Below are 144,179 nucleotides of genomic sequence, written 5' to 3'. Positions count from 1 at the left end.
TGTCCTTATCACAACAGACCCTACAAAAGAGTCTATCTCCTTCTTTCTTATAGATCCCTTTAGATACTGTGAGGTCACTATTATATTGCCCTGGAGTCTTCTCTTTTCCAGGCTGAACAGCCCCAGCTCTCTCAGCCTGTCTTTGTAAGGGAGTTGTTACACACCTTGGATCATTTTTATGTCCCTCCTCTGGGTGTTCTCTGAAAAGTCTACATCTCTCCTGTGCTGAGGACTATGCATCTGGATGCAGAACTCCAGGTGAGGCCCCACAAGGGTAGAGAGGCAGGATCACCTCCCCTGACCTGCTGGCCACGCTTCTTCTGATGCAGCCCACGATACGGTTGGCCTTCTAAGCTGTGAGGGCACATTGCTGGCTCATGTCCAGCTTACCATTTACCAGTATCTCCAAGTCCTGTTCAGCTATTTAAAAAAAATGCATGAATATAACGTGAAGGAAATATCAATATATGTTAATTAGACAGTTAATTAGTAGTTAATTAGAAAATAATAAGGAAGAATGTATGAAAAGATAGACTGCATAGACATAAGCTGTTTTAAATTATCATTTTAGTGAAACAATGTTTGAACAGGCTTGAAAATGCGCCCTTTAAATTGGAACTTTGGAAATACTTAGTTCTATTTTCATCTTTTATTTTTCACATCACCTCATTTTTTGTAGTAACAGTATTATACAGAAAAATATGCAAACAGAACTTGTGTATAAGCAGACTAATTCTAGACTGTGTAAGGAAGAAGTGTTTGGGCACAGGCTGATTAAAAACAAAACAGACTAGGGTAATATAAGTCCAAACAACTAAGCTTCGACTAAGATCTGTTGGCATAACTAAGAATCAATTAAAAAGGCTAGAGGAAGGCATATTTTATTTTGACCTTAATATTTAAATAACTCTTCTACTAGTCATGCCACTAGGTAGAAAACTAGCACAATGTTACTTTAAACAAAAAATGAAAAAGGAGTTCCAAACTAAGACATTTTTAATAAATCTATATTTGCTTTGCAATGTATACAACAAACCAAGTTTAAAGATATTATTTGGAACTAAGTAATCTTTAAGATCCAAGATTCCAACCCAAGTCACTCTATGATTCTATGATTCTGTATTCTTATTGTCCCAATGACTAAATTCAACACTCTTCATAAACTGTTCATTTGTTGGAAGCATCTAACTGTACTACTATATGAAATACACAAACCATTTTTCACCACATAAATTATCTTAACAGATCAAGATAAGAAGTGAAAAGTTGTTAGCTTGTGATACTAGCAAGGACATCTACAGAGATATCAGAGAATGGCTGTATCTTTTACACTGAGTTATAATATCAAACTGCACCAGGGCAACAGGGAATTCAAAAGGTTATGCTTCTTTGCATCTATAAATACATAGATGTTTAGAAAATATGTTTAATGATTTTAAAATATGATTCAGCAAAGAAAAAGAGCAGTGCAGTGAGATAAAAAGATGATTTATCCTGTGGCCAGTGTGCTTCAAATTGACCAGAGAAAGTAATCTAATCAGACTTTATTAAACTGATTCTGCAGTACATCCCCAATGCCTGGAAGCATTGTCTGAGCTGGTCTGCAGTCTAATCCTACTTTAGGAGGTTTGCCAACTATTTAGCCTTTTCTAAGTAGAAATAAAGCCACAAAAATTTAATTATTGCTAACTATTTTAATAAGAAAAATGTAAAATGTTGATGATGTTTGACATATGAAAGAACCTACATTAGTGACAGTAGTATTTAAATAACTCTGATCAAGCACATCCTTTTTATTTTGAGCAAGATATAGCAGATATTGCAGGCTCAAAAACCAGCCTAAAAAGCTTCTGCCAGCTTATATAATCTTTGAGCACTCATCCAAGGCAGGCCTGAAGGCAAACACAGAGGAGAATTGCTAAGGAGCAGCATTGGCTTCAACAAATTCCCCCACTGCATGACAATCCGTGTCCCATAAGCTGGCACTATTGATGGTGGCTGTTTCAGGCTCCTGTAGAAAAAGGAGTTCAATTTATGTAACAAAATGTTTCCCATAAATGACCTAAAAAGCACACCCAGAAAATAAGTGCAGACTGTTGTTAGTCCTTGCTAGCATTTGCTAAGTTTCTTTTCATCGTCTGTGAATGATTATGCTAGGTTAAATCCTAGTATGTTCCCATGACTCCTGGTAAAAAGATTTCATGGAGAAATTCCTCTTTGATCACAGAGCAGAAACACTACAATGAACAACTTTCCCATGTTAAATGAAGGCAACAAGTCACTACTTTTCATGCACATCAGTCAATTTCAGGAGGTATTGCATTCCCTTGGGCAGAATCCCCTTCAGCGTTCCACTGAGGATAGTGTAACTGCGCACTGCATGGTTTCCCTTCACACAAGAGTAATATAGCACTTTTTCACTTAAAAAGATAAGAAACTCACAACTTGTTGATTACACTGTTCAAAAAATTGCTCTCTCTTCTGCATCTTGCCTTGCACTTCACAATATTTCACCTCAAGTCTTGGGCCTACTTATGTTTCCAGTTGACTCTCCTGGTCAAGCAGCGCTGCTTGTGTAATCCTCTGATACGTCTCAATGCCTTAAATTGCTGATTCTGTCTTCTCTCATTCTTCTGCAAACAACTTCAGTTTCTTCAGGAACATTTGTCCTACAAGGCACATGTCCGTATCTGTTGTAGAGCAGTCAAAGTTTGCCAGGTTTCTTCTAACAAAAGACATTCTGTGATTCTATGTTTCAATGATTTTATAATTCTATGATATATGTGTGGGGAAACAGGGAAGTCTGAAGTTTTCGGAATAAATATGATTTAGATTTTCATGGAAGGAATTTTGCCTTCCAGACTTCTTCCTGGGATTTAATTCTGTTTTAAAATCATTTGACCAATGCTAGCATGGTTCCATCATGTTCATTGGTGGCTATCATTTCACAGAATCACAGAATTGTAGGGGTTGGAAGAGACCTCTAGAGATCATCTAGTCCAACCCCCCCCTGCCAAAGCAGCTCACTAGACCAGGTTGTACAGGTAGGCGTCCAGGCAGATCTTGAACGTCTCCAGAGAAGGAGTCTTCACAACCTATCTGGGCAGCTTGTTTCAGTTCTCTGTCACCCTTACTGTGAAGAAGTTCCCATATGCATTTGTGCAGAACTTTATATACTTCAGTTTGTGGCCATTTCCTCCTGTCCTATAACTGCATACTGCTGAGAAAAGTCTGGCGTCATCCCTTTGTCTCCTGAACCTTAGATATTTATAGACATGGATCAGATCCCATCTGAGTCTTCTTTTTTCAAGGCTGAACAGACCGAGGTCTCAGCCTTTCCTCATAAGAGAGATGTTCCAGGCCCTTTATCATCTTTGTAGCCCTCCAATGGACTTGTTTGAGGAGATCCGTGTCCAGAACTGGACAAAGTACTCCAGGTGTGGCCTCAGCAAGCCAGAGTAGAGGGGGATGATCACCCCTCTTGACCTGCTGGTCATGCTGTTTTGAATGCAGCCCAGAATGCCATTGGCCTCCTTGACAACCAGGGCACACTGCTGGCTCACGGCCAGACTGTCATCTACCAGGACACCCAGGTCCCTCTCCTCAGAGCTCCTCATCAGCAGGTCATCCCCCAACCTGTACCGGTGCATGTGATTATTCCTTCCTAGGTGCAAGATACTACACACGCTCTAGTTAAACCTCATTCAGTTCCTCTCTGCCAACTCTCCAGCCTGTCCAGGTCTCGCTGAATGGCAGTGCAGCTTTTCAGTGTATCAGCCATTCCTCCCAGCTTCATATCATCATCAATCTTGCTGAGGGTGAACTTTATCCCCTGATCAAGGTCGTTGATGAAGTTGTTGGATAGGACCAGACCCAGCACTGACCCCTGAGGACCATCGCTAAGCACAGGCCTCTAACTTAACTCTGCATCACTGATCACAACCCTCTGAGTTCTGCCAGTCTCACTGTCCACTCATCTATTCCACACATCCTCAGCTTTGTTATAAGGATGCTGTGGGAGACAGTGTCAAATGCCTTGCTGAAATTAAGGTAGACTACATCTACTGCTCTTCCCCCATCCACTCTGCCAGTAGTGAAATCACAGAAGGCTACCAGGTTGGTCGAGCATGACCTCCCCCTGGCGAACTTACGCTGACTACTTCTGATAACCTTCTCTTCCAATTGCCTGAAAATAGCATCCAGAACAAGCTGTTCCATTACCTTTTCAGGGAAAGAAGTGAGCCTGACTGTTGTATGATTCCCCAGATTTTCCTTTTCACCCTTTTTGAAGATCAGAGTGACATTGGCTATCTTCCAGTCTTCAGGCACTTCTCCCATTCTCCAAGACCTCATAAAGATTATAGAGAGAAGTTCAGCAATCACATCTGCCAACTGCCTTGGCACACATGGATACATCCTGTGGAAGCCCATGGATTTATGCACATTGATGTAGCATAGACACTCTGAGACCATCTCTTCCCTTGCCAACGGGGAGCCTTCTGTTCTCCAGACCCTCTCACTTACCCCCACAGTCCAGGAATCCTGAGGGGAAGTTCCCACAGACAACAGCTCTGACAACATTCCTACATTCTTTCCAAGTTTTCCACATTTCATGGACCTTTCTCTTCACTGTGAGTTTATGCTTGAGCTCCTTGCTCATCCACACAGGTCTCCTGACATCCTTGCCTTATTTCTTACTCACAGGGATGTACTAATCCTGAGCTTGGAAGAAATGTTGTTAAAATGCTGACCAGTATTTCACTTAAATAAATTTTATTTCAGGGAACTTTGTGGAACTATTTCAATTCTTATGTCTGCAAAAATGTAGACTAGAATTGCTCAGTGCTGAATGATATATAAACAAAGAAAAAGAAAAAAACACGGAACAAGCAAATAATGCCAAGTTCACAGAGATAAAGGCAATTACAGACTATTTCATATACCTTTAAAAAGTGAAGCAATAAAAGGCCGGTTTTGAACATTCTCAGTGATCATTGGAGATTAGTTGCCATGTTTTATCTTCTCTGTTATCTTCCAAGCAAAAAAACAAAACAAAACAAAGCAAAACAAAACAAACAAACAAACAAACAAACAAACAACTAGTAAAATCCAAACTTCTAACCTGTTCCTTTAAAATTTTTATGTTTTATATGTGCGGTGCTCATTCAGTTATTTTATATATTTATTTTGCTTGTATGATGGTTTGCATTTGGAAAGCTGCCTGAGGAGAGGTGCCTGAAGGAAAAGAGGGAATCCAGACAACTATAAAAATACCCTACATGTTTTCACAGCAAAAAATGCATGGGCATGATGGCAGATATCCCCATGTTAACATTGCAGCTGCATATAACAGAGGAGACTGTATCACTAATGTCCTGGTGTGATATTTTTGTAATATGGAGATAGTACAATGCTGTGATGTTTACAGTGCTGTGTGCTGCATATAGTGGCAGATCTGCTAACAACAGCAAATCTATTCCTGGCTCTATAGAGTAGAATGCTGCCTACCCAATCTCTCCTCTCTGCATTGGTTTCCTGCGTAAAGTATGTTACATTTAGAGCTTTGATGTTAACTGAAGGCCAGCCAAAAAAGGACTTGGAATCTGAATGCTTTCATATTTCTGGGTATGTGGTAGGTTTGAATTTCCAGAGTAGTAGTAACTCCTCTGATGTTAGTATTGGGTTGTTTCCAGAGCCATATGGGACCTAATTTCTCATGCAGTCAAAAACTTAGAGCCAATCTGAAGAAACCTGGGACAAGTTGTCAAAGAATACAGGCAGAATAACAGTGAAAGATTTACACCAATTTATACCTCACAAACTTCAGTCATTTTGATCTTACAAGTTTTTATTTGTTTACAGAAAAACTGAACTCTCATTCTGATTTGAAATTAAATTTCCCTCTTGCTCTAAACATTAAGCTTTAGCCATTTAACATTAAAAATTTTCTGTGAAACTTCTGACATGGTATATAATACATTTTGTTCTACAGTAAAAGAAAATGAAAAAATTTGCCTTGAAGTAATTCAGAGGTTACAGTGACTTTTATAATTCTCTTATTCAGTGGTACAAAGGTTTATACTCATGTCATCTGTGTCAGTATATATCTGTGTAAATATAAAAGTGATTAGATCAAAGAAAATGCTCTTTTTTTCCCTGAAATAACTAATTTTATCAGCTAAGTATGAAGTGTACTTTTTAAGCTCATACTTTCTCTGATAAAGAGAAGCAGGATTTAACTAAATTTGAATGTCTCAGGCAACTACGTTATTGAAGGGAGATGAATGAATCTCTGGAGGCTCCATTCCCCATGCACTGCAGTGATCCTAGAATGTTATTCTGTCCTAGACATATGGTATTCATATGTCTTAAAGTTTTCACACAACTCCATGTTCCTACACTTTGTATAACTTTCATATGCAAACACCATGAAGCAATGTAAATATGTAAAATATGACCCCTGTTTTAAAATAATCCCAAGAGGATTTTTTTAATGAATTTTCTTTACCTGGAGAAGCTAGGACAAAAATCAAATTTTCATGGTTTTCCATTACTCCCTGTAAAAGTAGAGAAAAATTTGTTAAATCTATGAGTAGAATGAAATTGTCTGAAAAGTAGTAATTAATAATGAAACTAAATTGTCAGACTATTTTCATAGCACTGTCTGCATAAATATTAAAAACAATACACAATACCTCTCATAAAATATTAATGCTTTAACCTTTAAGTTATTAGGATTTATATAAATTTAAACTACTGTTTACACTGTTCAGATGAAAAAGAAAATTTCAGCTAACAGGAAGAGATAAAAACAGGACCATGTCTTCTTGCTGCTATGGCTTGGTTTTAAATATATGATCAATTTCTCTCTCTAAGTCAGTAAATTAGGTGATAATCATCTCAAAAGCAGCTACACTTCTAGTGCATGTGTATCACACACTAAAGACACATTTGGGCCTCCCTGGTCAAGATAAAGGACTGATACAATATACAATAAAGGACTGATACAATACCTCCCCTCAGTGTGGGGAGGCACTGGGGCAACATTTCTCACAGGACCTATCTCAAAACATTAGCATAAAAAACATTTCTAAAATGCCTGTAGTAGTATAATACCTACTAAGGTCTCAGCACAACAGATAAAACTGAAGTGCATAAATAGTGAATTGCATGGCAGCCAGCTTTTTAGTTCTTGGAAGCTTCAATTACCACATTCTCTCCTTCATCAAGTCATGAGGATACAACACATTTATGGCAGGGTAAGGTGAGCACTCCATGTCCAGATCACACAAAAGGACGAACCCATCACCAATCACAAAGAACATATACAGCTGGAGTAAATTCAGCCTGGACATTTCAGTCTTCTCTGGCGTCATGGAATAAGATTTTTATTTTAATGTATGTTATTCTTCTGAGGAATGCAAAATATTTTCACTTGGGACGTTTAAATCCTCAGATATACACTCTGAACTGTTAACACGAGATTTTCAGGTCAATATTTATCCAGATTACAAGTATCAGCAGCTGCTATTGTAATTTTCCTGTGGGCAGGTGCTTATATTTAAAATTAATAAAAAAAACTCTCCCCTAAGAAATCATGTCACACTGCACAAAATTACATGCACAACAGTTTGTTGCACAGGGGCTTTGTATCACTGTCGCTTCGTCAGGGCAACTGACTAGTACTGCAACTGCAATAACCACTTTTTCAGGCTGTGGAAAATGCTGGTTTTCAATGCAGCTCTCTCCTCCCTGAACATTCAAATTTCACTTTAATGTTAAGGAGGACATGTGAGGGCATGGTGTGCATACCAGTACCATTCTGATATAAAGCCTTTTGTCATATAGCTGAGATGTAGGCGGTGGTTTGGCTGTGAACACATTGAAGAGGACAACTTATTTTAAGAGTGAACTCAGGTCATATGGTTCTGAACATTCTTGAGCAAACATTAGGCATCTCAGCAGTGTATGATGGCCTTGTCTTCCTTCGTAGATTTGACTGAGTAAAGAACGATCCCTTAGATAACAAGAATTTACCTACAGGCTCTATGGGATTCCTATATTTAGCCATAAACAACAGCAGTAACGGAACATACTGTATTTTCCTTCTGCTCCAGTTAGTGTTAAGTGTTACAAAAATTAACTGATACAGACACAGACTGTTATATTCCTTACACCAAAATCTTTGTGGAAAGTGACATCACCATGTGCTTTCAACTAGTGAGACAATTTTTTTCCCCGTGAACTTTGTTTCTAAATAAAGTGACAAATATTCTGCTCTCCTCCTTTTTGTATCTGGTTTCCAATGCTGTGATATTAATAAGGAGTGACATGTTTAAAGCCTTTATTTATACTGGTTGGGAGTAATTTTACAAGATATGTAGTGTAGTGCTGCAAGATGAGGACATATTATGGTGATGCTTGTAAGGCAAGGAAAGATTTTCAACACAAACAAACCAAGAATCAAAGAACAAAACAAAACAAAACAAGCCCCAAAAGGCAAATGACAAGCCCAAACCATCCAACCAAACAAACAACATTAAACCAGTAGATCGTTATAATAAATATACAGTAATTATTTTTTGCCATTTCAAGTAGTGTAACATTCACAACTGCACTTTACAAAGTGCGCTGCAATGAAATCTTCCTGAACTGTGCAGAATTTACTTTAGCCATAGGATTAGACTCAGACTCACAGTGAGAGTAAGAAGAATGGAAATGTTTTCAGTCAGATAGCAGCAGATGTTAAGGCATAATGAAGAGCTGTATTGCTGCTGACCCACCTTTTTCACCTTGCCCTTCCTCAGGATTCTCTTCAGCCTGAAGGTCAGTAAATTTCTTAAGTACTCAGTGCAGATTTCCCGAGGCCATTAGTATGCATTATGGGTGAGTGCCCATTACAAGGGGCGGTACAGGACCATGATGACTTTTAGAGTCCTCTTCCACTGTGCTGTGTCAAGTTCCTTCCTCAGTGAGGCAACAGTAGAGGTTACTTTCTAGTGATACTCTCGACAGTCTTGACACTTAGCAATTTCTAGTACCAGATTCCAAGTCTTTCTTTCCTCAAGTTTCATCTAGCTAGACAATGCTCTGCCTGTCTGCTGCAGGAAAAGGAGAAGGCAGTTCAAGCTACTGGACAATAAATCTGTTAACTATCCTCTCAGTGAGATTTTGGATCCTCTATGCTATATGTAATAGAAACAATGCTCACTGATGTGAAAACAGAGCAAATAAAGCTATTTTTTTTCCCTAAAATCTGCTTTAATCTCATCCTCAGAAGTGGCCTGCATAGATCCCAGAAGTTAATGATCTTTGTTAGTAATTCTAAACTTTTAGATCATGTTAAGAATATCACTGTTCATTTTCCACTTCCTGCATTACTAATGATAGCACTAATAGCTCTATTTCCATACTTAGATTTTTGGTATTCTCATATGGTTCCTAAAACTTGTAAAACTGAACTTGTGTGCATTTTTCTAAACCAGATGGTTAAGAAGTTATGTCACTAGTGGCACAATAGCTTCATGCATTATTAGCACTTCTTTCAAAAATAACTCAATGTTCCATTATATTCAGTGCTACAGTTGTTTTCATACTCAAAATATTATACATGCCTAAATATTACATATAATATCCTGCTGATCAGAAACGTTTGTGAGCTTCTGTCTTCCTATCCTGTATTATTTCTTTTCCTTAAAATTACTCTAAGGTTGTCCGTGTTGTTTAAAACCATATGTAATTACAAGGAGGCTAAAGGCTGTGGAACAATGGAGACTTCACATGTAATTGCTGAACAGCTTTGCATGAAACATGTCTCTTTCTACTCTAACTCTGACTTGAATGGTTAATATTTCATGTGGGATATATGAGAGTTTCCTACCGCATAATTGCAGTCCCAAATCCATTCCTCATTCTTTAACAAATCAAATCTTCTGCTCTGGAAAATAATTTTCTTCCACAAAAGGAAGAAGCTGCTTCCATGTGAAATAGCCTCTGCCTTTAATAAACTTTTCCACATCATAAAATCACAGTATTGCAGGGGTTGGAAGGGATCTCTATAGAGATCTAGTCCAAACCCACTACCAAAAACAGGCTCCCTAAACCAGGATCATAGGTAGGCATCAGGTGGGCCTTGAAGGTCTCCATAGAAGGAGACTCCACCATCTCTCAGGGCAGCCTGTTACAGTTCTCTGTCACCCTCACTGTGAAGTTCCCACGCGTATTTGTGCAGAACTTTCTATACTTCAGTTTGTGGTCATTTCCCCTTGTCCTGTTACCACGTGCCGCTGAGAAGAGCCCAGCCTCATCCCTTCTCCTGGTTTCCTGCACCTTAGATATATAAATATCTATAAGGACATCAGAGTTTTTATGTGACTTTTGCCATAATTAATTCTGAAATTTCATGAAAGAAAAAAATAAAAGTATCTGTCACCAGTAGCTCCAGAATCCTTTTTTTTTTTTTTTTTGTACTGATTGTCCAGTAATTTTCAGGCTTCTTTAAACCCTATTCTATGTCTGTTTAGTTTTGAGCTTGTGCAGTTGTTTCCCTTCCTCCCTTTGTCTGCATCTGAACAACAGCCACAAGAAGTGCTAAGGAGGCACCAGAAAGTCTGCCTCTTGCTACGCTCTTATACAGTTTTCTGAATCATGAACAACTGTATTGTAATTTAGTGGTATCATACATACAGTTAATGTTGTGGAAGGCTCAGGTCAATGAACTCTGTCTAATGGTGTTCTTTCAAGTTAAGCACCAGGACTTTGTCTTTCTGACTTCCAGTTACAGGACAGAGAAGTGAGAGACTGACATGAAAATGAGGAAATTATATTTCAGAGGCTTATAAAACATTTTTCTGGTCTGTTCAGTTAATAAATTCTCAGTAAAAAAGACAGAATGATCTGTCAGTAGAAATCACTAATTCTTTAAATACTTACTGTGCAATACTTACTTACTTACCTGAGTCTTTTTTTCTCCTTTTGCATTGTCCCATCAGGAAAGAAACAGAAGAAAATGTATTATATTCTTCAAATAATTTCCAGAAGTACATGATAAACCTTTTCCAGCATCCCTATAATCCCTATAGTGAACTGTCAATGTTCTTGGCATAAGCTTGTTTATTCTAAGGTTTTGTAAACTCTCTTTTAATTAAAGTTATATTATGATGATTATATTTTAGACATATTACATCACATGAAGAGACAATTAAAAAAAAAGAAAAAACAAACAAAAAAAGCTACATGCAGGAATCCCTTCGCTTCCCTGACCTGCCCTTCAACATTCAAGTAAATACTACGTATATTTAAGTTAGAGGAGCAGAATATGAAGAAATTAATTGGACAAAAATTTTTATGGTGTAAAGTTGCGAAATCATTCAATAATTGTGCTCTTAATAATTGCTTTTTATTTCACTTCTGCTAAAAATACCTCAGAAGTCCATAGTAAAGCCATAATTTCATAAAATCTAATATTCTGTAATAAGGGACAGATTTAGATAGTCCTCAGCCATGCCCTAGGAAAACCAAAGGAATTATGGGCATTTTATAGTATCTTGGAAAAGATGATATCATAATCATTACCAATCAAAATCAGTGTTCATTTTAAATCTTCTGAAATCTTAAACCCTACAACTGAAAAATCCCAGGAAAAAAATCTGTTATGCTTTTAACTGATTTTGAAAATCTACATAAACATTTTTTCTGCAAGCAACTGTCATGTTTAAAATATTGTGGCACACTGGAGATGAATTTTGTTTGAACTCACACAGATTTATGTTCAGTTATCTGAAAGCTGATGGAAGAATCCTTTTAGAGAAGATTGAAACAAAATAATGAGTAGAATGTGGTTAGGCAGAGAGGGCAAAGGGCAAAGCTGGGACTCTATTTTCACTGAAACCTCTTGCCCTTACCACAGAGCAGGAAAACAGTTCAGCCTGCACACTTTGAATTTCAATTACTGGTGCTATGTCAGGGCAGCAAAATAATGTATTTATACTTGTTTGGGATTTAGATGTAAAGAAAAAAAAAAGAAACAAACAAATCACAAATCAATCCTCTATGCTACAGTATTTTCCCACTACTTACGTAGGGAGGGATTTTCCCAGCACAATCTGAAATAGCAAAATATATTAAAATAAAGTTAAATAAAATAAAACATATGAAGTATAAAAAGCAGAAATATCTTTTACTGTCTTTGTTTTTGACCAGTAACTCAAGATTACAGGTTTTTTTTTTTTTACATGTAATTATCATTTCCCATAAAGTAAAGACATCATTTTTCACATGAGATGTAGAACTTGTTATAACCTTGGGTTTAAACAGCTGTGTCTGAATAATCTTCAGAGTAGCTTTGTCTATGTAAATACTAAAAGAATGCTCAGAAATAAGATATCTGTTTCATTCATTCACTGTCTCAGAACAAATGCTCAAAATCCAAACATTTCTTCTGTAGCTTGATTTATGAATTGTCTTTTTTACACCCCAGCCAACTTTTCAATATAAGTAGGTAGATAAGAGCCACAATTTGACTTGTGGAACAACTGAACAGTCCAATTGACTTAATTTATTGACTTACCTATATTGAAGTGCTAATGGAGTTAAAAAAGAGACTGGAGTGTGAAAAAGTCGATTCATAAGACAAACTGCAATGCAAATGCAGTGATGTTGTTTCAATAGTCAAAATAGGATCCTCATCATAGACATATTCAGCTACAGAGTGCCACTGAACTCTAGCTGACATGACACAGCCCACACATATATGCACTACAGTATTTCAGATTCTTGTTGAATACAGTACCGGAGATACAGCACAGTGAATATATGGCTATATCCCTGCTAAAATCCTGCCTCCATGATCTCACATTTCATTTTCTTCTAAGACAGACAACAAACCTTCTTGGAAAAGGGTATAATGCTGTGTTGAACTCAGACACAGAGCTGATGCTGAGTACATGTCACAGTAGCTGGGGTCGTTTCTTTGACCATGTATTTCATTTCCTCTAATTCTCTACCTGCCAAGTAGTGAACTGATTGCAGGTCTGTTTGGTTGTGGCAGGGGTGCTGGAGACTTGCTGCATCATTCTGAATGACAGAATGTGAAAAATCCACTCCTCTTCCTTCCCTTCTCCTTTGGTACTGCCAGGCAGCCAAGTGCCCTGTTCTGACCTTTCCTTGGTTAGGGCTGGCCCATTAACCGTCAGGGAGACAACCAGAAAAGCTCTATCTGCCACCTCACTTGCTTTGATGTTTGTCAGTTTAGCAGCCTGGTCTGAGGAGATCTATCTTTGCCAAAGCCACTTTCATCCTACTTTTTATGTCTGCAGTACTTCCTTCAAAATTCTGCCTAAATCAGAAAGCTTGTATATGATGGATACTGGGCCTGTAGCTCTCTAAATTGCTTTATATTTGGCAGTATTTGGTAGACATTCTCCTCATCTCCTCCCAATCCTTATATTTTATATTATTTTCTGTTAATATTCAAAATGTCAGTAGAGACACTTTGTATTTCCAACTTTCCACATCATACCTGGCCCTGTGGCTGGTATTCACTAATCTGCAAATGCTCTTGTTCCAAAACACATGCCGGATCTTGGGCTCTGGGCTACTGAAGCCTGAACCTGTCATGAACATGATGTATATAGCTACCAGAGGCAGCAGGTTCTGAATATTCAGTAATGTTAGAGCAGTATGCTACACGGGCTCTATGTTGTGAACATTATTTATAGTTCACTTGTGAGTCAATTGTTTGCAGCATTTGCTAGAGGTAAGTAGGATTTTCAACCTTTAAAAATAGATTTTAACAATAGGCATGGATGTTCCCTTATACATATGAGTGCCTAATGCAGAGCTACAGCTGGATCTTTGAACAGAAGCAAATAGGTGTGTCAGCACAGTACATGTGAACAGATAGGGTATGCCACAAATGTAGGGTTAACCTGATGAAGTGACATTGCTTGTCAAAATCATACCAGTTCATCACATAGAACTGAATGCAGATGTGTCTGAGTACAGGGAACTGGCTCATGGTTACTTACCATTATGCATCACTCTAGACATTCAGCCTTGCACTGACAGATAATGGCACTGGAGCCAGACAAACAACAATGGTGAAAACATGGTCGAAAGGAAAAGATCATTTTCGTCTGTACACTGCACCTATGGTCAAGGATATATCAAGTTCAGTTTGAAAAATGGATTTTTTTTAATCTCCTATCATGCATGTTAAATTGAATTTCTTAAAATATTTCTATATTGTGAAGAAAAATTTATCTTCCAGGCCTTAGAATTTCAGGGTTATTGGGGTTTCATTTACAGTAATGCTGGTCAATTAAATTTCCCACTGAAACAAGTGCGGCACTTCAGTGCTTTGTTCTTGTTTGTCAGCTCTGGTCAAGTAATGAACAGCTCTTAAGGTTTGATTTAACATGAAGTTGAAATATATATGTTAATAATACAAAACAAATTTTAATATTATATGATACTTACATGATAAACTACATGATACAACTATCACAAAGGAATCCCAAGGAATTCTAACTGATGCCTGACCTCTAGAGATACTTCTTAGCCACCTAACACATCCAAGCATGCATACATATTTCTGTGGGCCATTTCATGTTAGTAGAAATATTTTAAGAATCATTTCTATCCAAAGACACATATTTGGATGAAGATAGAAATGTCTAAACTGGTTCTTTTTGTCACTCCAAATTATCATCACAAAAGGACTTTAGGGAAAATAAATTCTAAAAACACAGTCTAGGTTTGGGCTAAAATCAGCTTGCTCCTAATCAAAATCCTGGTTTGAGTCTAATTAGGAATGAATGAGACCATCCTTGCTTTTTGCAAAACCAAAATCTGATCCAGATTAAGAAAATAATAGTAACAATTGTAGTTTTACCCAACTGGACATTAGATGCATTAAATGAGTGAAAATACACTCAGAAAAAAATTCCTGGGTTAGAATGGCTGTGGTATTAGAAATAATCTTAATTTTTGCCTTCTAATTCTTGCAACAGAAACTGAAATGTATTGTTCCAGCAACCATTTCCTCCTTAAGTCCTCTTACTTCAGGAGAATACTGGAGTGCTGTAAGTGTCAGTATAGATAACACCTTCACATGTATGCTGTTCACTGACCTCAAATTACACGAATAAAAGGCCAAGAGAAACCACGGTGGAATAAGATGCACTGTTTCTGTAAGGAATGCATGTTTTATATTATTTGGCATTGTGCCACTCTGTTCAGAATTAAGGGATGGATTATTGTGGATTTGTTTTCTTTTAGGAATTAGGGCTGGCCCTGGCTTAGCTTCAGTACTGCAGAGGTATTAACTGCAATGCATTTCTGTCTTACAGCTTCATCCCATTTAGCCATTGTGACTTTGGAGTGACTTCCAAAGCAATCCAATCAGAATGAGTTGGCAGATTAATGTTAACTTTCATGTCAGGACTGAAGGCAATGCAAAATGAAAATGCTAAAAGAAGAGGCATTGTATCAGCCATAGTGTAGCTAAAAATAAAACTGAACTGTCTCGTGTGAGCTAATGAGTCTTCCTTTAATCTACAAACGGGTAAAGCATTAGTTAACTGCCTTTGTGTATATTAATCACTCTCAAAATTTAAATAAAATTGATACTGCAGCCCCTGGCATGTGTACGAGATTGTACCCAGGGGCTGCTCTTTATTCATTTACAATTTTGGATTACCAGAAAAATTTCCATCTTTTTTAGCCTTGGCAGCCACGGAGTTTTTGATAGATTTTATATTGCAGCTTCTCAGGAAGAGTGCTGGCAAGATTAGAAGATACAGTTTCACCTTTAATCTGGGCAAGAATTCCTCCATGCAACAGATCAGTATGGAGTAGGTTGGTACATTTTAGGGGTCAGAGTCCAAGGGGAGAGTTTGAAACAGTATAAATTAACTTCTTCCCTCCATAAAATTTGAATATTGTTTTCTAATTCAAATATCAAAGATCAATTATCAGAAGGGCATCTCTCTGGCAGGACTGTGTCACAACTGTGAACAGCTTGCATTGTCATGTGTGACTCATGCTTCAGTCTAACACATCTCCCTCAATCTGATAACTACATTTCCACTACAAGCTAAAAATACTTGTTTCTTCTCACCTGCATAGCACTAGCTATAAAGAATGATATGTTTTGGTCTAACAACACTGGAATGTTATATGTTATTACACCCACTTTGGTGTTTCTATTCTCCAGGGTTGCAAATGATACAACAACATTTGTTACTCATAACATTCTGGTTGAACAGCTGCTGACTGTCATTTATCACTGACTTAAACACCAGACATCAAGACTGAAATATGTTTTTCAGCTTTAGAGTGGGGTTTGGGAGTGCTATGTCTTCAGTAGAATTTGTTAATCTTTGACAGAAACTAAGTCATGTAAGGTGCTACAGAGGGACCTGGATAGATTGGATCGACAGGCCAAGGTAAAATGTATGAGTTTCAGTAGGGCCTAGTGTTGGGTCCTGTATTTTTGCCACAACAACTCCAGGCAATCCTACAGGCTTGGGGAGGAGTGGCTGGAAAGCTGCCAGACGGAAAGGGACCTTGGTGTACTGATGGACCTGGGCAGTGTGCCCAGGTGGTCAAGAAGGCCAAAGGCATCCTGGCTTATATCAGGAACAGTGTGGCAAGCAGGACTAGGGAAGTAATCCTCCCCCTGTACTCGGCACTGGTGAGGCTCCCCCTTGAGTACTGTGTTCAGTTTGGGGCATTTTAGTTACACTGAAGTGCTGGAGCAGGTCTGAAGAAGTGCAACAAGGCTTGTGGATGATCTGAAGACTGTGCCCTATGAGAAGCAACTGAAAGAGCTGGGGATGTTTAGTCTGGGGAAGAGGAGGCTGTGGGGAGGCCTAATTGCTCTCTCAAAAAACCCGAAAGGTAATTGCAGTGAGAGTGAGGTTGATCTCACTGGTGACAGGATATGTGGAAATGGCTCAAGTTGCTTCAGGGGAGGTTTAGGTTGGATATCAGGAAAAACTTCTTCACAGGAAGGGTTGTTTCTTGGGTAGTGCATGACAGGAACAAAAAATAGTAATAAAAATAGTAGGCATTTAACAGCAGCAGTAATGTAACAACAAAATTGCAGGGATAATTTCTCATGCTCACAGATGACACAGATATTTTCTTAAAAGTATACTGATACACTGAACAGTAAATAAATTAATATTTCTTTACAATCTAACCATTGTATTAAACATAGAACATCCAGATAATACAGACATTAGAATTTCCCTGTACTTACCATATGCAATTATTCTAATGATAACATTTTAGGCTAATAATATTGTCAACTTAATATCATCTGCATAGCTACTGACATTTTCTAGAAGGTCAAAACCTGAGAGATAACTCAAAAAATTAAATATAAAAACGATGAAACTAAGACCAGCTAATTTTTATGGAAGAAAGTCACTACATGTAGCTCAGCAGAATTTGCCCCACTTCCACACTTGCCCGCTTTGATTATTCTTTATTTATTTGTTTATTCCCAAATTGAATGTGTTAACTCAGGACTCTGAGACATAGGTTCACATGGGATGTGAAGTTGGTGGAGAGCTCCACCAGCTGTGTTTCAGTTGATGCCAGCAGAACTCAGTCAGAGTTTTGCAGTTCTTATGTAATGTCAAAGGGCTAAAAGCTAGTTCACCTATTTCCAGCAGTATGCGGATTTCATTTCTTCTTCTGCAGTGTCACAAACCACTAGATAACAAAGTTGACAGTCCTGAAGAACTGAATACCAGCTGTTTTGAACCTTGGATCTAGTTAACCTTTAGGTAATGCAGACTGAGCAAAACAGTTCAATCTTTGGAACATTTTCTTGTTTCTTTATGCACACAATTTATGGGTTGGTCTGGCCCCATTCCCTGATGACTGGGATGAGGGACCCAAAGATCCATAGAAAGGGGAAGGGGGAAAGATAAAAGAGAAAAGGGAGATGGGCCTAAAAAAAAAACCAGCAGCAATGATATGAGGAGGAAATCTAATTTACTAAATAAGATATTGCAAAGCAAAATAACACAATATAATACAATATAATTGGAATTGAAGGTAATAAAACAAATAAAATGAGCAAGAGAGTGTTCAAAAACCGAAGGCCTTATGCTAAATGTGAGATGACTAGCGAACACCCACTGCTGGGTCAATCCAAAAGGGAAAGAGCCTGTGTCTCGTGACACACAGACAGTTTTTATCTTACCCTCTGAGTGGAGAATGGAAAAATGCAAAGCAATGCAAAGTCCTCTGATGTATGAAGTTCTTCTCTTTTGAGACAGGTACACCTGGAGCTGGAACATCAACCCTTTAATACTGCATGATGATAGGATATAGAATACCAGTAACAAAAATAATAAAACCATGATACTTCAAATTTATTTTTCTTCTAAAATCTCTGAGTCTAAATCTCAGAAGTTATGATATTTGTAATTCAAAATCATCTTCTTCAAATGACGTGTTCACAACTAAGATATTAGGGACTGAAATTTACCTGTTCTATAGAAATTCCTTGTTGGAAGCTTTTATCTTCTCAACACAGTACACGCAATAATGCATATAACATTCCCCAGAGTTTAATATAATTTTGTAATAAGCAGCAAATTCTCTACAGAAATTATTTTCTTGACTTCCAGATTCTTAATATATCATCACTGCTTACTCTACTCTCTATCTGCTCTTTTTGAATTTAATAACATGTTATTATACTGAACTGGAATAGAAATAAGCCTGGGATGAAATGGCATGTTATTTCTGTGAACACTGAACTTCATTCAGGCCTAATAAAACTACCTTTTGCTTAAAATGATCCCGTTTTTTGGCAGATTGGGAGGCTTGTAGCATTTCATATTGCTGAAATTATATAGGGAAAACACAGTTTACTTTGTAGCAGTAATGTATGTAACAAATTCCTCTTATAGCTGTGATTTTTCTACGAGAATTAGATAGATTGGCAAGATTAACTCCCACATACTCACAAAAAATGTGATGTTCTGACTAGGGCAAAACAGTAATGTCTGGTTTCATTCTGATGACCTTGGATCTAGCTCCAGGCTTGCAGACACAGTCCTTAAACAGAGTGCATGGCTATAGCTAGTACACTATCATTTAATGTTTGAAAAATATTCAGATGCTGTACTGCAGCGTTGCATCCAAACTAATGTGTTAGACCTGTACACCAGCCTTATCTCAATTACAGAGTGACAAGTAAGCTGCATTACTTACCAGTTTGTACTCAAGTTGCAAATCTCTCCTGCAACACAGTATAGAAGTACTTAAGTCACTTTCTCTTCTATAGGAAGAAATAAACAAGAAAAGGATCTGTAAAAAGCCTAAGCTGTCATATTCTTCAGCAAGAGCATTTAGACATATCCCATAAGTTTCTTACTTTCATAATTTCGTAATATTTAAAAATACTGTGCATGTTATAGCTCCTTTGTAAATGCAAAGCAATAAGATTACACTATTTCAGCTTATGTATATGAAAAGATGGATTGAGTCATTTTATTTTTTCAAAATGTCAAAAAAACACTTATTTCTGGCCTGAAATTCATCATGTAAATTCTTCTGAAAAATAATATATTTAAGAATCTATAGAACAAAATCAAATCTAAAGTATAAAGGAACAAATTTAGCTATTATCTTCATTATGAGAATGTGTAAGAGTTTAAATATAATAAGATTCTGGTGTGCCTTAAATACTGTAAATTCCTAAATCCAAGTGTTACTCTAAAATAGTAATTTCTTTTTTTACTTGTTTTACAAATATTTTTCAATCAAACCTATGTGTTGTAATCACACTTGAAAATATATTCAACATTTGGTGATCTGGGCCAATTTTATAAAAATGTCTTATTTGGCTCTCTGTTGTTCCACTTTACATTCACTCACTTTGAGTTCACCTCCTCAGAGTCTACAATAGCAAAGAATTTTTTTCTCAACTGTGGCTTTTCTCTAGCAGCTGTAGAAATTAGACAATATATTTTTTTCTCTGAAATTTATGTAAAAATAGAAAATCTTCAGATTCAGACTTCTAAGACTAATAAGTACTTTCTTAATTTCTTCCTTTCCAGTTTATAGGTATTATTTAATATAAATTTATTCTTTGAAGTAACCTTTATAGACCAATAATAAGGAAAAATCTCAGATAAAGCTAATATTTGGTGGTATTTTTACAGAGGCTATGTAGTAGACTCCACTTGAACTGTATGCCAATTGTCCAGACAATCCTGACAAAAGCTGATTTTCCAGACTAAGTCCATTTTCTGTATGGCATTTAAGCCCAGTGGAGTATTTTTTTTAATTCACTGTTTATGGTCATTTCTAACAGACTCCTATCATCCTCTAATAGCTTTCTCCATCCTCTTATGACTGTAAGTTTTTAAGTGCTGCAGGTGATCATGGTATGCTAAAAGCAGATGACAGACTGTACTGGGCTGAAGAGGCTTGCAACTGAGTCCAAAAGGACATGAACCAGTAATTACATTTCCAACTAGAATTAGTTTTAGTGGATCTGAGTGGTATGTTGAATAGTGAACTCCTCAGCCCAGATTTAGGAAATTCCTGAGTATGGAAAGGCTTCAGATCTTAAGAACAGGATCCACAGCAGCAAGTAGCTGAGTAAAACTCACCCAAGCCTGCCTGTAGCAAAGAGCAACTAAGGAAAATAAAAGGTTGCTAAGGAAATGATTTATCCAGGACTGGGGAAAGGGGCTAATTCCGTGTTGGATTCTTAACCCTATCTAGAATAGATAGACCAGAGTGCCTAATTTGGGAATTTGTCATGCTCGTATTCACAGCTGCTCAGCATCTTCAGGATTTGCATAGGATATGGATATCCAGCATCAGAAATTTGGGCACCCAGAAGAATTTACTGGGGGAGTATTTTGGAGCTGAGATAATTTCAGTGCCTTTCAGGCTAAGTAGCAGCTAAGTAGGGCTTTGTGAGGGTCTCACAGCTGGATTTAGGGAACTGAAGTGGCAGTCTATATTTAGACAGCTAGAGTGCTATCTAAATTGCATTGTGAAGCTATATGTGGATATGTAGAGAGGTAATCTGCTGAAGGAGGATAGTTATTTTAAATGTTTGAACCTAAGAGATGCATTTGCCAATGAAACCACTTAGAACCAGAAAATTCAATAGTTGCTTTTGATTCTTGCTGAGTTGGGACTATACTGAAAACATTGTTCAAAACAGTTATGTTTTTTTTTTTTTTAATACAGAAATACAGTAAAGCATTCATCATCCATTCTAGGTCTTAGTTTAGCTGCTCCTCCTCCATACTTCAAGGGCTGCTCTGAACCAGGGTATTTGGACTTAGATACATTGACTGATTGTTGTCTCTGTAGCTGGAAATATATCACAACTGTATGTTTGGATACAATTGGTTTAATTTCTGAGTACATCAGCATTTCTTTCCTTCCTCTGGTCCTTTAAAGGCATGTAGTAAACTCATACTTAATCTGCTATCTAAATCAAACACAGCACTTTTCTTTCATGTATTTTCTTACATCAACTACACACAAAAGTTGACTTTAATTCAGCACTTCTTACTAAAATCTGCTTCAGAAATATGTTGCAGAGAAAACAAAAATAGTATCCCGAAGTATACTGTAATTTTTATGTGAATAAAAAGTTTTGCTTTGAGAATGTGTGGATAAAAACTGAATCCTGAGAGGCTATTCATCAGTAAGTCACAGTATGTTATTTGTCTTCCAAACCCAACCCTTCTGTGACTTTGTGAACTCATGGTTGTGAAGTATGATATATTTTTATCTGAGTTTATGCTGTACAGATAGTTCTTTTATGGATTTAGGTTTAAAACACTACTGGATACAGAATTTATTACAGGATATTTTGTCAACATCTGAAATAAAATATGCAGGAAATATTTTTTAGATTAAAGTGAAATCTGCTTTTAGTACTCTATCAAGAATTTTTTAAATTTTTAAAAATCAAGTGAATTTCTAACATATATTTTTATTGCAATTGCCTTAGCTTTCTAGAAATAATGATCTTCATTATGCTGATATATGCATGATGTAACATCTTTCTTTTGAGAAACATACCACATTCTTGCTAAACTGACAACAAAAAATACTCATTAGTGAGTATTTTTAATCTTTGTGATGGGGACATCATTTAGATCTGGTCCAAAACTGTATACAAAATTACATATAGGGTAGATTAATGTGTTTTTTATTTATTAAATCTTTGTCAATTCCATAAAACCCACTATATTTTGTCTTGTAAATACTAGTGAAGAATTGTTATTTTACATATTACTGGACCAAGTGACTAATACTTCAACATGAAAGGTTAAGAGTGGATTTGTGCAGTTTACTTGAAAATTCACATCGTTATTAACCACGAGTAATAATTCTTAACAGCAGGATAATATTTTTGCTCTAAAGAGTAATTGTTTTTCCTTTTATTTTTGCTTTGGTGGGGATAGAGGATCATATATCTCGGAGTCTACATGTTACAACACTTTTGAAGGAAAAAGTATAAAATTATCAGAAACCATGTTTTTCCCTTTCACTCATGCTTGCACTATCTAACAGTAGTTAGTAACAAATTCCTCAAAAGTGGTTCATTACCAGCACTTAACAACCCCTTCTGGCAATTAGTTAATTGCCTTGCCTTTGACTCTGGTGAAAGGAAATGGCTATCAAGGGCATTGTTTGCTCAATTAACCAAAAGCAAAAGACACATGCTTAGTTATAATTGTAGAAGGAAATTCCTCCAAACCTCCCCCCATCTTACTGAATTTTCCATAGGAGATGTGCAGCCTGAAATGACAGACTAAAAAATTTAGAATAATTAAGTTTTTCTTTTTTTTTTTCCCCTCAAACAGGAAAAGAACATCCTTCTGTAAAATGCAAGCTCAGCCAAGATTCATGGCACTCTCAGAAAAGCTGTGAGGAACTTTGGCGAGGATGGACCCTCTAGCATCCTGCGAGCTGAGCTGGATGTGGCCCAGGGGATGATTCTGTTTGGCCAGCTACCTTTTCCTCAGAAGAGCTGCCACAGCTTCCTCCACATGGGTGGAGAAACGGATGGTGAAATATGCACCCTATGGAGGACCCAGCACCATCTGCATATGGGCTATTCAGAATAGGCAATACAGAGCTGGTATCTGTCCTCAGTATAAAGTTGGGCTGCATCTCTCAGTCAGAACCCGTTTACAATTCAGTTATTCTAATGTATAGAAGCTTTCTAAGAACAACAGAAAAAAAAGCACCAAGCAACCAATTTACATACAGACTTGCAAAAAATTCTTCAGTTAAGAACTTCCTGGTATACCAATATTTTTCTAAATAAAGAAGATTGCTTTCATCAAAACAGCTGACATCATTAATCCTTTTTTTCATTTTTTTTCCATAAGAAAATGAGTTGTATTTTCTTATATCTCCTAAAACTGAATCAGTTCTTTAATATCAATCATCAGTGATACAAACACAACTGCAGGCAGCTCTTACCCGTTTCTGCGTGACCTTACTGCTTCTCAGTTCTTCCTTTTGTATCACCAGGATCAGAGATGACTCCATGTTTTGTTGTTTGACCAAAATGGCACTGCAATGTGGGTTTATTTCTTTTTCTTCCATTTGATTTCCCTGTAGATAATCAGAACTGTTTGATTTATAAACTACTTCCTGCTCTCCAAAAACACATTTGAACATTCCCACTAGCTTTTCCTTTCTCTCAGTACTGAACTTAAGGAAGACAAAAAAACAGCTCCCTCTATTCTCACTCCTATGAGGTACTGCTGTTTTCTGGCTGGGAGTAAGAGAAGATTTTAAAACATGGAGAAAAAATAACTGCAAACATTTCTCTCCACTTTGGAAATAATAAAATTATGAAAATGCTAGAAGTTCAGAATTCTGGGACTATGTACTTTAAGAACAACTGCAAAACATCTGAGAAGAAAACAAGACATTTTCTTTCTTGGAAAGCAGTTTGTACCTTTCTATGTAAAATATTTCTCTTTAGTTACCTCTCTGTAAAATAAGTTACATTTCTTATCTCCCTCATCACTGACGTAAACAAATAAACTCAGTGATCTCAGACTTGATTTCTAAATTGATAACCTTCCCATATTTTTTTTCTCCAAAATCACTAGGCTATAGACTACTAGGATCTTCTTTTTGCAGTGGTCAAGATGCTCTGAAGACCTCTTTGCTCCTGTCCAAGGGATGAAATACAAAAAGGTAAAGATATCTAAAATTTGATTCATTTTATTCAATCATATTTACTTAAGAGTAAGATCTTTATCTACAGCTAATGATCCAATGTCTTTTTGATTTAATAGAAAGTCTTCAATTAATTAAAATCTTTAAAAAATCTAGTAAAAATCCTATTTAGAATTGCGTATTCTAATAGGCTTAAACTTTAGTCAGTGCTTATCCTATGTCATTCAGTGACACAAATTTGCATGAATTAATTTCATATCTACTAATTTTAAGCGTGCACATCTGAGATAAATTAGTAAAAACATAACAGGGGAACCTGAATAAAATTTCTGCTATTTAAGGGCAAGAAAATCCTGCACGTAATTGTGTTGACAACAAGGAGTGTTCAGTATCCCACTCTTGACAATTTTTCTAGATATTCTGATTTAAAGATAGAAGGAAATACAAGCAATAAACCGAGCAGAGTAATAGATACATCAGAAGCTATTTGTGTATTAGGTGCAAAACTTTAAACTTTTATTGTAATAATCAGTATAATGTTACTTCTAAGGTAACAGAAAGTTTAGCATGTTTTAGAACCACTCTTTATAAATTCCTAACCTACTAAGTCTAATGTTGACTCAAAGCACTACTGTAAATAACACAGCAAATAACAAATCACCAGTGAAAATTAATCTGTACAATATTTCAGAATCAATAAATCCCATGCCTGAAGAACTACTCTTGGTCTTTAGTTTAACTCTGGATGATTAATAGCAGATGAAAACATGCCTACATGTCTTAACATCCTGTTGATTTTTTTTTCTTTGAAGATGTCTATCGTTTCTTGAAACCTTGGAGAACTAAAGCAAGTTTAGGTTATCAGAATGCATTTAGATTCCATGCTTCTGTCATTCATAAATCATGAATAATGAATGAGAATTTGAAAAAATTATTTTTCTATTCTATTGCTTGGACTTGTACTGGCAAAGCCAAATATGAGTGTACTATCCAAAGTGACAAATGATTATGATGGCAAAAATGAAAATCTGGTTTTAAGAATTAGATTGCATTTGTTTGTAGTAAAATTTACCATTTAGATGCTGTTGCTCAATCCTTTCCTAAAACTCTCTAATAATTCATTTCAAAGTAATAGATGATGAAAACACATCAAAGTAAAGAAGTGAAGTATTTATGAGCTTTGCTGTTGGCAAATTCTTAGTGTACAATACAATGTGTCTATATAGGAACTTAAAAAAAGACTTTATAGGACAAAGTCATTCATTCTCACTGAACTCTCAGACTGCATACACAAATATCAAACTTAGAAAATTGTACTGAAAAATTGTATTCATGCAAATCCTAAAGATGTACACAAATGACCACAAAATCAGTGTTTTAGCATGGAAGAATAGCAGAGAAGAACAGCAGTACTTTTTATTCCTAGAATGTCCTCAGTGTATTCTCAGCAGAGTTACTCCTTATTGAAGAAAAAAGCACAAGTGATAATTGTTTTGCTCCAGTCTGTTGCAGTGAAGCAGATACTTAACTATATTCACTCTAAGGTGTCCAGAAATACCACTGTAGCAATCCTTAGAAGGGATTCATTTGTGATTAATATTTTAGGAATAGGTTTTATTTTGTTTATTTTTTCTTTTCTAAGGCAAATGATTAATCAGCTTTTTCATCTGCAAGTTGGTATTATTTTTATTTCATTGTAGGGTTCACTGAAACAGAAGTTGGAAATTTCCAGAAGAGTTGTCTTTCTGCCACAGTAATGGCAAAAAGTTCCCTTGAATCCCAGTGGGAGCAATGATTTTTAAAGGTTCTACCTTATATTTTTTTCAAACTATATGTTTCTGTCTTTCTGGCAACACTATATAATTTTAATGTTTCTAGAAGTACCACTTTTCACACAGCAAATATTCAAACAAAATAGTTTGCATAACAACTTAATTACTTTTTCCAAGTATGAAAAGTGTAACCCCAAAGTGTAACAGAACAAATTATAATTAGTTTAGATTTCTTTTTCAGCAGTATTAACTAGGATAAATCCTTTATGAGTTTCTATGTAACTGGATTTGTAAGGCTAGGTTAGAATGAACAGAGAAAAAGTCTATGCTATTTTATAGGACAGTTCAGAATGGTAACATACAGCATTAGCATTGCATAATAGCTCCAGGGCTGTTTTCAGCTGTATTATGTCACACAGGGATGGATGTGAGAATTGCAAGGTGATTTGGGGTGAAAAGCACAGTATGTTTCCTAAACTAGAAACAGACAAACTATCGATGCGTCCTGATAACACTTTCTTTCAAAAGCATTGGAAGACCAATCTACCTTCTTAAAAGCCTTCATAAATCTTTAACACTTTGGCACAAGATTTTCTATGACCTTTGTGTAAAATACTTTGTCTTGATTACAAATCGTGGTTCACAATATACATTTTTCTGTCTAAATCTGCAGGCATCCTTTGACACTCCACACTCTGTGTTTGTCAGCTCTATGGCTCTGGCTTGAGGCTCTCAGATAGTCATGAGACAATCTGAGGGAGTAGCCAGAGGTTTGAAGTTAACAAAAACTGACTGAGTTTATATCTAGGACTATGTTAAATAAGGTTAGGTCAGCTGGTTTAAGTAAGCAGTCTATTTATAGACTGGGATGTTTTTTCATAGAAAAAGTTATGTCAATGCATTGTTTTGTCCCTCAATTTGTCCCTTAACCAAAGATAGTCTTAGTGGGAGGTCATTGAGTTATAATTTCTTTACCTATTTATCCTGTCCTACAAGAGCTATTTTGTAGAAGGTGGTAGAAATTGAATGTTCATATTAGTACTCAACACTGTGGAATGTTATTTAACAATAGAAAGGAGAAAAATTTAAACCCTGAAATTTTGGAAATTATTTCAAAAATTGCTGTTAAGAAACCACAGACTGTGTACAGAGGCTCCAAGACTGAACAGCTAAAATTAGTTAAATAATGCACTTAATTCTGTTTTATTTCAGGAAATTGCATCAGCGAGCATTAGATTTTGAAAAGGGCACGGCCTCCAATGTTATTACTTTTAAGTGGGTTAGCAATGCAGTTAGCAAGATGTCATCTCTTTTCATCAGGCTAGTAGCAAGAATATCTATTTTCTCAGAAGCAGATAATAAAAACTCTGATGAGTGAGAGATTAGCTTTTTAACAGTACTTTGAATGATAGCCGCTCAACACTGAGGAAGATGCTAGAAAAAAAGTTGTTATTTCAAGATCAGAGTAACCATGTTGCAAACAAGAACTTAAGAACCTTTTTAGTGTGTTTTCCCTTTGAGCTTCGTTTGATAGATACCTCGAAAATATGTAGGTTGCTCCAAAAGTAATGCCTCCTATTTATTTCACTGGAAACTACAAGGAGCACAATAACTGTCTGATCTAGCAAATTCTCAAATACAAAACACTATTTGTTTTCAACGTAGCCATTACCATTAGCTGTGCATTTTCATCAGCAATGAGCAAGAGCGTGCATACCATACTCTTAAAAGCCTGAACCAATAAAGGTGACTCACTGTTGTCACCACTGCTGAAATGTACTATCCACTGCCTCACTGTGCTCAGATCCATTGTTTGGTCTCCATATTCAGCAAGCATGGGTCAATGAAAGTCAAGGGGTGAATTTTTTTCCTCATGGTGGAATTCAGTGACACTTTTCTTCAAATGCACTTCCATGTCAAATGCCGTTTTGTCAGACTGCTCCTCTCTGTTGCATGGCAACCAAATGGAACTCTGAAGATGTGTATATATGGACAGTTTCTACCATAAAATTAGAAGACTATGAATGAGCGTCCTAGCAGAAATCCTAAATGCTTCTGATGAATTAAAAATCAATAACAGCCACAAACTACATAGGTCTTCAAATAGATATAACTTTATCTAACGTTTTCCCCAATAGGTTGTATAACTACTCAGAAGGTGGTGAGGTTGCCCAGAGAAGTTGTGGATGCCCCATCCTTGGAGGTGTTCAAGGCCAAGTTGGACAGCCTGACCTATTGAGGGGCAGCCTGACCTATTGAGTGGCAACAAAATGGTAAGGAACTAGATAGTTGGAACTAGATGATCTTCAAGGTCTCTTCCAACTGAAGCCATTCTATGCTTCTATGGTTATACAGACACAGCAATAGAATTGATCTTGCTTATTTTAACTTGTACAGAGTTGCAGGATATATTAACTTCTCATGGAAACAAATAAGCGAAAGGCTGGGAAGAACCCTCATCATCGAAGCTCTGTCTCTACCACAATCACTTTACTTTTCTGATTGCTAGGCCCTTTTAAAGTAAAAGCTTCTCAATAGGCTGTCAAGAGAAAAATCTTACGTATACCAGGTCACCTGCAAATGTTAGTTTATGCTTGCTGTAGTTGCCAGGCAACCATCACAACCTTCTAGTTACTAAAAATTATCTGATTGGAGTTGACCTTACTTTTATGCTACAGTTACCCCTAAAGCCTTCCCCAAAATAACAAAATTCTGTCAATCTGCCAGAAACAAAATTCTATCATCATACTGAAATTTTGCAGTCCATTAGTCCATAATATGAATTACAGCCTTTAGGTTCCCCAAAGGGATGGACTATTCCCAAAGCAAATGGTTTATTTCAGTTAGAAGCAAGTTTTTATTTTTAGTTGTCAGTGCATGTACATTTTTTTCTCTTTTCTCCTTTTCTTTCATTCTCTCTCTTTCTCTCTTTCTATTTCCTTCTTTCTTATAAAAGAATATTCATAATGATTCTAAGCATTTGACTTGGGACAAATTCTGCACCTTTGTGATCTTAACCAAAATCTAAATTGGACTGAATAAGAATGCAGCCTGTTTGTACAAATGCAGTATTGGCTTTAGTGGCCAATACTAGAGCAAGAGCAACAAACTTCACATCAGTAATTACTGTGTTTTGGCATCAATACACAGATTAATATCAGCTCAGAATTGATAGTCAGGACATTTCATGTCCATTAAATCACATTAGCTTTTAATATATTTAGAATTTTTTAAATTCTATTGCAAAGGATCTGTGAGAAAGAAACTGTTTTACAAGAGTAGTCAGATACCGTTCGTAATATGGACCCAGAAAAAATAAAATATAGAGCTATTAAATACTCCTGAAGACAAAGAATTAAGCCTGAATTTCATTGTCATGTAATGCTCCTAACTCAATGGAATCTTAAATTCTCAGAGGAACCATCAAGATGGAAACCGAAGCACTACTGAGGGAACTACTGGGATGACCTTTAGCTCACTTAAATTTAACCAGCCTAAAAAGAAAATTTCAAGTTATTTTCTCCCTACAGGCAATGGAGAAAGATCCCAAGGATGGTTCATTCCATTTGAATGGTTTATCAATTATGTCTGTATTGACAAGACATAAATGCAATCCAGATGAGTAACTTAAAGTAGTTAGCTAACTTTAATATAGCTGAGGATCTGTGAGATTAGTTACTCAGTTATTGCCAATCAATCGAATGCATTATGGAGATGGACTTTAAGGTCACGTTGCAGTTATGTACAAACAAAGGTCTAAGATTAGCTAGCTCTGTGGTTTATTCACTGGACACTACCCTTTTGGTAGATAGTTTTTCATATGTTGGAGAAATTTTTTCCTAATATTAAAAAAATGGTATTTGTTAGATTAGGTGCCTCACTGTTTCTTTTCAGACAGATTTAATTTATATTCTATAAATTCAGCGTCTTACTCTAGCGTTTTGTTTTGTAAAGCAAAACAACTGTATTACAACAATAGGGCTCTTACTTCACCTACTTAAATTATTTTTAAAAATGTTTGAGGTCTACTAAATAAAAAATATAACTGTGCTAAATCTGAGTTATAAAGATTTCCAACAAAGTAACACATTGATTCAGGAATCCTCTTGGCAAAATTCCATTTTACTTACTTACTAAATCACTCAAAAAAGAGGTAGAAGAGTAATCTAATTTACAGAATATTTAGTCTTCGTCTGAGTAATATTTGACATTGAATGAGATGAAACCTTGCATGTCATCCTCCAAGATTTTTAATGCTCATGATATTGCCAATGAAATTATAATAAATAAATAAATAATAATCCAGAGCTTCTAACGTTATTTGTTCAGTTACTACTGAAATAGTACCCTGAAAGTGATTTATATGTGCTTTGTAGAATTTCTGGTTGCATATGTCACTCTTTCTATGTCAAACGGAATTACTTTGTCTTGAAGTTCTCAATGATTCAGGATTATTATAATAGCATTACTGTCTACACTTATAAAATGCTGATTGATGTGGTACCTTGGTAAGAAGATATTTAACACTTCAGATGCGTTATTCCTAAACCATAAACAGGTCTTAAACTGGCCACACTAGAGATGCTGAATAGTTTTCACACTTATTTTCACATCCCTATGCTGTTCTACTCCTTATTCCAAAACAATCATTTGTGAATGTACGAAGCAAGTACAGAATGTCATAATAATTCATTTATGTATTTATTGTGCTGAATTAGTTTTAACCCAAGTAATTTCCCTTACCCTAATTTTTGAATCAGAATCTGATGGATATGGCATAGAGTTTAACTGTGGGGAAGAAGGATCAGATGACAGGAAGAAGATACACAGAAACAAATGCAGAGTTGGGGCCATTCACGTTTGACTATACTGATTTCTGCAGATTTAATATTTGTGAAAAGATTGTCTCAGTCACCTGAGTAGTAGAACTTTTTGAATGGTTAGTCTGTATCGGTAGGGTCTTGTTGATCTGTTTTCCTTCAAGATAATTAATTTTTAAATAGCTTTATAGTAATCTGGTGAAAATCAGTGATGAAAGTCTTGTTTAATATTAGCAATTTTAAAACTAATCTGCAGGATTTTAAACTATCAAATCACAGAGATAACGTTCTTTAAATAACACCTTCTACTTTCAATATTTGAGTGCTTTCAATGAAGACAGCAGAGCAAATCATCCTGCATCTAGTGAGACTATGTGCACAAAGATGAATGCTATCTGGAAGTAGAACAGCAGAATGTAAGCAGATATGCTAGAGGATATAATGTCAGTAGCTGGAAGCTATTTGGGTAGCTAATGCTGCAAGTTTTATGAATGACAGTCAGGAGCCAATTGTTAAAAAATAAACCTTACATAAGCCACATTAGAAGCATGGGAATTGACTTATAAAATATTTTGTATTCCCTTCTTTATGATCAGATAGAAGATCTACATCTAGATCTGAAACTAGATGGGATTGATCTTGGTAGGACAGTACAGAATCCCCTTGCATTTCTTTCTAAGCTCAGAAGAGAATATCTCTCAGAGATAAAAATAGATACATTCATGAATGCAAGAGGAAGCTGCCTCGACATTCCAGTACCTAGTTATTCCTAAAAATGCAAACATGCGTAATGTGACATGATCTATCTTAAACTCTCAGCTTCGGGTCTTTATTTATTTACTGCTTTAAGCATCAGAAGAGTAGGGAGTTCATGTGGATGGCAGGCATCTGGTCACATTAAATACCTCCAGGATGGGCAACTTTGGCATTGGCTACTTACTTTGTATTGCTAGAAGATTACTCTGCAGGAAGATTTCTTTGTCTGCAAGGGAAGAATCAAAAGGCAAACTACTTGAACTTTGGGTCAGAATCTCTTTTTTTCATTCAAAAGCTCTTGCCTAAAGAAAATGTAAATCAGGCTAATAGATAAAGTCTTTAGGACCATAAATGCCCAATTATTTTTCCTAAAGTTATTCACACTAATGTAAAGCATTTTATCCAAGAATTATAAATCACTTTACAAGGAATTGCACCCAATTTTCAGCCATACAGAAACTAAGTAGTCATTTGCCTAAAGTCAAAGTACTACTCAGAAACAGATCTGGAAATAGAAACAAACCTTCTCTTTGAATGATCATCAGAGAATGAATCAAGTGTGTTCAATGGTATAAATGCATCTATTTAAAGCTCAAGTGAAGTTTTTGGAAGTAGCTCTGTCATTTAAATATTAAAATCATTATTTGGTAGAATACATACTATTGATGAGATCTAAAACCAGAAATATCCCAGAGAAAGATGTACCTTTTATTTAAATGGCAGGGTTTTGTTTTTTAATCCCTCTGCCATATTCTTTTTAATAAGTTCAAAACATAGAAGAGCTAGAAACTACTCAATCCTCAGAATCATATTTCTATTTTTTATTTGTTTCTAGGGTCGTTTGGTCAGATGTGATTGTAAAACCAGGCCTTACACCAAATAACTCTGACACTAGTGAATGTATAAATATTTGTGGACATATGCTGTCCTAATTTCATGCAGCTGAAATTATGGATTTGCTAAACAGCTGGTCATGTACACCATTAGTGCCCTCTGCAGTATTTTACTATAGCTGTGACAATCACTATGATGATAAAAGTACACAAGAAAAGAGCCACAGTTTTAAATGTTAAGGCGCCAAAGTGTGAGAAGCATTTACAATACAGTACTGCAGTAACCAGCGCTGTTTATTTGATTCCCATCAATTTAATATCATTATGCAGTGCAATATGATCCCAGTTTAATTTTGAATGAAGATCTTTACTAATGCAAGCTGCTCCCTGACATCAGATATTAAAAAGGTCTAAATTAAAATCTTGATGCTGCATTATGACAGTTGTATGACATTGCTAGGGATGGGTCCACATGACTTAAATATTTCAGCCAACAGTAGTGGCCTTCCAAGGCCCATCAGAGTATCAGTATTCTTCACATTTTGACAGTGCTACTCTCACTTTGTTCTATGCAATCTGTCATCATCTCAGCTTTTGATTTAATTTAGTTTACTATTTTTATCCTGCTTTGAATTGAGCTGGGTGTTCCTTATTTATCTTGTTCAGAATCGTAGAACTTTTACCCAAATCTTTATACAAGGGATGCTCCAAAAGTAATACCTCCTATTTGATTCTACTGGTTCATGACATCAGAGGTGGTTGTTGCATCAGCTTACACTACCTGGCTGCTGAGCAGTTATTGACACAGGTTTTGCTTCCTGAGTCTTCCTAGCTCACATGCTGTCTAGTAACCTATCCCAGCCAAGGTTGGGAATAAAGGCATGCACTGAATGGCGATGTCTGTCCCATAAAATTATTTTAGAGTTTGTAGGCTTTTATATTTTAAAGTCTTTTTCAAGGGCCTTTAGCAAATGCTATGCATAAGCTTCTCGTTTAGGTCTGAGGAGAAATCTGAGACAGAACTATTTTGTTTGGATAATAAAGTTGCAAGAGAAGTGACATTTTCAGATTAGAGAAGGCTGTGCTGTATATAACAGATTATACATGAATAGTATAGGGAGGTTCAAGTGTAAAAAGAGGATTTTAAAAGAACATTGCATGCTTATCAAAGCCATTTTAATACTGCTACATAATTAGCATTATTAAGAGGCCTTGAACATAAAAACATTTTTTTTAATGTTATAATTCCAGATAAAATTTAACGTCAAAATCCAGATAGAATTTTGCATTATTCTATCTGTTTCAGTTTAGTGTGACAATCTGAGAAAGTACTAACTGTAGAGTGTTTTCTGTTCCTGAGACTGTTAGAAGAAAATGAACAGATTTTTTTTTATCTGACAGTGTGATAAATCAGGAATAAAATTCACATACAGACATATATGAAAACCTATATTATCCAGAATGACCTAGGAGTTAAGTAGCTTTATATGATAGTTAAAAGTGCCTATTTCGTCAACTGAAGGAAAAAAATAAATAAGAATACCTAAGATTGAGTATGGTTTAGAGAGACGAAGAAACCAGAGTGAAGATAGCATCTTAAATAAGATTTTCTCCTAATTCAGTAAAATGCCATAACGCAAGGGTTTTGAAGGAACAAAAGACTGCTGAGGCATTTTTAACACTTGAAATAAGGAAGACCACACTGAGCCTCAGGAGAAAGCAAGATTTCTAAAATGGTATCAGGCTAATCAAAATAAAATATTTGTCCTAAAAAGAACTGACATATTATTGCCAACGGGATGGAAATTTGTGAAACATGCTTGCATTTTCTGAAAAGCAACAACAACAACAAAACAAACAAAAAAAAAAGAGAAAAAAACTTGAAGATGTGACTGACAGTAAGTGTGGAAATTGAGGTGGATGTTTTGTTTGGGCAAAAGTTTTGTTAGCACAGACTTTTTCAGCACATTACACATGGCTGAATCTTTACTCCCCTTAACCCTTGTCTATAGGTCACTTCCCACTCCTGCAGCTACCAGCCAGTTTATAATGAGAACAGCTTGTAGCACATACAACATTTGGAACATTTCAGTAGGCTGGAAGACTAAAGTAGACCTTCACTTCCTAGATTCATAGCTTTCAAATTTAATAACTATTTTTATTGTGGTTATACCCTCTGGTCAAGTGAAAATCTGTTTAACTTATTTTCTCTTTCTCTTTAGAGTTGACTTTCTAAAAAGGCAGCAATTTGAAGCAGACAAATAAAAAACCAAAACAAATAAACAAACCCAACTTATAAGAGTGTAAATATAAGACTTGGAGGAACTTCATGGTTTCTATAGCAAAAAGAACTGCCTCAAGCCTTAGCCATGGGATGCTACTCCTGGATGAATGCCTAATAGTAACAAACTAATGTAGTTATTCAGCTACAGTATAGCCTAAGACAAAAAAAAAATCAGTTTTATGTCCCTATATGAAAAAAAATATATATGAAAAAAAAACGAGAACAACACAACAGCAGGAAATGTCCAGACATCCCTAAAATCACTTGCAAAAAATTTTGACTCCTAAAAATATTTTTGGTTTGCCAAAATTGAACATGCATGCACCAGGGGCTCTTTCTCTCTTACATTACTTCTAAGGATTAATTTACAACTCTTGGTTTGTGTATGGAAGCTAAATAGTCACAGGTAAATAGGCTGGCAAAGTGTTAGCCAGAATCTGTTTTCATGGAGCTTGTGTGCAGCTGCATCAAAAGCTGCAACAAAGACAGGTCTGGCAAAAATACAAGCAACCTCTAGCAATTTTGGTTATATGAATTTATGCCTTTGATCAAACCAAGATGGTCTTTCTGGATTGTTTTGGCTATACCAATTGAATGAGAGTCAGTGTGCTTTTGTGGCAATAGGGCTGACTGTGTGCTGGGCACACAGGTAGACCACACCAGGCACTCCAGGGGAGTATTGCTCCCTGCTGTGAATTTGGTACTTTAAAGGTCACATCTACTGGATGGAACCTAGTGTGAGATCTTCAGCACAAGGTGATACTGGCAAACTGAATGTACAAACGAATGTAACTATTTACATTGGGAATTACTGAGGTATTGAGAGGAAAGCAACATCGCTTTTTTCCTCAATCTAAATAATCCTATAAAAAGCACTTCTTATAACAACATACTGTAAGCATATATTGGGATGGAGGCAAAAATAATGGTACTAAGAATCACTGTAAGACAGTGACAATTCTCCACAGTCAGCCTTGACTGAGTCTGAAGGAGAACAGCCCGATTTTATGAAGTATTTGAGACCCCATTAAATGTATACTACTTTACTGTCCTTTCTACAATATTTTTCAGGAAAAAAAAAATTCTTGTTGATTTTTTATCTCGAGTAGATCTTGGATCCACAGCTGAACCTTCAGAAAATGTAATACATTATGAATTACAGTGCTGCACTTCATTACTTTGGCCTTTTCAATGTCCAACATTTTACTTGACTGATCACTTTAGCTTTTCTGTTTATATCATCACTGACTTCCCTGATCACTACTCTGAAGCAGTCTCAAGCCAATGCTGGATGTCACGTTAGAAGTACAATAACAATAAACAATGAAATGTCAACTTCAGAAATGAACTAAATGGCTAGAATTATGTATCCACTGCATAATTAAATATACCCTGAATCTATAGAAAGATACCTAGAAAAAGATATCTAGAAATATTCTTGCTATTTCATGAGGCAGCATTAATGGTAGTACTTATTTGTTTGTTTTATATAACAATAGATCTGGCCCCATCTAGTGGCCTCACAAAAATCCTCCTTAATGCCACTTCTGGCATTTAATTACAAGTTATTTCCAGGGATGTCCAATGAGCTTCTTTAAAACCATCAAAACATTAATTTTTAGTCAAAATTGTTTTGAAGCTGTTATCACCAATAAAAAAGTAAGAACAATGCACTGGAAGCTTCTAAGTAATACTATAACATGAGAATTCATCACTTTCAAATTCTGTTGCTCTAGTCTCAGATATCTGAATAAAAGTGAATGGAAATCCTCACTCCAAATAATACAGCCAAGGATGATACTTTCATTAGATGCTGAATTATTTGATCTCTGTTGCACTGTATGTTGTAAGACTGTCTAATACAAAGACATATAATGATGTACCACTGTTTTTTATGTCATAGTATTTCCTTTACTTCTCTGCAGATCTCCCACCTGATGGAAAACAGATTAATGATATAGGTTCTGCATAGGAGTTCATGTCCTTGGACAGTCAGCTTAGTTACTGGCAAGGCATGACTCTGTGTAATTTTATGATATTTTTGTCTAGAGAGATTGCTTATCAACCATGACTGAGACAAAATGCCACCAGCACAAAACAGAGAGAGTGTAACTACCACAGGGCCAAGCTATGGAGCTGACATATCTCAATTTTCCTTACTCGAGTAAAATACTGTGTGTGTATTCAGTAGTCACAGTTAAAACATCAGGTTTTACAAGGTGATTGGTTCTTTTTAAGAAAAAAAAAATCTCTCTCCATTCCCCCCTAAAACATATAGTAATAAATAAAATCCTCAGTGTTGTCTACCCATGCTGATTCTTTCACACCTTCATCTCTATCCAGTTTGCTCCCAGCTCCCTTGCTACATCAGCACAAAGCTGTGTTCTAGGTGGTCAGTTTTCAGTCTGTACTGCTGCAGGATACCCCATGCTCTTGGGAAGGTTTTCAAAGTTATTTTCACAGCACTGGTATCAGACTTGAATGGGTTTCCCAGATTATCTTCGTTACTATGTGACTGATACACAAGAGGGCAGTATGTCATAGGAAAATCTAGCACTGAAATTATAAAGTAGACTGCTACTGCTTTTAGCATCATAATGCTTTGGGGCTCATCTATAAACTTAGTTATTTTGAACCTAGTCATTGAACCAATTTAACGAGTCCAAAATATGAACAAATTAAACATATTTTCCTTGTTTTCTCCAGCTTTTACATCTTTGTCAACTGTAGAGGACTTGTATATATTATTTCATAGTATGGCATATATGGAATTGTGCCAACAGCAACAGCATTTTTACATTGCTGCAAGCTTCAAGCAGTGCATGAGAATGGTAACAATTGACTCAGCAGAATGGATTGGCTCCAGTACTCCAAGGTCACCTTTTAGCAGCAGTAGGACAGAATTCCAAACACAGGTTAGAGATATACTGAGGAAACCAGACCTGAATCCCTCCTTCTGTGAAGTTTCAGGAGACATTAAAAAGATTTATAAAGAATGTTCTGACAGAATATTTTAACTTACCTGACCATTAAATAACTTCATTGTCCCTGGACAATGGGGGGAACAGACGTGTCATTCAATATGACATGTTAATTTAAGCCTTACTGCATTTTTAAGCATCCTAAGATAACATAGCATGTAATTATAACCATGTAGTCTATGCATCACTGTATTTTACATATTGTGAACATCCCTGTGGTATGGTAATGACTTTTTTCATACACCCACTTTCCTAGTATAAAAGCTGTTGTTTTGAATATGTTGAATTGAATATGATAGTTTGAATATGTTGGTTGAATATGTCTTTGCTGCTCATCTGCAGAGCATTATTATAATGCTATTAAGATGCATTACTTTAAAGTGGCTTGGCAAACGTTCTGCCACAGCATAATACAGCAAAACACATCAACATTGCTAGTCATGTCTGGAAGTTTCTTCTACTGGGGCCAGTGACAGGTCAACATAGAATCATAGAATCACCAAACATAGACAGGCTTGAGTTAGAAGAGACCCTAAAATCCATCCAGTTCCAATCCCCTGTCATGGGCAGGGGTTCTGCCCACTAGACCAGGTTCCACAGGACCCCATCCAATCTGGCCTTGAATGCCTTGAGGGTTGTGGTATTGCTGGAGTAACTTCTGCCAATGCCTCATCACCCTCTGAGTAAAAAATTTCCTCCTTATATCTAGTCTAAAACTTCCCTCTTTTAGTTTAAATCCATTCCTTCTTTTCCTTTATCTATTAAAGTGTGTAAAAAGTAGGTCTGCTAAATACATCTCTGCTTTCAAATATACATATATATGTATATAACATAAATAAATATTTAATATTCCCCGCTTTATTCACAAAATTGTTTCCTGGTGCACTTACCTGATCACAGGTAAGTCTATTGGCAAAGCAACAGTGCTCTCGGCTATTATTGCTGGAGTTTGTGTTTCCAGAACTGAAAAACAGAAAATTCCTTGATCACATGGCCCACAGTTCACAAAATAGAGTTTAACAAAAAGTTTATCTTGCACAGCCATCTCAACAAAAGTTTACCCAATAACCAGAAGTCCACAAAAACCTGCTAGGTCAATGAAAACTTCAGTAATGTTTCCATCGAGCAATGAAAATCACTTTGCTCTGGAAACTAATCTTCAAAGTTGTTTGGATATGGGGGACTGTAGGTGACTTGCTCATTTGTTTTTCTTTAATATTTTGTGGCTATACCCTAATGCTGGGTTATAGAGAAGCAAGCAATTCCATTTTCAGTTTTTTTCCCTGTAAATTTCTCATCTCTTATGTTTACTCAGCTGACACTTAATTGTAAATGAAACCAACAAAGCTAGAGTGAGAAAGGGAAAAAAAGAATATGCTGAACTGAAGCTTATGTTGTCACTTATTTCATTAACTCTTCACATTATCCTGTTTTCTGTTTTCTATGTACTACAATAATAATGCTTATTATAGGCAATATGTAAAAGATTAGTGCAGTTCAACAGCACAATTACTAATTTACACAAATATGATTTATTGTTATTATCAAAGATCTTCCTGTTCCCAAGATTTTGCTCTAAGTAAAAATGATGAATTTGTACATAAGTGAATTTTCTCCATTATACAGTATATATTGTTATCCACATTGCTCCATATAAGTAGAAATAATAACTTCTGATTTTGTCTTGTAAAACATGAGTAACATAAAATACGCATGGAAAGAAAAATTATTTTAGTAGTGTCCATCAGATTCCCCCACAAAAATCAATACAACAGATGGAAGGGTTCAATAAATCATCTAGGTGATTATCTCTGTCCGTACACCCAATTCTGAATCCAGAGAGAAAAGTAGATGGGATTTATTGGAGAGATACTCATACGACCCAATGAAACTGGACTAAAATGCACACCTTCATTCATAACCATGCAGTCACTGTCAGTTACAATTCCTTCATCTCAGCACAGACATGGTATTAGCAGAAAAAAATATTTTCTCACTGGAATCTACAACAGGGAACAGGATATTTCAGTATAAAAAACAAACGAACAAACAAACAACAAAAAAAAACCAGGTAAATTGAAACTGAGGAAATAAATAGAAATTGCACATAAAATTTGATTTCAGTTGGAAATGGATTGAATGAAGGAAGGATTATGACTAAGGATGAGTACTATAATTCATAAGAAGAAAAAGATAGAATCTGAATATTCTATTGTAAAAACAAAATTAAAAACTAAGCAGAGAATGGCTCATGAATTTCAAAAGAACTCATGAATTTGCAAATATGCCTGCTCAGTGCAGATAGTAGAAACACCTCCTTCAGCATCATGCTCTATGATGTACTTTGACACGGTCACTTGAGAAATAGTAAATGAACTACAATCCTTGTCCAGAACATATGATCAAAGGGGAGCAGGCTCAAATTGTGCTAGGCTTAATTCACAAAAAAAGGCCTAGAGGAAATGAACACAAGCTTATCCAGTCTCTAAAAGGAATCTGTGAACCATTCTGGGACAGCAATCTATCCACAGCAAGTAATCCAGGGGCTGCAAACTAATTTCAGAAAACAGGAGGTATCTATCACTTGCATCATCTGGGCTGCAGTGGATTGGCACAGGAAAATGTTTAATTTGAACAGCTATCAGTAAAACGTCAAAGCAGACCAGAATCTTCAGGACTTAGGACTGTATTTTACAATAAAGACTGCAGTTAGAATTTGACTCTTCATACAGAAAAAGATTAATAACCCCAATTAAGCTTGCCTTTTGCTTTGCTCATTATATTTGGAATATGTATTAAAATATAGAGCTTCAATTGTTCCTGAACTACAGCTCCAAAGCAGAATAGAAAAGTCTCAGATGTGACTCCCACCAGCTTCAGTGAGAGGCAAGCTCTTTCTTCCTTATTATGATGTTTGACTTTTAAGGTCATTACTTTTTCTCTTTTATTTCTGGGCTCTGACTTCTTTTTAAAAAAGTGTTTCTTTATTTAAAAGGGTTTCCAGACTACAAAACAGAACTCAAATTCTTCAGAAACTTGGAACAAAATAATACGCTTACCCACAAAAATAGGAACACCTTAATTTATATTTAAAAACAAACAAACAAAAATACATGACTATATATAGCTTCTGAATAATTTAAAATTATTCTGAATATTCATTTGAAAATAATCAACAATTAATATTTCTGGGATTATTTTTAACAAAAAGGTCAACACTATTCACAAAATGTGAAATTCTTATTATCACAGGCTTATCTCACTTAATTCTACTGAAACAATAGATGCTACCACCTTGTGTATGAGAGCATTCTTGTGGTCGTGCATACTGAGCCACATTAAAGTCACTGGAGTTACATGGGTTTTCAGGATCCAGTTGCACTGTCTAAATTTGACAGTAGTAATTTCCCTTACACTGTATAATAGAAGTCCATTATTTTGATGGAAAAAAAAATAAAAAACCAAACATAATTCTTGTAACAACGTTACCTGGTTCAAGATATTTTATACCTCCTAAAATTCTGAGTGTTGCAGACTTGTGATTATGAAACGACTTCATCCTTCCTTCTTAATACCAACGATTGTGAAGAAAAGCATGTATATATGGCCTGGTACTATGGAGACAGCACAAAATACAGGATGAGCAATTAACAACTATATATGTGACAAATATTTCCTTGCAGCTCTTACATAGTTATATACTTCTAGATATTTTTAGTAACACAGCCTTATTATTTGGATTTTAGTTACACAAAAGGAAGTATTTTACTCCTTTTTTCTTTGTAAATGCAGAATCCAAAACTGAAATAAAATTTCCAAGTTGTGCTTCCATTATTAAGCTGGACAAGAAGAGAACAGACATATAGGTATCTCCTGAAATTTGAGAGTAGGTGACAGAGTAAGTTCCTTTTGAGCATCCTGTTGCTAGTAAAGAAAGAACTTAGGTGTAATGTGTATTAGCAAGGCTGTACTTTCTGGTTCACTGTCATCATTTTCTCATATTTGGATCTCAAAAATCTGTAATTGCTATTTTGCAACATCTTATAAATGTTTCTGGAAACTGATGTATCTAGCAAGTTTTCCTAAAGATTTTTAGACTAAACTTTTAATTCACATCACACAGAGAAATAATAGATAAAAAAGTGCTTAATTACTCTTGAATTTTCACCTTTAAACAAACAGCTATCAAAGTAGCTAATGACTAGGTGAAATAAAATACAGATAATAATTTGCATTAAACTTGATTATTCAGATTTAAAAAAATAAATACTTAGATTAGAAATATGTGTATTTAGAAATTGAATTGTTCTTGTTAAAGATTTGCTCGGGTGTGCCACCTCAATTAGATCTGGTCTCAAATTAAATGGAATATCTTTCAAGACAATAACTTTGTTTAGTTTTGAAAGAGAAAGCAGTAATACATGTCACAGATAAATATTATTTAATCAATACATTTAAATTTGATCATTTTACTGATAATTTTATAGACTTGCATGCAGATTCTTTTTTTTCAGAACACAAACAATTAAATAGTGATTTTTATTTTTTCAACTCAGTGTTTATGGTGTCAGTCCATATCTTCCGTATTATCTATCATCCAAACATTTGGAACAATGAGTGATGAGCTTTGATACAGTATCTCTGGAGTTTATCACTCTACAAAATCTATGTCCTTCCTTCACAAATAGTATTGATTTTTACAGTACCTCCTATGGTGTGAAAAATTATTTCCTAGTTTAGAGACAGTAGACTCAAGAAACATCATTAGCTTTAGGTTCATTAAACCGGAACATTTAATGGAGTTGAAATGTTGAGCAGCCAAGCATTGTCTAATACCTACTGTTCTGAATCACAGCTGTATCTGTATATGCTTGGTAAAGAGCAACTCAGGTTGTTCTGGGCATCAGATAGTAACTCTGTATAGGAAATGGAGAGAATCTTCCTTCTTAGGAGTATCTGCTCAAATCCCAAACCCATCTTTTCTCACTCTTCAGCCAGTATACTTTGTAAAGGCCAAAAAGATAAAGAAAAGGTGCACAGGGCTGCTATTTTTGCAATACTATGACTGGAAGTAAGCAGAATAACACAAGTTGATGACATGAAGGCAAAATAGAGGATTCACAAGCTTAAGGAGAGCAATTTCAAGTTGGCAATGTGAGCTTTCCAATGCTTAAATGCCTGATCTTGCATGGTCAGAATGTACACAGATATACAGATAGACACATATGTTTGCATTTTCTCTCAATACCACATCTGGGTATGAATAAAAGCATCTCAAGCCTAAAAGTACAGACCCCAAGGTTCCAACACAATTTTATGTGTCTTTTACTTAGTTTAAGACAGGATGAGGATATATAGGAGATGAAGATTATTACATCCAGTTACAATTGCAAAGGGAATTTGATCAGAAAGACTATGATCTTAAACAATGATCAAGACTGCTGAAGATGACAATCTCGTTTTTACAAAATGCAGACTGAGATCCCTAATGAACAAAGCAGTGATAACTTAGCTTTAATATCCTGTCTATATGCTGTTCTTCACCATTAATATCTAGAATACTGTGAAGATATTTGAGTAATTGAACAGAACAATCTGGGCGGTAACAGAGCAAGACAAATTGTCACATAGTTTATGTTCTATATTTGATCCATATTTTAAGGAGACATATTCTTCTGCTTCTAACAAAATTTGCTTATTGGTTTATAAAACAAATGCAGAATCCATGAAATCAGTAAGGGTTATTTGACCCAAATCACCCTGAGCTACAGCTATGGCTACCCTGAGCTGAGTATAAGTTCATAAGTTCATAAGTTCATAAGGTTGGAAAGGACCTATAAGATCATCTAGTCCAACCATCCTCCTATCCCTATCTCCACCCAACTACTAAATTAAGTCCTTTAGCACCTCATCTAAACGCTTCTTGAACAGCGCTAGGGATGGTGCCTCAACCACCTCCCTAGGCAGGCCATTCCAGTGCCTGACCACTCTTTCAGAAAAGAAATGTATGGTATCAAGTGCAAATGTAGCTCCTTAAGTGTATTTCCAATAATATCTTTGAAGCACTATCATGTTAGATTTGAACTCCTTTGATAGAAAAAACATTTCTTTTATATATCCCATTTTTATTTGTGATATTCTAATAGGAAGAAGAAAAATAGATTTCAGCAAATGCACCCACTGTTGCAATCACTGCAAAACAGGAAGTTATTGTAATGGACATAATTTAAACTAGACCATTACCAAGAATGATCTATTTAAACCTGCACAATATGAGTTAGAAATTCTGATGCTAAAATTCAGTAAGGAAGATAAAAAAAGCAAAATGTACAAATAATTAAGTATGTGCACAGTGCACAATTTCATTAATGCATTTAACCCTGTTTCATTCAAAATGAAAAAAATATCATTTAGTATTATATTTAATATCATTTAGATTTCTAAACAATCCTGTGTTTAAAAAAAATAAAAATTACGCTAACAATAGTTGCTTAAATGTTTTAAATTTTATCTTTTGTTATGCATTAACAGAAACACTTACTTCCAGTCACAGGAGTTAAAGAATTCACTTATTTGATTAGAATAACAAATTTCATTGCAGGTTTAAGCAACTTTGAACAGAAATATAATCCAACTCAAAGTACATATAGCAGTATCAGCTAGATATAAAATTTGGTAGAAAGGACTGCAATGTATATTTATATTTTGCAATATGCAAAACTTAAACCACACACTGTAGACTGAATTAAAATAATCAATAAATATTTACTTCTTAAAAATTATGTATGTGTTTTAACAGGCCTGAAAATAAGGTAAGATGTATTCAGACATGGCTGTGAGTGAGACAACCCCTAGATCCCTTAAATGATAAGTTATTCCTTATCAGAACTTGCTTCTGCAAGTTCTGCCATCAGAAGAACTCATGGACAAAAGTAGCTGGTTCATTCCTTTCCATCCAGCAGACAGCATCAAACACAGATTTGCACAACCTCTGTGTGAGAGAGTCCTAGAGTCATGTATTGCATTGGACATTGTTAAGAGTCTTTAATACCAATGTTGAAGTTTCAAATGCACCTCTGTCTTTTGCTCCTGATGTTTTTAGATATTATCCAAAAGATTAATTTATTAAAACTTCTAGTAATAATAGTCAGTTTCTGGATTTTTTTGTCTATCAATTTTTCTACATTCTTACTCATTATTACAATGTTTAGTGACACAGTTCAGAATTATTCAGAAGTGTGACAAGGCAGCCAATTTTAATTTTTTCTCTTTTTTTATCTTCTTATTTCTCCTGATTTTTAAGGAGCTTCAGAATTGCTCTGCAGAGAAGTATTTCACAGTAATCTCAAAAGATTTTTCTACTGTGCCATATACTGAAATGACACTTAATCTTACAATCTAATTTAATTCATGATGTAATGAGTATATTTAGGGAATCAGTACAAGATAGTCATTATGTGAAATACAGTTTGAGTCAGCCTATTCAAGTGAACAGCTAATAGAAAGGAGATCAGAAATCACAGAACCATTGATGAAATACATCACCATATGGATGAAAAGCATATAGAAGTTATCTTAGGAGAAGATAATTCATGCCTCCAGCCTTTCTGACTTCTGATTTCAGAAATCACATCGTTTATTTCGTAGTCTTCAACACTGATGGTAACAATAATTAGTGCTTTAAAAACAACAGCATGTTGCCATAACGGTTAGCATGTAGACTTTTGCCATTTAAAAGGACTCAAGTCACAATGATTATGTTTACAACTAATAAGAGGAGCCAAAGTAAAATCAGGACAAAGCAAGCCATTAAAATCTTGCTTTGAAATCGAATATGCTCAGAATAATGGGATTTTGTCAGATTGTCTTCTGCTCACAACTAGATCTCGGCAATCAGAGAACTGAGTCTTAACTTTGTTTTTCTGATTATTTGTTATGCTAGTTTTTTCAACTTCCATTGAGAACTATTTCTATACTTATCTCTTTATCAAAATTTGGATCTCAGGGTATTAGAAACAGCATGTTAGGAATACATGTAAGACAACTTCCAATGCCAAAATGTAAATACTGAACATATCAGACCTAAAGTTTTGAAATCTTTAGAGGACTGAAACTGTCATATCGTATTGTAAGCAGAAAAACAAGGTCAGCTGTTTACATTATTTTCTGTTTCCCTCCTTAAAGATCTTGAAGTATTTCACTAATTTAAATGAAAAGAAATGGTGCTAAATTTATCTTGGCCTAGTTTTGACCAGGGCAGATGGGTTTTTATTTCTTTTTTCTTTTCCAGTTCTCATATTTCCACATTTGGTGAGGTGCTATAATCACCTGAGAACTTCCATGCTACACACTCATATGAGAAGATATCTGTGTATCACAGAAACAGCGCTGCTCTTTGCTCTTCCATCCCCATACAGGAAGCCTGAGGTGCCCAACAGACATCAATGCATCTTACAGTGCATGAAATTGACAGCAAGATGACTTTTAAAAGACTCTACAGACCTTACTTATTTTTTTTTCTTCCTCAATACAAATCAATTCAAAGACATTTCCAATATACTTTCAGGGCAAAAGTAACCAATTCACTTCCTACCATTTCTTACTCCTCTTTCTTATTGTCCATATTTTCAGTGTTATGTAAGGTTGGATGACAAGCTGAAAATCTGTATATATGTTCTCATATTCTTTCTCAAGATACTCATAAACCACTGAGTTCAGTAAATACTACATTTGCTTTGAATACTCTTTCTTCTACATTATTGATATTCTACCTTTTATTTAGACTGCTTAGATTGTGTCATTTCATATTTTGTTGTTGAGAATTTAGTAATCTCTTTCACTTTAAAAATGCAATTTCAATGTCTAAGTTTTTGAATCCAGTATCATTTTGAGATTTGCCATATTGATCTTCTTTTCATTAGAAAATACCAACTCTATCTTCCTTTACTACTTTGAATAAGCCACGTGCCTTGTCTGCTAGATGTGCAATACTGACAAACTGAGCTAATTTGAGTTTCTTTGCACTGCATTCCTATAGTATTACTATTAACAGCAGTTTTCAAAAAAAGTTAAAAGTAATGTTTCAAAATTCAGGGTTTTTTTTTCTTTAATTGGAAGAAGCAATTAACTGTTAAAGCTTTGTTTATCTTTACTCAGGATGTATCTACAGCAGATTACATAAATGCCACAATTATCTCAGAAAATACAGAAAATATCAAAGTCAAGGTTCAGGTAATTAAAGGCCACACTTCACACAGCAACTTGATTTGACTTTTCAGTAGAAGGTCAGAAATATTATTTCCTTAAACTTCATCCTGCACATATTGATCAATCTGTCAGAATTCCTGCATACACCCTTCAGTGCTGAACAGAACCAGAGTTCAACAGAAAAAAATAACCCATAGTAGTTATGTACTGTAGGAAGGTGAGAAGCCACATTATCTGTGAAGGATGGGTAGGGAAAAACAGTGAAACATCTCCTCTATAACCTGGATAGCTATCTCAGTTTAAAGGACATTTAATACAATATTACAATTCAGAAATACCTCTGAAAGAACAAGTTAAAATCTGATGGAGAATTGGGGAGAAATTTTTAATTCTCTCTTTTTTTTAAAGTAATTAATAGAGTAACTACATTCTAATTTTTAATATACTGTATTTAAAGAGTAACTATTTATTCTTAAGAAAAAACACACTAAAATTCCTCAGTTCAGTTAATCTTTGTATCATGTCAGTAGTGAAAAAAAAAAAATTAATAGATGATTGCATTGATAGCATAGCCCAAGGTTTTACAGTTAGTATTATCTAGCAAGAAAGAATCCCAGATTTCTCATTTCTTGGCAGATGTTCTATTATTGTAACAAAGAAAAATGAAAAATGGATCTTAGATAACTTACAGAATGTCATGAAGTAAAAATCCATTATATGGAGATGTCAGAGCATAAGCTAAAGCAGAATGCATACTAAAACAGAAGTGATAAAATAAAGCATAAAATAAAGGCATCTAAAAACAGCGTGACCATAGAGTTAAAATAAATGCAGTAATACAAGTCATTAAAATTTCCACTTTTTTTTTTCCCTACTGAACTCAGAAGAGATACAGCTTTTTCATAAACACATAAAAGACGTTGGAACTGTCTAGTAAAGCTTTGGTAAATTTCAAAATACCACTAATAAACATTACAGTGCAGCTGTTTATCAGTTTTAACTACTTGGAAATACAACTGAAATGCTCTAATGTATCCACATAAATTCATACTTTTTCCTGAATCAACAAGGATGCCGCAGACATTTTTCATTTTCAGAAAATACAGTCAAGTTTGAATGCTTGACAGAAGTGTGCCATGCTACAGATATTATTAGTACCTTGCAGTAACAAGAAGTGACAAAAAACTCTTCTAGGAATAGCCATTTTTTTGGAGCAATTTTCAGTTACTGATATTTACCAGTAAGAATTTCTAGAGTTCAAGTTTTCTCCTGATAACTTGAAAAAAAAAAAGAGAACACTCCTCAGAAAAATGTTTTTTTTTTTCACATGAAAGTATTCAAGTCATTTTTAGAATCATATTGCATCTTAAAAATTTGATGTACTTGGGTAAGTTTTGAGATGGTTGTGTGCATGTCTAACACAATCTCTATTTATTCATTTTGTGTGCCTGTGAATTGTTTTCCTTTCCATATAAAGCCATGAACAGTTGATAGGTGGCTGCAAATGAGACTCATAGATGTTCACAGTCAATTTTAAGCTCTAGAGACAATGTATGAGAGAAAGATGTTTATATGTATAATGTTATTATTTTCATACAAAACTTTGAATATGCAACGATGAGATTGAAGGAAAAAAAAAAGCTGTCTAAAACAAATCAAAGCAACTCCCCCCAAACAGAGACCAGTTTGCCAGTGTCATTGCAGCATTGCTTTGTTTGAAAATTCATTAAGATATGTTTATTCCTATGTCTGAAACTGACTGCAATGATTAATTATTATAAATGTATCCATTAAGATGCATTGATTACATCGCCTCCACTGTCATTCAAAACTTTATTTATTGTTCAACATATGTTTAATTCCCTTGATTTAAAATTGGCTTTGGAATAGAAATCAAGAAAATGTCATTCTATAGGTATTTCTGGCAAACAAGCATTTCCATGTATTGAAGTGGTTTTGCTACCTATATCCACCACAATATGTTTTTAACACCCTGCATTTTTTTTTCTGTTCTATTTTTATTTATTTATTGATTGATTGATTTATTGATTGATAAAAGTACACCATGTACCTGCGGCTTTTCTTCATTTTAGTGGCTTTAGTGGCTTCATATTAATGTTAGACAATTTTCCTGGACAGCATGCTAATTTCCATAAATCCAGTTTTGAGACTGCTAATGTACTGTGTTTAAACTCACTGAAATCACAGGACTGAAGCTGGGGCTATGGATTCTGCTACAAAATTATGGCATGCAATTCCATGGTCTATCCATCAGCCTTGCTGGGCAGAGCAGGGTTAAGATATGACAATCTCAATTTTTGTATTTTTTTATAGTTAAAAGTGGATGTTCAAGGTAGATGCAGTGTTAGAAGGAGGATTTTCAATATTCTGCCTGAATTTCACTTTTTCTATATGTCTTAGAATAATGGGAAAGACACAGTAAAGGCTATTAAGTTACAGAAGTGGCAGGAACCTATATAGCATATTTTGACAAAGCACAATAATTGTCTAGGGAGTCTAGGATTATGCAAAGAAGGCAATATCTGAGCTGATACAAAACAGCCCTTACCTATTATCACTGTCTAGAATGTTCTGCTTGGCACTCTTTGGAGATTCCAACCAAGCATTCTCTTCATTTCCTCCAATTTTAAAAAATAAAACACTTTATTACTACAATTCCCCAAACCTTTCCACTATTGTTTTACATTGACTTCCTTCGTAATGATAAAATCCTTTACTTAGATTTCTAGATTTCCCTGATGCAAATAGTTGCACTTGCAATTTGACCTGGGGAATAGCTTTCTGTCTGGCATAACACCAGCCTGCTGCTTTACAGTCATTGGAATAGAAAAGGATGCAGATTTAAACATTACATTAATTATGACAGGATATACTACTTATCATTATATATAATTCGATTGGAACTTAGTAATACTACCCTAGGTCGATAAATCATTTCAGGCATATAGCTAGTGATATATATAGCTATATGACATTTCAGTTGCTAATCTTAACATATAAACATACAGAAACTGCTGTTGAAAAAATAAAAAAAATAATAAAAGTAATAATTAAAAAAAGAAAATAAGAGAATTGTGTCATTCAAGTGGTAACAGTTTTACAGAACTCAGAATAAAAGAATTCCAGATTTAATGAAGGGAAATGCTGAAAGGTATGGACATAATGCCATTACAGGACAAGGAAACTAGGTAAAGCTGGTGAAATACTAAAAGATCAACACAGCAAAGATGTATTTCGTATGGAAAGATGGTCAAATAATAGCATTTTGTGCTTTTGATAGGTTAGAACAATGGTAACCCAAATGAAAGAAGAAATAAGCCCTCTGATAGTACATTAGCATTTCATTAGGAATGAAAAAGTTGCTTACAGTTTAGTGTATGTAACCTGAAAATGGTCCAGTTCATGTAGGTATGAGTGCATCATAGAATAAAGCACTATGTTCTTTGTTAGAGAAAGATGAACAATTTGGTATTATGCAACAGACTTTCACCTCTTTTCTATTTGTAAATTTTCAGCATTATATTTGGAAATGTAACATTACATAATCCCCTAATTTCTTTCTTGGCAATCATAAATCATATTGTTCTCAGGCTATCACTTCATCTCTCCAATTGAGTTTTGCAGTCTTTTGAGGGCCATGTTTTACAGTCCGCATTTATTCAACATAACTACATCACTGTCTGTGATATGAATTGTTATACCTAATCCCACTGCAGTACTTCAGAATATGAACATTTTTTAAGTCTTTATTGTCTTTTCTTGAATTATATTTTCTATAATTTTGGGAGGGAGGGTTTATCTGCCTCTAAAGGGCACTTTTAAATGAAAGTTGACAGTATCAATGCATTCTGGGTTGGTCTGGCACATAGATGCTTTTGTTCCTTACACTAAACCAGGAACTGTAAGAGAGTTGCTCGAGCACAAGAGCACAAGACAACAGCCAGCTTTTCTCTCTAACAGCTGCTGAGGGCTGTTAACAACAAAAACACACATACACAGCATTCCTCCAAACACTTTAAACTGGATTCCTTCTCTGCAGTGATACAAATGCTTTTAGCCTGAGAGCAGAGAACTTCTTTCAGTGGGTGTAAAACTTAAATAGATAAGTGATTGTGAAGGACAGAAAGGAGCGTGACAGTGATGCAGTTTTACCTTACAGATGCCTTCTCTGCCCAACCTTCCTCTAGCACTGCTACCTCTTGGGCTCTCTCTGCAGAAAGATTTTGCTGCAACAAGTTGAGTTTCACAGACAGTGTATACTGTGCACTATCAAAGAAAAAACATTGCTGAAATGAGATTAAAAAAAGCATGCTTTCACGAAGCCTACTTTTATTTCAGATGCTTTTATCACAAAGATAATTTTAACATTTATAATTTATTATTATGATATATTGTACATGGAATTAGGAGATCTGAGTTTTATATTTCCAATCTTTATTCCATTCCTCTCCATTGTTTTACTATAAATTACTTACCCGTGTAAGGTTAATGCTTATGTGAAATAAAGTTGACGCTTCTCTTTGAACTCTTGTTATAGAATGGTGAAAAATACTATGAGGACTGCTTTGAAAGTAATGTCTCCTATTTTTTTTATGTTGGTTGGTAAAAATGCATAGCTAATGATGGTGACAACGGTGAAAAACAGTTTTTTGTAGCTGAGAATTTGCTCCATTAAAAATGTTTATTGTGCTCTTTGTTGAGGTTTCCATGGAAATAAGTAGGAGGCATTACTTTCAGAGCGACCTACATACATTCAAGATAGATATCATGTGTTATTACAGCTTCAGTTTGGAAAAAATCCGTAGCAGGTTCAAAGAATCATCTATGTAGATAACCCAGCACTATGAACTTCTGACTTTTAATAAATTTTGTCCTCCAGAATCCTTTCAGGCCTTCCGAAATACCTTGACTACAACTTTGGCCTCATTTTATGTGCAGTACACATCTATGCCTTCATCTACAAACAGTAACAGGCTACATTCAACAACAGGAGGTTTTAAACACCAAAAGGACAAGGGAGGGCAAAAGATCTTACTACACAATGGTCTTCATGGATGAGCTGTTAACTGTAGAGCTCTCTCTGGATGAGGGAGTTGAGCTAATAAGACAGAAAATTGTTAATGAATATGGAAAGGCTGTACAAAAGCAGGAAAAGGTAAAACAACTGGGGTTGTTCGGGAAGCCATGAATAACCTTGCACGTTTACTGTGTCACACAAAAACTGAGGGGAGGATCCTCTGAAGCATCAGCAGTCAAGGAATGTGAAAACATATCCTTTTTCCACCTCCTTTTTCTCTGTCAGTGCCATTGCTATATAAAATACAGACCTCAGTAGAAATGACTGCAATCTAACACTAAAATGAGTTAATTAGCAGCATCCAGCAGTTAACATCACCTTCCCCATGAGTGCATTTTAAGAGTTATGAAACCTTGTCTAGCAGATAAATGGTACCTGTCTCAACCATTAGTCTTACAAACAATCCTGTATGTATAGCTATTATTTCAGTTAGACACTAGCAGCTCAGCAATTGTTCATAGTCCCAGTGAAGAATAGTACCTGTCAAGCTGTTTGAGTGCTCTGCCTTTTAACAGACCTGTTCCCAACTTGCCTGAAATGCTGAAAAATATGCATGGGAAAACAACAACAGATGAACAGATAAACAGATGACCAAGTGTACTCATTTCTCAATACAACCTTTTAAAAACTACTCAGAAACACTTCAAAGAAATGTCGGTACAAAAGGCTCGTTAAATCACAAATGGCTCTCATATGACTTGTGTGAAAACACTAATAAAGCCAGCACTCCGTCACTGCTGTTCTCTTCTCTGGCCACTGTTTGTCTCACTTGAGCTCACTATCCAGTTCCATTGTCTTCTGAGTTGCTCAAGTAATGACTCTAAGGTCTCTGGCACTTCCCTCATAGTGTCCAGGCTCTCCTCAAATTTTAGCTGCTCTGAATTTGTAGTATGAATAGTGCTTGTTCTTCTTTATTCCTAAAAGCAACACTGGGGTGCTTCAGACTGTGTGAAACTCCTTTATGAGCCTCATTTCTCTGAGTATACAAGGGCTTCTTCAAAAATAATACCTCCTATTTTATCATGTCAACTCATGACACCAGAGGTGGGTGTTACTTGTATGGCAGTAGAGGTTGAACCTTCCCACCAATACTCTCAAAATTTCTTGCTGCAGCAGATGGACAGTTTGAAAAAAATGGCATCTCATGTGAAAGTGTATATAAGGCAATGTTACTTAATTCCTCCATGCAGAAAAAATGGCACCCACTGATGCTCTTCAATACTTGCTGAACATTTTTGGAGACCAAACAGAATGTTGGTACAGAGAAAGAGTGGGTGGTGAATCAGCTCATTCACATGAATCAGCTAATGACAATGACTATTATAAAAACAGTGTTTTATACCTTAGAGTTTATTCTATCATATAGTGTTCACAGTGCATCTGTTGTGTTTTTGCAGTTTCCATAGAAATAAATAGCAGGCATTAATTTCAGAGCATCCTATATAGAAAACTATTATTAAAGCTAAATGCCTTTTTTTATCAGAGTGCCAATCATAGCTAAAAGTAAGAATCTCACTGCTGTTGTAAATGTCAATAGATGCCATGATTAATAAAACTAACTTATTAAGTATTTGGAAAGAAAGACACTCGTTAAAATCATAACTTCCCCTCAGACTGCTTAATGATCACGCTCATGTTAAGAAATCTTTACTTTACTAAAGAAAAAAAATGAGATGGCAGCAGAGTAAGTTCATACTTCACATAATTCTACATGCAGCCCTAATTTTAATATATAGAATTGCTACTCTGATTATAGAGCATCACTCTCATAGTTTCATATTCCTATAGGTCAAGAAGAATTTATTACACTTTGATAAAAATTTGGCAGTAAAAGTAGACAGGTGAACGAGAACAATAACTATTTGTGAATAGGCATTTTACAGCAAACATAAAATTAACACAATTACTTTTAACCTCTTAATCTTTTAGGTAGAATACTTACTTGAGTTAAGCATGGTCTGAAATGCCTTTCTACCTAGTTCCCATTACTTGTTTAAAAAATATGATTGCAGTATTCTTTATAAAGAAATATTTAATTGCACCAGTGAATAGAAACTTTTTGTTCAGATCTGCTGGAGTGAAATATAATTCTTTTAGTTACTCTACAGTAAGACAAAAGAAAATGTTATTTACAAATCATTTGTGTGTTTTTTTTTCTTTTCTTTTTTTTTTGAAATAGACAACTCAAATAATCCAAGGACAGTTACGTTTTGACCACAATTGAAGTATTTAATGACAAAAAAAAAAAAACCAAAAAAAACAGGATTTCTATTAATTACACAAGAAAGCAGGTCCCACTTTTTGTTTCCCCAGAATGGCACAAAATTTCTACATCTCTGAGAACTTGTGAGGAATTTGTTACATAGATACCAGCAACTATGACAATTCTGACAAATCATTCTCAGCAAAACCTTTGAAGATCGCTTCTAAAAAGAGCACATTTTTGTTAATCTTCACATAATGCAAAACCTCTACACTCAAAAGTAGCGTTTTAAGACAGAATTTGCAGTACAGTAGTTTCAAGTCTAACAACTTTTTTTTCTTTGCAGAAAAGAAATGGTTGTTACAATTTACAAATACATTCTTTCATATGAAACAGTAACCTGAATTATAGTATATGTTATGTACATTACTATCTAATAATACTAAGTTGTATACACTACAAACTAATTTCCAGGAGAAAATTGCAATGATCTAAGATTTATCTTTGTATGGACATTTATACAACTCTTATTTTCTTTCTACAAACTACAAATCTAGTAGTTAAATGAACAGCAAGAACAAAGTGAATACATAAATAACCCCCTTTTCCTTCATTTGGTAACACTAAGTTACTCAGAATTTTGTTAGTAAATGGCTTCTCATGGCTGGATAAAAGTCCTGAGTTATGATACATAAAACAATGCTATTAACTGGAGGATATAAAAAAAAAAAAACTGAAGAACTATAAATGGGGTTAAAGCCATGTTTCAGAACAGTTCTACTCACAAAAGATCTGTAACTTATCATTACAACAGTGACCTCGACCTGTTCAGCTGAAATTCATGTAAAAGTCTGGAAATCGACTGACTTTTTATTTGAGTTTAGGCAATTAATTCTTTCTCAATTCAATCTGATCTATGGTTTGATGTTTCTTCTGAGATATTGACAAGCTCATAAGGCCAGTTAAGTGGTAGCAGTTCAAAATCTATTTCTTCCATTTCTGAAGAGAAGAACTTGGAAGTCTGCATGAGAATACAGGTTCTGTGTTGTTTTTTTTTTTAAGAGTAGAAAAGATGACAGAAGATACGTGGCCCAAAAAGTGCTCCCAGACTGAACTTATTTTTTAAAGAACAGCCTAACCACTTTGTCTCTAGCAAAAATACAATTCATATTGAGAGACTGCCTGATTAACTGATAGCAATATCCGTAGTCACTACAATGACATTCAGAATGCTACTGAAATTTCTAGGGCAAGTGTTAATTGTAAGCAGCTTGACAGAGTTTGCAGAGCTAATGAGCCTGTTCTGACTTGTAACAGAACTAGCCACATTCCCTTTCAGTTAACTGTGCACAATGTGGTAACTGCTACTTCTGATGCTAAATCTGTCTAAATGATCAAATGATACTAGATAGATGATAAATATACGCCTTCTATCAGTTCCCAGTGTGAAGTTAAATAATGAGCATCATACAAAACAGTTAAAACTGTTTTAAAAAATAGATGTAGATTTTGAATGCAGCTTTAAGAATGTCATATCTAAGTTTTCTTGAAGACAAACATCACTTTATATCATGAATATTTCCAATCCAGAACACCAGTTACATCAGCTTGAAATAATTAAAGTTTTCTTAATTACCACAGAAGATTTTATCTTTTTTCAAGCACTGCTTGGAGAAATTTAGATTGTTTAAAGTGTCACTAACAGTGAAAATATTCTACATTGAAAATGAAACCGAAGTGCATTCATCTAACACCAGCCCTCTGGCTCTCTGTGAGATGAGGACAAAAGTTTCTGAAGTGCATTGATTTTGAAGTGCCTCCATCTTCAGAAGATGAAGACCAAAACTTCTTCTAAGACTACTATTTCTTATTTTTTAATTTGAGAAGCATATTAGAATGTTCTAAAAATATTAAGAAAACATCTCTGAAGGAAAAGAAAGAGTAACAGATTTATCTTTGTAAAAATATAATACACATATTGCACACAGTGAATCCAGAATGAAGTAGGGAATCACTCTTCCAGTGGTAATATACCTTCAGTTTGAGCATTGGTTTTCAGTGTATGGCTTTACTATACCAATACACACTTTTGAAAAGCCTTCATTCTAAAAATCAGACGATCAACTAAGACAAAGTTATTTCTCACCAAATTTCGGAAGAGTGCTCCCTACATTTTTTTACTGTAACGTTTATGAAAAAATGATAACATGGAAAAAGGTGCATTCTCCTTTACATTGGTCTTTAGCTAGAGAAGCACAGGTAAAAAATAAAATGAGATGTTATTTTACACCAGATTGCTAGATACTATGTTATTTTTGAGGCACAGCTGGATGTATAGATTCATAATTCCTTTTTCATTGATTTTGAAACCTCACACATACATTCATAGTAGGTTTCTTTCATTTTACTCTTCAAACAATCCATCTGAAAGTTAAAATAGAAATATTCAAAATGCAGCACTGGAAACAGATTCCCCTATGGAATTCAGATATGCCCTTCTGAATGCTGATGATGGCACATGCAAAACTTTCTACCCTGGGCAGGCTAAACAAGTTTTTTGTTTTCCAAGACGGTATTCCACTCCACAGTTAAATCCTCATGTGTTTAATTCCAACATTCACATTCTGCTGATGCTACATAAAATCAAGATATATGTACTCCTTTGGATTTTATGTTCACACACGTCCTCACCTAGTTAAATACTCCTCTATTCAATACCAGGAAGGAGTACTGGAGAAGAATATTACTATTTTAATCCTGATCACCTTTGTAATTTGGTCCAGCTCCCCTGTTTGCTTTAGCTCCTGTAATAAATGGAAATACAGGTACAAAGTACTGCAAGACTGTGTCGCAGTATTACAAAAGAGGAACAAAACGTGAGTCAAAAAGGTAGAAAAGCAACATCTTTTCCTATGAGAAACTGAAAGAATGCAACTCCACTGATCCGGAAGGAAAAAAAATCACACACAGATTCTTCATCTCCTGTAAAAACCACTCAACCTAGGCTTTTCAGTTTCTCTTGAGAATATTTCAACATTTGGCAGTATCTCAGCATTTGTGCTTCATTGCAAGCTGAAAAGAGAGAAGAAAAAAGAATTAAAGGATTTATCTACTTTCAGAGTTGTGTTTCCCAGTGTTCTATTTTTTTTCTATACATTATGATGGCTGCTTGTTAAATAAGAGCTCTCAAATAGATATACACATGTAAGAAAAGTTATGCAGACCTAATTATTTGGATTAAGTCCAATGTGAAAATCTAGACAAGTAATTTAAAACAGTGGCTAATTTAAGTTCAGTGGCTCTGCCGTTACACAGTGATGAAAAAGTTAAGAATTGATTGTTTTTCTACCTTTGCAATTTCTGAATATTTCAATTCCAAGTAATAAAAAATGGACTGAAAACTGGAAAAGAGACAAGGCAAAGCTAAAGTGACATGAATGCTGTATAAAAACTACTAGATTAACTGATTTTGCTAAATGAAGTAGAGAACATCGTTTTAAGTTCCATGTAATACAAAAATGATATCTGTAGATAACAGCATGTTATAGAAAGATGAAAGGACTGAACCTCTAGGAAGTTATTTAGAAACCAAAATCAGTGCATGCAGTAAAAATGTCCTCATTTCCTGACACCAACCCCTGGGGGACAGCACTTATCTCCATCCAGACAGTGAGAACGAAAAGAGATCATAAACAGCAATTCACTGCAATTCTTTCAAGACCTTCCTCCACTCCTTATAAAGGAATGTGCAACTTTTACCTACCAAGAAACTTGTTCCATCAAAATCTTACCTTGTGTGCAGTTTCTGCAAACTGCTGAGCACTGTTTTTCAGTTCTTCTGTTTTTTCTTCTGCTCGACCTAGTCTTTCACCACGCTCATTCAAAGCCTGGCTCGCCTTCTGTACTGCACTTGTCACACTGTCTGCCGCTGAATGGAGTATACTGTTTCCTGCAATATCAAAATAAACAGAACACCTAAATGTAGATATGTTTCGCATTAAATACAACTGTTTTCATTTATAATGTCCTAGAGCGAATGCATCACTTGCCACTTTATCATCTAGTCACGTTCTGGTCAGTGGGATAAGTTACAGTATTCAGTGAAGCTATATTATTAGTAAGCTATAAAAAGAATACCATACTGCAATGCAATACTTGGAGAGTATAAGGAAGCTGCAAACACAGGTTAACTATGAGTTGTAGTTTTTTAAGCTTTAGGCTCCTATACCATTTCAGGAACATACTCTATTAAATCCATGGCACAAATTACAAATGCACAGCTTATTATCAAACACTCTCATGTTAATACAGAGTAACTTTATTTGAAACAATCATACCATTTCATAGAATCAGAATAGTTTGGGTTGGAAAGGGCCTTTCAGATAATCCAGTTCCAAACCCCCTGCTATAGTCAGTCCAGACCAGGTTGCTTCAAGCCCTGTCCAGCCTGGCCTTGAATGCTTCCAGGGAGGGGGCATTCACAACCTCACTGAGCAACATGTTCCAGCGCCTCTTTGCCTTCACAGTAAATAATTTCTTTCTGATATCTAGTCTAAATCTACCCTCTTCCTGTTTAGGACCATTTCTCCTCATCCTGTCACTATCTGCCCTTACAAAAGTTCCTCACCAGATTTCCTGTAGGCCCACTTCAGGTACTGGAAGGCAGCTAGAATGTCTCATTGGAGCCTTCTCACCCCCAAGCTGAAAAGCCCCAGTTCTATCAGCCTGCCCTTGCAGGGGAAATGCACCTCTCATGATCTTCGTGGCCCTCCTCCGGACCTGCTCTAATAACTCCATGACCTTCTTGTGTTGGGGGCTCCAGAACTGGACACAATACTCCAGGTGAGGTCTCACAAGAGCAGAGTAGAGGGGCAGAATCACCTCCCTCGACCTGCTGGCCACAGACTACAGTTAGCCTCCTGGGCTACAAGTGCACATGCTGGCTCATGTTGAATTTCTCATCAATCTACACTCCCAAATCTTCCTCCTCAGGGCTGCTTTCAAGCCATTCTCTGCTCAATCTGTATCTGTGTTTTAGTTCTATTTCCCTCTGAAAGACACTTATAAATTCAACCACTTTCTTCCATATTATATATATCATCACAATCAACTTCATGCACAAAAGTCCATTCAACCACTATTGCTACAGTCATTTAATGTCCTTTTGATCTACCTTCATATCTTGTCCATGTGAAGTAAGAGTTATGATTTCATGAGACAACATACTGAATTTAATTGATCATATTTTAAGTCACAGCAAGGCTTAACATCATCTAAGCCCTTAGTTTTACCAACCAAATATGTTTATTAATATTTTTTTTTCTTCTCTGGAATACAGCATAGCAGTTTCTTCAAGTTTTCAACAGAACTGAATTTCTCCTCTCCATTTACCATTTCTAAATGCTCACTCTAGTAACTATATATATATATTGCCTATATATATAATAGTTCTATATATATATAATATAATATATATATAATAAATATATATATATAGGCAATATATATATATTTATATTTATTGCTTCTCAACAGAAGAGCTTATACTCTGCTGAAGGATCTGCTGAAGAATAGTTATGATATGTACAACATTAAAAACTGAAAACTCCTCACACAGTGTTGCACATTTTAAGTATGAACTGGTATGTATTAAAATACACATGTCAAAAATGCACATTCTACCCTTTAACATTTTCAGCAAAAAGTTTCCCCAAATTGCTGGTATGAAAATTTTGTGATGTCCTCCAGTAGAACCATAAAACCTCTAAAATTTAATCTATTTTACAGTAATTACTTATCTACAGTATCTACTTATCATATACAAAGTCACTCTGAGAGTCAGAAAGTCAATTTAGGTAGATTATGAACTCCTAGGCACATCATCACTGCTAGTTTTCTGAACTGCCTCTGAATATTGTATTTGCACAGCATCTTCACAGCATTAAATATAAACATGTAACATTTAAATTCATTATGCTAGTAGGGGTATAAAATTAGCTCAACACTAGTTAAAACGCTCAAAGCTTAAAATGAGCAGCATAGCAAATTTTTGTTATAACAGTTCGTTGTTCTTAGGGATGTACAAAAACAACTTTAAATCAGTACAAACCCACTGCCTTTACTACTAATCTGAGACATATGCCTACTTATGAATAATTAGAGGTTAATAAATAAAACCCAAACACTACTTTCAATGGTTATTTTTCTACTAGTTTCATTAGGAAAAGCAAGAACAAAAGGTTCACTGAGTCTAAGTTTACAGATAATGCCTTTTTCCTTAGAAACAGCAAACAAACGCTGAGTAGTGAAACCAGAGTTTGCTCCAGATAGCCTATGAAGCAACAAAGCAAACTACACACTTATAAACTCTTGAGAATAATAACTACCTTGCAATTTTAAGCAACTAAACCAGAACCACTGTCACAATACGGAGGTACGGGAGGGACCCAACTATCTAACATATGCTGACTCATGGAAGATGAATCAGCAATGGAAATACCAAGCAGAAACCTCCTGATGTCTAATAATACTGGTAACATTATTCACATTACTAATTAATTAAGTAAAAGAACCCTACATTTAAATGTAAAAAAACTACATTTTAATTAATTCACATTAATTAAAAATTAAATATAGAATCATAGAGTACATACAGAATATGGAACATCTACAAAATTTTTTAATTTTTGCTGCATTTAGAAAATTGGTACTATAACTAAAGACACAAATATCTAAAGAATATCCTGAGCTGAAATTTATCAAGACACAAATGAAACTTCATCTTTTCCAATAGTCCCTGTCCAGTCTTTGTGAAGTCTGGTTATAAAATCAGTCAAACCACTTTAAATACGGTATGTTTTCTTACTTTAGCATTTCTCAGTCAGGTATTACTTTGTTCATAGCTTGCTTGTTTAAAGCCAGTTCCACTAATTTTTCTTGGAAGCTTATTTTGGCTTTTGTTCAGGTCACATTTCCTGTAAACAGGCATACTAGGCAATACTGCATTGGAAATAGTTTCCTTTTTTTTTTGTGATGTGATCTAAGGCCTCTTGTACCTCTTGTACAAACCAGTGTCAGTTTTCTGGAGTAGGAATTTTTTGAAAGCTCTCAAGCATGCTGCTTTAATGCAGTCAGAAAACTTCCACTGAATCCAAGTAAAGCAAAGTACATGAGGAACTTCATAAAACTCATAATCATCTAAATTCTTAAAACTTGTTTGGGAACAGAAGTTAACACAGGCTGCTGACCTCAAATGTAGTCGAACACGAAGTACACTCCTGTATATGAGCAACACAGAAACTCACGTCTCAGTAGTCTACTGAATTTCATCAGTTTATTTCTAGAACACGTGTAGGTGGCTTCTGCTATGACTGACTACACTTTGTTCTTACATTAGTATCTCTAAATAGTAACATTTGTACTAGATTGACTGGAGAAGCATTCCTATGAACTATATACCTATCACATAAAATTCTTTCTATAAGCTCCAAAACTTCCTAGCTGTTTTTCAGGAAGTAATTATCAACATTCCAAATTTTTTGAGAAATTAGCTCTGTAACTTAACACCAAAACTTCCTGAACCTACTGAGATTAAATTTCTAATTTAATTTTCTCTCAACCAACCGACGTGCACAGAACCACATTAAAAATAGAAAATATTACAAGTAGACATGACAAAACTACCATTAACTTTTTTTCCCCTTCTCTCTATTAAGATTTCAAGACTTCCAATGGTCTTCTTCGGGTTAGACGCAGAATTTGCTCAACATAAGTATTCAACAACTTTTCACATATCTTCTCAGGAAAGATTTCATAGGATTTATAAGTTGAGAAAAAACCCACCAAAATACAGGTGTGGATTAGCTGGTGTTTGGAGTTTCTTTCAATATGAGGCCACTTGCATTATTCTGTGGTACAAGATCCTGTGTTTGCAGATTTTGAATGTCTTCATTATATGTACTCCACATACAATTTTGTTTTCTTGTTTCCAGTCTGTACAGAAATCTTTCAGTATCTGAAGCAGACTTAACTTCATATAGTTATGTAACAGCTGGGATCAGTTCTAAAACAACAGACTTTTTCAAATAAAAATGAACAGAAGTTTCCATATTTTGTCATTTTATGAAACTGCTCTTTTCAGATCACTAAGTGCAAGCACGAAGCTTTTTATTATTTTTTCATCTAGTAGTACTTGCTGACTTACAAAGTGCAGCAAATAAATACTACAAGAAAAAATAGGAGAAGCGTGTATTCGGATTTAGTATGATCTAAAGTAGGATAACTTTTAGGTCAATTTTGACACAAAACTAATCAAATTAAGAAGGACACTAGGTTAAATTCTGTATTTTTCAACAGAAAATTTGCTATAAAAAGAAACATACTAAAAATTTATTTTCAGTTACTCAAATGATTGGCTCACTGGGGTAGCTTTTAGTACAGCTTTTACTATGATATTTTGTCTTTTCTGAAATTGTCTTATCATCTGAAAAGGAATTTAACAATAATATTTTTGAATCAATCAATCAATAGCTACACTGGTAATTTTTATTTTTATTTTTAAGCAAATAAGGTATTTTGTTTTGAATTTATTCAGCCCAACTTAAACTTCTGGAATTAAACTCCACTTTTGTTAAGAAAAGTCAGTTAGAGAGTTGTATAATTGTACATAATGTGTCAGGTCCAAAGGTGTAGAAATAGTGGAAGTGCAGCGGAGTGTATATCAGAGCTTCAGACCAGTGATCCTAGAGGCATTACTGAGTACTGAAAAAACAGAACTTTCCGGGAAGCACCAAAGCTCCTGTTAGCTTCATTTTCAGGTTTTTTGTTCTTATGATCAAAAATTAGGACAGAGCATGCACAAAAAATTGCATCCAGCATACACAGTATCTGAAAGACAATATCATTATCATTAATGAGCATGGAAATTGATATATTTAATGAACTAATTTGTCTCCTAAGATACCATTATTGTATTTTACATGATCTGTTTTAACTGTCTTAGACTACTCGATGATTTTCTTGCTATGAGGCTCTTAATTTGCACGAAAATGGTTTCCAAGATCAGCTGCACCTCCACATTACAACTGGACATTTCCATTGTCTTCCTTGAAAGCACAGTTCTAAGTTGTAAGTTCACATCCAGAAAATTCATGCTAAACAAAAGGCCAGAGCCTGAACAGAAAAGAGTTTTCAGGCAGATCAGTATCTAATCGAAAACATAGGTTCAGCTGCAGGTGGCAATGCTAGCACAAAGGTGAAAGACTTCACATCTTTTAGTTTGCACTGATCATACAACATCAAAATGTCTGCACTCTCGAGTCACAGATCAATGTTTCAGCTTTGTAAGAGCTTCTTCATAGGAAAGTAGCATAAGTATCAGAATCAGAAATGATCACAAGTTATGAGTTACTACACTTGTTTCCATTGCATTGATGTGGGGTATGTAATTTCTTTTGACACAAATTAATCTTTTACTACTATTTAATGCCAATGATGGTTCATAGTAGCTTTGAATAGAAAAACCCAAGGCAAATACTGCATGTTGTTTTGAAGTACAGAGACTTTTAGATACACTGAATTATATTTAATAAATGCATTTAATTCAGTATTTTATCCAAAGAAAATAATTCGAAGGAAAAAAAAGAGTTGAAGTTCACAGTGAATTAAGAGGAATCTGTTGGGATTCCTGCATTATGGCAGTGTAAATCTGAAGCGTATTATTGAATTTTATACTACTATATAATCTGTTCAGGTCAGAATGGCAATGACTTTCTTAAGCACAAGCTATAGTCAACACTTGATAGAACTCTGAATTCTTGTTCAAATCCATAGTCAGCTATAAAGCATCGTTTTAAACATTAGTCCTTTAAAGGAAGGGAAGGAGAGGAGATGGAAACAGAAGAAAGGATAGTGTTTATATAGGTGCATACACACTTTTAATCTGAGGCTTTCCAAAGAATCAAAGAAATCTGATGTTATATCTTGTCAGTGCTCTGAGAGTGGAGAGGAAATGCAGAATGCTGTGTAAATTCAACAACTACTTATCCTTTCATCAAAGAAACATATCTAACAGAACATATAAACGAGACCAATAACTTTACTAATAAATTGCAGCAGTGGAACACGTATGCTTATTTTTGTAGGTGAAGCTATGACATGGCTGTCTCCTGAAATCAGATTTCAACTGTGACTGACATTCAGCAACTGATTTCGCTGTCAATTTAATTTCTATAGGCTGCTCACTGTCTTCCACAGAAGTATTTTCCAGGCAGAACTTTAATTAAAAACAAACAAAAAGCAACCCTCAGAAAAGCAACCCAACCAACAGTATAGAAACTTTCAAGCAACAACAGACTATAATTTAAGTTTAAATGCAATTAGAAAAAAAGAAAAGAAAAGAAACAAAAGCAGAGAGACAGGCACACAAAATACAAACAAGTACAGGACTCAAAGGTGCTGGAATGCACTACAGATGCTATACAGCAGTTCAGTAGAATTGCATTATAAACAAACAGTATTTCATTTACAAAGAAGAGAAGTAAGGCAAGTAAGAAAATAGAACTGTCACAGTGGATTAGGCTTGTGCTTTGTCTACTGCTTCATCTACCAGTATATGTTACCTCCTTCCCAAGGGGACTTATTATCCAAATAGGTAAACTGGAATGAATACACGTAATAAAGCCTTCTCCTTTTCTACTTCTCTTAAGCAGAAGAGCAAGAGCTTCCAAACTTTGTATATTATCTATTTGCAGATGAATATAATCATTACTTTATTAAACTTTTCAATATTTTTTGCAAGAGCAGACCAGTAAATAAATGATTTGCTAAAGATGCATGCTTTTTTTCCCCCTAACCTCTTTGTTTTAATTTTATTAAAAATAAACATTCAATTAAAAAGGATTAGATAATGCTTATAATTTTTGAGCAATTACATTCTGAAACTTTGTTATCTTTTAGGGCTGAATAACATCATATAGTTCCAATACCCCAACTATCTCTGCTGAAATGAAATTTAAAGTTTAGCCAAAGTTGCAGAAATTAGAAAAATACAGAAATTGGAAATCAATAATTAAAAGCTGGAAAGTACATTGCACAAATATTAAAAGTAAAACTGACAAATCTTTGATGTGTTTCATAAACAAATATCTTCTATGTTTCCAGTGTATTTACATCAACGTTTTTAAACTCTGGCATCGATGCTGGAACAGGATGTTATCATATTGAGGATCAGATTAAAAAAAAGGCATTCTTAACTTGAATAAATTCCATATTACTCCTTTTTTACTCTTTTCCAAACTGAGAAATTTAAACCCTAAAACTTTATACTCAAACTTAATATGTCCAAGTAAGCCAGGACAAATCTAAGAAAGTATTTTCAATCTAAACAAATACAAATAATACTGACCAGAAAAACAACTACTAGTAACTAGATGAAAAACACAGAACTACTTTTAGGCTCAGTCACTTCAATAACAAAAAACTGTCAAAAACAAGTCATAGATTTTTTTTTTGAATATATAGATCAATTTCGTCACAGTAATTTCACATTAATTCACAGTAACAGAATTTACAAGGCTAAGTCTGTAAGGGTCATATGCTCAAGTTCAGTTTTTCAGTTACCATTAGATAGGATGTGAAAACAGTTAAGTATCAGATATTTGAAAGAGGGGCCAAGAGGAGCTTCTGTCTTCCTTCCCATTTTAATTCCTAAATTCACGTCCTTCCTCAGCTTGAACAGTAAGAAGGAAGCCAATACACTTTTACCTGTTCTCAAATGTTTTATTCCAACATGTATCACTCATGAGCACCTCTTTTAATGTATAAAAGGTTTCCATACCACAAAAAGAATTTTGCTTTAAAGCTTGACAATTACTAATAAACTGCAGAGCCTCTGTGAAATACACATTCTGAAACTTCCAATCCTCAGATGACTTTCTAAAATATGATAGAAAAACTGAATCCTACATGAAAAAGCCAATTTGAAATTTCATCCTCAATTAAACCTAAAGGATTAATGAAAACACCATAAAGTCCTATTCCTTGATCGCTGAAGCTGAGTCAATAGCTTATAAAGAAAGAAGCTCATTACCATTTTCACACTGGCAATATATTCTTAGAGATGAGTGATCCACTAATAATTCTTGTCAGTTGTCCTAGAGAAAAGGTTACACAGGCAAAGATATAATTTATTTGCAATTCTAAGGATATTTTAATTAACTTGACAGAATAACTATAGCTTATAGGACAAAGCTTAAAACAACAACAACAAAATATTGCAAAATCATCTTACTTCCACCTGTCTCTCTTTCTTCTGCAGTTCTAATATGTGTCTAAAGGTGGCAGCAACTGTTTATTATTACAGACACAGAATTTATCTTAGTTTTGTTAATTAGTTTTGTTGCTTACTAACGATTTGTGTTACACAATGATCCATCAGATTAGGTGCATTCCAGTGTTGCTACCCACACATTAGAAACATAGGATAGAAAAGAATTTCCTACAATAATAATAATAAATGAAAGACGACTCTTTCCTCCCAAATAAATGCCTGCCTGCCTTTTCCTTATGTAAGGTACAGAAAGGTCCCTTTCACCAAAAGAGAAACTTGAAATATTTAATACAAGATAATACTGGAAGGAATATTATTACACTCTTAGCAAATTTGAATTAGTTCTTTGTTCCAAGAATTAGCACCCCACAATTCTCACTAGATCACATTATCACTGTAATTCCTAATGTCATTAATCAAGTTACAGAAAACACTCTAGACTAACTCCACAGGCTATATCCTTACATTATATTCAAAAAACAGTAAAGCAAAAAGTGGTTCAGGAGATGAAAAATGAGGCCACTAGGAGGAAGGTTTTGTATGTATGGCAAGTTAAATTGAGGAAGTAAATAGAGAGGGTCTGCAGCTCCACAGAAGATGAGAACTACTTACTAAAGACTAAGCTCTTAAGTAAATCCTGTAGAAACACAAATAGCACGAATTTCACTTTCTTCTCCTGCCCTTTAGGAAGGAGCAAGACTCAATCAGTAAGCTTGTAAACAAATCCTTCTAAACTACTCTCATCTTTGGTTCCAGTTAGGGAAAAGTTCAGAGAATTGCTGTGGTTTGTATTTGAAAATAAGCAATAGTTACAAGATACACGCTATATATATATATATATATATATATATATATATATATATATATATAATGTAAATATCTATAACATTATACAAACATATGTTCTAATAAGACTAAAAAAAGGCTGAAAGATTATAAGATGCATTAACTGTCCAGTAGGAAATTGCTATGCATATTCTTCAGAAAGAGCAAAGGAGTACCACTTAAAATACACGGGTTGCTATCATAGAGGGGATGAGGTGACATGCTTAATCTATAACCTGACTTCACAAAGGTTTCAAAATCCTCTGAATCTATTGCTTTGGTTAATTACTAGGAGGACTAGGGGAAAAGTTACAAAATCAGACCTGAGTTTAGTTTATATCAAGATATCATCTATCCATCTTTATTTATTTATTTGCATACTCTGCAACAGTGATGCCTTACTTTCACCAGCTAGAATGAGTTTGAAATCTGTGACAACTCACTATTTTCCATAAAGATAACTGATACTGCAGGTTTCAGACTAAATGTTTCACAGTTACTGTCACAGTCCTTTGTTTTTACTCAGTGCAGGTAGAAAGTCTCCAACAGATAAATACATTTTGGAATTTTAAATATCATGTAAACCAAAAGCTTTTGAAAACGATAGAAAGATGAAATAGTGAAATAGAAAGAAAGAAAGAAAGGAAGGAAGCTTAGAAGAAAATTCAGTCTTCTCTCTTAGTTTGAAAGGACACCAATAGAGAAGGGATGATTAACAGAATTTTGATTGCAAACTTAAAGGCAATGGCACTGTCGGCAGCTAAAACACAAGCACTAAACTGGAGATGATTTCCCCTTCTTTAAGTTTACCTTTGGTGTTTTAGAACAGAGATGGCAAGAGAAAGTAATAGCCAGAAAAATATAGCATATAAAGGTGAATGCAGAAGATTGAGTTATTACATCGAAAGCAGGAAAATATGCTGGTATTATAAGTGAGGTTAATTACCAGAAAGAACTGAGTAAGGTTCACCATACTTGCACTTGATGTCTACAGTGTGGAAAGCAAACAAACAAAACCCTAAGTAGATCTCTTTGACAGATTAGCAACATCAAATTTCAGCCCCAGTGAAAGAGAAAAAAAAAATAATTGCAGCTGAGAAGAACAGACGAAATATAAGAGGTTTTAAAAGTGTTCTGCTTTGGGGCAGATAAAAAGGAGATTATTTTCAGAAATCGAGGAACAACTAAAGGTTTCACTCCCTAAAGAATATTTAGTGAAAGAAATGAAAATCCTCCCCCAGTGTAATTTCTATTATTTGAAAAGTAGATGGTAAAGCTACCACATATTGACCAGATTTTATTTTTTTAACCTGATGTCTAATCTTGGAATTTCATCTCTAGGAATCATATGAGTTGTGAACAAAACCCTTCATGGATTTCTGTCAAGATCAAATTAAAGGAATTGGCCTCAATGATACTTTTGGGTCCTTTCCAACTCAGGATATTCTATGAAATTTAAAAAGCCATATACGATATTTAGTAATAAACACTTCTGGGCATGCTTGTATGAAACGGTATTGTAGAAGTCTTCTGCTGCTGTGGATTGGAGAAGACTTCTCACAAGATGAGTGGAGGATATTATCACTTAAACTAAATGTTATAGAAGCAAAGAAACTGGAAGAAATTGAAATGTTGATGGTGAAACAGGGAAGCTTACGATTTGATTATTATCAGATCAAGGTAATCAAATTCTTGATATCTAGGTATAGACAAGCACATTTAAACACAGAATAACTCACATACAAAGCATCATTTCATGTTCAAATGCACAAAGGACTCCAGTTTCAATTGACTTACCTCCCATAATTTTAGATTGGCAGTTGATAAATTCTGGCTTCTTGTCTGTAAGATATCGCTGACACGTGTGATGAAGAATCTGGAAGAACGTGCATTTTTCTGAAGCTGTGCTTGCTACCCATTGGTCAAAGGCATTTTCAAATAGTAAATCAAATTCTGGGGAATCCTAGAAGAAAGAATACAAAACTGTTATTCTAGTTTCATGAATGAATTGGAAAAAGATTTAGAACTGTCACTGTTTAAAAAGCAATTATGTTGGGGAAAAAAATATAAAACAACCATGAAGATCATGCAACTCGAGATCATCCCAGGATTATTTTTCCTCCTGCATATTTTTGATAAAAACACAGGCGATAATTATTTTCTTAGCTATTTTTCATGATGAATATTCAACTCGGAAAAGAAATGCCTGAAAAAAAAATATTTTAGATCAAATAATTAGAAGTTGGAATCTCATTTGACTACAGATACATAGCTATTTCTTATCTTCTATATTAACACAAGGATATTTGTTTTAGTATGGTTAGCCTTTCAATCTAAACTATACTCTCATGCTGCGTTATTGAAAATGTGGTTCTGGTCTCTGAATTTTCCCAAAGAAAGAAAACACAACAAATAGGGCTTAAACTTTATTTAACTTATTATCATGAAGTGTTGTATAGGTCTCAGGATAACAAGAACAGAGGAGCACTTTCCAGAACAAAGTAACTTTGCAACAGCTGCCAAAATAAATGGATTCTATAAAAGCAGTGATGCTATACAACTAGCAGTACTTGCTAAAAATTATTTTGTAAACTACTCCAATAAATTCCATGTTGAATCAATGATACTTTGAAAGACAAGTCTGTAAGGAACATCTAAGCTGAAGAACTTGATAGGGCTTTCACATTGAATGTATCTCTAGATGCTATTTTTAGAGCGTCTTAGCAGCTTATGTGAAAGGATCTAAAATTCACATCTTGTATCTGTGTGTCATTACTCTCACGTTTACTGATCCTATATCCAAATAAAATTCTACTTTCTGCATTTCACTAAGCAGCAGTCGAAGAACTTCATAGTTATTAGCAGGGCTGCACTGAATTTCATGTACAACTGCAATGCTTATTTGGTTGATCAAAGCGCAACCATGAAGAAAACCAGGGGGAGTTACCCATAGACATTCTGCTGTACAATGAACACAGTAAATCACTTTGTTATCACACAGTATTAGACACATTGCTACCTTCTAATTCTGTGTCAGACTGCACATCCCACATTAAAAAAAAATACACGCCAGAGGAAAACAATTTCAAAACTACTTAGTGGGTTTTTTGTTTGTTTGAATTTATTGTTCAAATCATTGCTCATGTGCCACTGGCAGCTAAAATACATCACAGCCCTTTGTGCAGAAGGATAATCAGTTTGGAGGGATTTGAGGAGAGGTCTGTCCTGGAAAAAGGGAAAAGTTCACAATATTTCCAGAAACTTGAACCTCAGTAACCTCTCAGTTCTTTGCTTCTGCTCACTACCCTTACAACACAGCAGCATGCCAAAATCGAAACCAAGAGACTTATAGATGAAGACAAGGCAAACACAGCTCTTATTTTTCTCCTTAAAAGAGAAGATAGAGCAGGCAAGAGTATGGGAGACAGGAAGGAAAAACAAATATCTGATTATGAGCTTTGGTCTCCTCCCATCTTTCCCATTAGTCTATTCCACATACCCCACTATTTCCTTTTTAAGAATTTGCACTTAAACGTGTCTCTAATCTGTCCATTTGCCTTCTGAATAATGAAAGACACTTGCTCCACAGATCAGTTATAAGAGCTCAGTTTCCATTTTCTAGAACTGTTCCAACTCACCCGGTTAGGATCAATACCGTTGACCTGGCGAAGCTGCTCAAGCATCCACTGCGTTCTCCTGACAAATGATGTAGAGCCTTCAAATTGCTTGACTTTCGTAATAGATGCTTGAGCTGGTTTCTTGTTTGTCACTAAACATATAAAAAAAAAATTACGCTACACTAACAGGCCTAATTTTTCAGAAATGTTCTGTATCAGTTAGTTGGTTTGATGGTTTATTTTCTGTAATGTTCCCCCAAAATAAATACATATTGCTGATTCTGACAGCAGAAATCATTCCCTTTCATAGACAAACTAGTAAAAAGCATATTCCTTATGAAAAGTGGTACAATTCCAAACAAGCATTATATAACTCAAAATTAGGTACATTTCAGCTCTTGACAGCTTATATTGCCAAGAGCTCACAAAAAAACAGAATGAAAGCTAAGCTCTTTACTTCTGCATTTTTAAACCCCACTTATTATTTTCATTTTACCATCCTAAGTAGCAATGGTTTCTCAAATACAGCCTCTTATTCATTTACCTCATCATTAACTTTTTTCTTTTAGATAAGAGAACAAACATGTCAATTTCATGCAAGTTGATTTTCATATATTACTTTAATTTTATTTATTTAACTGTTACTTTGAGCTGATTTCCATGCTGACAATTGACTGAAAAAATACCATACAGATTTCTCTAGTATTTTCAAAACATGCCAACATCTATGACATTTAGTTCCCAGTTTTCAGTTAACAGACTTAAGTATATGCACATAGTGCAACGAGAAAATAAAACTACAAAGCCATGGAAGATCTGTGAAAAATTGAGAATTAAGGAACTTAAAATCTTCCTATCTTCTCACCTCAAATACAACGTATCATAGGTTCATAGGTACATTAGGTTGGAAAGGGCCTACAAGATCATCTAGTCCAACCATCCTCCTATCACTATCCCTACCCAACTGCTAAATCAAATCCCTTAGCACCTCATCTAAACGCTTCTTGAACAGCGCTAGGGACGGTGCCTCAACCACCTCCCTAGGCAGGCCATTCCAGTGCCTGACCACTCTTTCAGAGAAAAAATGTTTCCTCAGGTCTAATCTTCCCCGGCGCAACTTGTGGCCATTCCCTCTTGTCCTGTCATTATTTATCAGGGAGAAGAGGCCCACCCCCTCCTCACCACAACCTCCCTTCAGGAAGTGGTAGAGTGCAATAAGGTCTCCTCTGAGCCTCCTCTTCTCCAGACTAAACAATCCCAGCTCCCTCAGCCGCTCCTCATAAGACTTGTGCTCCAGACCCCTCACCAGTTTTGTTGCCCTTCTCTGAACACGCTCCAGGGCCTCAATGTCCTTCTTGTAGTGAGGGGCCCAAAACTGAACACAGTACTCGAGGTGCGGTCGCACCAGAGCTGAGTACAGGGGGATGATCACCTCCCTGCTCCTGCTGGCTACACTATTTCTAATACAGGCCAGGATGCTGTTGGCCTTCTTGGCCACCTGGGCACACTGCCGGCTCATGTTAAGCCGAGCATCAACCAACACCCCCAGGTCCTTTTCCTCTCTACATTCTTCAAGCCATTCTGCCCCAAGCCTATAGCATTGCATGGGGTTATTGTGGCCAAAGTGCAGGACCCGGCACTTGGCCTTATTGAACCTCATCCCATTGACCTCAGCCCAGCTGTTCAGCCTATCCAGATCAAAAATAAGATCATAATAAGAAAATAAGATCATAATAAGAAAATAAGATCATAAATAAGAAAAATCTTACACATTCCAAACAAAATGCATGTTAAAAAATTTCAGTGTCATAGAACGTAGTTCTGCTTTTGGGAATAAAGAAAAGGTCAATATTAAATAGTAAAGATAGCACATCCATAACTCAATATCATTAAATATACAAAGAATTAAAGCTAAATTCTCAACAGCAGGCAAAACAGGTTCTTACAGTAGATTTTTTCTGTAAACAAATACATTTTTACAAATATAATTACACATACTTTAAATTTTGTCCAAAAAATTTTTAAATCAATTTTAGGCACTTAATATAACCATATTCACTATTAAATTCACATTATTTTTCTGTTACTGTTTTAGGTCACTTGCAAAACACATTTCTACATCCAGTGAAAAGATAATTTGTAGAAGCATTGTACTGCACAATCTACTAAAACTGGTCTGTCACTCATTTTTCACAATAAAACAGATTTCCATTTAATTTGTATGATCCTCCATAAAGAGTAGCATCGAGAATGGTCACTTCTCTTTGCTTTCAGATGTTGGCAGTTAAAGATGACTTTTTAAATAATCAAGACTTAAATACTAAGATTGGTTCTTTTTGTGTATTCCTGTTACCCACGTTCTCAGGAATAAGAAATGGCAAACTCTGAAGATGTATCTACTGCATAAACTTTTGTATTCGGAGGACATATGTACACTAAATATGGATGTAATGATCATCATTCCACAGTTAAAAAAGCTAACATTTCTTTTTAGGATGAAAGTTTACTATAGCACAGGTCAGTGACTTGATGTTAAAAGTACTTTAGAATGGAATAGCAAATTCAATATGAAAAAAAATTGCTATCTCAGATTTATTCCTTTTAATAGAGTCTGCAGATGTAATAGCCCAAGAATCTTAATAAGAACTTGTTTATAAACAGAAATTCACTTTCAAGAAAAATTCAGAAAGTTCAAAAAGTAATTAGATATTAACGTTATACATGGCAGATAACTGTTTACACAGAATTACTTTACACACGAAAACACTGCTGGAATCAATATATTGACTGGACTATTCATGAGAATATAATAAACAGATTGCTAGAAGTCTCTTAATTAACAGCCAAAAGCACTGAGAATCTAAACTGTAAAGTATAAGAATCAGAATGGCATGCCAGATGTTATGGAACAGAGGAAATCAATGTAGTACCAGAAAGGTAGCAGCAAAATTAGATCAAAACTATTGAAATGCAAAGACTAGAAGTATTATATATCAATTGATTTCCCATTGGTCTGAATGTTCAATCCCACCACTCTGAATTAAGAAAAAAGATCATCTCTAGGGGTTCAGAGACTTCAAGTTATAATAGAATTTCTTCTTTTTTTGGAAGAAAAGCAGCTTAACTCTCCTACTGAGCTGCAAAAAGCCAAGCCTAACAATTCAATAAAACAGAGATGACAGGCACCATATCTACAATTACATAGTACAGACAGGTTCTGCTTCTATCATGTTTTCAAGACCACAAAATAGAAAACAAATGCAGTAATTAATTGAGCACAACACCAACTGAGGTAACTACCTTCCTAAATTAATCCTTGTTAATATTTGCTCACATATTTTCTCAACCCCTGGGTTAACTTTGGCAAGCTGAATTTACTGGACTCAGTTCCACTTATCTTCTATGTAATGCTGATAGGAGAAAGCTATTTAAGAGTGGCCCTAATTTTAGCATCTCTGTGGTATTATCTTTCTAAACATATTAGGTGGTATTCTACTGCTGAATTATCAAGGTGTTAAAAGAAATAACTGCATGCTAAATGTAAGGCACACATAGAATCAATGCTTTGCAGTACTGCAAAACAAAACATTCAAAAATAGGAAGCACCAGACAAAAAAATTACTTGTGTGATGAAATGGTTTTATTTTTTTTCCCCTCAGAATCTCATGGATAATTGATTATGAGAAATATAGCCCTAAACTTGATTTCAACTAGCTTCTCACTGCTCTGAAGTCTTCTACACGGTATGCATTATAGTGCTTTTGAAAATAGAGGTCAATTACTATTTCAAGTTGAAAATATCAGATTTTACAGACTTGATGGTGAAACACAGGATGTCAAAAACTCAATAGATTGCTTGGTTGATTTCTATTTCCTATTTGAATAATCTAATTATTTAAATTTATCTATGTAGCATTTTTAACAACGAATAACAGAATTCCCTTCAACTTTCCAATGAAAGCCTAATCTTCAGCAGCTCTCACAATTCCTGTTAGAGATAAGCAATAAAAAAAAAAGCCTTCATTAGATGACTAGTCCTATATCATCCACACAGTCAACCCTGAAGAGGCTTGTTCTGCAGAACTTACAACACTGTTGAGAATCTCAGTCATTGCTTTAAATAGAAATACAGCCTGAAATCAGGTGCTGTGACCTCCTGGAATACTGGCAGTTTTCCCTTTAGGTCTCTCACTTGTAATTACTGTGTGCAATGAAACAGAGCTTCCACCTTCTTTATCTTGGTATTTAAGGAAAAGACAAGAATTTCTAGAACATTCTAAAAGCAGCTACCCACAAGACCACCAAATAAGCTTCAAAATCTTCATTCATCCCAAGAGAAGTTGACAGTAATATGGCAGTCATTAAAGGTCTGCACAGACTCCCTGGCATCTGGAACAGCCATCCTCACCAGCTGCTCATTACATCACTTTGCAAACTAGAGCACTTCCAGATCAGCCACAGAGTAGGCATTAAATTGCAAACATGTAAGAATCAAAAAAAAATTGGAAGCAACTACATGCTCCTAGCCACACAGGACAACTTCCTGACAAGTTATACAGTTATACAGATATAATTACTAAATTTCCCACAATCTATCTACCTCAATAAAAGGCAGTATTAAAATCATGCTTTGATTTTAGTTATTCTGCTTCGGTGTTTGATTTTTTTTGCTGACAGAACATTAATCCTTCAAAATATCAAGTTGTAATGTGAACAAAGTACACTTATTAGATGTCATTAGTTGCAGTAAAATAGATAGCCTTCTCAAACATCTGTAAAGGAGTACAAGAGGTGACTGAAGGAGAGGTCAAGGAAGAAATAATACAAGTGGGCCTAAAACTGCAATGTCCAGTTATCAGGTATTATTTTAACTGTAGTCAGTTATTTAAATCATGTCCATTAAATGAGAACAACAACAACAGTACAATAATCTCACAGAATATGTATAATCTACTTTGTACTTACTCCATAGAAGCAAAATATTGATCCTTTCTTGTATCCTATAACTGGAAGTCTTAAAAGCATACTTAAACTGCAAGAGGAGATCTCCTTTGGAGGTGTTATGAGCAGATAGCATTGAGCTGCTATACATGTTTTGAATTACTTGAGATATAAATATTGTATACACTTCTATTAACATGATTTCACAATAAGGGTGAGAGCAGAAACAAAAAAAAAAATATTTAGTATCTGAGTTTTTAGTCCAGTTCTTGTTCTACTATCTCAAAGTCAACTGCAAAGTAATGAAACTCAGAGCACCTCCGTAAAATAAAAACCATAAACCTACTCTAGATGAATCTCAGAGGTGAAGTGAATTCAAACACTTCGGCAATTAATTTTTATCTGTCCATGTAGATGGCCAGGATTTTTTTTTCTTGAAAGGGTGTTTTGCATGACGTAAATTGATCTTACTTCCTAGAGTAAAAAAGGCCAAGTGAAAGTGCAAGTGAATAGATAGTATATGAAAGACAAGATAAGGAAAACTCACAGAAATATGTATATATTTTAAGCACTATGCAAAGTTTTCCTGGACACACTCCACTAATATCAGACTTTGAGGTAGGGACTTTTTTTTTTTTTTGTAATCTGCATGTATCACTAATGTATTTATTATCTAATAAAAATCAGATGGAAGGAAAAAAATAGTATACCTCATTTCATTAATATTCAAATGTTAAAATAGTGATATTTTGAAGCAAGGTAAAGATATCAAAAGGAAAAAAAAAGAAGGAAAAGGACAGGTATGAAATATGAAGAATTCTGTATAGTTTTACTGCTTTTCAATCTATATAGAAAAAATTATACAATTCGGACATTCAGTAATTCCAAATTTATCAGCAGATATGCCCTCATAGCTCAGAACCACGTTGTGACCATTGGTCTGAGAGAGAGAGAACACTGGATTTACCTGCTGTCCTGGTACATAGTTTTGACAGAGGATACTAGTAGTAATGCAGTTAAGTAAAATTTCTCTCTGGAAATAGAGATGTTTTACGAGAAGAAAAATGCAATTGTTTTTTTGTTTGTTTTTGTTTGCTTGTTTCTGGTTTTTGTGCATTAATCCATTAGAGTATTTGGTGGATTAGCACCTCCTCAACCTAGGAGTAATAAAATAGGATGACTATAAATAGGGAAGAAAAAAAAAAGAAATACTGCCAAAACTAAGCAACCTGTATTCCATTACTACTCTCATCATATGTGCCAGAACACAAAGAAAACAAGCAACAAGCATAACTGACATCATAATACCTTACAGATTTGTTTTTACTGTTGTCACTATATAGGCATTGCTCATTGCAATTTGAAAAAATTATCTTAAAATAGATAAATTGCTCATTATGCATTAATCCTTCTGACCAAATTATAGCTTCTTTGTGGTAAGAAATAAGGTGCTGACCAGCATATACTCAGGCAAATCAGGTAATGGGAATGATTGCTAAGATGTGAAAAAAAAAAAGCAACAAATTCTCAAGGGTTTTCTAAAAGTATACATTTGAAACTATGATCTGTAAATACAGTCACTCCTGAAGAGATGTACATTCTTCAAAGTGAAATCTGACAGTGCAGCTTTCTTGTCTCATGACATTTGCTCATCTCATGAACTATTGCTTTTTCAGTCTAGTGCTGTACGTGTCTTATAGGAAACTCTCTGGAAACATGATTCAAATTGAAAATGCATTTGCTCTCTTGCAAACATGCATTGGAAGAATGAGACAAGGCCAGATCAAAATAACATTCAAGCTTCTTGAAAACCGGATTTCTGAAATGAGACTGCTTACATTCTTTGTCCACAACAATCTAGGCTCAGTACACTTGATTTCTGCAGCAAGTGGAAAAAGTGCCAATTTGCGTTCAGTTTCTTATGTCTGCTTCAACACTTAACCTTAAGAAAACTACCTTCAATCCACCCATTCTACACTGAAGTACAGAAACACTTTAGAGAAAACTACCTACAACCAGTAGTTTCAGAATAAATACAAAAAGGTTATAACTGAAAAGTTTAAAGTATCAAATTTAATAAATAAGACTTTACTGTGAAATTTCCTTATAAGGAAAATTTATTTTAACCTAACCCTGATCAATTAAGTCCAGTTTCCCTGACAGCTTGAAAGTTGTAGGCAGCTTGACAGTTGTTGAAATCTTGCCACACTTATCTATTAGGATTTGGAGAAGATAATCAAGAAACTTATGACCCAGCAGCAGTACTTTGGGCAATACTTACAGAATCAAGGATAATCAAAATAATTTTAGTTTTATCTTGATATAAGCTTTCCTTTCTAATTGACTGTTTTGCATATGCCATCATCCTTGTTCTTATATAATGCACTTAGAACTAAAAGAAGTGACTAAAGAATAAGAGATATCTCCAAATCTAACATTGAGCAGATGATGTTCACTGGTATCCAGGACAGTCTTATGCACTTTGTGCTTGTCTTTGCTTAATTTTCCTGCTGGAACTAGAGGCAGCCTATGAACAATCTTATCTCCTCTGGATCTGCTCCCCTCCAGCATGGTATGACTTCCAAACCCAAGGGAAGCACAGTATACTTCACTGTTCTAGCCATAGACCAGGATACAAACTAGGATCAACTCCAGTATCATCAGCCTCCTCATGCAGCCCCTTGCTCCTGGCTTATTAAGCTTTGTAGCACTGAGAAGACAGAATCCCATTCACCTTGCAGTCCCTGACCCATGCATCCTTCTATGTGATCATGTTCCCACATGGTTACTAAGTATTACATTTATGTCAGATCGATAAATTCCATTACAAACATCAATACATCAATTTACTAGTATAAGGACAATCGGTGAATCGGTGATCTGTCTTTTTATACGAGCTTTATATTATATGAAGTTTTTTTTACCCTGATAGTCTATATCTTAACACTAAGTATGGAATATTCAGAACCAATTATATAATATCATACAGTGTATCATAAACTGAACAGAGAATTTATGAATTTCAACTTGAGTTATAGTTTTATAAGCTTATATTAAAAGTTCGAATGAGCCTTAAATGTATACAATTTATGTACCTACTACTTGGAAATAGTACTATTAAACCAACTGCCATCTTTGTGTCAGCATTTCCTTCTAATCAAATAAAATATATATCAAGATTTCAGTCACAATTATTTTTGTTCTACTGGCTTCTCTAAAAACTTCAAGCACTTTAAAGTGAGAAGATTAAGTAAAAGAAATGTAAAATCCCACTGAATCTCTACCAAACTACTCTTTCCCCCATTTCTCCACATTCATACACAAATTCACATGAAGTTACTGAAAAATTTCAAAACACCAGGACTAGCAACTGGAATTTCAACATCTATTAAAATCAAAATTTTGTATTTATTGGTATAAACCTTATCAGGACGAGTATTACTGTACATGCATTTTGGTATTTATCTTTTCAAACATTTTTGTTTGGTTATCTTCTCATTTTTCTTTTTTGTTCCCAGCTTTTACATACTTCTGAAAGAACCTATTCTATATTTAAACTTATACTGTATGTGTAGTACAGCATTTTCTTGACTTTTCTGTTCTCTCATACACAGTATTAATACATTCTATTATTTAAGCCTCATTGTTTGTAAATTTGTTCCTCCTGACTGAAGAGTTTGTAGTTATTTCTTGTCTGCTATCCACTCTATGAAGGCTACCCTGTAATTACACTCTTAGAGATATCCATAAATACTCATGGATAAAGCCAGTTAAATGGTGCAGGAAACAATAAGATACATCTGTCGTCCTTAATGAAAGTTGCTTGCTTTAAATGTATCACTGCTTTTCTCAGTGCCTTAGAACTACACTAAAAGTTATTTATTTTTATTATATGGATGCAACAAAATGATGTCATGCTTGAACCAGTAGTAGCGCTAATAACTCTATAGAATAAAGAAACAAACAAAAAAAAGCTATGTGAAATATAATTCCATCATGTGTTGAAAATCTTAGACATATCAAACATTTACAGCATGAGTCAGAGCCCCCAGTAATTAGCCATCTACTCCTCAAACACACACGTTATTTATTAAAAAATAAACCAAAACAGTATATAATAATTAAAAAAAATTTAAGATCATAATTTTAAAGATTTGTAAAAGTTTAAAAATCACAATTAAAAGGTGAATTAATTTGTTAAATTGGTAATAGCTATATGACAAGAACACAGTTCAGAAAAGAAATTGTGAACATGTTACTGAACAACATCTGCTTAAGCTACATTTATTATGTGATACTGAGAGACATCAAGCACTTAAAGGGTAAGAAGAGTCAAGACAGTGGAGTTCTGTGTGTCCTAACAAAGAATTGCACGATGATGAAAATGGAAGGAGTTTTCTCCAAGTTTCTCACAGTAACTATGACGCATCAAATTAAGTTAACCAAAAAAAGATACTCTAGCATTTGTGCACTGTTCATAATTAAACAACTATTGATGTAAAACACTAAAAAAGCTAAGAGATTATGAATTCTCAAAAAGGATGCTCACAACAAATTCAGTATAAACTTGCTAAGTTCGGTAAGAGCTGGAGAAAATGAGTACAATGATGTGATTTTGTATCTTCTCTCAAAGAATTATTAGCTAGTATCAAAGAAAACATTGCTAGATGGATCCTTCTCAGCACTATGTTACCAACACCACAACAGGCTAACCAAAGACAGACTGATCCTTCTTTACTGATTAGTATTGACTAAGCTATTCAGTCAAACACTACAGTAATACAATGTAAATCTGCTTAGTCTGAGAAAACAAAACAAAATCAATAACAATATTTCTTAGCTGCCTTCTCCAAAACCCACCTAGGACTCTAAAGCAAGATGGTGAGCAGGGAGAAGGATTAATTAGCTGAAAGTGTTAATAGTAGGAATAGGACAATACCTAAAAAGGAAAACCATCAAAACCAACCTATTCGTCAGGCTCAACCTCTTAATGAGAAACACTTCCTTTTTTCACTGATGTACATTTCTGCAACATCTTCCATCTAGTAATTATTTCTAGTTTGCAATCTGTTGTAAACATTACAGTTTCAGTTGAGAAATTCAGAACAGCATTCTGCTGCTCAGTAAAGTGCCTTGTTTCCTTTTGAAAATAACTAAGTAAAGCTGAAGAACAAGAGAGAGATAAACTGAGCTAATTCTTCTCATTTCGGTGTTCATAAGGACTTCAGAAATCAAAGAGTATATCATTAAGAATAATTCTGCACAGTTTAATACTTTTTTTTTTTCTTTTTTAAAGAGTTCTTCCATGCCTGGCACTTATTCTGACACTACATTTTTATAAAGCAACAACTTTCTCTTTAGAATTCGGCCTTGGTACATAAAATGATAAATGAGACAACAGAATATTTGGGATAAATTGGGCTAAAGTAATTAGTGTAGATAATCTGACTTCTTTAACTACTGCAACAGATGCTGAAACTATTTGATGACAAAGAGCTACTGCCACACAAGTGAATCCCGCTATTCCCCTCCTAGGTGTGAGGATAATGAAATGTTTGTTTTGCTCTTACATGAACAAAAAACTTAAATCCCAAAGAATCTACAAACAAAAGACTTCCTTTTAGTTTTTTTGCCGCTTAAAAAGAGCTACCACTCACAGTCCTTACTGTATCAATTGGTCTAACTGTTCTCATACAGTCACATCTGCATCCCAGTTACAAGGGTTACTACCTCTATCATAGCTGTGAAGAATATGCTACCTGAATCAAAAAGATACAGACATTATCCCAGAAAATATACACAGCAAAAGGACAGGTAAACAAGCACTTAATTCTTTGGCACTTCCAGAAATGCAGAATAATTCACTATTATAGCACATCAGGGCAGACGGTAATGAGGCCTTCAAAAGGCTCTTTAGAAGTCAATTTAGCCTTGTCAGAGATTTACTGAATGCAGCATAATTGCAAAGACTGCCAACACAAGAAATTTAATGTGATCCAGAGTAAACTGAATAGCTACAAATAACATCTGGGAAGAAAGGCGAAAGCACTTGGATTGAAAAGATGCAAAGAATAAAATTGCAGGAGAAGAAAGTTGAACAGCCCCATCCACTTTGAATGGGTTTTGTCTTAATCTCTCAGTCTCAGTCTCCATAGTCAAACTCAACAGAATGAAACATACAACCAGCTATGGTGCTGATAAACAGACTGCTTGAAGAAACATCCCAATAGATCACAAGCGCTCAAAGACTACCGTACAGTAACGGCTCTGTTCTTCAGTTATGTCTTAAGGTATGTCTCTTAAAGGTATTTCTCATACTGTTGCATTTTGCATTGAATTGGGATGGCTTATTCCCAGAATAGTAGGTATATGGTACGTGGCTGACGTGACTAGAAGAAAATAACAGGGGTCAGATTATTTTCAAGCAAATAATTGAGCCACCTCAATTTCTTCTGAAGAAACATGAAACATGATCAGCAAGTTATATTTCATAGCTATGTCACCCCTCTGCATTAAAGATTTAAAAAAGGATCTGAAAATACAAGCTGAAACTCTTCCACCCTTCTGTGTTTGCTAAACCGCCCACAAATCAGAGGTCTTCATTTCATTTTAAATAGACTGCTGCCTTGCAGAAAGTACCCCTGTACAGTAGTAACAAAAGCCTCCAAGATGCATGAGCTGCTCCATAAGTAATGCCTCCTATTTTACTAAGTTATCCCACAGTATCAGTAGTGGATGTTTGTAGTATGCCAGTGGAGGCTGAACCTTCTCATCAATATTATATTTTCTTATCATGTTGCAGATGGTAGCAAAGGGGTAGCCTGACAAAATGGCATCTGACAATGAAGTGCACATGAAGCAAACGTGTGTCACTGAATTCCTTCATGTGGAAAAAAAATGGTGCCCATTAACACTTGCTCAACATTTATGAAGACCAAACAGTGGATGCAAGCACAGTGTGGCAGTGGCTGGTCTATTTCAGCAGTGACAACAACGACACGAAAGACAAGCCATGTTCTGGACAGCCATACAGATTTTAGTATTCTCGGCATGCAGCCTCCTGTTAATTGCTGGCAAGAATGCATTGCTGATGGTGACTATGTTTAATAAACATATGTTTATTAATGTTTAATACAAACAAAAACAATGTTTAATAGCTGAGAATTTCCTCTACCAAATAATATTATTGTGTTCTTTGTATCTATTGATGTTTCCATGGAAATAAATAGGAGGCATTACTTTCAGTTTGAGCAATGTATATCGCTTTCTTCAATATCCACAGAGCACAAACATTAGCTCACATAGAAATGAAAGATGAGGGACGTTATCTGAAGCAAAACTTTTGATTAAAATCGAAGCATTTCTGTTCTTGTATTCTATCACAAAATATTCACAAGGATTAGAATGTGACAGCAAAACTAATAATGCCATATGTTTTTCTCTAACTCACTAAGATTGCCAACTAGAACAGCATTTCTCCTGAGAAAGATGAGAATGGAGATATTACAGTCAATTTAAAATAAAAATACTAAATTAAGTTAGTTAAGTTATTGCAATAGATATAAAGATAAAAATTTGAAATCATTTACATCAGTGTCAACATACACTAAATCTTTTATCAGTTGCAAATAAAGAACAATAGATTAAGGAAATAAATCACATTTCACACAAATCTGATAAGGTTAAATGTCTGTATGACAGACATCATCTTCACAATGTGGCACATAATCATCTTTGAAAGGCTGGAGTGTCCAGCCTGGAACACTTCTTTGGATTGTGATCTCTCCCTCTGTAGCTGAGAGTGTTGAGAAGCTTGCTAACATAATCTTAATTATCAGCAGCTGCATACCCCAGTTTCCTCCAAACACGTTAGTATACATGACAAAGTCCTTAGGGGGAGTCAATGCAAACTGTTGCCCCAGCCTTTTATAAAAACACATATGAAGGAAATATTAAGATAATGGTAATAGCTACTGCTTACTACTTGCATAATATCACAGTCATATGAATTTTGCTTTGTTCTTGTTTACATACAGGTTTTTTTTCTTTTTATTTTACTTTTATTAATATGTAACTTGTTTATCCAGGATATTACTAATCTTACTGATCTCAGATGCAGCTCTGAAAAAATGATTGAAATCAGTTTGTTCATAATTTGTGGCAACGCGAAGTTAGAACTCCAGAGCAGACAGTAGGAGTATGGTTAGAAGCTAGGTAACTTCATGGCTCAAATCAGGTACTGCTAGCAGCTGAGTTCTCACATTGCCTCATAATGTATTACGTCCCATACTGCGGGTTTCATAGACACAGGGAGACTGTAGTGAGCAAGCTGAAAATATGCAGGGAAATAGAAATATATTTAAAATGAATCAGTACACGACAGCACAAAGCACAGTATCACCAGACAGAGAGTGAAGGAAATCTCTTGAGTTGCAACCAAAATCTAGGAAGTGATGACTTACAGAATCATAGAATCTCCAAAGTTGGAAAAGATCTTCAAGATCATCCAGTTCAACCATCCACACATCACCAATAACTCCTATGTCTAATTCCTTTCAATAATTCCATGTCTTTCAGTGCAACATCTAAATATTTCTTGAACACCTACAGAGACAGTGATTCGACCAACCTCCTGGGAAGGCCATTACAGTGCCTAATTACTCTTTCAGAGTATTTTTTCCCTAACATCCAACCTGAATGTGTAACTTGAGGCCATAACTGCTGAGACTGGCCACGTATACTCCTTTCAGACCTACCTTGCAATCAGGCACTTTTCCCAGTGCATTAATGAGCTAATTCCTTGCCTTACATGACTAAGACCATGCCAGATCATCTCTTCTGAATTACACCGGATAACAGATGACTAAAAACCAATTCAACCCCAGGATACTGCTCAGTATTCAGTGATCTATGTTACAGGAAAACTAGGTAGGTCAAAAATTAGGTTTATGATCCTGCATTTTCTAAGTTCTAGTTTAAGCTACAATGTTCCTACTGATTTAACGTATGACAGCAAAGAAAACTAAAAGCAAATAGAATACTCAAGAAAAAAACTAAAATTATGACAGATTCAAAAAGAGGACAATTTATTTCTGCAAATAGTTGAGTTTGGTGCTAATGTTTATATACTTCTTGTTCAGGGGTAACACGTAATTTATCCTTTACTACTGGATTTGCCAGAAGCTGCTTTCTATACCCAAAACTTTGACTAGAGTGTAAAAATACCCTTAACAGACCTGTACTGGCAGTTCAGACATGGATATAAACTGTAGTAAACAGTATCAAAATGAAATAGATAACTGAAGTTTCATAAGCTTGAAAACAATAAGCACTACTGGACAGATTATTAAACTCACCCAAACACTTAACAGAATAATAAGTACATATAACAACGCTTTGGCAAATTCTGTGTGTCATCGTTAGGGATGTTCCTGTTCAGCTAGGAATAACAGCTTTATGATATTATTAAAATACTGCTTTATATATCACCGAAAATAATAACAATAATAATAATAATTAAAAAACATCACCAATCCCCTAGATACAATAGAAATTTCTAATCTAGAAGACAAAATTAAAATGACAGTCCAGCCTGATTTATATTTTGTCCCCAAATTCCAAAATCTATTGTACTCATTGTGTTGTAAAGAATTTCTAAATAACTATCTGGCACTTACTGGAGATCAATTCTTTAAAAATTATCAAACAGTGCTATTATTTCAACATCATCAATTTCCAGAAAATTGAAAATAAAGCAGAACTAATCAATGGATCTGCCCTATGTTTTGCTTTCCTCAAATACATTCTCCTGTCTTTCCACATGGAAACTTTCCTTCAATGTAAGCCAAAGTTTTTTTTTAACATTTTCCCATACATTTGTTGTTAGGTCGAGATGAAGAGAACGAACAATACACCAAGATTCAAGAACATCTGTACAATGTGTGCGTTGATCGTGAGCACACAGTCCATCTAATGCATTTCAAGATCTGGAATACATACTGGCCTGTGAACCCCAGACAGTAATACAGGAATTCTGCTTGAAGTTGATGAGATTCTAACTCACCACCACAAAATCTCTTTTAATAATCCTTCTCTGAAAAAATGTTAAGAGCTGTAAGAATTGTATATATTTCTCCCATGAAGCAAATAAATATGGATTCAAAAGTCCATAGGCTTGGTATGATACCAGCTTGCTCAAGTACCTAGAGTAGAAACAAACTGACACTTGTCTGATCATTATCTACATTTCTTTTTCATGTTTGTTGTTGTTAGAGCAAAGCCAACCATCTTAGTATATACTTAGTTTCTAAAATTTCCTAGCCTTCCACATATGAAGTTCAGAGTAATTTTTGCACTGAAGAATTATTAGATACAGTTATTCCTCAAAAGATTAGAGTAATGCTTGATATTATAGGGAGGGTTTTGCTTGTTACTGAACAACTCTTTTGTTCAGTAGAACTCCTGAGAACAACTAAAAAATCTTAACATCTAGTACTAAAGATACGTAGGCTTTTTTTACTGGTTGACTTTCAAACCAGAATCTCATGGTATAGCATGTTAATTTTATAAGTAATGCAGCAAATTCATAGTGGATTCACAGTATATCAATCATGTTTAAATTTAAAATTGGGCATAACATTATAACAATACTGTACAAATTGCAATTGTGTAGCCCAGGAATAAGGTATCTTGCTATTTTGGTTTAACCTATTATAATGAAAATATATTAACAAGGATTTAACTACGGAAGAAACAGCTGCATCTTGAAAGTTTACACAAATGTCACAAGCAGAGATCTTTTGGAATACATAATACAGATGAGATACAGCCCAAAATGATTATCATGTCAATGACCCAACAGGATTTAAAAAAAAAAAGAAGAAAACAACTAATATGCTATAAGTCATATATATTATATACAATATTATATGTATACTGTATACTATAAGTCATTAATACTATTATCAGCAGTATGACAAGCACTATCAGTACCAGAAAAAAAAAAAAGAAAAAAAATCAAGGAATAACAATCAAGTTGTTTTAGAAAAATCTACAATTCAGAGAAATGAAAGTGTTCTAAAGGTGCTCTGGTGGAAAGGAAAACGCACTATTATCACTTAATATTTGCTTTCAAAATATACCAATTTCTTAGAGATATATGTAATAATCACCTTTTGCTGTTCAAATATTATGACTCCTTCCAGACTCTAGATCACACCAACAGAGAGTTCAAATGTTTTTATATCCAACAGTTTTGCAAATCAATCCCCCTTTTGCCTGCTTTCATCTTCTTGTTCAATTCACTGTTGTAAGCACCAAGTGTAGAGCAAGCTAAGTTATTATATCATCTGAACCACATACATACATCCATACTTCCACTGCAGCTGTGAAGAAAATTATACAGACCACTAAAATATTTTAAATGTCCAGAAACAGTATCTTGATGCTTTGCATAATGTGATTTTGTACAAGGCCTTCATCCCTCCTAGTGATTTTTTCTCTGTTGTAATTTAGGTTCTGTCTGCTACTCCCTTAATACAGATTCTGTTTCAATAAAATCACTACAAGTATCATTAGCTAAAACACCACACATTGATACCACATAGAGATGTGCCAAAAAGTGGATGCGAGAAGAATTGTGGCACAGGTGTACCTTCCCCAGGATTGAGGCTGCATGCCATCTTGCACTTGCTCATCAGAAGGCATGAGTAGTCCCAAGACTTCTGATTTATATGGTGCTCCCATTGGTTAAAAAAACAACCAAGCAACCAAAAATCACAAAAGATTTCCATAGCAGTACAATTATTACAACACTAAGAAGGCCTTCTTATTTCAGAGCAGAAGGCAACTTCTTTGAGTAACAAGGAAACAGAGCTCCTCGTAGATGGTTGTCCTGCGATAGAACACTTCAATTGTAATGTGACCTAACATATCTCTTTGTACCTAAGGTCCAAGGGGTTAAAAGTGTTTTTGGTACCAATTGCAGCCACATTAATGTCAAAAGACCAAACCTGAGAAGTCAGGAAAAAAAACCAACTTTGTTTTAAACTAGAAAAATTTCAAGTGGGTTGTCTAGTCCTTATCCTTACAGTAATACTCACCCCTTATGCAAATTTACTGTCACTTAGCAACTAACCGCCTTTGTTTCAAGAATATTGATAACTATATTATGAAACTACTGGCTAAGCAAAAATAGCATCTTAAAATAAAGGACATGTCACTCAAGTTGTTCCTATTCTAGGAAATTCTATGTGTACTCTGAGTCACTTTGCTTTGACAGATAAAGCATATAGTTAGAACATAGCTTGACAAAATTGCATATGCTTATATTATGCTATAAAATCTAGAATTTATTGAATATCACCCAATTCTTCAGGTAAATTTATAATGCTCAGAATGAAACAAAATCCCTTAAAAATAAAATTATTTTACCTAATTATGTAAATTATTTAATTTTGAATCAGCCCTCAAACTGATGTATACCTGCTTTAGTATAAGAGAAATTGTCAGACTTGGCATCAATTTACAAAGCTGAAGGCCCAGATAATTTGCACTTTTTTGTTGTATTTTCTGTATACACACAGGTGTTTGACAAACTGTATAATTAAAGTCACACCATCAGAGATAAGAATTTTTTTGGAAGTAATCATATTATTCGTTTTTTATCTGCAATCTTCTAAAAGAAGTGCTGTGTGATAACCTATAATAAACAGAGGAGCTAGGTCCAAAATTAGTTTTAAAACATGTAAACATACACACATCAAGAAAGAGATCAATTCATATTCTTTCCTGCATTGTTCATTGAAGCCTCAAAACATGGGTGATGTAATTTTTTTTTTTCAAGTATTTATGGAGAGCATTGTGTAAAAAGAGGAGAAGAAGCAATTAATTATTTGTGCTGAAATCTATATGCAAAAAAATGAAAGCATGAACCACTGTAGAGCCAATAAAAGCCCTATTTACACTGCCAAAGCAGTAATATTTTAAACAAGTGAAAAGCTATTGTACAAGTTAACAGCTGAATCTCAAAGATTTAAGAGAATCTAACACAGCTGTTTCTAATGTTCCATCCACACAAATGTGTCCTAATGACCACTTGATCAGAGTTATATATTCTTAATTTCTTCCTTCTTCATCTTCCAGACTTCTTAAAATCAGTCTTTATGGTCAAAAGCAAACATATTTCAAGAAATTTTTCTCTGCCTTTTTACTATGATGCCTCATACAGAGCTCATGAGAAAATGGTCCGACTGAGTTAATTGAGTATTACACAAGTCAAGCAAACAGTCCTTTCTGGCCTTATATTAGAGGCTCATAATCAAAGTCCTGAGTTCACAAAACCCAAGAAAGAGCAAACATTCAAACTGAACAGAGTGCAGAGAGAATAAAACTGGAATTCTGAACTCCAAATGATTCCTCCTAAGCAGGGAATTATGTCAAACGATAGGATATCAAATTTTGACAGAAGTGCTAAAACAGAAGTCTGGGTTTGCAGCTGTGGCAGGATTCTAGAAATAGAAGGAAAAAGAAGCAAAATGAAAATATGCTCCAATGGAGCAGATAAAGTGTGGAGAATTAATGAGCATGGCTGGCTGTAAGACAAGGATGGATTTCTTAAAAAACAAAACAAAAAAACCAAGAACATAAAAGCAGGTGGGATAACGACATGAAGTTAAAAGACAGTGTTCAACGCAGGATTGGATTAAGAATCATAAAGGTTAACCATGATAGTATTAGCATTTTCTTGTGTAAAGCTCCACATCTGGAGGCTAAATTAAGCAGAAATAGAGGCAAGTTGACAATGCCTTGCTACTAGTGAATAGTCACATTTAGAAAGCAAGTGCACAAAATTAAAACAAAAATATTGAAAAAAAGTTATTGAAGTGAAGGAACAGAACACAGAGGTAAATTCTAGCAGAAAGAATCCAATTAACTAGCCATTAAGAAAAAGGAATAAATAAAATTGGAAGTAATAAACAACTTTAAACATGCTAGAGTTATTCATGAATAAGAATACTAAAAGAAGCTTCCCATAGCAGTTTTTATAGGAAATATTTACAGAAACAAGGCTTTTCAAATACTTTCCAACCTTTGAAGTCATTTTAGAAATGCAGAAAGGGGAAAGACTGCACCAGGTCAAATTAACTCAGATCAATTCAGTGATCAAGGAGATCTAAGGTCATGTAGACTTTAAAAAGAGGAAAAAAAAAAACAACTACAATGAAAAAAAAATTGTTTTAACAGCTACACAAAGTGATAAGAATGGTCTATGAAATTCATTAAGGAAGTAACCAAGTCTGAGCTCAAACAGAAGTTAAGTTATGGAAAAGTTATGGGCAAATTATTTACAGTAGGAAAAAAAATAGCTGCAGTCAGGAAAAACAAAGAAAAAAAATAAAACAAATAAGTAACTTTACTTTCTGGAGTATAACATGTTAGACTTGCATCAAATTTTATCCTTTCCGGAAGATATTTAAATTTTACATTTGTGGTTTTCATGGAAATAGCCTTTACTGATCATCTGTTTTGTTGGGTTTTTTTGCCTGCTGAATTAGTAGTCCTTCAATTGATTTTTCCATTTCATGGACTGATAGAAGTATGATAAGAAATTGGACGTCTATTTTTATTACGAGAAATGTCAGTGCCATTTTGACTTATCTTCAAAAGGTTTCTGGAAACAACTATATCTTCTGATACTTTTCCTATCAAGAGCACTGTAATACAGTGAAGCATACCAGCAGAGAGAGTTGTTTTGATACATTCCAAACTAACACTAAGAAAACTAAAAATAAGATACTTGGAAGGAAGATGGTTGTGTTTTTTTATTTGTTTGTTTTACTTTTCATCTTCAGCTGGCATAATCCTGCCCTACTTTCTGAGGACAATAGCTGTGCTTAATTGCTAGATATTATAAAAGGAAATGAAGTTTTATTTTAAAATAATTGCTTTTGAAATTTGCCATATTTGATACATGCTATAACTTTCATAGTTCAGTGGGAATTTAAAGGGAAGCTTTTTAATACAGGTCAAAGTACTTAACAAGAGTAATTGTTGCAAAGAGCAAGAATTTTCACATTTCAATCAAGGTCTATCATGCTGCACTTTTAAAATCTGACACTGAAATTACCTGTACCAATCTCAAGTGACAGCAGTGTAAAGTAAGCCATCTGAAGTCTACCTCGAAAGCAAGAGAATTTCAAACTAGCTTTTGAAACTTAGTTTTCTTGAAAACAACAGAGCTTCCTCTTTCTCTAGAATAGAAGGCACCAAGTTCATTTCCTTTCTGTTCTGCTTTTTTTTCCTGGAGCTTATCTCAGAAAAAATAACTCACTCTACTGAAGTATGCTGATAGAATTTCATTGCAGAAGTACCCATTTTCCCTCCTCTCCAGCAAGTTTTCTTTTTTAACATAATAAAATTTTTCTGTAAAGTTACAGTACACCTGTCTAATTTCTGCTAGTCCTTAAGCCTCTAACCTCCAAACTTGGTGAAACTTCAGTTAGAGCTCCAAGGGGCTGAAATTTAAACTCACAGAAAATACTCCCTAGCCTGATCTTTCTTTTTAAACACTCAGAAATTCTTATCCTGAGTTCAGAAGTTCGTGGAAAAAAGGAGAAATAATTTGGACTTCTATTAAAATATTATCTTCCATACTTCTCACACTTCTCAAGGTTTATAAAACCACATTTTCTCCTGCAGTTCAAGAGATCTTACCTCCTAAGTTTTTATAATATAGGCTATTGCTAACTGCTTGCGCAACAAAGCTGAATAATAACAAAAATATATTCATACCTCACATTGCTAGCAATAGAAAGACAGGATTAGAAAAGGAAAAATAGAATTTTTCCATGCAAGAGGAAAAGCTATGAAGTCTGCTCACTTGAATGCAAGAGGAAAAGCTATGAAGTCTGCTCACCTTGCAAACTTCCCTCCTCTTCCTACTTCAAAAAGACAAATTTACACACTTTGTGCCTTGAGTGGATGCCATTGCAAGATTTTTTTTTAAATCAAAAACATGTTTAATTCCTAAGACCTTTTGTCTCTCAACTTGCTGATAGCTGTTGAAGTACCTACTTCCTAAAAGAAAACAGATTTAAGAGAAAGTTCATTGTAAGACTGTTATCATACAAATTGCACACCTGAATGATAATATTCTGATTCAGTTCCTGAAGAATGGCATTTCAGAGTACTTTGATGTGCTAAAACTAATAACTTCATACAAAATCATCCTTGGGGAACAGAAGTTTACTTAGAGTCCTTCCTCTTGCAGAGTGAGGCATGTTAGGATTTCAAGTGGTATTGCATTCATGAAGACAAACAGAGTAATGTGTGAACACACTTGTAACACAAGCATGGTATTGACTACCTAAAGCATAACCAAAGGAATATCCCTTTCTTTTTACTTTACTCAGATTAAAGAATAAGGTTGTACTATTGTTAGAAACATGGAAACATCCTTTTTGATGCATTGTTATTCTAAATTCTTCCAAATCTTTTAGTCAGCTGGGCATACACAAACCAGATCAGGTGCAAAATGATAGCGGAAAAATACCTTTACTCAGTGTCACCTCTGAATACTTTGTACTTGAGAAAACAGGCACAGTTTTCATATTGCTTCTGTCTTCAATTTTTAGACAAGTTCTCACTGCCCATAACAACTTATTTTCAAAGAAAAATTGTTTTGAACAAGATGAGGGAATGAGGGAAATAACCACAAAAATAACTGTCAAATTAAACTGTTTACACCAATTCTAGGACTCACTGCTTTAAAACTTTGAATGATCTTTATCTGGTAGACATCAGAAGTCATGCAAAAATTCACTAAAACAAAAGAACATCCAACACATTGAATGTCTCCAAATCAATACAGCATTTGTTCTACACGCTTTTCTCCAGCTGTCAGTCTCCAGCTGTGAAATTTCTGTAAAGATATCTAATTATGAGATTTTCTCCATTCAACTTTGAGTCCAAAGAGGTAATAAGAAATAACACAACTGATGACTCAAGATTTGGAGACTCTATTATGTAAATGAATGGCAAATAAAATTCTTGGCAATAATTCTACTTGCTTACACTGCTGTTCTGAGTAATTTTTAGCAGACAGACAATCTGAATAATACAACTGTTCCAATATACATTACTTTTTGAGACACTATCTAATTAGCATAACAGAAGAAGTGAAACTAAACAAAAAAGGTAGTTTTTATTCAATTTAAAAGACAATTAGAGCATTTAATGAAATCTGTGTTATTTCCTATGAACTGGTATGCAAAAAAAAAAAAAAAAAAGCCACTACCACTGGATATTAATGATATAATGCTTTAGTCTCACTGGATTACATTATGGATTTGAACACTTGTCTTTCAAAATGGCATTGTCATATTGTATACACCATTAGAGTTGAGATAAGTTGTCCTTAGTTTATTCAAGGTTAGGCAGACACACATACTAACTCATTATCTTCTGCTCTTCCCCTCCCAAACCCTTCTCCTTGCCAAGAAAAGAAGCTCTTGATATTAGCATGAAAAATACTTTAGAAGGCTACATCAGTCTCTAGCCAGAAAACCAATAAAATTCAACTTCATATAAAGCAATAAATACTGATGTCCTAGTGCTTAACTGAGCAAAACATCAATACTTCAGAAATTTTCAACAAAAACATTGGTCTATCATTTTAAAATCTTTCCAATTCTGTAGTTGGACTTCTTCTCCAATTCCTGATAGATTTCACAGCATCTCTTCAAGCCTTTTCAGATTTTACATTCTCCATAGCTGAAGATCATTTCTGTTCTTCAGCTTCCTAACTAGTTTGCATTGAACAATGAGCACTGGGCAAGCAACCAGCATTCCCTCAGGTACATAATACAGCTGAAGGATCATTTGTGCATATGCTATATTTTTATGGGCAAAATTTAAGAAACCTATTTTAATGCTATATTTTTATGGGCAAAATTTAAGAAACCTATTTTAAAAAAGAGATTAAGATTTCTAAATACAAAAATAAAACAAAATTATTCCAGCACTTTTTCAGAAGTTCTCTACCTAGCTCTTGTTATCAAGTAGATTTGGAAAAAACTTAGGTGCAAAAAACAAATAATCAAAATCCAGCAAAATCTTATCAGACTTTATTTTAGACAACTTCAGATAACCCAGTGCTAGAGCTAACAAGAATTCTCTAGGAATCCACCATGACTGCAGACGAACAAACATAAGTGGAGGTTAAAAGCTTTTATTTGTTTAAGCTTTCATTTTTTTCACCTCATTCAAGGAGAGAATATATTATATAAATGCTTTGAAACCAGAACTGCTGGCAAGAGAATATTCTTCTGATTTAAAAATTCTGTTATTGTCCAAGTCAATGATGCAGTCACTGAAAATAGGTCTTAGCACAGAGGGACAAGAGGCAGAGATTTAAGAAAACTAACACAGCAGGGGCTGATATCATATTGTCCATGAACAGCATTTAGTAGTTATTTCATCCAGCAAGAAGCTTATGTTGCAGCTTCCCTTCCAGCTGAGCCTGTCCTCTGAAGACATATGTGAGGGGGCAACACAGAAGAACAACCAGATTCTGTATTTAGAGAATTAAATTGCCTAAGGAATGTTAGATATGTGATTACTATGTTTCAGATTAAAATGATATATTAATCCCCTGAAAATGGATTTACTTTAAGTCTTAAGGTCTTGCATTAGCTTAAATATCTTAACAGGAAAGAGAAAATTTTGTGTCAAACAGCATTCAATGAGAACAAATATTCAAGATTCAGGCTTCTATTTAGAATTGCTCAACTTGCATTTGTTTAGAGACACTGCCCTCAGATGTATCAAATTAAATATCTGTAAAGCACTAAGAAATTTTAAATCAGGCTGTATTATATTCGTGTACACTGTAGTTTAGCAGTAGTCATCTCAAAAAAAGCTGCTTGTAGAGAACTGATCTGTGTTTCAAAAGGACCATTCTGAGATAAAGGTAACTATTTAAGCTTTTATAAAAGGTCAAAAGGCTATGAGGAAAATTTCACCTCGTATATATATATATATATATATATTCATATATATATATATATATATTCATATATATATATATATATATATATTCATATATATATATATATATATATTCATATATATATATATATATATTCATATATATATATATATTCATATATATATATATATATATATTCATATATATATATATGAATATATATATATATATATATTCATATATATATTCACCTATGGGTGAAATTCCTCATAACACTAATACTATAAAATTTGAGCTGCAGTGCACTTGTAATTTGATCCTGAAGCTACAAGATAAGGTTATTACATACTGTGGAACTAAAAAAAAAAAAAAAAAGGCACAGAACAAGAGCCACCGAAAGGGTGGGGCAGGCTTTCTCTGTGAAGCAGTTCCAACTAAACAGTTCCTAGAGATTGTTTTAGCTTAGACAAATGGGCAGCTCCTCCTTGGCAACAAAGCTTTGCATACTTGATATTCACTCAGCCTCCCCACCCTTCATATGTTGTTTTCTTTCCTTCTTGTTAGGATATGCATAATCAGATTACAAAAGCCAACTTCTATAAAAATCTTAATGTAAGGAAAATGGAGAGAAAATGTTGGCTGCTGTAAACACAGAACAACTACTTCAGATAGCATATATAAATAAATACACATATTGCTAGCTGGAAACATTCTCCCTCGGTGTAATATCTGAATTGGACAGAATTAGCTCTAAATACCTCCCCTGAAGTATGTCATAATTGGCCTGTTCCTTGATTAGTATGTGGCTTATGTGGAAGCAGTTTGGATGAACTTCGGTCAGAATCAAATCACAGTAGCAGTCAATCCTGATCTGTTTTGTATTTTGTTCACTTTAAAATGATTATTTATAGATGAAACAAAAAAAAATTTGGAGATCAGCAACATATTACTCGTCTTCAATAAAACAACAATAAAAGCCCACCTAATGACAGAGGAGCTTGATGTAATGCTCTAATTGGCTTAACAATATCTTTAAGTACTTCTTATGAGCTGCTCTACACTGAAAATTGTTTGATGGTACTGACTTGAAATAGAACAGTTCTGTTAAAAATGTACTGGATTTGATTCCTACAGCTTTGGGTACAATAAAAGGATAAGATTTCAGGCTGATGCTTACCTATGCAAGGAGTTCATAACACTGCAATTAATGGTCAAGGAGAAAGAGAACTTCTGGCTATTACAACTAACTCAGAGCAAAGCTAAATAGTAATTGACAGAAACATCTGCAATACAACTGCAAGAGAACACTCCAGATGTTTCCTGCCCAATGTGATACAAATTGTTCAATGAGTCAGAGTGAAGTAACATCGAACTCCAGTACCATGAATCTTCAGAAAACTGCTCAAACAGAATCCTACCCTAAAGCAAGTTTTTTTATTGTAAAATGAGAATGATTTCTACAAAAGCTAGCAATCGAAAGACACTCACACAGGTCTTATCTGCATAGCTGCCATATTCCACTGTTATCATAAAACATTGCTGATTATATTCTCATTTATAGCTCTGCTTTTTTATGTTTTTATTTTTTTAATCACATATAAGATAACAGTAACCTCTGCCAAAAAAACTCACTTGGACAGAGAATGAACAAATTACTTCCAAAGACATCATGACATTTAAACATTTTAACCTGCCAGTAAACTTGATGCAAGCATCTGTCATATTCTGGGCAAAACTGTTCAGTGAAATGTGCTGTTTTCACTAAAGGAGGATACTTCCAGCTCTTTACGAATGCAAACCTACCCACCACAAATAATTCCAACAAATGGATAAAGAAATACACTTGCCACCCTCTTTTGGAATAAAGTGGAAGAAAGGAATTCTGCAACCTGATTACTTTCCGTAAGATATCTTTTAATTATGGGATGCCCTCACAGAAAGGATACAAAGTACAGCCAAGAATAACCTCATTAAGCTTCTTTTGTGAGTAAAAGGACAAGGTATTGCTTCCAACATACAGCTTTGTGAACTTGTTTTACACATAGCAACTTAACTACATCAGTAAATGCTTTCTAATTGTATTAAGCCTATCCCTATTAATTATTGCAAAGTTATGTCCAATTCCTTACTTATTTCAAAGCTTTCTAGATTTTTGTTTTGTTTTGTTTCTAGTTTGTTTTGTTCTCCCCCCACCCCACCCATCCCTCCCCTCAACATCATATCCTTAGGGATTTTGGAAACCTTTCCAGGAAGTTCATGTGTGCATGAGTTGGAGGATAAAACAACTCAAAAATCTCAACTCTGAATAAAATCAAAGGCAATAACGCAAGTTCCCTGGATCAACACATCATGTTATAAAAGTAAAATTGACACATGATAGTTAACTTTCAAGCTTTTCCCATCTGCTACATTTCTATTTTGTAAATATAGATATATAATAAATAAATATAAGTGCAAAAAGAAACCATAGGCAAGACTATGAAACAATGAACAGTGATCAGATGCACGACTGCATACCTACACTTTACAATTAAAAATAAATTTTCTGCATGTAAATTAGATTAAGTACAGAGGAATGGATTGATGGAAGCATATGAACATTATTTCTTCACTTTCAAGAAAAAAAATAAATAAAGAAATCACAAATCCTAAACCATATGCTCACAAATAGACAATTCCATAGCTTTGCTAGAACATGATTCCCACATAAGCAAACATTGTATGCAAAGTTCTGGTTACACTGAATTCAACAATTGGACACAGAAAGGTTCAGAGCACCAACATAGGCTAAAGGTATTACTCTGCAGACCATCAATAAATTTGACCTCCTGTCACAAGAAAAACCTCATTTTTTCTATTTTTAAGTAAACACAAATATCAGTAATGAAGGAAGTAAACTCCAAAAAGCAATTGATTTTCCACGTATGAGACCTGATTGCTTATAGATTTTCAAAGACTATTAGAAGATGTTTTTGAAATTCCCTCTATAAAATGGACCTTGGCATGAGCATTAGGAAAAAGCAGTATTTAGACTTCTAAGAACCCTTCTGAGTACCATGGAGCTAAGATATCACAAATACCTCCAAAAAATAAAAAAATGCACTGATAAAATAAAAGGCTTAGTTAAGAATAGTATTCAATATTGCAACCTATCATAATTAGAGGTAGATTAAAGTAATTACATTTCAACAATTTCATATGAGCACAGACTGCACCTGCAATCTCAATATCGTGGCAAATTCACTAGGCTGTCATGCAAGAAGAAAGCTACTCTGAGACCTCTGAGACAAACATTAGCCTTGTCAGCATTGTCAGTCTTCCATGACACGGGCTATGCTTGTGGGCTACCAGCTCTAATCAGCCAAAATTACTGCAAACAATTTCTGGTTCCAACAAGCACTGAGACTAGTAGCTAAGTGTGGACTGAGACTTCGTACACATGTATATATTCAATATATGCTTGTACAGACAAATACGTATGTCCACAGCCTGAAAAAAAATCATGGTAAGTCATAATTCAAAACTATCAGTGCTCTCTTTAGACCAACATAATAGTCAGTTCAGAACAAGGCATACCAGTCATTAGAGCACAACACTGAAGACATGCACTTACCCTAAAGCTAACTGAATAATTAAATCATTGTCTTAAAGCCATTACCAAGATGGGACAGTTATGCTTAGGATCTTTCCCCTTGGAAGAACTGGGAGGAAGAGAAGCTTGCTAGTTTTGTTTTGCTTGTCTGCTTTTTATAATTCTTTCTTTACCTCCCCTGGTTTTAGTTTATGAAGAAAAGGATTTCCATTTGCAGGACTAAGCACAGTACAAAACTGATGTTTAAGTATTGTTTAAAGCAAAACAAACAAATAACAACAAAAAAAAATTAAAAACCCAGCTAAGCTAATACTTTAATTCAACACAAAGCAAGGTTTAAGGCTCCTGTTAGGGAAGACAAATTTCTCACGAGAAAAACAAAACTCTAATGGTCTTAGTTTACTCCATAGAAAAGTTAATGAAAACATTAGGCCTCTGCATAATTACATTTCTATTTAATTTTTAAAAAATAACTAAACAATCATCAGTGTCTTTTGATTTAACTATTTAAACACAAAAGTAGAAGCAGCGTGAATGTCAGAATTCATCCAAATTCCTGTCAAGATTAAAAGAAACCCTGGTAAAGTAAAGGTGAGGATGTTGAAGAGATATATTAGCTTCTGTAGCTTTTAAAAGGGATTCTACTTCCTTTCTGAAGCAATGTTAAGTAAGGGGAAAACAGATCCAAGAAAAGCCATAATCATTCTCATGTATTTGGTGAAATAAGCATGTTTGCCAACTGAGAATTTCTTGCATAGAAATGGCCTTCATATTAATTCCACAGATGTTACTAAGCTTTTCATTTTTCCTTGCATACAATGTAATGAAATGTTGAATTTATCTTCATCTGTGGATTTAACTTTGCCTGGCAACAAATGTGAACACCAGCCTATCATCATGTTTCACAGGGAACCATGATTCATACAATTGTTTCATAACATTGTAAATTGACTGAAGTTATCTGTGTTTCTCATGTCCAGAGAGCCATATTCATGCACTTGCACTAGCCCAGCTGTATGACTTAAGGCAAAAAGCCTCTGTAAGCTGATAATCAACTCACTATACAGACACATGAACACCAGTGTAGGGGCACTGAATTGGAAATGAATTACATGTGTGTGGAAACCACCAATTCCATTCATACCACCAAACTCTATCACTGACTTATTCAACAAGAATGCAGAAGGTGCACAAAATTTCTACAGGTTACAACTGTGTTTAACTGGAAGCAAAAGCAGTCACTGATTGCAAAATGAGGGTTTAGAGGGACCAGTTGCCAACAGGAGAAAGTCACCAAGGCATCTGCACTTGTACAGAATGCTGCCAAGAAATAAGGAATACCACATTCATGTTTGATATGACAGAGTCCTGTCCATTCAACTCCAGACTAGTTTTCTCATAGTCCATCAGAAATTAGCAGGTATTTTAAGATAAAATGCAAAAATGTTATGTAGAGAACTGGTGTTGGTAGCCACACTTTTCTGTACCTTAAAGTTACTTTATGTAACCATGAGCTCTTGCAGTGAGTAAAGCAACGTGAAATATTTTCCCTAATGTAACTCACATACCAACATAACACCTGATGTTCAGCCTGCTGTACTAATTGAGTCCATGGGGTATGGTGACAACCACAACTGATCCACAGCTGTCATCAAATAGCTGTCTAGATTGGGTAGAACTTGTAGAAGACAAGTTATGTTCTACTTTGCATAAGTAATGAAACAATCAGTGGAAAGCCTGACACTTAAGTAGGACAGATATACCTCCAGCGTGAATGTCCTATACTTGACCATCAACTCTGAAGTATCCTCACTCCTTAATACTGTGTATAAACAGAAATAGCAAATATCCAATAGCAACTCTTTACATCATATGACAAAGTAACTACAAAATTATCCTAGAAATTGAGTGAAAAAATGAAACTATGGTTTCTCACATCTTGATGAAAAGTACATGAGAATTCTCTTGATTAAAAACTCCTGAAATAAAAAAAGGAAAAATTAAAGAAACAAATAATGAGAAGGTAACTTCAGCACAAGATCAACACTGACACGACAAGTAAGAACACATAAGAGAGAAAGTGAATTATTTTAATCTAAAATGCCTTATCACTACTTTTCAATTTTCACTTCAACTATCAAACTGAAAAGTCAATTGCAAATAACTTGGCACGGAATATACCACTAAATTCTGGCCAATTTCTGGCAGCTACATAAACTTACCTACAAAGGAAAAGGGGATTTATGTCATTCCCAAGTAACTTTTTATTCCATGAGCAGTCAGTTTGGAAGGAACAACAAGCTTATGTTTGAAAAACAACTTTACGCACCACTGGCTAGAGACAAAAACAGAATATGAAGCTTATTATTGAAAGTGAAACCAAGTGGCGTGGTTAGATTTTAGCTAAAGTAAGTGTACTCAGAGGGTTTTTATAGAGGTTATTCATAGAGCCATAGATATTCATCAAGCCAATAAGATATATATCTGTTTCTCTGTATACTTTGAAGCAGGAAAAGGGAAAAACACTCCCACACAGTGGTAACTGCAAGACTCTTTAAAAGCTATGTATTAACCTGTTGTTTGGAAAAAAAAATCAAAGTGATGTGGTAAATAACTTTAAATTCCAATGAATGTAGAAGAATGATTATGCTCTTCCTCTGCATGCACACCTAATTCCTGTATGCTCTTTTCTAACATTTTTGCCCCACTTCCTTTTCTTTCATCACTCTCAAGAGATGCAGTTTCACGTAAAAGTCACAAAAAAAAAAAAAAACATTGAATTTGGAGACAGCAAAGAGAGAAACAGCAATGATAAAAAAAAATAAAAGTTTCCACCCTCAGTTTTAAACATTATCACCTTTTAAAATTTACACAGAAATTCCAACATTTTAACAAGATGGACTAGAAAAAAATGGTTCAGCCAAGAGTTAAGACACATAAGAAATAAGGTTCAAAAGCAACCATCTGGTTCATTCAGTTACTTGCAACTGCAACAGATTTTCAGCCCAGAAAAGGTTGATGCCAATTCCATATGTACAAACTGGAACATTTCCAATACACTACAACAAATTAAATCTGTTTTTAATATTAAAAGTTACTTAGAAATCATAATGATATAGTGTCAAAAGAAATAACACACAGAGCTAGTTGCAGAAAAGACTGCCTACATTCTATATCTCTGAAGTGACCTTTGAAGTAATTTGTACTTAAGTCAGCATTCTAAATAAGGTTAAGAACTATTTTAAACATTTATGTTTGAATTATATAAGACAATGATGACAAAATGAAAACTTAGATCTGGTCCAATAACCATCAGTAGGTCTGCTAGTGTGGAGGAAGTGATAAATATCCCCTTCCAGCACTGAATTTCTTGCCTTTTCTCTACGTCAAATCCTTTCCTACAATAAAAAAAATAATTATTATTATTCCAGTTCTCATTTTCTCTGTTCTGCCTACAACCAAACCTCACACACACCCATTTTCCATCTGTCTACTCCTTGCTTTCTGTTCTTCAGCTAAATAGCTCCCTTGGCTATTCTTGCCCATCTGACTTTATCAGCCATGTCAATAGAAAGGGCTTAAAGGCTGCAGGTAATCCAACTGTTCAGCCTACACAAACACCTAATACATAAGTACTTTTGCTGCAAAATTCTTACCTGCTTTTGGTCATAACTGCCTAGCTTTAGGTACACCTTTTTTGAGCATTAATGAGTGTTTCCTTCTAACCAATTCAGCATTTTGTATTGTCAAACACTAACTTCAGTATATACATCAAATGCAATGCTGAAGGAAGAATCTCCCTTCCTTATTATGCTGTCCTGCTTTGTTTAGTATTTGAATATTTTAATGCTTCAGTACACCAGTTATATTCTCTGGGAAGAATATGGGTGAGGGTGGTGCACTGTCCCTGCTCAGGATCTCTGTCTTTGTTTACAAAAATGCAGACAACATTTAGGATATACGGTACTTTCAATCCGATGCAGAAAATAAAACAACTAAATTATAAAAACTGGTGAACTTTTCCGTTACAAACAGCAGCTATTACAGTGTCTGGTATCTAGATTTCTGTGCCCTATCTTGAAATAAACTATAACCAGGCAGGACACTTTTGTATTCCCAAATATTTATAAGTCTCTTAATGGGTTAGATTTAAGTAGACTCTTTCAACTGACAAATTCAGCTTTGAACTTTAAATTATCAAATTTCTCTTAGCAAAAGCCAGACTGAATCACTCTAAGATCACTATTAGTTCAATTTACTTTAACAATAGTGGCAGAAACAATTGCCTACCCTATGGTTTTGTGTCACTGAATACTATTGACTAATTGTGCTTGACACTATTGCATTTCATCACATTTTTTATCACTTTATAGAATTCTAAATCTATCCTCAAACATGAGTAAGCCCAGCAACTCAGTCTCTTGTTGTCTACTGAAATTCCCAGTCATACAATATGTTTGATAACAAAGACTAATATGATACTTACTTAAATTTTGTCTCATAGCCCTGCAGAAATCACTATTAGCATGCCAAATATGACTATCATAAATTAATTACGTAGATTTCCAGCACACAACACAAAAAATTTTTTTGTTGAATACTTCTCGTTGTCATTAATGAGAAACTATGCTGAAGTAAAGACCTCTGCTGCTCCTTTTACTCATGACTCATTATCCTATTGCAGAAAGACTTTAGATGCATGTAAGAATATTTAACATATTTAAGTCTATTTTGGCTGCTACACATGAATGTGAGAATGGATGAGAGGATAGGTTTCTCAGAATGGCACAAAATAAAATAAATTAAAAGACCAACAATCAGATGAATAGAATTAGCCTACATAAAATTGTAAGCACAGCTCATGCCTCTAACCTGTACTCATGAACACAGATATGTCACATGTGCACTCTGACCATGTCTGTGCTGTTCTAAAATAGGATTTTTATTTAAAATAAGACAACTAAGGAAAAATAACTTGAACTTTTTAAAAACTGACCACTAAAAAGAAGAAGAGTTGGGCCTTGATCCATAACAAGTTGGAAATCAGAACTCTACTTTTACTTCAGGATGTGAGGGAATTGAAACCTCCAACCCATACAACCTAAGAAAGTATCTCAACCACAAGTTTAGGGAAAACACTAGCTGAATCAAACCCTTTCTTTAAACTCTATTAAATGGGAAAATGGCAAGTAGAAAATGTTAAATCTGCTTTGTCTAATTGTCATCAGTATGAGTGTACAGATGCTGTGCAGATCACATTTAACATATGTATATTTACATACATATACATATGTTATTTAGCAATATAAATATAAATTTTGTGTACATATGCACCATGACTTAAAACCCAGCTACTCCACAATTGTTAGAAATACTACATTTTGAGAGTTTTAACATAATTTGCAGTCGAAAGAAATTTGACAGCATCCATTAAGCTCTACTTTCCATTTACTTCAAGCACAATGACAGTCTACTGAACTTCACAGACCATGTCCTCTGACCACTGATTTTACTTCCATTAAGATGCATGGCCTGTAGGGGAGCAACTGATGCTTAAAAACCTGACTATACTAACACATACTCAGCTGGCAGACACCAAAATAACGGGATTTCTGCTTCATTGAAACATATCTGGAAAAAAGGCAGGATACACCTGAGAATTTACAACTGCACTGAATGCAGGCAACTGAATTCTACTGATGTTTGAAAATCAGTATAAACTACAGCAAATCATAAACACAAACTACTTTCTTACTGCATTAAGATATAACCTTAATGAAATTTATCTTAATTCCAGTTGCGATAACCAGAAAAAATTCAAAGGATAATTACATTTTTAAAATAAAGACTGCCAAAAACTTACAACACCATAGCTAACCACAAGTTATTCAACCAACGTGTTTTATTTATATACACTAAAAAAAAAAAATTGGATATTGCCTCCATTAGAAAGGACAAAAAAAAAAAAAGTAAAACATGTAACTTAGCCTGCAGAACAAAACTCAAATTCAGACTCTCACTAGTACTGTTTTGACCTTGGAGTAACTCATGTTTCATGTGAGCAACTTCATGACTTAGTGACTTAGGTCATTAGTCCCTGTTTCCTGTGACATCTCAAAACAGGTCTTATCATAGAATCATAGGTTGGAAAAGGTCTTCAAGACCATTGTGTCCAACTGCAACCTAACCATACTGATAGTATTTTCTCCTTCAAAGAGTCTGTTTCTACCTTCACCTCTTTTAAAGTCAGGTGGATGAAGACCAAGTAAGGTTCCATATGTCAAGCTAAAAATATTCTGGATGAGAGATGCATATTTAAGTACTTAATAAGTTAGTAATTCAGATGCAATTATGAAAATATGAGAAAAATAGATTTGTTTCAAATTAGAAATTTCAGGGCATTTAAAACAGGTACAATGTAAATTTTATCCCCCCAAGAAATATCTTAAATTTGATAAGACTTTTTCCAAATACTCTATCTCTTTGTATTCCATAGCTATGTTGTAAGAGAACATTTTTTAAACAATGAATTCACCCATTCAATTTATAATACAGCATAAATATTAATAGCCTGTATTCTGAATGCTATTATTCTCTGCTTACATTATTAAGATTCAAGTTCAGCCAGCACCTCACAGCCATGGCTAATATGTAATCAATTAACTGAAGATAAACTAAAACAGACAACTGGATGTCAAAATCTTTAATCTTACCTGACAGGCAGATGTATGTTAAATATTCACCCTGACCCCCAGTAGCTAGGAAAGGAATCTTTTTTTTCGTTCTTCTTTTCACTTGGACAGCTCCCAGCATTCTTTCATCATGTGGGGCAAAAATTTCTTTGTTGATTGCAGATTTGGCATTCATTATAGATCAGATATAGCAGACTGGCACTCACTAAAACAAAATCAGAACAAAAATTAGGAACTACTACTAAGTTAAAAGGGAATTTCACATACACTGTCACTTGCAACTCTGACCCTTCAAATGAAGTCTTAAATGCATCAAAGAATTTAGAACAGAATTTTGTGTACTTTGAGGTAGAATTTTCTAAATATCTGAGTCACCCCTGAGGGACGTGCTGTTTTTATCCACAGTTCTGAATCCAGCTAAACCTATTTATGGCAGAAACAGCACATGCTAGCACTCCCATGTGATCCAAAGTCTTCTCAGATGGACACCTTTATTCTGCATAAAAGCTTTGTTAATTTTCTCTCTGTCACCTGTCTCATATGCACAACTTGGGCATACTGAAGGAATCTTGTATTCAAGCTCACCAGCCTGTACTTAAAGCTTGATCGTATTATGGCAGGCAGGAATTTGTGTTCACAAGATAAATATAAAGCTTACAACTCTGCAAGACTATTCTTCCAGGAATTTCACTCTCAGTGACAGTGCTTGCTTAAGCAGCTCCTGCACTTCTTGCCACAATTTTATCGTTGGAAAATGGAAATAAATTCAGATCAGATCACGAAGCCAAGAGAGTCATGGAATCATTATGTTAGTGTGCATAGTATTAGCAAATAAGTGTCTTACCATTTTCAGCCTCAACAATTTATTGGCACCTCTTTATGATAATATCTTATGATTTTGTTTTCAAAATGTGTATTCATGGAGGCGTGACAGTGTTTAACTTAGGTAATTAACTAGATTTGAACTATTTATTTTGGGATGTAACTAAAATCCTTTGCCAAAATGAACTATGTAATAGTAAACCCCAGTTTCAGAATAGTCAAAATTACAGCTGTGGAAATCAGAGAAGTTATTTCACCCATTAAAAAAATTGATTAATTTAAACTGTCCTAATTAGAAGAAACATCCAGACTAATTCAAAGAAAAATTTTTGGAAGAATGAATGCTTGGCTCTTGAAAAGATGGGATTCCTTAACTCACATCATAAAAGTTACCTTTCATTTAACTACAAATATACCAACATGGAAAAAGAATAAAAATGAATCTACCACCTAGCTACCTACAAGAGGTTCTTATGACATTTCATTTGCTTATCATACGAGACTTTTTCTGCTCTTCTGTATTATGGAAGTGTATGTTGTAGCAGCATGTGAGCTGTTTTAGGATTTTTTTTTTTTCAAACTCAAGGCCACTATTTATGACTACAGTTTCAGTAACACAGAGCTCATTCTAGCTAAAGACTGATAATGATTACAAAAATCAATCTCAGACCTTCAAATGCTTAAACAACTTCTAATGAATGGAACACTGGGAAAAGTAAAATAAATTATCAGGTAAATATGTACTTGAGTTACAGAAAAAGGTTTCTCTAGCAGCAATAATCTGATGCTGTAAGTTCTGCAACTGGACAGTTGGACTGAAGCGATTCTCAGACATTTTCCTGAGATTCATGTAGTATATGTAGGACTAAATATTGTTTGTTTATAGATTCACGTCTTTCATACAATACTTCAAGATTTACTTTAAGGATAAGTCTCTTTGTATGTAGCTGATAGCATTCTGCTGAGTAGGAGGCAGGCCAAAGAAACAAGAGGTACTATTCAAATTCTGCTTCATAGATTTCCTCTATGAAACTGAAATAACTACCAAGTAACCCAAAATAAATACAAAACAGGAGGATTTAATGTATATATATATACACACGCACAGTGAGATATGTGTATATGTTTAATCATTTAATCTGTCAGATAAATAGAAGACCTTTTATGTATAAACAACATATAAATTCAACTTTTGAAAAAACTGAGCTTGACAGTATCACAAGGCATATCTCATGTGTCAGTTGAAACAAAGATGATATGGAAGAACAAACTTTTGCAGTTTACATCTGCATGCTGTTATTTGCTTTGTGATTAAGCTATTTTCATATGCATCCAACCTAAACTGTACACAAAGAACTGAAGTAGATACCCAACACTGCAATTGAAACCTCTGACTAAAGTATGCACTCTGCCTAGGAGGTTTCGATCCTTCTTTTCTCAATACTTTGTTTACAACAGTCACAGATACCAGAATTATGGGATTACTCTAATTCAGCTTACTTGACATGATTTCTGAATTTGTTGTGGAAACTGACCAGCACAAGCAACAAAAGCCTGTTTACTGGAAAAAAATAAAATCCAACAAAAACAAAACTAACAAACCAAGCTACTAACAAATAGACTTCTGAAGTACATCTGTTGATATAGTTTCTATTAAATGGTTTTTATAGGTCAAAATTCAAGAGCTAAAAGTAAGTAAGCAGGCTTTTAGATATTTACTGTTGGGTATGTATGGAAAAGTCTTTAACCTTTCCCTTTAATAAAACTTTCCAGTACTTTGTTGTTGTTGCCTTGCAGATGCAGGGCAGTGTGTATATGCAAGACTTCACGTAGTACCTGCAGATTTCTTAATACAGTTATGTCCTTGGCATTAGCTTCATGAGGAATTCAAATTATTACATTTTCCATGGGTGTGCATGGATTCACACACTTCAAAATGCAAGTAGCTTCCCCCACACCTTATGCTATTCCAATGAATGTTCACATTATTTTAATCATCAGAAATCTACTGAAGTTTAAAGAAAAGCAATAATTACAAGTGAGAAAAAAATTACTCTTTCATGATGCATAGGAAATAATTAAGAACACCAGGAAAGCAATTCACCCTTAGTCTCTTGGTGTTTGACTTAGTGTCAAGGTACTGCTGAAGACATAACAGGGAAACAAATAAACAAACAACAAAAGAAAGAAAAATCCATAGCAATAACAAAACCAACCAATAAAAAACAAAACAAAACAAAAAAACAACAACACAAAATCCACATTCTAAAGCACACGACCTCCTGCAGTTACTGTTTTCTTCCCTTTGTTTTTAAATCATAATTAAGATATATAAATATGGATAAATAATTGAAATACAGCACAATTATCATTTCCAGAGAGATGAAAAAAAAGGAAGTTAGGCAAAATTGCCTGGATCATGTATGCCTGTTATAAACAAAAATATCCCAGCATTGATATTTTGGCAATGTTTTATTGGTTTTTTGCTTGATGCACAGAGATTCAGAATGCAGTTTATGTTACAGAAGCCATCATTTCGACTTCCAAATGCTGACTCCCTGTGGAAGTAGAGATCAATTCAAACATCCTGAATATGAATAAGAAATATATAAAAATAGCTCTTAATGGATCAATTTAGAGAGGTAGTTCCTCTGATGGATTCATATTTATATATAGGATTCAGAACCCAACTCTTAAATGCACATCTCTGAAATGTTAAACAATTTATTCCAGGATGGCATTGCTTTCATAAAGTCTTCTCTGAATTTTATCACATAAATGACACCTAGCAGTTGTTGGAATCAGAATAACCTTGAGGGACCGAAGCACTGACCTCCACAAATTGTACCATAACCACCCAACTTCTGGGTATAACGTGCCAAGAAACCCCATCTTTACCTCTGAACTGTTCCATTTTGTAGATGAGAATCCCCATCTAAACTTCTTTGTGCCTCAGCACAAAAGGTACTTCTTTTGTCCAAGTTACCTTGAATAAATTCACATTTCCTTCAGAAATAGAAGTGTTCATTTCAATATTTATGAAGAAGAAAAAAACAACTGGAAGTCTGTTCTGAAAGTACAAAATATTACTGCAGTCTCTCTGAGCACTCAGAAGACCATGACTTCATGCTCCTAGTATTAACCCTCTGAAGGGGAAAAGAACGTTTCAGTAAATGTAAGAATCATAAAAGGGAACCTGTGTTCCCTGTCTCACATTCTTTCTTTGTTCTATGTACTTGGTTTCGTTCAAATTATTCTGTTTGGGCTGTTGGCTGAATGAAGAAAATTCCATTTTGCTCCTATGGGTTTTCTCTCTAGCCACTGCAATTTTGTGGAACAGGATGTTTGAACGTACACTGTACCCATGGTATTAGGCAGAAAAGTTGTTCCCTTGCATTTTTGATCTGATGTCTAAAACACACTGCCCGTTTGTTTCACCTCAAATACTTCTCTGCTACAATACATCTCCACAGCATTTGTATCCGTAAAACCTCCTTCTAGGAACAGCCAACTAGTTCATAATCTTGGAAAGGGAGAGAGAGATAGGAATTAAAGGAAATTTCTAAAAAAAAAAAAACATTTTAAATAAAGACATGAAAATACCTTAAGAGATCTCATACACTTTGAAGCAACAAACAAGGACTGTTTTTTTGGTCAGACAAAAGTTCATACTGTTTTCTGGCACATCTCCAACAAGCAGCTGACTTATCTCTGCACCCAGATGCCTTTATAGGGCTGCGCAAGCAAGTGTAAAGGAGAACAACAGTATCTGTTGAGGTAATGGAACACAGGCAGAACTGAGGGAACTAATCCTCAACATGCTGAATTTCACAAATAGTAAGTTCACAAAGAAATGAAGCAAGAAACAAGAGAAGAAATGTTTTCCAAACAAATAGAAAAGTAAGTTCAGCATAGTGAGACTCACTGACCTCAAGGATACTGTTTAATCACAAGAAGGAATGGGATAACAGATATGCAGTATCACAGTGGCTAGTCTACAGCATGAAATCATCACTGAGCAGTCAACTACTGCTGGGCCATACAGAGTTCTAACACTCAAATTTGATTTTAGTCATTCTAACTGAGGATTTCTACTTTAGAGATCATCACAAGGCATCATTATTAACTGTGATAATTGTCACTTATTTACTGGCTGGAAATGTTGAGACTGTGTATTTGATCATTGCTATTCATCATAATTGTGTATTTCTTGTCTCAGCTAGCCAGTACAACCTCTGTGATGATGTTTTCCTTCTAACAAATAATTCATAATTTCACTAAAAGCAAATTCTGAAACATCCAATTTCTACAATTGTTTTGTGGTCTATGTATTAAAGTTAACTTTAGCCTAAAACCACCACACCAAGTTTAGTTGCTTAAAAAATTGTAAAAATCTTCGGAAGATTTGAACAGGGTACAGTTCAGGGTATCTTCTATCGTCTTTCTGACAGTGAAAACTAATTTTTTTGATAAAATTTTAATCAGAGGCAGCCACTGAGCCACTGAACAGACCAGAAAAGTTCTATTACATCCTGCTAACAAAAATTCAAGAACTTTCCAAATATTTACAGGCATGGGGAGGGGGAAGGATTGGGAAAAAAGTAAAGGAGACAGCAAAAAATAAAAATAATGTGTATAAAAAAGAGCAAACTCAACAAAGCAACATTCCAGACTTTTTGTTTTCCGTTGCAATTCCAATTTGCTTTTTCAAATAAGCTCTCAGTGAATGGTTCATTTGAAAAAATACTAATTCTAGAATATAAAAGTTAAGAAATTGTGAATACATTTATTCAATCAGCCACTTAAGTGGCAGTTGAGACAAAAAAAAGTTTTTACTTACCTATATAATTACATAGTAATCTATCTGCCCAATCAAGTTGAATTTGGTGAAATACAGAGTAGTAAAGATGGACAGAAGCAGTAAGTCACTGAAATATCAATATTTGACATGTTTCTTTACACAAAGTAGAAAAAAATTACATAGGCCACAAGCTAGTCTTATAAACTTTCATCCCAAAGCAAAATGATTTGAGTCCTGTGTAACTCAGATGGACCTATAGGTCTAAAAAAGTTCTAAAGCATCTGAAGTTCTTAACAGACTATGTATTTATGAAAATAAATAAATAAATAATTTAAACCAGGAATGAAAAATGGAAACCTACAAGTTTACATTATCCAGTGTCTCCATCTGTCATATGATGGCAATTTTTTTCTTTTTAATGATTGAAACACCCCTAGAAATTTTGTTTCCCTCCCTCCTTAACACAAAAAACTGCGAATAACTCTTCTAATTGACAAATTATCAGCAACATCACTGAAATTCTACAAGTGGTCAAGGAGAACCAGTGCAGAAGACAGAGCAGCTATTTTCATTCTTGAGATCTTCCCTAGTCAAGGTGTATTTCTGAGACAGCAAGAGGCATACATGCAACATCATGGTAACCAACTATCCTTACTTCAAGTCAGATTGTAGAAAAAGCAGAAAATGCAGCATTACCAAATTCTTCAGACACTTTGTGTCCCAAAATCTCCGCTAGACATATGCAAGTCTATACAAGAGATGGTACAAGAAGGCACAATGGCAGATTACTGTTTTCCAGGTCAAACATTTTCTTCTTTAGTCCAACAAGGAAACAGGTATTTCAGATCCAGCAGCAAATCCCCTAGAAAATAGTATGATGAGTCCTCACAATCCTGTTCACAACAAGATTTTAATTTTTACATTGTAAATCTATGGTACTGCAATGTACTTTCCCCTGGACCCAGTACAGGCAGCTAGGGGCACTATAGGACAGCCCCAGTGAGGGATATGCATCTCACACAAAGAAGTACAGGCCCTGCTCAGGACTTCTACGAGTAGAAAGTGAGCAAGTTAGGGAACACTGACAAAAGTTAGCATTAGAGGAATTCCGGGACAGAAAATCACAACATAATGAGGAATTATTAACTTAAAAGTAAGGGCAGACAATTCCATGTTAAGCAACACCATTCAAATCAAGAACTAGTTTATTAAAGAGCAATTGAGAACTGGTTTGGAACATCGCCCTTTATAATTTTTTTTTTCCCCCCAGTGGAAATGTTTTTAACCTCACAGAATCACAGAGGAAATGCCAGATGTTATAACAAAGCTGCAGAGATACCACATTAGCATTTGTGGAAAGTTATATTTATTACTTCAAGACATCAGGACATTCATTCAAGAACTACCACTTCTGCATAGCAACACTGAAAAATCATAGTCTTAAGAAGTCAGCTTAATTCATGTGACCTTTTAGATATTTTTATGTGTTAAGACCAATCATTACATCTGCCCTCAGGCTATTCTTTGCAGACAGAATTCCTCAGTTTATTCAGTTATTCCTCATAGATTTTTTTCTGGTTTTAGACACCTAGTCAACTGGAAGGGCTACTTCATAGATCTTACAGTTAACCTTTCTCTTTATTGTGAAACTCCCATATGTGAATCTTTTCCAGAAGATCAGCAAAAGATGTTGAAATGAAGCTCTTATCTACTACATTCTTCAAATCCTCTTCCGAAGAACTGCTACTACTCAATTAGTTCCTCATTTGACATATAAGACACTCACTACTTCCACTTAACAAAAGATGTTCGTATTTACTACTTTCAAACTATTTTTCCAATACTAAGTTCATCTCCAATTCCAAGCCTGCCTTTCCATGCTTACAGGTCTCTAAATTGCAATCAACTGAAAGACAGTATGTAAATTCTGTATTCCAGCATTTTAGTCATTAACAACTTGAGATACAGCTAACTCTAGTTCTAACTCTTCCAGTTAGAACTAGAAAGAACCAACTATTCAGAATACAATTCTACATTCTTCTGTCCCTATATCTTATACTACTTCCATATAAACTTGACTTTCTTATCTCACTTGTGACTCATCACATGAAACTGTATCAAAGGTGCTGTTAAAGCCCATTAAACATCTGCCCATTAAACATTACTCACATGGCCTAATACCCTAGCACAGAAAAAAGAATCAAATGGTTTGAAGTTATTTTCTGTGCTCTCTCCAGTAATCCTGCAGTTCCTTAAAAATAGAATTTGTTCTTTTGTGGAACATTCTGCAAAGGAAATTTGTCTTTAAAATGAAGTTAAAGAGTTGTGTTGAGGAAGAACAGCCCCCATTCCCTAGGGAAAGAGAAACAAGTTTGAATGACAGCAGATTGTGATGTGCAGTGTCTTTCAGATATATGAGTTGTTTAACAATTTATGCTCACTTAGTGCACCCATGTGATCAGAAATGATTGATTTTCCTGTGCCCTTTTCTTTCTTATGACAGTAGAAGTGCTTATTTAATAGTGCAGGGAATGAGACGAGACTGAATCCAGGTTTAACTCAGTTTAAAAAGAAAAAAATATAGCAATTATCTTTGGTTTAACTCAGATCAGCTCCCTGACTAAGTTCACTACACTGCTGATTGTTCAGCATATAAGAAGGAAAGGAAGGAATAAGATTGGAACTGCATTAGCCACTGACAAAATTGATTTATTCTGATCATGAAGAAATGACATAAAAACATAGATCCTCAAGTGTCAGGAAACTCCATCAAATAATGAAATTGAATGGCTGAAGTCATGAGGTTGAATCAGCCCTAACAACCTGAACTTTTTCAAAACCAGAACTTGCGAAAAATAATCCAAAGAACTCAGCTGAATAAAGTGCGGCGAAACAGGAGAATTCATATTAGGCTTTTCCTTGAAGAGAAAGGACATCTCAAGACAGAAGCAAATTTCTTGGCGTATTAATTTCATTGGTTTTTGTTTTTTTTTTTTTTTGTTAAAACAGAGGCGTGGCCAAATGATAAGCTAGAAAATGGTCAATTGACATAAACTGTGATTTCCGTACCCATTAGAACCTGTTGCAAAATAGGAAAATACAAAAATACTATGCAAACGCTACTGTTGCATTACCCTATTTACTAGAAGACATTAAGATGGAGGAGCTACTTTGTTAAAATGTCTCTAAAGGAACACAATTTTGTCTTATTACTATGAAATCCAGCTGTTTAACACAGAATTTCTGCAAGTACTATATAGCTAATCACTGAATAACCAGGTGTTAAATTAATTCATAATTTAGTGTACATGTGACCAAAGAGAAATGAAATTACTGCAGCATCAGTTGAAAGTGTTTTGAAGAATTATGCTTCACTTAACAGTTAGCTTATTATACTGTTCTTTCCAATAGCTTGCTTCAACCGCAACAGCTCTGTACACTCTCAGATCATGTTTTTCAAAAAAAAAAGTTTTATTTTCATTCCTGCTCATATAACTGCAAATTTCTGCATGCTGGATACATCTATTAAATCAAATATGTCAAAGAAAAGCAGAAACCAAACTTGAGTCTCTCAGGCTAAAGATCTCCAGTTTTCTGAACTGCACCCCCAAATCTGAGGGAAAAAAAATTATTATTATATTCCTTTTATATTACCCTTAATATTGTGGAATATTACAGAGCAATACAGTGGGATGAGACAAAATGTCAAGTATTCTACTTCATACATCTACGGTAACTCTATTTTTTCAGAGTAAGTAAAATCATTTTTCAGTCATTCAAAATAAATGTGCAAATACTCACTAATATATATACATACATATTTACACATTCATTTAAGAATGGAATGTATCGGGAACTATTGCTGGATATCAGAAGATTTATTCCACCACCCAGTTCTGAGATAATAAAATCTCTCTAAATTATTACACCAGCGTTTTACTTGATGGAAAAAAAGAACCATGCAGAAGTAGTAAAGCATCTATTGGTAGTGTCATAATTTCTAGCAGTTACCTATGATTTTCTGGCAGGTGACAAGCTGAAGATATTTCAGACAACATATCCCAAGAATTCTCCCATAGTAAGCATCATACAATTCAAAATGGGTAAGCCCAATTAAGGTTGAAAAATTCCTAAAGTCTTATGAATTGAAGAAACTGAAAAAAATGCTTTTGTTCAAGGGATATTATCATCTCAGAAACTATTAGAAATTGTATCCCTGTTCTCTACTCCAACTATATTTGATTCCTCCACACTTAATTTTCCATTTTTTTTTTAATGAATGTCTTGCTTAATTCAGAGGAAGCTAGAAAACAACCTAATGGCTTTTTCCACTCCCTTGATGCTTTCATATTTCTACCACTGATCATCGTTGTAAGTCAATATTCTATTTTAGAAAGTTATTTGGTAAGTTTCCATTAAACATGGAAGCAGTGGGGAGAAATCATCTTGTCATGTGATAAGTCTTAGTAAATCTGACTTAAAAAAATACTATGCATGTATATACACACGCTACAAGATATTACAAGAGATTTTTTGAAGACATGAAAGCTTTTATGTGGCTTGAGAATATGCAAAAACCATTATCTTTTAGACAAAAATCTACTGAAGAGAAGTTGTATACTAATCAAGATATACAATGCATAGTAACATTTTCTAGTTACACTGAATTCCGATATAGCAAGTATTACAACACAGAGAGACTTAAATTGGCACCTAAATAGACAAAAACTAAAACCAATCATTCTTTAGTTCCTTCTATCACATATTTATAAAGAAAGAAAGAAAGAAATACCAATCTTTTAATGATTTCATTTTCAGGAATTATGTTTTACAGATCTGAACAACAATAGTACAGCATATCATGAGAAGGCAGACGAGCAGCAACACAAACTTCTGTAAGAAATATCTTGGGGTAGAAGTTGTGTCATAAAACAAAACATGTAACAAAAAATCCTTCAACATTGATTTCAGAAGTTTAGGAATTATCTATTCTTCTTTCATAAAGCAATCATATTTATAACTTTCAGGCATGTAACCATGCATTGAGAAAGCAGGAGGGATGCTTTCAGGAGGGATGCTTTAAAATAAATTGCATCTCTCAGTAAACTGATCCCAGACTAATCAACATACCAGATATCATTCCAATCTTACACTCACTCGGAATTTACCTGTGAATAATTAACATTCTCTCCAAGCAGTGAGCATAGCTATCTCAGTGTATCTTCATAGGTTTACACAAAGATAATTGCAGCACTAAAGGACACTGAGTTCAGAAATGTACCTGATCAAAGGATATCCCCATATCAGATTCATAAGTATAATAATAAACCTTCACAGCAACAAACCCTCTGCAACCTCTGTGCCAAAGTCAACTTAAACTCACACCCAGTTCTGAGCTTCAAACACAGTCATTTTCACTGCAATACTGTCTATAACCTTGAAAACATTTACTGACAAAGGCCATATAAAAAAATAAAAGAGTTAAGCTACTTTGGAAGCATCCTTAAATAAAACCACATGTAACTGAAAGAACAAGAACATATCCCATACCGCCTTACTAATTTTTATTTAACAAATTTATTTTGCCAGAACAAAATGAAGAAATAGATTACATCTTTAACTAAGGTGCCTGAATACAACGCAGAAGAAAACAACTGCTAGCTATGCATCCCATTATGTTGTTCAACCTCAAAAAGGATTACAAACAAACACCTATACACTTATCTCAAATACAACATTCTTACTACAATATAAATGGCATTATGAAAATCCTCCATGTGTGCATATCCAAGACTCCACTACGCCATACAACTGCCTGAAGGCGGATACATACAATTACAGGTAAGAAAAAAATGTTCCACGAAGAAATCAACTGAGTCCAGTCCTCAGCCAAAAACTGTTCTCTAGCACCAGCTTATGCTAGTTTAACCATGGGACACTGTAAAATAAAGTGGTCAGCTTCTACTCATTGATTCAGTGCTTTGCTGATTCATCAGAACACTAATCCTCTGCTAAAATTTGCAGCTGCACATCAATAGTATCAGCCTAGTGGAATTGGTAAGAACATGCACTATTGTTTGCAACATCCTTCAGCTCTCCGTGCTAATTCATTACTGAAACCACACCCTCAACCACGCAGATTCCTTTATTCTATTTTTTTTTTAAGTACCAAAATATACTGTTTCCCATCACTCTTTTGTCATGTTCTTCATTCCCTCTCATTGGACTCAGATTCATACTTCTATTGATACAGAAAATACTGTTCAAGAATCTTGATCATGGAAAAGGAAAAGCAGCTATCCTTCTAAAAGAGAATTCCTAGTAATATTAAGTTTTCAAAGCAAAAAGTGGCATGTTAAAAAATAAGTTTTATTGATTTCACAGCATATGCAATTTTTTCTTTTTGGAAAGCATGTGGCATCAGCATAATAAGTCGTTTGGCAAATTTGCCAAACCCACTATTCATTCTCATCTCCAGGATTGCTTTTATATTTACTTTGCTAAGAGACAGCTGTTTTGTTTATGATGAATTAATTCTTTCAGTATGTCCTTCTTATAAAATAAAATTTTATAAGAAATTTTCTCTCAGGCTTCACCTCATGTGTAAGAGATAAAACATGACAAATACCTCAGTTGGGCTCCTGAAATCTTTTTCTAAATACTCTGCTATCAAAATGGAAATGGTAATGAATGCTGCAGACATTTAAACAGTTTATTTAGGAAAAATAAACCCCCATCATGTCAATAAGGAGTTAATTTTCCAATTACAGTTTGCATGACTGTGCAACTTCTAAACATTCAGGTTTCAATGTTTATTTCCATATATCTTATGCAGTAAAAGCTGATTAAAACCCAAGTACAATTTCTCAAGTATTTGGAAGTTTGATATGAAAACTCCAACCAACATTGTTTTCATTTAGAAGTAGTTAATTTTTTGAAAGTGTTTTTCATTACACATTTGAATTGTATCAATGGAGATTAATTAACTTAAGAAAAATATCTGCTAGGTGATGTTTGCCTCCTTCCTCTGTAAATATTTACTTTTGTCTAACCATAAAATGCACGCTATGGTTTGTCTAACCATAAACAGCTCACCAGAGACATGTTTACCTATGACGCATACTTTTTATCTCCTCCCCTGCCTATGTCATCACTGTATCATCTTTTGCACATGGCTCATTATTTTCTAACATAATACTTCCTCTTTATTTTTTTTAATCTGGTTTACTTTACAGCACTAAGGTATGTCCACCTTTGCATTTCAGTGAAAAGTTGGCACTTTAGAATATTAGCAGAAATCCTCACATCTTTGTGAAATCTATAGGGCAAGAAGAGACATGCATTCACATAGCTGAAACATTAATTTGTAAAATCCCTGCCGCAACTAGATATAACATGCATGCCTGAACTGACTTGAGATTCAGATCTCAAATTCAAAAACAACTGATCAAACAAATGGAATCTGAGTTGACAACTTAAGAATTCTACCATATAAAGCATTCAACAAATTATTTGTAAAATGTATGTTTACTTTGATATGAAAAATATAAAAACTGTACTATGATCGTGGTGTTATTACCCTTGATTTTCTGTTTTTGCAACAAAGCAAGCAATGTGCAACTGTGACACTGCAGTCTGCTCTGCTACCTGACAAACATACAAAAAATACAGAACTTAACAGATACAACTCAGTTATGTCATAGAGAGTTAAGCACACCAGTATTTCCATCAGCAGATCACTATGTGACATCCAGAGAAATGACAAAATTTCTTCTCTAAAGACAGGACACATATCCATTGTATACTTCCTGTTCAACTCCAGATGAATCTAGTTTCAGAAATGTAAAAAGCAATACTAAAATTTTACCACTTCATGTCTACCCTCTACCTTAGAAAGCATTTCTTCCAAATGGAAAATGTTGTTCATGTACTCCAGAGAAAATAGTTTTTCATGAAACTATTTTCTCTACACAGCGCCCATAATAACATGATTTCATCTATTTATATACTGCCATCAGCAGAACAAGTCTTGCTGTAGAACAGAAACCTAGGATACTTGTACTAGTAAAATATACTGAAAGAAAAAATAACTATGGATTATGTTGTCCAAAAGAATTACAAATACACTAATGAGCTCTGTTTTTATATATACTTACACACCCCCCACCAATTCAGTCTTTGACACACAACAGCCACTGCAATCCCTTCCCTTCCCCGTCTCCCCCCCCAGCTTGTAAAAAATCTTCATATTTTAATAGGCATTTTGAACAGTTATCTTAATTTAGCTGCCAAAATCTTGTATAGGTCCCTGAAAGGCCCTTTTTTCCCTAAACATACTCCTTCAGGTCTACTCCTACCTTTCCCAGACACAGGTCTTCACATCAGCCCCAGCAGAGCCCATAGCCTGTCTATGCCAGGCTATGAGAGAAGTCCACCTGTGGGACCACAGCACTCTCAGAGCACCCCAGGCTGTTTGTTTCAAGTTCCTCTCAACAACCTCATCCTGAGGCTGTGCTGCTGCTGAACTGATGAAAGGCTCTAAGCCATCAGAAGTTATTTGCACAAGGATGAGGTACATCAGCAGCATCTTGAATAAAACAAACAAGAAGGATCCAAAGTCTATACTTTCTTTTAATTGCATGGCTATTTCCAGTCTCATTGTGAAAAAGAGAGGGGAAAATAAATGAAGGAATCAAGCAAACAGCATATTTTTTTTAACTTGTTTTCAGAAAGTTTTAAATGCTAAATGTTTTGACTGCAAATCACACCAGAATGGAGGCTACCACTACATGACAGCAAACCAGCAACATCAGAGAAGCATGTTCAAGGAAACTTATTCCATACACATCCTAGCCATAGTACAGTAATATCATCTCCTATTCAGCAGCAGTAGATAGCATAATCTGTTTTTCATTTTCAAATAAAAAGGTAATTACATAAAAGACTACTGAGCACAGAGTCTGAGCACAGGTAAGCCAGCTATCATACACCTGACAGCTACACCATTGAATCCAAAACTTTGTGCTTACTTGTGTTTAGGAAAGGCAATAAGGACCTCAAGAAGAGCAGATAGTGCTTCAGAGGGATAGTTGCCAGGCTTCCACAGATCTAATTAATTGACTTCGAGATAGGCCACAGTTTCGCTTAGCTCAGATTCCTGTATGAAAATTTCAGTGCACAGAAATGTTCAGAAAATTGAACAATATTCTTCAAAATACTCATCAGTACCACAAGAATATTCTTAGGCTTTCTCACAAATTCTGTGCTGAAATAGAGTGAGAAAAAAAAAAGACAATAAGAATACAATAAAAAAAAGTTCTGTGGCATTAGCAAGAAATCCAGCTTAAGCAGGAGGCAAAGGACCTGTTAAGCCTTGCCAGCTCTGGCTCTCTAAGTCAAGATGATGAGATGGATACCTGCTTCAACAACAGTATAATTATAGAGCCTGAGACATCATACTAATGTCAACAAAAATTCCTTCTTATTCAAATGCAGTAACTGTTCAAGCATAATAGAAACAACAGTTTAGACTACAATAATCCTTACTGATATTTATAAACATCTTCCAAGCATAACCCCATGCTAGGAGACGATAAACTGAGGACAAAAAAGTGCTTTGCAAGAAACTGTCTTGCTTCACAGTTCACTGTGGTTCTATTTCAGCACAGGTAATCTTCTGAAAGTCAAGGAGACTCTAGCCTTTAAATTTCTTCAAATGTATGTGCAAATCCCTGCAACAGAGAATGAACAGAACAAATTCTCTGAACAGGTAGTTTCACAGATCGCTAGTAAAAGTGACTACTGATAAGACAGAGCCTACAAACCTTAAATGATTAATTAACCTCTCAAAATGCTGTCTATATATAAAAAAAACATTTTCATAAAAAAATGCAACTGCAACTTATGCATGAAAAAAAAATCACTAAAAATTTGAGATTGTGCTTTACAATAACTTCAATGAATACAAAGATTTCATTATTTCACACATTTTCTCTACTTCCACAGTATGTTTGCACAAAAGAAAAAATGTCTTTTTACATACACATTGTTATATCTACATGATAAAATGAGTGATAAAACAAGTGAATGCTGCTTAGCCCTTCCCTGTTACATAAAAATATTGTTTAATAGTTCTTTACTCTTCTGATATGAACATCCCTGCCAGGCAAACTGCCCATGAAAAATTACTCACAGTAAATTATCTATTAAAAAACAGTGAAAACAGCTAACTTATTTTTGAGGGTAGGGGTAAATGGTAGCAAAGTTTTCATTCTTGAAAGAACCTTAACTAATTGAAATTGAGAAAAAAAGGTCTGGAAAGCATTTTGAAAGATATCCTTCAGAAAAAAACATCCTGGAGAGGACTCTAGCACACATCTAGAGCTAGTGCTTGTCTACAATTTTTAATGCCATCACAGTGTAACCTCCTTCCCAAAGTATTTTTTCCTCCAGGAGATGATATCAGGAAGGATCTTTCCTAAATCTCTCTAAACCAAATGAAATTCATCAGTTCGCGAATGTTAAAAAAAAATAATAATAAAGGTGGTGGGGATGGGAGACAGGCTGTGTCTAGGCCTGTTTAATATCCTTTTATCCTGCTTACCTACTAATGTAACTTATATAACTTGAGGTACCATTGCTAAATAATAGTTCAAACTCACAACTACAGAACTGTGTACCTATGTGTAAGTATCAAAAAGCAGTAATAAAAATGAATAAACCACTCTTTTAAAACCATGAAATATTGTCCCTTTGATGATGTAAAATTAGTTTTAACAGCATTAGAAAAAAGTAAACCTTTCTATTTAGTAAGAGATAATCATGACAACTAGCATTTGACAGACTAAAGTGGTAGACATCTGTCTGTCCAGAAAGATGACTATTTTTCCTAGTTACAGGATATGTTCGTGTCTGAAGAATACACGTTCTATTTGCATCACACAATTACATTGCTCCATCAATCATTTCTCTATTACATATACATTCCAATATATAGACTGAGTTAATGTCCACACTTGTGATGAATAAGCATGAGGTCATTGCAGGGCTTATGCATAGGATAGAGGTATTCAACTCTCAAATGTCATGTGCATCTAAGCTAGAATAGCTCATGGTTTTCATAGCTAGAAGTAGATGGTATGGTTCACTGAATATAAATGGCAATACTGACAAGTTTTCTAAAAGACAGACTCTTTTCCAGATGCTGGAAATTTTACAAGCCCATTAAAACACCATGAGAGAATCAAGGCAATCCATTACAATTTAAACAAAAATCTTGTCCATTTGAAAATGGAATAAAAAAAAAAATGAGTCGTTTACATTGAAGTTGTGATTTTCATATAAAAAAATCCACAATGAGAGGTAAATGCATACAAGTCTATGGGGGCATCAACACATTCTTTGCATTTCTATGATAATACAGACAAAATAAAACAACTGCTTTTCACCACAAGTAGTACATTCTGTTCAAAATCTCTCTACTCCAAATTAACTGAGCTTAACTACTGGCCTCACTATTTCAATACACATTTGAAGAATACCCTGAGCAAATCCATAGCATTTAAATAAATAAATAAAAACAGATTTGTTCTGGAATTTGCTACACATTTGCTGATTTTTTTTCCCCATCAGAACCCTTTCTGTACAGGACTACTTTTACATTATATTTCAATACAATTCAAAGTCCACAGTTTCATTGCAAGACCTGAACATATAGAGAAAAATAGATAATGATTTTAGCTGACATATGAGAAGATTGTTAAAACTCACAACTTATGGATCTTCACTATGTATAAATTCTTCATTTTCCTTTACAAACTATACAGGTGGCATAGCAGAAAAAGAATTAGAAAGAAAGTAGCTGATCTGAGTGTTATAACCCTGGAACATTACTCACTCTGATCCACACAGCTTTGAGTCTGTTGACTTTTTGGGTGTACTCTATGAATGAGGTAACAGTGAAATGAACCAAACTGACATTTCCTATGGAATAGGAATTCCAGGAAAAAAAATTAACTTGACAGAGGTTTAAGCCTATTCTTTCCAATCAAAATATATTAGTAGATATATTTTATAAAATATTCAAAAATAGAGAATCAGAAATATATTTCCTATGAATTTTGATGTGAACTCCATCCATCACAATTTTTTTCATATAATTCTCTCAAATCCAATCACGATAGACTCTGTAGCTCTCACAGACAGGAAGTTCAATTCTCTTTCTACTTTCCTGCACTGCAAAGTCAATGATAGGTATGTCTCATGGACAGACAGGAAGAAATAGGTCTTAATGCAGCTAGGCTTTCTCTGCCTTCATGTAAAACTACTTGCTCTTCTCAGAATCTTACCTTAGTACTCAGGAAGCCAGGAAAACTCTATCTACACCCAGTTCTTTCAGTAGTTCAAAACTTAGGATCCCCACTTTCAAGAGAAAAAAAAAATCAGTACAAAAATACAGGTATTCCCTTACTATATGAAGAGGCACAAAACTTCCTGTTATCTTGACACTGCTACTACCCAGCTTGGAAGGACTGCTTCACAGCAACCCTATTCAATAACATGGGTAAAATACATACATTATAGTTTAGATTACCTCCATTCATGGATATATATATTATTTGAATGCTTTTAAATATCTGAAATCACACTGAAGGCTACTGCTTTCAGTAGATCAGTGTATTTGGAGACTTATGAACTTCTGCTGGCACCTGCAAGCATGCCTATAAGATAAATATTTGCTGAACATTCAAATGTACATTGTACTCCTAACTTTTATAAATATGCCAACCACCCAAAGTATTTGAGAACCAGCAAGTCCAAGACAAAAGAAACTGAAGAAGGCATAGTAACTCAAACAGCTACTGGCCTTAGAATTGCAACAAAGTTCCTGCTCTTCTGTTCTACAAGAATGTAGCTTTGTTAAACCAACCACGTACATCAGGGTTGAAGAGCAAATTCAAACGCTTACTGTCCTTGAGTTGCCTTTGCTGCTGCACAATAATATTATTTACTGCTTTGGTGTCTTCTCACAACTGCAGTAAGAACAATTGAGATCTAGGAGTACCATGTGCTCAGCTCTGGAGTTGCATTTGTGCAAAACAATTCTCTTCTGTTATTTTCTGCAAGGGAAGAAAAAGTAGCTCAGCACAGGGATTTTTTTTTTATCCCAAATATGATTACAGTGAGATGGGAAAAGAACTGTGAGCATGCAAGTTGAAGTCGAAAGGAAAGTATTTTTAAACAACTTTCACAGCTAATTTTAGGAATAGAGTAGCTTTTCAGCTCACAGCAGTTTCATGGAAAAAATAACAAAAACAAAAAAAATCATAACAGCAATTTGAAGGTAAGAATTCAAGCCTTGAGAAAGATCAATTTATTTTTTTTACATAGATTGATGTGTAGCATAGATTAAGTATAGAAATCTGAGGAGCAATGCTGAATCAAAATATAAACAGGCTATATCCAGCAAAACAAATGGAGTTTTCTGTGCACAGAAGAATCACAACTCATAGAAGTTTTTTAAAAAAAACACTAAACAACATAAATGAGTCTGATACATGCACATATCTATGCACACTTTCCTCTTCTCATTCTCCGCTACAGTAGCTGAACCTGATTTTCCATAAATTCATATGTTTTAGTAAAGGTTCCAATAGCACTGAAAGCTTTAATGAATGGGATCCTATCAGCATTACAGTACTTAATAAGTATCATCCCTACTTATGTGTTGAACAGGAGTCAACTGAATTTTTAAAGGTGCTCTGGAGAAAAAAAAAGCTAAAGATTTTTGGATATTTTTTCCCCTAATCTCCAAAAAAATGGAGAAACAAACAAACAGCAGCAACAAAACACCTATTATTACATTTGCCTCAATAAAGATTCAATCCTCTCATACACCGAAGAAATACGTATTAAGGACCTACCATCTGAGAACCTTCTGTCTCACAAATAATATTTCATACATGAAGCATTTCAATAAAAGACAGGCAACTTTGGTAAAAGTAGCACCCATTAACATGAGCCACATGGCATGATATAAATATTGTTCTGACAATTTCTTAAAGGCTTTCATTTCATTTTACAAGGATTTTAATTTATCAAAAAATACATCTACATGACAGCTGCTGCTTAATCTGCATGAAAGAGATTTTGAAGTTGAGAACGACAGAAATAAGTGCATTCTCTGTTTTCAGCTACTATTCCTAGTGACTTTTCATTCTCTTGAAAATGCCATCTTTTGTACAGCCATCTGCACAGTAAGGGAGGAGAGAGAAAGAGATAGGTTTTCCAAGGAGGAGTACTGTCAGAAAACTGCGGCTATAGCCCTAATAGCCAGATGTGCTTTACATTATTTTAAGTTGCTCACTCAGCTTGACTGTTCTAGCACCATTTGTATACTTGAGAGAGACAATTTGCTTACTGTGGAATAGAACAACTTCACAGAAACCCCAAGAGAATTAAAATATTTCCATCTGGAATCAAGCAAAGATACAGTGTTAATAAACCCTCCAAAAAAAACCTTTGCAGATAAATCTTCCAAGAAACGCTTTTTGTCTCAGCTTTTGTGTTTTGTTCAAGGACAAAAATACATGTTTACCAAGTCAACCCAAACAATAATTCTTTTACCACGACTTCTATTATCAATCCAAAACAGAACTAAAGTGGCCTTAGCACTGCTATAAGCTCTTCTGTGTACTGAAAAAAGTGAAGCCCTGCAAAAAGACTGCTTTGTTCAGCATCAAATTCTACATAACAGCTGATTTTTACAGATACCTGAGAGAATGCATACTTGAATTAAAGACTAGTTTTCAAACTAAAATCAAATGTCAAACACACAAAATATCTTGTCATATGCATTATGTGCTGAGTTTCTTCCTAAAAAAAATCCTGAGATCTCAAAAACAGATGTTTATCTAAATTAATAATTAAGTTACAAATGTTACTCCAAAATTAATGACTCCTATTTACTTCTATGGAAATTACAACAAAGAGCATAATACTATTTGACAGAGCAAATTCTCTGTTACAAAATACTTTTCTCAACATAGTCATCACCAATATCTACACATTTTCACCAGAAATGAACAAAAGCTTGCATACCACACTCATAATACTCAAGACCAGTGGAGGTGATCCACTCTATTAAAGCTGCTGTGACAACATTATTGCTAGGATAATCTTATCCACACAGTCCATCCTTTATCAGCTCAACAGAAATCAATCAGAAAGTGCCAAATCCAGATTATACAGTGGGTATAGTAAGACAATCAAGTCAAGATTGGGAATGTGCTCCACAGCCTTCAAACTGGCATGGGGCCTGGTGTTACTCTGTTGCAAGAGAAAGGCTGTCTTCGCTGATCTGACTCTGGAAGTTGGAAGCTTCAGATTAGTCTGAGCAATGATGATTTCGCAGTCAGTGTTGATGGTTTGGCTGGGTTCCAGGAAATCCTGAAGGATCACCCACTTTTCTATTCCAAGAGACCGTACATATCATTTTACCCAGCAAAAGCTTCACCATGAACTTTCTCTTCAATGGGGAATTCACATCTTGCCACTCCATGGACTACCATTTTGTCTCTGACTCACAGTAATGACACTGCATGTTATTGTCAGTAATAACATGATACAGGAAATGATCACCTTCAGGCTCATATTGGTCAATAGGTCCTGACAAGCTTGCATACTGTTTTCTTCCTGCTGTGGTCATTCATGGGGCATACGTGGTGCAAATTTTGCAATATTCCAATAATGCTACCATTGTTTCTAACACACTGAAGCCAGTATTCAGCTCTGTATACAGTTCTCTGGTCACAATCTGCTGATTGTCACAGATGAGCTTATTGAGACAATCTTCATTCTGTGGCATGATATCTGCATGCAGCTATTCAAAACATGACTTGTTTTTCATGCTTCTCTTTCCACTGAGGAAATGCATCACACACCACCTTACAATTCTCACAAACACTGTTTGGTCTCCTTAAACGTTCAGCAAGCATTGATAAATGCCAGCGGGTGCCATTTCTTCCATATGGAGGAATTACACTCCTTTGCCTCATATGCACTTCCAGATCAGGTGCCATTTTGTCAGATGGTCCCTCTGCTGTTATCTATCACATGGCAACAAAATGTTACAGAACATTGTCAAGGAGGTTCATCCTCAATTGACGTACCTCCAGCATCCACCCCTGATGTCACAGGCCAGCATAATAACATAGGAAACACTTCTTTCAGAGCATGCCTTTTATATTAAAACAATTTGATAATGGTTACAAATAGAAATTTTCTTAATAGAATATTTGTAACTATGGTAAAGACATACTAGAATCTGAAGCTTTTTAAGCTCAGACCTCCTGGAACAAGGTAATAAGCTAACTAGAACAGGAAACTGCATTTCAATGTCCTGTATCTTGTGATAAAAACTATCTTGCAATGGAATAATTTCTACTTTCAATCAAAAATTAGAAAATTAGAAGATAACTAATGGATCTATTTCTCCTGCCTTTGAATTTCCATAAATTCAATATAAAGATTTATTTGACATAAAATTCTTTGTGGTATTGAAATACATACTATGTAAGATTTGCAAGCACCCCACTTGGAGACAAAAAGACACTCAACACAAATCTGCCTGTTTCTTCTTTTTAGTGAACATTTATTCCTTTCCACACTAGCAACACAATGGCCTCTTTTCTCCAATGTAACAGAAACAACCATTAGTTACCTATCTCACATTAAACTCCAGGGACCTTCTTTCATTCTGCATTCCCAAACACAGTCTCTTAATCCGTACATACTTTTTTAGCTTTTCATTCAAGGACTTTCTGGAAAAATCTCTGCTAATTCAAATGTATTTGTTTTTAACAGCTATAATTTTTCAGTAAACAAAGTATTTCACATCCTCCTCCCATAGCGCAGCATAACTAGAAAGACACAGAATGTACCACAGTGGTATTTACAGAACACTTACCTTTCATCTCTTTATCACCAACAACTCTATTGTCTCATTTAAAGAGTGTAATTCTCAGAAGAATCAAAGAAACGTTATGAAAGGGGATAGAAGGGAAAAGTGTAGAGAAAGGAAAAACTAGAAAAGAAGTAACATTCCACTTTCCACAGAAGATGCTTTGTTCACCAGATAAATTGAACTGAATTATGATTTCATTCTTAGAAGAAATACTGAATGAGTAGACAAAGATATAAGGGCAGAAATTGTCAGGAGAGATTAGACAGAATAACTCACAGTCATGATCAGGTCAAGGAAATTATCACTGTGGAGGACAGGTGAACCAGTGCTACTGGTTCAGTAATTAGATAAACACAGCTCCACCAGCTTCCACACTTCAAATATTAAAAAGACTACTCACATCCTGGTTTGATCATGTTCCAGAGGTACTAAATTCTCACCTCTTTTCACATTGACTGTGTTTATAGGAACAATACATTATAAAACTTTGAGAAAGTACAATCTCCTTGTCACTTCCAAAACACTTTATTCAAAAAAGCTTATAATACATTGCAACAATGTTCAGGTTCTTCTTTTCTGATCTCTGCGAAACTCAAATAATGAAATAATAAGAATTATATCTTTCCCTGTCTCCTAGCAAAGGACACATACACAGATATGTGTATATACATGTGCATATTTTGCTGGGAGAGTGGAAATATATATATATACTTTTGTACATACACACAGACATTTATATATAAGCTTTTCTTTCAGCCTTTCAGAACAAGGTACTCTAGCAAAATCATCAGGGAATAATACTGTCACTGCTGTCTCACACGGTCTTCTTGGAAGAGATGGTGTTTAGAAGTTGAAAAAATGGCAAAAATGATGATGAGCTTTCTTATCAAAACTGAAAACATCTGGAATTTCAGACAAGCTTATGTTGCAAGAACATGCAATACATCCACATGGGAAAGTGAATATACAGGAAGATAGTTCTGGATTTATTGGTTTATTAACAGCAGGAAGTGAACAATGTGTTCATTCAACTCTGGCTGCCAAATCAGGATCAGATCCCTAAGAAATACTGACATCTAAGCATTCACATGGGTGACTTTAATAGCTGCACCTGTGAAATTCGTTTCCTTCTTGTGCAGAGACAGGGTACCTACACAAAGTAGGTCAACCTGCAGAGCAAGGCACAACAGATGTACACAAAGAAAAGCAGGAAATGTAATAGTCCATAGACGTCATTGCCAGTTTTACTGTAAAAACCTAACTGACTTTTATTATAAAATGTAAAGGGGAAGAAGTTTATATTATCAAAAGGGTAAGATTCTACATGGCATAAATCCAAAACTTCAAATACCAAGGGACTTCAAATACACACTGAGTTCAAGTCTTTCACTGAACTGCTTAAAAATAAGTCTTATACATTGGCAATCTATGAAGATAGAAATAGAAAATGGATTATGATCACAGGTTTACCACTGAAATAAATATCTCAATGTAATTTGCTTCAGGAGTAAATTGGGGTTAACCATACTTGGTACGCAGATGTGTTAAAAAACCTCAGCATTTGTAAGTGCTTGTGCAACCCCAGGTGGCACACTGTTGACTACTAGGACAGCATTACTGATGTTGCACAGCCACATTCCTCAGCTCCATCAATCCTCCAGAGGAGGTCTGTAGGGAAGCCTCACTTAGCATTCTAGGTGCAACCTGGATAGCTGGCAACACCTTCCTCCACTGTTCACAGTAAACAAATAGGAAAAGAACAAATCCCAAAATATATGTAGCTAGCTTTTGAACTATTTCCTGTGTGCATTTAGCATTGAAAGTTTCTCCAAGGTTCTGAGTAAATAATTTGAAAATTGTACATCATTCACATCAGCTGTTACTGTTTGAAATACGCATGTAACCACAATGCAACTCAGCATCTTGACAATATACTGCTTCAGAAGTTTCCATAGAGGATAAACTTCAAATAAACAAATGTCTGATATTCTTGGAGATTTCCCAGTTTGTTATTTTTTATTTTTACCATTGGTCAAGGAAGATCTAGTCAGACACCACCTTGGAAAACTCAAAACACTCAAATCCATGGGCCCTGAAAGGCTATATCCACCAGCAATGAGGGAGCTGGCAGAAATGGCTGCCAAGGCACCCTCTACAATCTTTCAAAGGTCATGGAAAATGGAAGAGGTGTCTAAAGACTGGAGAAAAAAGTCCAGTCTTATTCACATTTTCATCAGTGACCTGGATGAAGGGATAGAGTGCACCCTCAGCAAGTTCACTGATGATGCAATGCTGGAAGAAGTGGCTGACTCAGCAGAAGGCTATGCTCCCATTCCAAGTGACCTGGACAGGCTGGAATGTTGGGCAGAGATTAACCTCATGAGCTTCAATAGGGACAAGTGCAGATTCAAATTTGGGCATAGAGGAAGAGCACTGCCTTGAGAAATAGCTAGGATCACCTAGCATGATGCAGTCACGAAACTGAACTGACTTATTTCCAAACCACATAGAAGTTATTTCTGTTCATGCTACTTACTGAAGTAATACCATTACTACTCTGTGAAGCACTACAACACTCTAATTCATGCCCTCAAGGCTCCTGACTACTTCCACTGACTAGACAGGAAGCACAGACACCACAAACCCTTACATGATGCAGTGTAAGATCACAATATAATGCAAGTGAAGACCTGACATAGAAGACTCAAGTTTTAAGCACAGGCAGAACCAGAAATGAGCAGCCTCCTAAGATCCAAGTTGTCATCATAAGAAAAATCCCTAATCTTAGATTCGGTTATTTCAAAAATAGATGATGCACTATAACTTAGCATTTGATAAATTAATGTCACCTAGTCTTGTACTTACAAGTTAAAGCAGTGTCTGAAACCTATCTAACCGGTAGAAAATAGAAAAGTAAAAAACTTGACCAACTGAGCATGGTTCAGCAGGTGAAGTCCCAAGTGAAATCAACTACAGCTTTCCCTTGCATTTTCCTAGAAGTTAAGCTAGATCTTCAAAATTTGAATTTCAGTGATGAATTTCTGTATGCTTAATTCATGCTCCAGTAAACTGAATTACTCTGAATGAAGTAATCTCAGTCTGCTAATAGAACATGCTCAGATTAACTTTGTAGTACAGAAAAAAAATATTTAAAACATTTAAATACTCTGTTTGGATTGTATTTTTTAAAATACAAGCCCTAAACACTACCAGTGGCACAAAGTATCCATTACTTGACACAGTGTTGAACCATTCTGATTGTAGACACTCCTGAACGGGTGCAAATTTGTATATTCAAAATTTAAGAGAACAACTGATGCATGATTTCATTTTCTACAGGCTAAATTAAAATCAGTTCAGAATAAGCCTTCCACAAAGTATAAGCACGTTCATACTGAAACTGACATCTACTGACATACTGAATGTCTGTATCTAATGAGACAAATTTGGCAAAAATTGGCAAAAATTCAAAAGTTTCAGGTCTAATAATTAAGAATGTTGTTCATTCTACCTATGGAATCAATATTCCACTGCTTTTAATGTAATACATACTGCTAATGTTAACTGTAAAGCACTAAGGTCAGAAGCTACAGGGAGGTAGGAAAGATTAACACCATTTCTGAAAGATGCATGCAGAGTAATGAAAGGTCCTAGTATAAGATGCTCAGAAAAATCATAACTTCATTTCAGATCTACTATCTTAAAATTCCATTTTATTTGTGAATATCTTCCTGACTTCCCTTTGTAGTTTGTTTACAAACAAAGGGAAAAGATCAAAACAAAACTTTTACCCCTAACATAGTCTTAACCATCAAACATCCAGATTTACAAGTAGAAGTTTCCCTTCAACATTCTTTGAACAAACAACAGCTGATCTTACAGATTTTATTCTGAAGAGAAAATCATGGATCTTCAAAAGATGTATACAAATTTTAAATCCCCTTAGAAACTAGTATCAAGCAGAGGGATTGGAAAAGATGACCTCCATAGGTCTCTTCCCCAGCCATTTTGTGATTGCCTGATATTCTAGTTTTACATTTTTAAGTCAAGCTGCTTTCTTCAGGATATTTTTAAATAGTTACTTCTTTTCTTTGTCTTTTTAAAATGACAAAACTAATATGTGAATCATATTTTTCAATACTTACCTCTAAATCTCTCTTTCAGAGACAAAGGGCAGCTGAATATATGTTCATTTGCTGGCCTTTTTCAGTGGAAAAATGCATACTGACAGCAGACAATGTTTTTTGTCTCTTTACATCACATAAATTGTGTCCAGTGAAAAAAAAAAAGAAACTGAGTAAAGAGAAGTACAGAATCCAGGTGCAGTACCTGCATATTGGCAAAGAGCTGATGAACAGAAGGATGGCAATAAGAAATCCCTTTGCATTACTGGCATAAATGGACTACATCTTCTCTGACACTCAGTCTGTGCTCCACCATATACTGACTGAAAGAATACGGTACTGACACTGAGTCCTGCAACAAACAGTATGTTACAGGACAGAACTGATGGCTAATCTACAGCGAGTGGACTCTCATCGTACAAAATGCATTGTTATGAAGAGTTCACGAAGGTGCTAACACTCAATAACCACTGTCCATATCAGAATATTTGAACACTTTATTATAGTGCTAGAAACCTACCATACAAGTCAATGAAAATAAATATACTGCCAGAAATTCCCTCTAACAGAGCAACACTAACCTGTAAATTATCAGTTATCTTTGTACATTGGACTATGATCTCAAGAATCTTGTCTCTTTAAATTCAGAGGAAAAGTTAATGGCCTCGCACAATACCCCACAATGTAAACAATTCAAGAGACAATTTGTTAACATCCTACACTCTCCTAATTTTCAAAAGAGAGTTTCCAAGAGTAAATTCCTTATGGTCAAGTGCTTGCTCTTCTCCTCAAAATGAGGCCAGCAAGTGGAAAGGTGGAAGCAGAACTGAAAAACTTTTTAATTTTACAATTTCTTTTGCAGCTGTTAAAGTGCAATTAAATTTAAGGAATTACTGTTTCAGATCTGTGACCAAGTAATTCCATGATACAATTAAATGTTTTCTTACCAGCCTGCAAGCACACTATGGAATAGAGACCCAAAACCAAAGTCCACAAATAACAAACTTGGTCAGTGCAGTTACCAACAAGAGATGAGAAGTAGTTATAGATCTTTATCACAAATTATCTGCAGGCAAGAATCGAATTTTATAGAAGTTACATTAATGATTTTACTTTGTTGTCATGCTTCAAGCAAAATGAAATGTTTACAGAACAACTTCCTTTGTGATTTAACTAGGTTAGTTTAGGTTTGGTTTAACTGGAGTAGGAGTCACATTTATTAATGAAACAAGTTAAACTGAACTGGTTTATATGGAAGCAAACCAAACTGAACCCATTTAGGAACCTATTCTGCAAAGCCTCTCTGTCTGAAGTGCTTCATACACACATACTACTTACTTTTTTTAGTCTATTAACAAATCTGGTTGTAATCATTTCATCTGAATTTTATGCTACCTGGAAACTTCAGAGGTGTAAAAATCACGTGCAATCTCTTAAAAAAACAAAAACATGGGAGATTATTCAAAGTCTGCCACACAATATACTCAGTCAACACAGCAGAGGATAAAAAAAGAAAATATTCCTGGAACTGGCACGGCTCTTATGCCTACAGTGAGAATATAACCAAGTTTAAAGGGCAAGGAAATAATACCATTAAGTGTCAGACTTTATGTTATGCATATTAGCTTATGACACAACAACTTTTAGTAACTCATGTTCATAACATTCCATATGAATCCTACTCAGCTGAGCCATCTTAAATGCTTGTAATACCTATTTTATTACAGAAATTAAAATGTTACAGATCAAATGTCTAGATTTTTTTCCCCTGCATCTACTGTAGCTGCATTAACACTAACTGAAATATACAAGAGTCAGAAGTTGGCAACATTTAAACCAACTTACACAAAGGTAGAACCTTCAAGCTTAAAAAAATCCAATGTCAGTGAAATCTCGAGAAGAGCATAGTTTGCCCTTCCAGTAGCATCACAGTGCCAGCTGCTCCCAGACTTGCAGCACTCCAGGGCAACAAAGATGTTTTTCCCAAGACTAATCACCTAAGAAGAAATTATGAAGGGGCAAGGAAGAAGACAAAATAATTGAGCTAATCTATAGTCCTGCAATTCCAATTGACAAGGAATTAGGATCAATACCTACTTGTGACAAAGTAGCACCACACCATCATCTGTGTTTCAAAGTCAAAGAAATCAGGCAGAGGATGCCTGTCTGAGATTAAAGACAGAAAAAAATATCCAAGCTTGACCTTAATGTTCAGCTAGTTTCTCAGAAGAATCACAATGAGCAAGTTAAGCCAAAAGTAGACAAAATGCATTCTGGAGAAAAAACACTTCCAGAAAGTGACCTTTAGGGATGGAAGAAGGCACTGGGAGTTTGAATATGTTGCTTTTGAAAAATGATCTAATCTCAGTTCTCCCCTCTATTACGTAGTGAATACATTTCAGAAGTTTATTTCTGCTATATATAGTCTTAAAAATACATTTACTTCCTGAGAAATCACAATTCATCTCTGTGGTAGCTCAGAAAAAGGCAGGGGGAAAAAAAAAAAAAGAGAGAGGTGGTGGGAAAAGGGTAGATGTAGGAGGCAATGCCTTGCCCTTTATTCCTGAGTTCCTCCCTATAACTCAGTCTAAATATTCTATGATATTGTTTGGGAAAGTTTATTATTGCCTTTTTATTCTCTTGTTAATATACTTTTTACTTTGAACTGATACTATTACTTTGTTCTCCTTCTCTCCAAGTTTAAGAGATTTGTCTGTAAACCTGGTTGTTATCCTCAAAGATGCTAGACTGGCCCTACTACACATACCTTGACTGATAACAATAAATAATAAAATAGAATGCATAAACTTTAACACATTTACACACAGTAAATGCAGCAGTCACAGGCAAGTGTATTAATGAATGTGCTGGCATATCTGGCTACAATACGAGTTCATCCATTTTTCAAATCCTCAACATCATCAGTGACTGCCAATCAGGGACTGAGAAAATTAAGAGTTCTCTTGCAGGGCTTGATTTGTCCATGAATACATATTAGCTAGAGTGTTTCTGTTTGGTTAAAAACAGGAGGAATTAATTTGTTGTCAATCATCATGTTATCCAGACACACTGCCTTCCAAAACTGTGATTAAAACGCTTTTGTAGAACCTTGGCAATGCCAGCTTACCAGCTGTACACTGAAAAGGAACATTAAGTTACAGAGGAAGAAAAGAAAAATGAAGAACAAATGCACTATTATTCAGACAGCTTATCTCCTTAAAAATAAATAAATAAGTAGATAAAGACCTATGTTACTGCTCTCTAGAATCAGTATTTATTGGATTTTATTCATATTTCAACAATACAGGATATCTATGTTTCATATGGTTTAAAACTACACATTTTTATAAGCTAACAGTACAAAAAGTATCTGTTGAGTCACTCTTCCTATTGAAGAAGCAAGCTTTCAGTATAAATAGCTTAAGTAATACAAACACACTCTGCTGGGAGGGAGCAAAACTTCCTACTGAGGATTTTATAGTTAGTTCATTTTCGTATCACCCTTACTTTCGAAAAAGTCACACATGCACAAAAGAAAATGAGATAGATATCTGACTCCACACTTGGAAGAAAAATCACAACTATTTATCCTTAAGCCTTCTACAGCAAACACAACTGCATTCTTGACATGCTTCCCTATCTCAAGGTGTTCAGATCCAGACTGCATATAGAAGGGACGCTCAAGAATGTGAAGACAAATCAAATGGAGATGTAAAATCAGTAGCGTGCAAATTAAAGCAGTCTCTGATCCCAAAGCAAACACTCAGAGCTAAAAGGCCTCCTACTTCACATAGCACAGATTCCCCACAGAATTTTTTCACCCAGGAATTCCTTCATCTGGAGAAGCTATCGCAACAAAGAGGCTTGGTCAAACTCTTAAAACTGCTTTTACCCAGCACAGAAAGCATTTTTGGAAATCTGTTTTCCTTTATTTAATCCACTGTATCATTAAAGGTAGCAGCCAACTTTTAAAGCTTATTTTTAATATGAATCAAGAATGTGCAGAAGGGAAATTAGTGTGGCATGACTACGCCTAACAACAATCCTCCAGGTGAAAGAGCTCTAAAACACCTTGCTGAAAGAACCCTTTCTCAGGTAATTTACCAGGTCGATTATCACCAGCTCCAAGGGAGAAAACATGTCTCCTAGGGGCAAGAAGCTGTAAAATTGCATTTCACAGGAGAGGTGGAAAAAAAATAACTGATCATCACAATTATTCAGGTATTTACTTCTTCCCAGGTATTTACTTCTTGTTTGTGCCATCAGAACATAACATACTTGGAGTCCTTAAGGAATCTATAAAACCACCAACTACTTTTACAGAAAAATTCGAAAGTCAGTAGGTGTTTGGAAATTAGAGATTTGGAAAAAATAATAAATAAATAAACCCATAAACTTGACTTTGAAAGAGTACCAGCAAGGTTACTCTTTACTGGTTCTGCTCATCCCTCTCTTGAAAGGAAGGCAGCAGGACAATAAGATCCCTCCTTTAGTCAGATGCTGCACCTTTGAGGAGCTGAGGCAGTGGTAGAAGTAGGGTCCCACATTTCCATCTTACGGTATTTCACAAAAGGACACAGTCGTGCCCTTACTAAAGTCAAGCACAAAGACATGATGATTCCCACCACACGAGTGAGAATTCTCGACTCTTAAAAGGAAAGCCACAGGGTTGTGGATGCCGTTCGAGGAATGAGAAGATATTTCTGACTCATAGAAGGAAAACAGCCAAGCTGAAGATATACAAGAAGCTTGTACTTACAGAAAGACAGAGAGCTTTTTACAAGGGAAGTAATTCACCCAACGTAAACTCCTCTGGTTGTCTGACAGAGGACAAAACAGCGTGAAAAAATAATGGCACGTCTCTCTAAATTATGGTAAATATTTCCTTGAACTTGAGAAAGAAGCCAGACAACCGAAGTTTTACTTTTCCATTAGGAAAGACGGCTGTAACAGAAAGCAGGGAAGGCAGCAATGGAGGTTTCGCCGGACTATAAAGATTACTCTTAACACGCTAAGAAGACCAGAAGAAACACTTTACATTTTCTAGCCGGCGTTCCGGCTCTCAATACTCCGAAAGCCTCACCGAGAGAAACGACGGGGATGCGCACGGGTGCGGGTCGGTGCCTGCACGAAACCCACAGCCGGGCAGGGCAGCATCACCCGCCCCGTGCCGGAGCGCGGAGCCCGCAGGCGTCGGGCGCGGGGCGAGACGTGGAAGCGAATCGGAGTTAATCGTTAACTCCCAGCTCCTCTGGCGGACTTCCCAGCCCCAAAAGCTCGGCTGCGGCTCAGCCCCCGCACCGCGCACGGCGGACAGCCGAGCCTCCCCCCACCCCACACCCCTCCCAGCGGCCAACCGTGACCCGCAGACAGCCGCCTCCTTCCGCTCACCTTCCTGCCGGCGGGATCCCTCTCCCCTCCTCTTCGCAGTGGCGCGGGTGCTCCGCACGGAACCCCCCCCCCCGGCGGCGGCCGCCGCGCTGCCAGCGCTGGGGCGTGAGGGCGGCCCCACGTGCGTCCGTTGCGCCAATCCGCACCGCCCGCCCCCGCCGCCGTCCCGGGCCGCCCGCAAACCGGGCGCGGTGGCGGCCCCCAGCCGGGCTCTGGTTTGGGAAGTATGGGAATGCGAAGCGCTGGGACGGGAGGAAACAAAGAAAGCCCGAGCGGCGAGCGTCCCGAGGTGGCTTCGAGGGCCCGAGCCCGGGCTGAGGGAGTTGAAACGGTCAAAGCAGTGAAGTGGAGCGCATTTATAAAGCAGACCTTCAATTTGCCGAGGAGAGCCGAAATGTGTTCGCAGCTTGTCAAAGAATAGCAGCAGTGTGGGAGTGGCTCCAGATTTTCTAAACGGCCCGAAGATAGAACAGCACTACAGCAGGGAAGGGAACCTTAGCGGTCGGGAGAGCAGGAGCGGCTGCTGCAGCTCGGGACTTCTTGGAAGGCACAGCCATCGCGTTCTGCTAAGCGTCAGACCACAGCTAAACTGTAACAGAGTGCCACACACAAGGATTGCCACTGGGAACAAAGGTTGCTTTGTTTCCAGTTTGCTATCATGTACTCAGCTCCTGGTTTGAAGTATCCCATCTCCAGCTCACGCTTCTATCACCGCTGCCTTCACTGTGGCCGCGCTTAGCAACGACTTAGGATGAAAATGAACATTCTGAACATATTAAAATATTTTTGTACTGTATTCTGTAATATTTACAACTTTGCATTGTTCTTAACAGCAACTCTAACCAGTTTCTACTAGTTGCTGGTACTGCACTGTAGGTTGGTGGGTTGTTTGTGTGCATTCTGTCTGCTGGTTACTGCTGTGACATAGAGAAAGCTGTTCACATTATAGCCTCAGTTTCTCAGTCCGTTGCTGTCTGTCATACTGCTGCTCCTGCAGGCCACTCATAAAATGTGCTCTGAATTCCACCAAGTGACTCACATTAATTCCAACAGACTTTGCACGGCTGTCGAGGAAATAGGTTTTTGATGTTGCTGGCAACTCTCCCACAGATGTCTTAGTGCCTCCCATCTTTCATGCAAAGTTTTTCAGCCCCCAGTGTCCCCTCCTTTTCTCGGTCTCTATCCAGCCATGAGAAGCAGGGAATACAGGCCACAACCCTAAGAGGTTAGGCCACAAATAATGTCAGGTGGTAGCAAGGACAGTCAGACTGTGAAGCCAAGAGATCCAACTTGACACACCAATTAGTTATGTCAAACCTTTATGTGCTGGGTGCATGAGGATCACTCACCAAACATGCACAACAAGGAAAGCAGCAACTACACAGTTATAGGCATAGTGTATATATATTCATTACATTTCCAAGAAGTTTGTTACATATGCACTGGGTGCTCTCCACCTCACCCCCCCCCCCCCCCCCCCACCCCAGGATAACCTGGGATTGGCCTGATGTATGTTTTTATCTGCTGTGTAAGTACTGAAACTTCTGAACTTTGTGACATCTCCACAGCCACACAGATCGGTAACAGAAAATGAGGAGGTCATTAAATACTGTTTCCAGAAACCAAGAAGAAAAAAGATGAATGTGCATTTGGGATTTGGGCACAGTGAAAATGACACCTAGCAGTCCTTCAGTATTTTCTTCCTTCATTTATTCTTCTTTTACTTTCACTGCTGTTTTCTGGTAGTTATTCTCTTCCCTGTAGGTTCTCCACAGGTGTTGTATTTCAAATTAGATCTATCTAATCTATCTATCTGTCTGTCTGTCTATCTATCTATCTATCTATTTATTTATTGCAGGTACTCAAGTTTTTCAAATGTGTCTCATTTTTGCTACCATCATCTTTTGGTCTGGTGGTATTTACTTTCAGTGATTTAATTGCTACTAGTAATGGTAAATTATGTTGATAGACTTCAGGTTATGTTTAAGCATTTACAATTACATGTACTGTTCTTCTAAAATGCCTTCTTAAATGTCCTTGGGCCTTGGTGGACTAAGTACCGTGCTTGTGTTCAGCCATTGTTCTGATCTTTCATTAGATTAACACACCAAAAGAGTCCAACAGGCTTCAGCCTTCTTGCCACACAGGTATAGGAAAGTAAGTGCTTTTACACACATAAGTAACCGTAAACAACCCCCAAAAAGATCTTTCAATAACCATATAAAATTGTATGAGTGCCTTAGGGCTCTGACAAGTGACATCTAGTAGATGTGAATGAATACTTTGAGAGCTTAATGCCTGCAACAGTATGCCAGACTGTTTCAGAGAGCTTACTGTCTTCATGGTCTTGCCTTTGTGCCTCTCCTACACAAAGTATGCTACCTTGGTACAAATTAACCTTGTTACTGTCCTAAACACTGCTTGCAGCAATCTCTGTCCAGGAGACAGAGCTTAAACTCGGCTAGTGATGCTGTCTTCAGTCACTTCAAGTAATTCTACCAGAGGACGTCTATTCAGGGCCATGAGGATTTGCAGGGTTGAAATCTCAGACAGAAATGCTGAACTTCTCTGTACAACCTGTGATCTTGTGCTGGGGTTCAAGACAACGTTCAGAATAGAGGCTGAAAAACAAGTTTGACAGGGTGTGGTTGAAGACACTGAGAACAAAGACTGTCTCCAGGAGGCAAGAGCAGAAGTCAAGTGGGTCGCATAATCTCCTGGTAATGAGACATTAACTGGAGATAAAGTCCATGAATAGAAGCAACTTGTGGCTCTGGTTGGTTGACCACTTGTGTCGGCAGTTATTACCTAGACATGAAGAAGATTTAAGTGTTCTGTTGACATGTTGGGGATGGAAAGTTGCAGGAGGGAGCTTGAAGAAATATATAAGGGATGTTAGAACCTGCAGTAGAGTATTTGGATCGTTCACCCCTGAGTCTGTGCCTCAGACGCTGCACTGTGGTCAGAAGGGAGGTCAAGACTGAAATTCCGTGGGAATAGAAACACTACATCCTAGTGGTTATCTAGTTTTCCGAGACTCATCCTAGTGTTCAAACCCAAATCTTAGCTTTTCCTAAGAAACAGATGAGGCTATTGAAAGGGTTTGTGCACCACATAAGAAATATTCTTAAAATTATATTTCAGATAATAAACGAATTCCCTGAAATACTACCTCTAAACTTAAGCTAACAAAATGTCATGCAGGCCTGGAAACAGGAAATCTATTACAGCTGTGCAGCTCAGCCACTGGAATGACTAGGACTGTCACTGGTGAGAAGCTTGATAAAGGAGTGATGACCAAGATGTCTGTAATCCATCAGAGGGCTAACAGAGGATTGTACAAGATACCTTGTAGTAATACATGGGAAACTCACCAGGCTGGAAATATTCAAACATGACATTCAAATACAGGTAGCATTATCTGATTAAATATTGCTGCTAACGTGCTGGTGTTCAAGTGTACACCATCCCTAGCACTGTTCAAGAAGCATTTAGATGAGGTGCTAAGGGATTTGATTTAGTAGCTTAGTGGGTAGGGATGGTGATAGGAGGATGGTTGGACTAGATGATGTTGTAGGTCCTTTCCAACCTAATGTATCTATGAATCTATAAGCTAAAGTCAATAGCCAGCTAAAATGCTGTACAGATGCAAGATGATGATAAGTCATAAGACAGTGCATGATACAGTGAATTTTATGGGGACCTTTGTCTTGATCTTCTAGCTTTACCAGGCTGCATGGTAATTGCTAATTACCATGGCCCTGAGATCAGAAAAGCTCACAAGGCAAGTCCAAGCCTAAGATTAGAAGTAATAAAGTGAGTCAGGGGATGGAAAAGGTGGCAGAGGCAGGCCCTAGAGGCATTGCAGTCACCTTGTGGGCAAGCAGTCAGCCTCAAGCAGTTAGAAGGTGGGGGCTGGACAGCAGGAGAGTCTGACCATGTGGAGTGGATCAAGGCAGAACCTAGTCATCTTGTGATGAACAGATACAGAACTACAGCATATCCCCAGTATGTTATTTGAAGGACTGTAGCTCTGTTTTAGTTTTTGCTTCAGAACAAAATAAGAAACTTTGCTTTATCTAATGAGGAAAGAGTGCATGCATGAGAAAGAAAGTAAATTGGCAAGATTCCACCTGTATTTCTTAAAATGTAGAAATAAGTTTCTGAAATACAACTGCTTTTTGTCATCCTTGTTGAATGCCATTTTATTACGGAAGTACTCAGTATTAACAAGTGGTGCTTAACAAAACCAAATTTGCTACAACTTCCTACACAGAAAATAGAAATTACTAATGTTTTCAAGAAAAGCAGTTTCTTCACTGTTATCTTCTGATGTTTATTTAGTTCCTGTTTAGAGTAAAAATAATATCCTTAGCTGCAAACTCAGGTCTTCCCTAATTCATCTCTAAATGAAAATTACAGTGTTTAGTTAAGAATAAATAAAAAATAAATAGCTATTAATTCAAATCTAATTAAGATGTTATTAAGTTATAGACAGTTGTGCATGCTCACGTAAAATCAGAATCTCAAAGTATCAGTATATATTAGGACTACCCAGCTTCATCAGATAAAGGGACTAGAATTTGTTACCACAAGGTGTGCATGGACCACTTAAAAAATAGCTTTGTGAGAATGAGATGAAGAGCGGTCTTCCATGATCAGTGATACCTCAGAAAGCTTTCAGACACATATCAAGGCAGTAGGGAGCAAAAGTGAACCTTGTAATGTGGAAGCCTTGGAAGAGTCATGACATAATTCCTTAACATTCCCAACACAATGCACTTTAATAAATAAATAAATAAATAAATCAACATATGTATGTATGTATACTGTGGATTTGGCAGCATTTGAAGTTACAAAAGTGCTTACTTAATGCTTGCTTATTAGGTTTGATTGGCTTAGCCATTAATTTCAGGCTTCTCTTGAGCAGCAGATAAGATCTATGTGTAATGGTTATGATTACTAGGGGAGTGCACAGCATATGACCATGATGTCACTTGCTGCCTGGCCTGACAGCATGTATGACTTTTCCACAGACATCCTGTAGCAGAAAATTATAATTTGCATAGTTATAATTTGCCTTTAATCATCTCTAAGTAGTTTGTATAGTTGCTATGTGGAGAACAGTGCAAAAGGTCATTGGGATGAGTATGAAATGTAAGAGGTTTAGAACATTAGAAATATGCTTTCCTAATAGTTATTTAAAAACATGCACAATTGCAGATTTTTATTTTTTTTTTAGGGTAAAGTGGATTAGAAACAGGCAGAAATGAATAATTTACTGCAATAACTGAACAAAGCACTTGGGGATTATTTTATTGGCTGTTTACATATACAATTACATTCCTTTCTAGAAGCAACTTTCCTGTTCAATTCAACTTCTTGCTCTGAATGAAGAAAATTCCATTTGTTTTTGTAAATTTTTTTCTCCCAGGAAGCCATGTAATTTGTTTTTTCATCACTGCACTGATGGTAGGCCTTCATATTGTTTAACACACAAACCATTATGTTGTTTCATATTTAAAATATAAATTGTACATTAAACATATTTTCCCCTAGTTAAAGAATTTGAAGCATCTTGATAACAAAAGTGAAGAGGTGAAGTTCTTATGGCAGTTTAGATAGAGAACAGAAGATACGCTACAAGCTGGAGGAAGCACTGAAAATAAATTTTTGAAAACTGTACTTTCCAACTTCATTGCCTCTCTTTGACCCACATAGCCTGTCAGGAGAAACAGGGCTTGATCTTTAGTGAAGAGGAGAACCACAGAGCTAAGTCAGCTCACACAATGGAAATGTCTCACACATTTAAAGGTACAAAAAGGACAGTAGCAAGCTTAATAACATTTTAAAGTGTACTTAATAAGTTAAAGTTTCATTTTATATTTAAAAATTTAAATTTCAACCTGTACATAATGTAGCACTCAGCCCCTTAAAGCATTTAAAAAGCAGCTAGATGAAAGGAGTTTGTGTATTCTGACCATGAATAGATAATTCTGCACTCATTATTAGCTGATAGATGGGCACCATTCCCTGAGGAAGCTAGTTAAATGATGCTTGTCAAAATCAGCAGCTAGGAACAGAAAAATAAAGCAATAGGTGACTAGTTTATTTCTTTCAAATCTGGAGTCTAATGGATCCTCTTATTTTAGACCTGAAATTACTTACCAAATAATACGATCTATAGCAACATAAGTTTTCTTTAAAAGCTGAAAATGTGAATTCAGTAGCTCTAATTAATATACACCAACATAATAAATATAAAGGTAAAAAAAAAAAAGTGGTTTATTTATACTACAGCATTTGAAGAATTTGAACCTATGTACTGGAAAGATGTTTCAAAATTTTCAAAATTATTACTATTCAGGCTTCACAAACAATGAGTGACTTTTCCTTCATATTAGAAATTGGGTTTTACTGCATTGCCTATATAATATCCAATGTTGGTAATTTCCTGAGAAACCTTAGAAAATTTCAGGAACATGAAGACTATTCCTCTGAATACTTGGAGATTAATTCAAAGGTGCAATTCATTCTGAGAAGTTTTCATTCTCTGAGTAATAGTAACAACAGTCAAACTAACTTTACTTCATATCATTATTAATGTTAATTATAAAGATTTATTTCAATAAATTAGACAGGCATTCTACTTTCAAGTTTTAAACTGTTTTGCAGAATAACTGAAAACCTGTACATAAAGTGAGAGCATGTCAGAAGATATTATTCATTTAATTCATTTCTATTCAATTTCTAGACTATTTCATTGTCATCTGTTGCATTGACACACTGTGTTTTGTTTCACTACCTTGATATTTACAACCTGCATAGCTCTGGCAAAGAGTTAAGATAAAATGTTTCCTTTATATGCACTTCACTGTTTAGATAAGCAGTGTTAAAATCAGCATTCATTGACACTATCTTGTTTCAGTGACAA

General features: G+C 35.2%; 1 protein-coding gene across 3 annotated transcripts; it reads right to left on the bottom strand.

The window, feature by feature from the left end:
- Positions 1–56,827: 56,827 nt before the first annotated feature.
- On the bottom strand, positions 56,828–137,351 carry STXBP6 (syntaxin binding protein 6). 3 transcript variants are annotated; one of them, XM_065753811.1, is made up of 6 exons: positions 137,246–137,351; positions 105,166–105,349; positions 70,953–71,083; positions 69,112–69,277; positions 57,953–58,110; positions 56,828–57,233 (listed from the first exon to the last, which is right to left on the bottom strand). In XM_065753811.1, the coding sequence occupies exons 2-6, from the start codon at positions 105,317–105,319 to the stop codon at positions 57,210–57,212; spliced, it is 633 nt and encodes a 210-aa protein (XP_065609883.1). In that variant the 5' UTR covers positions 105,320–105,349; positions 137,246–137,351; the 3' UTR covers positions 56,828–57,209. The 3 variants fall into 3 exon arrangements, with proteins under 3 accessions (XP_065609883.1, XP_065609893.1, XP_065609902.1); XM_065753821.1 differs by lacking the exon at positions 137,246–137,351 and adding an exon at positions 136,614–136,746; XM_065753830.1 differs by lacking the exons at positions 69,112–69,277; positions 70,953–71,083.
- Between the last annotated feature and the right edge of the window lie 6,828 nt (positions 137,352–144,179).

This window comes from Cyrtonyx montezumae, unplaced genomic scaffold (assembly GCF_038088225.1).
Source record: "Cyrtonyx montezumae isolate F1298 unplaced genomic scaffold, pur_monq_1.0 scaffold_10, whole genome shotgun sequence".
Lineage (NCBI taxonomy): Eukaryota > Metazoa > Chordata > Aves > Galliformes > Odontophoridae > Cyrtonyx > Cyrtonyx montezumae.
This window is presented reverse-complemented; position numbering and strand designations above follow the sequence as displayed.

What these genes read in the sequence shown, in the direction of transcription:
- STXBP6 (XM_065753811.1), bottom strand. Translation starts at nt 105,319, where the DNA reads ATGAATGCCAAATCTGCAATCAACAAAGAAATTTTTGCCCCACATGAT. An exon ending in ACGGTATTGATCCTAACCGG is followed by an intron (nt 69,278 to 70,952) that starts GTGAGTTGGAAC and finishes TCTTTCTTCTAG; the next exon opens with GATTCCCCAGAATTTGATTT. An exon ending in TTGCAGAAACTGCACACAAG is followed by an intron (nt 57,234 to 57,952) that starts GTAAGATTTTGA and finishes CTCTCTTTTCAG; the next exon opens with CTTGCAATGAAGCACAAATG.